This window comes from Helicoverpa zea, chromosome 4 (assembly GCF_022581195.2).
Source record: "Helicoverpa zea isolate HzStark_Cry1AcR chromosome 4, ilHelZeax1.1, whole genome shotgun sequence".
NCBI lineage: Eukaryota > Metazoa > Arthropoda > Insecta > Lepidoptera > Noctuidae > Helicoverpa > Helicoverpa zea.
In genome coordinates, this window is record NC_061455.1 from 4,066,415 (window position 1) to 4,192,857 (window position 126,443).

At 36.7% G+C, this 126,443-nt stretch overlaps 4 protein-coding genes across 5 annotated transcripts; 1 reads left to right on the forward strand and 3 right to left on the reverse strand.

Moving 5' to 3' along the window:
• Positions 1-1,673: 1,673 nt before the first annotated feature.
• LOC124630147 (zinc finger protein 90) lies at positions 1,674-20,121 on the reverse strand. The gene is given in 11 exon segments (XM_047163882.1): positions 1,674-5,531; positions 5,619-5,813; positions 6,242-6,313; positions 6,377-6,534; positions 6,790-6,927; positions 7,211-7,294; positions 7,488-7,651; positions 7,889-8,112; positions 8,207-8,602; positions 17,990-18,151; positions 19,927-20,121. Coding segments are annotated over 11 exon segments (2,154 nt in total). The 3' UTR covers positions 1,674-5,165.
• Positions 19,703-27,951, forward strand: LOC124630150 (nucleoside diphosphate kinase homolog 5-like). The gene is made up of 6 exons (XM_047163885.1): positions 19,703-19,878; positions 20,734-20,800; positions 21,195-21,316; positions 26,395-26,567; positions 26,926-27,071; positions 27,651-27,951. Exons 1-6 carry the CDS (start codon positions 19,837-19,839, stop codon positions 27,896-27,898), a joined length of 798 nt encoding a protein of 265 aa, XP_047019841.1. The 5' UTR covers positions 19,703-19,836; the 3' UTR covers positions 27,899-27,951.
• Positions 27,952-28,156: 205 nt separating this feature from the next.
• LOC124630146 lies at positions 28,157-56,413 on the reverse strand. The gene is made up of 21 exons (XM_047163881.1): positions 56,177-56,413; positions 54,296-54,365; positions 52,749-52,893; positions 52,063-52,260; positions 51,056-51,104; positions 47,906-47,969; positions 45,778-45,925; positions 44,190-44,387; positions 42,393-42,506; positions 41,778-41,974; positions 41,296-41,393; positions 40,645-40,886; positions 40,106-40,279; positions 39,533-39,667; positions 38,947-39,084; positions 38,214-38,526; positions 37,743-37,876; positions 37,083-37,269; positions 31,864-32,003; positions 29,193-29,341; positions 28,157-28,758 (listed from the first exon to the last, which is right to left on the reverse strand). The coding sequence occupies exons 1-20, from the start codon at positions 56,223-56,225 to the stop codon at positions 29,198-29,200; spliced, it is 2,937 nt and encodes a 978-aa protein (XP_047019837.1). The 5' UTR covers positions 56,226-56,413; the 3' UTR covers positions 28,157-28,758; positions 29,193-29,197.
• Positions 56,414-69,794: 13,381 nt separating this feature from the next.
• On the reverse strand, positions 69,795-109,247 carry LOC124630148 (pituitary homeobox homolog Ptx1). 2 transcript variants are annotated; one of them, XM_047163884.1, is made up of 5 exons: positions 108,888-109,247; positions 100,543-100,856; positions 83,501-83,629; positions 79,288-79,535; positions 69,795-72,411 (listed from the first exon to the last, which is right to left on the reverse strand). In XM_047163884.1, the coding sequence occupies exons 2-5, from the start codon at positions 100,736-100,738 to the stop codon at positions 71,833-71,835; spliced, it is 1,152 nt and encodes a 383-aa protein (XP_047019840.1). In that variant the 5' UTR covers positions 100,739-100,856; positions 108,888-109,247; the 3' UTR covers positions 69,795-71,832. The 2 variants fall into 2 exon arrangements, with proteins under 2 accessions (XP_047019840.1, XP_047019839.1); XM_047163883.1 differs by having other exon boundaries at positions 83,489-83,629.
• Positions 109,248-126,443: the final 17,196 nt, after the last annotated feature.

Sequence of the window (126,443 nt, forward strand, 5' to 3'; positions counted from 1 at the left end):
TGAGAGTATTGGGTATGTGTTTAATTTTCAGGAGCCTCGTAATTTTCAGGCGAGAAATTGCCAATGAGCAAACGTGAATGGCTTTTCTTGGTTTCAATTAGCTGGGGAAATTATATTGAATAGTATTTATGTAGGATCCGTCCTGGGTAAGTTATTTTATGAACTTAAAGAAATAAAACGACAACTGAGTTATTCTCCTGTTTTAATTCCCAAAACCCTTGCTACTTCGCAATACTTACATCACCATCAATTTTTTTTTTTCATATAATTTTTACAAATTTAATTTTACGATATGCGACGATAAGTTATTGCTCCTAATATTTATTACTAAATTCCTGAATTATCACTAAGCACTCGAATAATTTAAGAAGAAAATACTGTACAAATTAAAACAGTTTTTACAAAAAACAAAAAACAGAAAAAAAACAAAAACAGTATGCAAAATGTATAAAATGCTGCCTGAAAGGGCAGAAAATAAAAATCACGATCACAGTTTTGTTTTTTTTTTGTCAAAAAAATGTAAAACACAGGCAACCCTAAACATTTAATTACTGAAGTTTTTGTACATAAATCCTTCCGCTTATTAGGTAATTTAATTAAGAATGTACCAATTCATGGGCAGTTTGTTTTACATCAGTATAAAATTTTATTTATTCTAAAATAGCTTACAATGTTTTCGCCACAGTCTCGGACGTGGTCTCTTAATAAATACAATAATTTAAATTACAATAAATGTACATGAACTGCCTATATTTACAAAAGCGAACTTATCGCTGAAAATATAAAAAATATAAGTAAAGGAACCCTGCTGAGTTAATCGAAACTCTTTCTTGACCACAATAATAAAATGAACTGTACCTACTGGAATACCCACTAAAATAACATTAAGTAAATACAGACGAAGAGTTACCGACAGCTCATAAATTAATAAATTATGCTGTTTTCATGGGAGTTCCTAACAAACGTATTTAGGTAACGGCTTATGGTGATTAATAATATTTAATGACGATAAATAAAAATAATTTGCATTTGATCGTCGCGCAACTTTCATCTCGAAGTACGAGATCGAATATGGACCTACGAAAAAAAACTTTTTATGAATGACTAGATTGTAGCAACAATCAATAAATGTTAGGTATAAAGGACTTATCAAATAAATAGGAAGCGAATAAATACAACTAAATATTTCATATAATAGAAACTGCCTCGTTGGTCTAGTTGTCGCAAGTGCGGCTGCTGAGCACGAGGTCTCGGGTTCGATTCCCGAGTCGGGCCGAAATCGCTTTGTGGGTTTTAGAAGACTTTCACAAAGCAGCCCGGAGCCTGGAAGTTGGTGATTGATACACCCGTGCATCGGAGAGCACGTAAATGTCGGTCCTGCGCCTGATCTCTCTCCGGTCGTGTCGGATTGCCGTCCCATCGGGCTATGAGAGTGAAGGAATAGGGAGTGCACCTGTGTCTGCGCAAATACTTGTTCACTATAATATGTCCTGCGCAGTTGGCTAATCTCCTTACATGAGAACAGCCGCCGTAGCCGATAATCGGCTAGGAGGACATCATCATCATCATCATCATAATAGATCTTTAAATCTAAGGTTACCTATAAAGCTTAGCTTAGCTAAATACGCTAAGGACTAGATTTTTGAGATCATTCTGAAAGCCAATTCCGTTTATTACGATCTATAATTATACAAATATTACAGGATATTTAATGAAGTTAAAACTATGTGTTGACGATGGAATGGAATACTGGAATATACATATAATTTTAAATAACTGATTTTTGCGATGATTAACCCGTTGTATGTCGGAAAGAGATAACGAGATTATTGTTTTTCTATATTTTTTTTTATAATTAACGGCATACAAGAGGTTTTTAATTACTGATTTATGTTCTTTTTTAATGAAAATCTGTCTTTATCTTAACCTATTAAAACAATATATATAAATCGGGTCATGATTCGATAAATTGCTTGAACCAAGGTTTATGGAGTCGTACATGTTATTCATTTATTTTACATTTTTATACGATACTATACTAAAATGACTAAAAATCATATAAAACTATTAATATTGCATAATCGTCCCACCTATATTGTCACTTGCGTGACAATTTAACATACGAGCCTATCCCTATTCAAATTTGTAACTTCCATCGTGCTCTGACTTATCCCTTTTTGGGGTAAATTCATTCTGTGTTTGTTCCACATTCAGCCACTAATGTCTTTATTGTTTAATTATATCAAATGAAGCATGACAAGGTTTATTGACATAGGTACCTACGTTTATGGGAGTTCAGTATGTAAATAAAACCGTCGTCGTGGATTATGTTATCTAGGCGTCAGTTATCTAGTAGATTGAGCATAGAACAATCATGGCCGTTGTAAATTATTCACGCAATATTTCTCGAATATCATGTGCACAAAATCGTCTTAGCTCAAATTCCCAGACATCATAAACGTCTTTTTTAAAACACTAAATTACTTTGAAAACTGAACGTGGAAAGTTGATAGTAAACAGTTGTATAAGGAAAACTGATGTTTTTGCTGTGAACTTGGGTCTTACAAGTCTATAATCCGTGTCGTAACCATAGAATTGAAAATAATAATTGAACTGTATGTGGAACAAGCACCAGGCCTTACAACTAAACACCAAAATGTTCATTCGATGCCACAAGTCACAGGTAACGTTCGCAGCATTGTCGTGAAACATACAGATACAATCACAAACTATGGGGTTCTAGCACAACACGCCTAAAACTTATCTACAGGATTCAGGAACTTTTCAAAAGTGATGATCGTGGACTCAAAAGACCAATGTCAGTGAAACGTATCTCAAAAAATCATACCTTTTAGAGGTCTTTTAAATAAACTTAGATAGTACATTGTCGCGTTGTCCGAAATTTTAGGACAACGCGGTGTTTTTAGGACCTAGAACATTCCCTGACATTGGTCTTTTGGTAGATACGTAAAAGAGCAAAACATATTCGAAGTCAACAAGGAATACAAGATCACAATCAACAGAATCGTCTATCGTAGGCAATAAAATATGCATTTCAGTAAGCCTGAGTTAACATTTGGCATTTAACTATAATTCAGGTGTGAAATGGCCGTCGATTGCTCAAATTGCGATTCGACAACTAAAAATGGTTCGGTTATCGTTAAAGGTAAACGGTTTTTATTTTGGAGCTAAATAAGAAAGTAAACTTGTATTCCTTTTAAAATCGAACATCAGTAAAACAAAGGTGCAATTACAATTGAGATCTAGTCGACTACAATGCTATACAACGTTAGGTATGATAAGTAACACCGCGATAACATCAGACCTCGTCTTCATACCACTTTCCTGACCACACAATAGCCAACCAACCAAATCAATTGAGGATATAGGCACTACACTAACTGGCTACAGGAAGTTTATACATGGAATGGATTAATATAGGTACTAATAGTATGTATAAATTGGAGAAAATCTAGGAACAGTCAAATGCGCCCATACTGTGTAGACTCCAATTTGATGAGAATTGAACCACTTCATTGTGAAGGAACATTTTATCTTAGGAAGAATTTTATGTTACCGAAAATTACGTATTTAAATCGGTTTTTATGTTTGGAAAAATAATTTTTATTATCATTTGCCTCCTTCATTCTACAAATAGTTTTTTTTTAGATTGTTAAGGACGCCTTTTGAGTTAACCACTTGACCTAGTGAAACATTTAACTATTCAAATGCAATTGTATGAAATATCGGAATTATCAGTTTACTTTACAATTGTTTATTTGAAATTCGAAGACAGAAATAGTTAATTCTTAATTTATGTATAAGTTCTAGTTATGTGTCGAAAAGAAGGTTATGATCAAAGAATTCATATTAAATATAAATAATTATGTGAGATCCTTTCAACAGAACGTATCTTATGACTTGTTAGTTGATTGTAATTTTTTCGTCAGTGATTTTGATTTTATTCTGCGTTCTCTTATCAAATGTTTTTGCTCATACTTATCCAGGTCACTGTTCAATCAGTTTTGCATCTGTTCTATAATTTATATAAAACAAATTTGTTGGAAGTGTCCCACATAAACAATAGTTATTCCTACATTAAGCTCACTATATCTAAACAACATTCGATTAGATACTGGCAGGTAGAAGCTCCTACGAACTAGTTAGGTACACACTCCGTGCTAGGGTACTACAGACAGTACCGATAATACTCCTAAACTCATCGATATAAAAAATACTTTTATACACAAACTTACTCTATGACTAGGATCCAGAGACTAGGTTCCATAGACTAGATTCAAATGACTAGAATCACTCATCCTCCGTTAGGTTTTCCTTACTTCCTAAATTAAAAATAAATAAAGCGACGTTATCGGATTCTATTTAACAATATTATCTTAAGCTAGTTATCACCTATTTACAAGATTTTAATATGAGCAGCTAGCAGATCTAAAACATTTTAAAGCTAACAAATCAATTTTATGCATGAAACTGTTACGAAACCATTGTTTGTATTCTAGAAAGATTTGAAGAAAAGGAGTTTGACTTTGCCTTTCATAATAGGAGATGACAAATATGTATTGTTAACATTTAATCACACAAAATAACTACGGGCTTTGTATTTAACATATAATCATTATTATTCACATCCATTTGTATATCTACAAGGCTTCAACTCGGACAGGCAAGGTCAATTTTTCCAACAAAATATTCCGATAACAATCAATCATGTGAGTTCTGAAAAAGCAATATTATTGTTTCGTTGTACTGACATTAACATGCTGTAACTTACATAAAATTTTTCATTAATTATTGCATTTCATAAAAATAGTAAGGCGTGCTAATGTTTTGCGAGACTCCACAGACTTCATCCGTTTGCCATTTTATTTTGCAAATTAAAATATTTGTAATTTTGACCTTATTTTGCACTCAAACTCGTTTACTGCGAACTGTGTTGAAATATTACTGCCAAATGAAAAATAAACGATAAAACCACTTTATTCCGAACCTTATCAATACTGGTCTCAATGTCTTAACGTTGTACCCCACTTGGAAACCAATGTCTCGCAATTAGCGTCTCAGAACTTCAACATGATAGTGTCGTCTTGGAAGACGCCCTTATTACATGCATCAGAGTGAAATGCGTTGAGGGGCGTTGGCGGGGCTCAGGTACACAGCCCAGAATTGTCTACTAATGAACGGGCTAACACGTCAGCCGCCGCGATATCGCTCACTTTGCCCTCGAAGTGCCCTCTCACATGGAACATGAACTCCGCTTTGCCAGCGAACTCCTGCCTGCACATAAGACACAAATGGTGCGCATGTGTGTGTTGTCTCTCTGGAGCGTAGTGTGTGTGACCATGTGTGAAGTACGCCCCTCCTCCTCCCCCGCCTCCCCCTTCGTTGACCACGGTGGCAGTGGACACGGATGCCGTTGCAATCCCGTGTCCGTTCAAAATCTGCTGATTCTGATTGTGATGATGAAGAAGTTGTAGTTTCTCCTGGTTTGATAAGTGTACCTTTTCCTGTTGCTGGAAAAGAAAATTCCATCAATAAACCTATCCAAACAATGGTCCTTCTTAAGGGGTCTCAAACATTTTCTGATTAAGGATTGTTACCTGATGTTGCGTGGCTTGCTGCATTTTATCCTGTAGCAGTTTAGTATCAGGTAGATGTGATTTGGCGTGGGCGCTCCACTCGTCCCTAGTTGCGAACAATCTGCCACACAGTTCGCAGGACCAGGAGACCACCATGCCAGCAGTCGCCGCTGCCACGGCCGCGCTTGCTGCACTAGTGTGCACCAGGTTTGTATTCTGAAATATTTATAGGCATCTTGGTATATTCAGTCTTTGGCTGTTTTTTGTGGGCTTAGTATTATTTTTTGTGAATTAAGTTGAATGCCACATTTATATTCAGTAATAATACGACTATTAGGTTATATTTATGTGAGACATAATTTTTATTGTTTTCTACTTATCTAATTTGAACAAAACTACAGCAAAAGATGGATGAAATAAGGAAATGAAACACAGTTAATTTGCATGAAGGTATACACATAGATGAAGAAACAGAAAATTCAGTAAAAGAAACAACAACATAGAATGTATTTGAATCATCGATGAGTTTGATTTTGCTAATAATAACAATACCAAGTAATAAAATAATATTGAAAGAAGTTTGAACTCATGCTGTCACATCGAGAACACCTACGATCCATGCTTTGAATTTTCATTGAATTTACCGTAAAGTTGTGTCCAGGTACCTGGCACACCTGGATCGGCTGTTGGTGTGAATGTTGTTGTTGTTGCTGCTGCTGTTGTTGCTGTTGCTGTTGTTGCTGCTGCTGTTGCTGCTGTTGTTGCTGTTGCTGAGCAGCGGCAGCAGCTGCCGCTATTTCTGCCTGACTTGGTTTTGTGTCCTCTTGCTTAGTTAGCTGTGGCTTCACATCATCTAGCTTTAACGCTGCAGAAATTCAAGATTATTAGAAAAAATAGTCAAAGGGTACATGTTGTTGTAAGAATAAAAAAATCTAAACTATCTAGTAAAGCTTCTTTTATTACAATCAAGCAAAACGAAATCATTCTCAAACGGTTGAAATTATAACTTAATCCGTTAAGACTGGCAAATCAAGGAACAATAATTACAAACATTGATATAATCCATAAAACTAGTCCAAAATATTGATCTAGCTCTACACAGAAATGCTTCACTACCGTTCGAGACCTCACAACGGTAGTGATAGGATTGGTATCAAAGGCATCTATCATCACCATTACGAAGCATACTCACGTGGTATTGTGATGGTTCTTTTACCTAAAGGCGCTATGTTCGATGGCGTTATGTGTTTCAGTTTGTTCATATGTAGCACTAGTTTATCTCGGCGGGCGAACGCTTTGTTACATACTTCGCAAACGTACGGCTTTTCTCCTGTAGGAATATAAAAGACTTATTTGGAAACCTTCATGGCCGGTATGTTTGAAGCAGGGAACCGAAAACCATTTATTTTAAGAAAAGCAACATAATGATGAAATGGTCTGATTCAAATCATATAATAGGGAAAGAGAATGATGAGACTGAGTGAGTACAAACTCGTATAGATACTCTGACATGACCATATCAATAGGAAAGCAAAGTACACCAATATACGTAACAAAAGACCAGTGACCGATTTGAATCCAGTAGCAATTTTATCGTGTAGATACCAACTCACCTGTATGTATTCGCATGTGAATCGTCAGCTTATCTTTACGAGCTAAGCCTTTGCCGCAGACCGTGCACTCAAACGCTTTACTTCCTGAAATTGACAGAGAATATTTTTTAAAAGATAGGACATAGCATGATGATGATAACACTCGACCATTGGCCCAACTCGCACGGCTTCATTGCATGATGGATTTGGAGGCTTTTCGAATGATGATACTAAAGCTAATCTAAGCTCTTAATAAATGTGAAACCAAGGATACAAGCTAATAGCTTAAAAAAAGTACCTTCACTTGTTGAGCTAGTAGGTTTAATGGCTGGATGTTTTCTAACAGTAGTTGTTTGTAACGCTTTTAATCTAGTCCCCGGGTGCATCGATCCTCCCTCTGCGTACGGTTCCGTGAAAGGAATCAAGTTTGGCCTCGGTATGTTGTGCGTCACTTCTGGCGACCTGGCGAAATCAAACGAACTGTTTTATAAAAAAAACATAATAACCCTTTCTTCAAACTGCCTCGGGCAGAAAGAATAATAGGGATATTATATTTTTGGGAGTTCAAATAAGGCGAATATGCACAAACAATGAAATGACAACACAAAAAGCTTTAAAAATCAGAAGCTTTGAAATTATCAAAAGCAATGATATGATTTGAGTGAAAATGAGCAGCTGCAAACAATTTGAATGACTCACCAATTGCCAAGACTTTGTAGAACTCGAACGCCTCCTTCAAATCCCATGCCCACATCATCAGGTACGGTAAACGTGCTGTCTGGACCACCGGTGCTGGAGCTGACTTGCGGTACTTTTATAGGAGAATTGATGGTAGCATAGTGATGCTGAGTCGAGCTAACTGTGGGTGGCGATGGATGACCTTGATGAGCGTTGCCGTTCTGAGTTTGTTGCGGGAATATTATCTGACTCGACTTCTGAAAAGAATGGAGTCAGGTTACAGTAATGCATTTGTCAAACACCGTAAATGTCAAAATATCACATAGTGAAGAAGCATACCTGCATTTCTTGATGATGTCTCGCGTTATTGTTATTATTATTTTGTTGCTGTTGTTGATGCTGCTGTTGTTGTTGCTGCTGCTGCTGTTGTTGTTGCTGCTGTTGTTGCTGTTGTTGTTGTTGCTGCTGTTGTTGCTGCTGTTGCTGCTGTTGCTGCTGCTGCTGTTGTTGTTGCTGCTGCTGCTGCTGCTGTTGTTGCTGCTGCTGTTGTTGTTGCTGCTGCTGCTGTTGTTGCTGCTGCTGTTGCTGTTGTTGCTGCTGTTGTTGTTGTTGTTGCTGCTGTTCACGGCGTGCAGCGGCTGCTGCTTGTGCCATATGTTGTTGGACGGCAACGTGCGCTTCTAGGTATGCTGTTTTTTGAGCTTCTGTCATTTTGTCCATGTTAACCGTCCCATCCTGTGAACAGAGGGAAATGTTTTTCAACTGCACGAATGTACAAACTGACTGATTACTTCGTAGCTAGTTGTTTTTATAAAAAAATCTACCATTTTAATATTCCTTAAAAAAATGCATTATGCAAGATGCATGAGCGACAATATCGCGAGCCTCCGGGAAAGCACAAAAAATAATCAATTCCTGGCGTCTAGTCGGAATTACACCGCCTTCATTGAGTGTCTTTGATGCGGCTGGAGGGCCGAGGGAGGGTCGCGTTAGGGTGGCCTCCCCCGCCAGTGCATTCACCCCGCAGAAAGTGAGAACGGCCCCCTAAAGTACCCCGACTTTCATTCCGTAACACGATGTTTGAACACCCTATGCTTAATTGCCTAAATTCGGCACGCGTGCAGTTCAACGACCTCGACAGTAACCAAGATGGGGAAAGGAACCTGTGACGTATCAGATTTGCTGGGTTCAATAAACTATTCAAGGTATTAGGAGTATTAGGCAATGATTGCATGGAGGTGGTGATTGTAATTCCAAAGTCACACATTTAGGGTGACCATAACGTCACATGACAAGTAATGATGTTACTAGGCACAGAAGTATTAAATAGGTGTTCTGTGTGATTTCGTAGTTCATTGAATTTAACATTTTTTTGTCAAACAAATCCAATAAACCAAACGAATTCATCATCATACCCACATTATAACACAATGTTTAACGGATCTTATAGCATTCTGTACCATTAGACCATTCAGAGTCTGTGGCAAAGTTTACTTGTTTCATTTCGAAATGTATTGTAATTTGCTATGTAATCGTACCTAATTTGGTATGCAAAAACTGTCATAAACAAAGATATGACTTGATTATTATCGATTAGTTTCATGTTATCAAGTAGGGAAGGATTAGTCGGCGTTGGTATCTCATGGATCCTGTTGATAACGTACACACAAATATTTCCGAGAATAATTGGAAAATGTTGAGTTTATTAAGTTTGCCCATCTTCAGAATAAGGGTACTTGGAGTCTGAGCGAGTCTTTGATCGCAGTCAGTCAAGATCTATTTAATTATGTATACCTATACCTATACCCATATACCTCTTTCGTGTCTGTTGCATAAACAAATGAACGAGAGGTTCGTTGTTTGTTATTGATAAAATGTTGATCTAAAGGAAATGTTTTTACATAAGTGCTTAGTCACTTTAGCTACTCGCTTTCTCGTTTTAAGTACAAGGCCGCCTGATTCCTATTTAAATGAAAGGAAACTAACCGATACTGTTATACGGCATAATATTCTTATACTCATATTGCATAGCTATTCAGCATTTGCTATTGTTTGAATGTTGTATGACGTCCCCTTAAGGTGAGGGAGGAAACTGCCATAGGGTCCGAAGCCTCGGGGGGCCTTATCACTAATGCACTGATTAAAAACAAACTTACGTAAACGGAGGGCTTGCATATGGGGTCTGTGAGATAGGGTAAAAATGTTCCGAAGAGAAACTGATATGAAGTGACGAGATGTCAAGAAAATTATGCAAATGTAGACTACATTTTAGCTAGGGGTGGTGTTACTATTCGAGTAAAAATTTGCCAAAATTGTAAATGAGAGGAAAGATTATTCTTGTAGAAACTAAGAAAATATATTTCGACACTTAATATATAAATTCATCAGCATTTCAACCAAAGGATATCCACTGCTGATCATATGGTCCCAATTGATTTCCATTGATATATACTTTTTTGCAAGCTATTAATCTAGTTCATCAGTAGAATTCTACTAATGAACTAACTTGAATAAAAAACGAGTTAAAAGTTCCAAATAAACGACAACATGAGAATTAAAATGTACAAAAAATATAGATAAGTATAAAAATCTTACTCCAAGATCCCATAGTTGATTGTAGTAGGAACTCAAACGCATCCTACATCAATAACACTAAAAAACCACTATACAATTTCCAAAAATATCCATCGGTTACGAAGAAACATGACTTTGAACGGAACGAAAGTACTAGGCGCGCATACTTTAAGAAGAGGTCGTGGAAAGCCAAGGGCGGCGGAGCGCGTAGGGCGGATCCGAGGCGGGTGCCCTCCGCCGTCACTATGCACTAAGTGGTAAGTGCAAGTTAACCGCTGGCGAGCCTGCAAGTCGCATCGATCGCATACACTTTCTTTCCGACGTACCTGGGTAAGGAACAAGGGTACCGTCTGGCCCATTATGCATAATGGCTTTTTTGGATATGGATAGACGAAAAGCTTTGTAATGAAACTGTCTGCGGTTTAATTTCTGCTAAAAGCGGCTTATCTGTGTATGTAGTATATAAACTGAAAGATTATCATAATGAATGTTGAAAAGGATTGAATTTGTGCATATAAATAAACTAGAGATTATCTAAAAGATTATTTTAATTTTAGTAACAACTTAGGCGAATAACATTGGTACTTAATTGGGTACCAACTTGTGTTTTCAAGTTCTCTAAAAAAAGGCCTTTTAGTTTTTTTAACGTTCATGGGTTTCTAATATAGGTACATAGTTTCTGAACACAAGAAAGTAATTAAACTTGCTAAAGAATACATATAATTTATTTCTTTCAAGTAAATCCTAGACAATATGGTTATACCTAGTGTTTCAGCTAGATCGGACCAAAATAAATTATATTATTAAACAATTCATGGTAAAAAATACTACCTTACAATCTATACTAATATTATAAAGAGGAAAACTTTGTTTGTTGGTTGTAATGGATAAACTCAAAAACTACTGGACCGATTTTTAATATTCTTTCAACATTAGAAAGTTATATTATCTGCGAGTAACATAGGCTATATTTTATCCCGGTGCGGGCAGTAGCTCCCACGGGACGCGGGTGAAACCGCGGGAAAACGGCTAGTATAGTATAAAAAGAACATATTGGAAGGTAATGTTGAGTACAATTTAATCTACTAAGTACGTCATAGAAACGTCCTTTACCCAAACAAAGAAAACAACATGTTTGTTTAATTCAAAACATTGATCGTGTCGAATAACTTATCCGACATTATAGCTCACTTCAGGGTCGTAACTTTTAATACTTTACGTTGTAAACCTGAAATTTCTGTTTTATCGTTGTTTTCATAGCGAAATTGCGTGTTTTGTGGTACATCTAGAGAAGACGGATGATAGAAACTAAATTGAATAGGTTCACATATTTTAAAGTAAACGCTTTCGGCAGATATGTCACTCAAAACTGAAAATAGCCTTAATCCTTACACCTTCTGCAAATCTATTCATCATCCTCCGAGCCTTTTCCCAAACTATGTTGGGGTCGGCTTCCAGTCTAACCGGATTCAGCTGAGTACCAGTGCTTTACAAGAAGCGACTGCCTATCTGACCTCCTCAACCCAGTTACCCTGGCAACCCGATACCCCTTGGTTAGACTGGTGTCAGACTTACTGGCTTCTGACTACCCGTAACGACTGCCAAGGATGTTCAATGACAGCCGGGACCTACAGTTTAACGTGCCATCCGAAACACAGTCATTGGTGTCTAAGATATACTTAGAAAGTACATACAAACTTAGAAAAGTTGCATTGGTACTTGCCTGACCTGGAATCGAACCCGCGCCCTCATACTCGAGAGGTTGGTTCTTTGCCCACTAGGCCACCACGACTTTTTAAATCTATTATGCATAGATATTTTCTCGTAAATGACGGCGTAGGCTGATGTAGGCGTTTTTCGAAATGTATGTTTTGACTCATATTTTTCAGTATATCGTATTTTCAGTGGAAGCTAAGAGCAATGAACTACTAATTCTTTAACTGCCCAATAGAACAATTCTCTCGAACAAAAACGATTACTAATGCATTCATAAATTGTACGTCATATTCATATCTTTGAACATAATTTATTACTAATGCACTTTAAAAGATTGTTTTATGACACCAAATATCCTTCGTCCTAATCCTGAACATCGATATAGGTAATAATTAAACACGTACTTATGTACTATACGATAGCGTTATCTAATCACTATAAGGATGACACCTTTTGGAAAAACACTACAGGAATTACAGGTATTCCTGGATTGCGTAGTTTGGATTCTGCTTTGGTTATTTAGAACATGTTTATAACGCTGTGTTCAAATCAAACTGACTGTCAGCCGAATGTGAGCGAGTGTTACGTAGTTTATTGTATTTCCATAAATATTTACTGTTTCGTATACATCTAACAGACGATATGCTATGCGTAATAATATGCATAGAGGCTGATAGTCAGTTTGTTTGAACGCAGCCTAAGTCACTTAGTAGTGGTAGTTTGTTTCATGTACGTAAGTACACTGTAAGTAAGTTGTCTTAGTTTACTTTTTAAACATAGGCACTACTACAAGTTGCCTCTGTCTGAATTTCAGTTTCAAAAAGTCTCCCTCGATTTTTGAATGTCTACATTTTATGTTGACTAGGAACTTGTACGAAATGAAAAAATCACACTTGGATACATAATCTAGCTGAATTTAGAACGATTCCTGAAATGTATGTTTAGGTTAAATCGCTCGTCGCACGAAATCGTAGCGGACTGCCAAGGTTTTGGCATGGCGTGAACATTGTTGTACATATTTGTGCCTAGTAAATACTTCGGCTATTTTAAGTTTAGTGGCAAGTTAAGTGTTTATGTATGCAATCAAGCATGGCTATTTACTACACGTGAAAACAATTGCCTGATCATTATTTATTTTATTTTACGTAAGATGACACTTAATTTATACCTACTTCTTTCAAGAGCCAAAACTTTCCCCCTTCGTTGAATTGACAGAAACAGTTATAAAAATACTGGAAATCCGTATCCATCAAAAATCATGGCGTGTGGAAGTAATGTAGATGTAACCGGAAATTAATAGGAACCATTATTCACGGAAGTTTAAAAATAATGCGGTAATATAGCCCTCTTTCAAAAACTTTCCCTTGACTTAGATTGTTAAAACGATAAGTCAGTCGCGATTGTAACAATACGCTCCAAAGGACCCCTAATTTATATGAACCTTCCAAAATTTATAGTTTCGTTTCAGCAAAGTTTAAACTTTAGTGTCGTAATAAAGTTGCGTATTTAGATAATCTGTATGAAGTGTATGAAAGCCATGTGATGTGACGAGGGGAAGGCTTCAACCGTTTCAGTGCAAGTGGTGTTCAGGGTAGGTCGTGCGGTCCCCCGCGGGGCGGAGGGAGGCCGTAGTAGGAATATCCTTCACCTCCCGCGCTAGGTCAGGGTTAACGGTACCCCCGAGCTCGGGTGACGGAGCCACCTTCGACCTTGGATGGGATGCGTGCGTTAATGCACTTTGTATAAATATAGAGCATAGTGCCCCCGCTCGCTGGATATAGAACAGATTTTGCTCAAAGCAAGATTGAAACAAAGTTAGCGGTTGTAGCCACCAAGAAGAACTCCTTACTAGTTTATCGACCTTTAGTTTACATAGTATTCTTCATCGCCTTGAGTTTACATATCACTTATTATTCAAATAGTCTCCGGTCTCAAGGGTCCAATCTATAATCTGCCGCAAGCAGACTTTCAAGTAAGTAAATTACAGGGAGTGTCATAAAAACAAAACGTCCATGGACATGCGTAGCCAATTCCCGCGTCGCCAACAGACGTATTGCGCAGCCGACATCGCGAACAACCTTATAACTATCGCATTAGAGCAGATAATTCATTAACTATACTGGCTACGTGGAAATCAAATATATGCGTTCAGTAATAGTTCACAGAACGTCTTTATTAAGGTTCAAATTTGGAATACGAACAGCGTTTCCTTCAGTGGATTCTGTCAAGGGACTTTTGTCGTTAGCGTGAGCGGATAAGGTTGAGATTTGCGTGAGGAGCCGGCCCGGGTGGTGGGTGGAAGTGGGTCGATACGAGCCGGGCGTCGGGCGCGCCGATCGATAGTGGAGAGGGGCGCTACCCCGGCGGCCGTGCATCGCCTGCCGCGTGCCTACACACTCGACAACAATACATTTCATATCTAAGTGCCTTACTTTGTCAGCACATAATGGGGGAACATCTTGTGAAATCTGAGCTCACATAGCCAACCTGAGAGGAAGAAGTGACGGAATATGTTCACATTTATTCATTTGTTACCTCACTGTATCAAGGACATTGGACAATGGCGCTTCCGTTATCTGTGGAGCTATTTTCAGTGCGTTGTCAGAGCGACGTCCAAGAATAGTTTAGGGAAAAGCCTTACTTGTAGGTACGCCACTAAAATTATGAATGATTTCTTTTTTGTGTTTGAATAAATTCAATCCTTCACATAAATGATGATGACGAAATAAATTGTCAATATTTTCTTACTATCCATCAAGAAATCGATCGATGACTGACCATTGACCAACGAGACATATTGCTACAGACAGCCACAGTTTCGTTGCATGACAATACGCACGGAGTTCGTCATGACGTTAAAATATGCATGCAATCATCATGTTGTTTCCCCAAGGGCTGGGGTCAAGCAGAATTCGAAATTACATTTCGTACTGTTTAATGTCTGCTACTGCTCAAGCCTATATTTATGGTAATACTGATCATAAATCATTTAAATATATGAATAATTGTTTGATTTATTGCCTACTCTATAAAAAGAAGTAAAAAAAATATAGTTATAACAGTAATTTTGAGTAGAGAGAGCCATAGCAAAATAGGTGGAGATTGTGATGGATAGGTAAAACAGTTTCTACAGGACATAAGTCTATTTAATCAACCTTTATTTTAATGTAATGGTAACTACATTACATACATGCAAGCAGCTGGAAGATAGGAAATTAATTGACTTCAAATAATTTGGCCACGGCATAAAGGGACATTTTCGTGGGAACAATGACATATTTTTGTTATCTCATCTTACCCCTTTCTCTTGCCCACATAATATTTATGTAGGTTCTATTGATTAATTTTTATCTTTAGATTGTTTGTTGCCAACGTTCGAATTGTTTAATTTTTTATTTGGTTACCTACTTTAAAAGCTTATATTCGGAAGTTACGTGTTCCATACGTATTTACTTATTTTTAGAAGATTGATTGAAAAAGTACGTATGTCAGTATTTCTTATTAAGTTACACATACAAATAAGTAGTGAGTTAAACATACAGTTATAATAAGTTCGCGTGCTTATTTCTCGAGTCCAAACGTTCGTCGGTAAGTTTCTTGAACAATCATGTAGTTTGTGCGCGTATTGCAGACTTATCGATTCTACAAATTGTTTCTGATAAGTTCACTAACATTTTGCATTCAACTGTATGGCATGTATTTAGACTGAAACTTTTTCATCGTCGCGTACTACATATTTCAAGAAAGAAAGAGAACTGAAAACGATTTCCATACGTTTTAATTACAAATTAATTATGACACAAAATTAAAAGCTGAACTTTTAACGAGAGAGATCATACAGTAGAGTGAATAAAGTATTGGATAAATTCACGTAAGTATAAATTAAACTTTACTGGATTTTCAATCTAGCCAATATACCCCAGGCTATGTAAAGTCTGGGCCCTTGGATGTCTACTACAGAATCAATGTACAAAAAGGCTACCAATTTATTGTATTCAAATAAACGTAAAAAGAAAAGAGTTTTACTGAAATCGTGAAAGTAAATGGCATTATTTATTCTCACGCCAGTTGACAGGCTTTTGGTGGATCGTCCTTGGGAGTCCTGATATAGGCTGACCTTTACGCGCCAAAATAAACCTTGATGTTGATGTACGCTTTTCATTGGTTATTAATAAACCAGCCGTTTTGGGACAGAGCGAGTTGGATTGCGTGGGTTTTTAAGTTTTGGATAAACAGGGATTTTGTAGCCAGTTTTTTTCATGCATGTTCAAGTGCGAGCTACCCAATATTTTCATATTGAAAAACTACGCTCTATAGGTACATATCGCTAGTCTTACTTCCCAAACCTTTTCACTAACCAAAGAATAGGGATAACGAAACCAATATAACAAATTTTATTTACAACACACAGACAATACCTATTTTCAAAGATAAATTTTCCTCCCATTAAGTTAAACTGTAGATAGAAACTTAAACACAAAATCGGCGATAAAACTGCGAGAGCCAGACAGCACCGGTTAAAATACGAGTGGTACGTGGTCTGCCTCAGATAAAGCATATGATGGATGCTGCAGGGACGCAAATAAAAACGACTTTATTTTTCATGGCTTTCGGCAATTATATACATAGTCGGTGAGTTTCTTGGCAATTATGTATGCTGTAAACCGTTTTATTTTTAGTTTTAAAATTACACTACATCATATCATTTGGAGAAAAACGATTGATTTTAAGTGGCTAGAAGGAGACTCGGAAAAGAGAGACGGTCAATTTAGTGTATACCTACAATTTTAACCATAATGGTTATGAAAAATGAGAAGGAAAATAAATGATTGCAAAGAAAGACACATTGCAGTGACTTCGTTTTAGGGAGTTCTATTATCCATTGTATATTCTTAAAGACAAGTACATATTTAAGAAATAGCAAGCTACCATAAAAAAAGTAAAAATAGATCTAGAAAGGAATATTATTTTTGAAAAAATAGGCATTACTTTTTGCCTTTTGCCCACGGTACGTTTTACCACAAACCACCAACACATACATAGATATGTAGCATCCCCACAGATTCATGGAAAGAGGAAGAGGTTTGCTATCAGCGGGTTCAAGGGCGTTGCATACTGCGCTCAGCGGTCTTGCCTCACCAGGTCTGTCTCGCCGTGGGGGGAAATGCTGCACTAGCAATTATCATAGTATTTGTAGGGGGTATCTAACGTGGTTTATTTATAGAATAACGTGGTTGTTTTTTTGATTTGGATATTGTTTTATGTGAACTTTGCTGTTGCGTGTTGTCAGCTACTTAAATCCGCTAAGAAACTTTACTGTTTTGATAATGTAGAATTCTAAACTATGTTATGAACTAACGACTAAGACGAAACGGCGGCGACGACCGACGATGCGACGACAAAGGCACAATGGATATTTTTATCTACGAAATAATTACTCTCTGCGGCTTTACATAGTTGCGAAGTATGTAGTTCCATCCAGTGTTCCAATAAAAGTATCCCCCAATGACAATCATGATCTGTCAATCTTATTTTTTAACTGGTGTTCCAGCGCTGGCATTTATATTTGTACCTGTTTATTTCTGAAAATTACTTTTACGGATTTTATCGCGGTTATATTGATATTATTTAATCCCGACGTTTCATTTCATATTTTAGTTACAAGCAACTACCTTACATTGTGTTGTTTATTGATAATCCGATTCATGCAATACGAACTCACTGTATCCTTAGGTCTAGCAGTTTTCGGTTTGGATTTTGACAGTTTCTTTGCGCGATAAAATTCGTAAAAGTAGTTGTACCTGGTAAATATCGGTCAAAATAAATACTGACCTGAAAGTTGATAGTAGAGGTGACGATCTTCATGGACTCGGCGTAGTTTCTCAGCACGGAGTCGGTGCTGAGGCAGCTCTGGCGCCACTCGTACAGCTGCTCCAGCCGCGTCACACAGCGCTCGCAGATCTTCTTCGGCAGAAAGTCGTCCTTCGATATCTGCTGGATTTACCGGGGAACTTATTAGACTGGCTGTTAAGAAGCTGAATGCACCCAAAACACTCTCTATCTCTCTCATACGTAATACATAAGTAAGTAATACAGATATTTTTGTAGATGGAAGATCATTTTAAGAGGTAAGTTTATAATTTTTTTGTATCGAGAAAACTTTTCGAGAACGTGTTTTGAAATTAACAGGGTTCTCAGAAATATGTAGAACATTAATATATATTTTTTTTCGCCGTCAAAAACTACAGATTTGGCCAAAAAATTGTTTGTGCCTAGCCAATTTCGGCATTAAGCGCTTTAATGGAGATAAACATTTTAATCTATACTTATATTACAAAGCTGAAGAGTATTGTTTGATTTGAACGCGCTAATCTTGGTTGAAAAAATATTTCAGTGTTAGATATCCAATTTATCGAGGAAGGTCCGGATTCGTGCAGAGGTGAAACCGGTGGCAGAAGCTAGTCAAGTATATGCATATAAACTGTAGTTTTCTGTTATGAATGTCAGATATAACCTCAGAGACTGAACTTAAAAAGAAAATATTATATTTACTGAGTGGTAGATACTTCATAGATTGAACCTGTTTTAAGACTTTCCATTTTGTATATTTAATTTCATCTAATGTTGCTTCTAATTATTATAATATTTTTTACTTATGTTTAGATTTACCGTCAGTAAAAAAATAGCTGTTTTCAGTATGTGAGGCGTAAAAAATTGTATAAAAGTATGCAAAATACTGCGATTCCAGTTATGTCTAAACAAGAGGAAAACCTTATAACAAAGAAAACTACTACTTAATATCTCATTACTGCACTAAATCAACCAAACAAAATTGCTTGCTCACTAATCCTCGATCGGCGGTCACTATTTATTAAATACTCGTGTCATTCTACTTTGACCTCTATTCCCTACAACATAGAAGTTAGGGTCAAAAAAGGAGAGATTATGTGACACGTGACGATTATTACCAACATCTCTGGTAATCCTTGATTCTTCGTACATGGGGATGCGTGTGTTGTGATCTACTTCAGTTCGTCGGCTAGGTGCGGGGTCAACGAACCCAGCTCGGCATTACGAATGCAATATTAAAGAAAGAATCGATAGCTTCTGTAACAAATGTGACTTGCCAAGTTCGTGACTCAATCCGTTCTTCTTAGATTGTTTTATGTTGTAGGATTTATAGACATTGTACGAGTAAGTTTTTTAGTTATTGAATTTTCTAATATCGTTATTATGAATGAATGTCATTTTGTGTATAATGCAGGCTTATTAATGAATACGCACTTTTTTATTTGTTTTTAATCAAGCTTTGCTTTGGTTTAAAATTATCATTTTTGATCTAGTCATTTCTTGAAATTTATACGCGAAATTGTATTATTATTTTGGGATCTGGAATACAATATGTCCAAAATATTAATATTTTATGAGGAAAAAAAATTAAAATATAGTGTAGCCGACTTCATAGATACGTATCTAATCATAAAAAAAACTCAACAGGTATTGTGCGATTTGGGTATATCTTGTTGTGTTGGTTCGTAGCGCGGCGTAGAGCGCGTGCGCTACGAGAGCTACGACCGGCCGCTTCGTAGCACCTTACTGCACTTCTTTGCTTTACAATACCACTGTTTACGTTGCACTTTACATTTCACTGGATATTACGTCATCACATATTTTCAATAATGTCACCAGTTCAATTCTTCTTGAAAATATGCCATGCCACGGTAAGTCAAGGACAAAAGTCCGAGAGGCAGTACAAAGGGCTCACTCACCATAGTCGGCAGGCAGGTCCTGAGCTTAAACAAGATCTGGCGCTGCTCAGACTCCTTATCGAAGATGTGGAGCCTGGGACCGCTCTTCAAGGAGCACAGCCGACAGAGGTCGGTGAACGCCGTGAAGTTGAGGTCCTCGGGCTCGGTCATCGCGAAGCACCTGATGAGGAGGTCAAGGAGGCAGGAGTTGTCCATGTATACGGCGGTGGTTCTCGGGTGGCGGGAGACAGGGTCAGCGTCGCATGTCGCGGGTGAGGAGGCGTCGCTCCGCCGCTGCGTCCGGGGGGCACTGGGGCCCGGCGGCCCTCGCACCCCCTCGCCCCCCTCGCCCCCCCTCGCCCGCGCCCGCCCCGCACCGCACGCAGCCGCCGCGCTCTGTCCCCTCCGACCGAGGGTGGCGTCCAAGGAAAACGCCAGTTTTCCCATTTAGTGTCTCAGAATGTCTGTTTATCGATATGCAATTGATTTTATTGTTTGTTTGTGTCTGTCTTTGTTTTTTTTTTTCAGTAATATACATTTAGATGGCTATGGGGATGGTGTTTAGGTAGTATATGTGCACTAACATTGTATACTAGCTTCCGTTCGCGGCTTCGCCCTCGTGGTGTGTTGATAATAGGCCTATGTATTAATCCAGGGTATCACCTATCTACATAGCAAATTTCAACCAAATTGGTCCAGCCGTTTTTGCGTGAAAAGATAATAAACGTACATCCATACATTCTCAAAATTTTACATTTTACATTTATAATATTAGTAGGATAATATTAGTAGGATTAGCCATGTGTAAATCAGATATATTTGTTTCAGCTACTTGCCAGCGTCTTCATTGAAAATAGAATCATCAGGAAACGACTGTTACGATTCCCAACTTCAGGTATATAATACGATTTTCCAAGCTTAAATAATTTCAAACCACATCTTCAAATTCCTGTAAAAACAGTTTCCACTCATTTTCCTAACAAAACTGCGATAGCCAGTACACGACCTTATCACTGTGTTCACGATCCATTAACATTATACCGGAGAACGACTGGCACAACTTGGCACACGGCTACACATTGAACTTAAACTAAACTAGCAGATTGCAATACTCTTGAGAATTGGGCTATTGGGCTTAACAACCAGCGCTAAACTAAGATGTCAAGGTACACTGGTCTTGTCATCCGACCTCTTTTCACGACCTACAAACGTCAAGTGTCATAATTAATCGGAATTTTATTACAAAAGCAATAAAAATACAATAATTATAATGTCTGTTGCATCGTCAGACACTGATGCGGATTACCATGAGTATTCGGAGCGAACTCTGGCCATCATCAAACCGGAGGCGTATGAAGACGCCGAGGCGATTGAGAACACCATACGGAACAATGGATTTAATATTCTTGCGGTGAGTAGATTTACTGATTACCTATTAAGGCTCGAGCAGACCGGATGCGTATGCGTAACCACGCGCGTAGTCACGCGCGTAGTTACGGCGTAACCATGAGTTGTAATGTATGGAAATGTATGAGACAGGCCACACCGCTTGCGTAACGACGCGCGTGTCTACGTTACGCAAGCGGCAATACATTTCCATACATTACAACTCATGGTTACGCCGTAACTACGCGCGTGACTACGCGCGTGGTTACGCATACGCATCCGGTCTGCTCGAGCCTTTAGTCCGGTAAATTTAGACATATACCTAATAGTGTTCAAATAACAATAATTCCCGGAAAGCCAAATTTTGGCGGAAAGCTTGGGTTCACCATCTATACTAATATTATAAAGCTGAAGAGTTTGTTTGTTTGTTTGAACGCGCTAATCTCAGGAACTACTGGTCCGATTTGAAAATTTTTTTCAGTGTTAGATAGCCCATTTATCGAGGAAGGCTATAGGTTACGACTTTTTATCCCGGTACGGGAAGTAGTTTCCACGGGATGCGGGTAAAACCGCTGGCAGAAGCTAGTTACAAATAAAATATTAAAAGTCCCTACCGATCCCATTTGTGTGATACACATACAAGTATGTTTACATTGAAGATATTATGCGAGTAACTTAGTAAGCATGAACACCAACTATGTTAGGGCTGGTTAGTAGTACCAAAATTTTAACAACAATAAATGGTAACCAGTCTGCTACGCAGTACCTATCAGGATTAATTACTTCGAGTCCGCTAGATGTGGAGGCAATTCTATACTCGTAGATACATCCTCCTAATAGTTTGTATGTAGGTATGTTTGTTCCTGTTTGACTCAAGTAGTAGTAACAAATAAAGACAAAACTTGACTGTAATAAGTTTAACACATCAAAATAAAGTGTAGAATATCTACTTTTTGTTTGGGTATGGGAAGTAGTTTCTTCAGGAAGCGGGTAAAACTGCTGGCAGAAACTGGTTTAACCTACCTGTGAGCTTCCACGTGATAAGCTTTATACCTAACCAGTACCTTGTTTGCAAACTTGGTTATATTAAAAATAGAAAAAAATACTTCAGAAAAAGCAGGTAGCTCAGTCTAGCACGACAATAAAATACAGTAACAAAATATAAATAGCTGACTAACGGTCAATATTTCAAGGACTTTCTATTTTTAACTTGGGTAAAATTAACCAATATTTTGTCCATGATTCGTAACATTAATACAAAGTAATATTATGTATAGATATAGTAAGCAAACTGTATAACTGTATAATATTATCGTGCACATTAATCTCATCGCTCCGTTATTACTGAACTATTAAACACAAATGTCGCCGCACGCACGTGTTACAATGTTTTATAAACGATGTTATTTACTTAGTTTATGCGGCTTTATTGTGCTCTATTACTTATTACTATGTTACGTATTATATGAATTGAAAACTTTGCTAAATATATGTATAACTTCCCTTTAAAATACCTCTTAATATCGTTTAATAAAAACATGTACAAATATTTACTGTATTCGCGGCTGGAGATTATCGTGTGTACAAAAACTTCAAAGGGGATGTACCTACCTATTATAGTAAAGCTACATCGTATCTCAACGTTCTCTTTTATGGTCGGAAAATCTCTAGTCACGTTTTTAAGTTTTAATACAAGCTGTTTGCGTCAAGGATGTAAATAAGCTAATGATTCTCGACCCAAATCAACAAAAAAATTGGTACGTAATTTTTTTTTTTTTAATTTTTTTCGGAATTCCGTCAATGTCATCTAGCCGTATTTAAACTTGGCGCGTGTGTTACTGGCCTTAAAACCGTGCTGCGCCTTCACACAAACGCAAACACCGAGCATACGCAACGATTATTCATATTCGTCCTCCTCCTGAAGTATGGCACAAATGCAAATCAACACCTTATATGCCACTTTTCAGGAATATGTAGTTTCATTCACTTCTGTATGGCTACAATTCTTCTCGAAATTGAGTTTAATATTATGCTTATAGCAATATTTTTTGAGCTTTTGTGTTTGCAAATTCCCCTAAATGAAATCACGTAATAAAATGCAGACCACGTCTAATACAATAAAAGGAGAGTGACCATCCCCTCGTGTCCGAACTAGCCGCGTGCCGCCGGCGTTTCTAAGGGTTGTCTGTGATATGCAAACTCATATCGACGTTTATCAGGACAGTTGAAGAAGGGTAAAATCACTATTCACAAAAATATTCTATGAAAGAAGCTTTTTGATTTTTTGATCCTGCCCTATATCAGGGTTCGCTATCAGGGCTAAAATCAAGTTTATAGTGATTGTTCAACTTTTCTAATATTAGACACAGCTGAAGACTTTGGTTTTAACTTGAACATGCTGTCTCAGTAGCCGCCGTAACCGGTCGTAAATATGTTACATATTTTTTTCAAAGCAACACCATTTCATAAGAAATCAAATTTTCTACAAGATAGATAGATATTTTAGACTAATCACCAATTACCGCGATTATATCAAGGGCTCTTCACCAAGCATTCGTATTCTTGGATCGCCATCCCCTCACGTCCGCTGGCCGCGTGCCGCGAGCACTGCAAGGGTTGTTCGTCATATGCAAAACTCGTATCGTCGTTTATCAGTCATAAAAATATGTTATGGAGGAAACAAAAATGAATTGAATTATTGTTTGACTGAAAAGTAAGTAGGTACTGTTTGATACTATTTCAACTGCTCTGGTACAAACTTATGCAATAAAATAATAGGTAGTTTATTTACAAGGCATGCAACAAAAGTTGAAAATAGCTATGAAGATTATAATTGGGCTACTTTAAAACAACTCCTTTAAATATAAAATTGAGTTTTCTTCAAGATTTCATACAATACCTAATCACGAAATATTCGTATTCTTGGATCACCATCCCCTCATGTCCGCTGGCCGCGTGCCGCGAGCACTGCAAGGGTTGTTCGCGATATGCAAAACTCATATCGACATTAGAGGGGCGCCTTCATTATTCCGCGTCACATGCAACCCTTGTTAGGAATAGGGTTGGCGACTTTGAGTTGAGAAATAGCAGAATAGATTTTGTGTCTTGTAATTGTTTCAATTTTGTGACATGGAGTCATCCTGTTTTTTGAAACTGTAAAGAATTGAAATAGTTTTAAGATTTTTTCAAAAATAAAGAGATGTAAAGTTAGAACTGTACTACTCGGAACTGTACTACTACGAACTCGGAACAGTACTACTACGAACTCGGAACAGTAGTACTACGAACTCGGAACAGTACTACTACGAACTCGGAACAGTAGTACTACGAACTCGGAACAGTAGTAAATGGGTTACTACTGTTCCGAGTTAGCGTTAAAGACCAAAAGCTATCCAGACCGAATTGCTGTTAACTGAAAACTTGCTATAAATAAATACAGTGTTTCCTATAGTGTTACTGTTACATCCTTTTATCGTCCCACTGCTGGGCACAGGCTTCCTCTCACATGGAGAAGGATTCCTATAGTGATCCTTCTGAAATTATGAAATATCATAACTACTTACTTACCTACATTTAAAACATACGATGGTCACTTATTGTGTAAAACTGCGAAAAAAACATGTATTTTGAAACAAAATTCGTACCAACCCTAACTCTGCGACAGATCTCGGAGCTCTCATGTCAGCCACCGCTGTTATCTTTGGAAACCGTAGAAAAAACTAATTACGACTCCCCATTGACGTTTCGAGGGGACACTGTTTATTATCGCACATGATAATAAATCGATATCTGAATGTGCTCTAGTTTTTTGCCTATTATTTGAGAGATAACCACTTTTGTGCGTTGCTAAAAAGGGAAACGTAATTCACAAATGGAATTTTATGTGACATATAATATCATCGTCATGCCTAGGTTTCATTGGAGCGTCTTTAAATTAACTTGCCTTTCGAAACACCCGTATCGCTATTTAGCCAATATGTTATTACAGTAAATGTACAAATAAAAAGATTTGTGCAAACAGACGTACAATCTATTTCAAAGAAAAGGTCGTATTTATCTCACCTTTATACGTAAACGTATTACTTATTCAAAGAAAAAGTACCGACACATCCGCGTAGCAACTAGTGACTTGAAGGAAATCGGTCGCTACGCCAGTTGCTACGCGCGCTACGTTATTATTCATTTTAGCGGGCAGGTTGGAAATAACAACTATAAAGTACTTTGTGACCTCAAGTACTTGGTCATTGACCTCATGTTTTTATTATTTTGTAATCTACTTCGCCCTAATACTGAAAGTTACTAAGCAATAATGTATGGCTATAAGCAACAAATGTGTAGATATCTTATAATCGTTGACCATTCAGACTTTGAACTATTGTCACTATTTATCTATTTTATCAGTAATTTGGATACTGATAGATACTGACCTTGTCTGTTATAATAGGTTTTAATGCCATTATTAAATTGTCGACAAATACCTGATGTCTAGCACGGGATTATAGATTTGCACTTAAAATCTAAGCAAGCATTGTGTCGAATATTGTTTAGACTTGCTTTTATACTCCTAAAATGATTCATCATCATCAGCCTATCGCAGTCCACTGCTGGGCATAGGCCTCTCCAAGTGCACGCCACTGAGATCGATTTTCAGCTAAAATGATTAAAGAAACTGAATTAATAAAAAAATCACAATACCTATGTTTTCCATTGAACATTTGAGGTGGCTTTTATAAACTTTACTAACTCGCGTATTGGGGCGGATTCAGTCTCTGAAATGGTTTTGGTCACATCCGTCCGATATGGACAATCACAAAAATACATGAAAAAGAAGAGATTAGACGTCACAAGTAAATAAGGGCCGTGGGCACAGTGCCCACTGCAGCAAATCCACTCCTTGCTTAAGGAAAAATGACAAGTTTTAGACTTTTGAAATCAGTTTTCGTAAATCTTTCATTAGTGGTTTTGTTGACAATAAATGTACATACCATGTTGCATCCGCATCATCTAAAGGCAGATTGGAAAGAACCTATACTTAGCATTAAGTCCTTTGTACATGTTCATGTTGTATTAAGTTTAAATAAATAAACCTCATGTTTATGACAGAGACGCCACGTCCACCTAACTCCTGAGCAAGCGGCAGAGCTGTACAAAGGTCACTACGGAAGCCACCATTTCCCACACCTGGTGGCGCACATGTCCAGTGGCCCAATCATCGCGTTGGTACTCACTGCTAAGAACGGCATACAGAAGTGGAAGACGCTGATGGGACCTGCTATGTGAGTAAGACCCAAAGCGTTGTAGGAGAATATCTAGGACTTACAGGTTCGGTCAATCAGCTTTGAGACATGGTCGTGAACAGTGGTCATGCCCTCTTTGTATGAAAATGTAAGGTCTCGTCCAAATGGTGGGACAATAATAATGGACTGGTGATGAATTGAACCGAGGAATGAGCCCTTGATACTCTTTTGTTTTGACGGTCAAATTCCAAATGACTGTCAAAAATATTTTGAAGTTAGCTTTTGGGTGGATGAATGAAAGTTGATGTTTTTTTTTTAAGATTTAGGTTATAGGCGTGTTACTTTATAATTAAGTATCTGTCAATTATCTATTAACATTATATCAATTGTTTTGTAGGGTACTGGAAGCTCAAGCCTACTGGCCGGACAGCTTGCGAGCGTGTTACGGCAGACGCACCAAGTATGGAGACTACTTCAATGGTCTGCACGGCAGTGAAAATCACGCCGAGGCGCTTAGAGAGATACACTTCTTCTTCCCTTCCAGTAAGTATGACGAAGCCCGAGAATTTATGAACTCACGCTTACACGATTTTTTGGTAGATCTATGGTTTAAACTTCGTCGTTTAAACTTTGTCGGTTTTCTTCTGAAAAATTTGTAATCCTTCTCTGTAGTCTTAACGTTTATGATTCTGGTATCTTACTTTGTATTGCAATTATGTAGTAAGTAAGAAATATAGTAAGTTGTATTTTTTTTAAGAAAATTGGTGTCAAATTTTGTGGTGGGGAGTTATGTAGGAACACATGTAAGTATGGCAGAGTGCTAGGTAAGCAAAAACGTGTGAGAGCGTGAGGCATGAGAGGCACGGACAGTTACTGCGCACTGGTCCGAGTGAAAGGTTCTTTCTGGGTTTACGCGAAATATATCAGGTATCCGAACACCGTGTTTCTCTCAACCCCCTGCATCCCCGACCAGACGAGGCAATACTCAATTAGAGATCAATCGAACCACCGATCCCTATACCAGAAAAAAATATTTTCTTTGTAATGCCTAATAACTCTAAATACTTGCTTCGAAACAACCAAGGTTTTTAAGCTTATTTACTAAGAATTTTCTTTGAACAGTGGTGGTAGGCCCTTTGCTTCGTCACTGGCAAGTGAACGACTACATACAGAGACATCTCACGCCAACTTTACTGCCTGCACTCACTGCGTTGGCGCACGAGCGTCCCGCGGAACCGATTCTATGGTTAGCCGAACATCTCCGAAGGCACAACCCGAATGAACCCGAACTCGCGCCTCAGCCGCCCGAGCAGAGGGAAGATAGACGCTGTCATACTCCGCAGGAATCTGAAGAGTCGCTTGTGAAATAGATTTTATTCTCAGTGTGTTAGAGTTCACTTTTGATTATACGTTTGGAATGATACTTGTTTTGTTTTTAAGTTACCGTTGATATTGAGTTTAGTTTTCGATACTAAAGAATTGTATCAAACTTGCAAAGAAATAGGTAAGTACCCAGTTTTAAAAACGCGTAGCTAGCTAAACCTATCTTGGCTATCTTGTTTTATGTATTACAACAATCTATATTCTACTGCGGTGTAGTGCAAATGGGGAAAATAAACAACAAAATATACTTTTCCCAACTTTATTTATAGAAACAGTTTACAAATGAGCTATCACAGGCTAGCGCGTGTAACTACAATGTCGTTGCAATATATGATGTTAATAGCGTGTTACTGGTTATTCATGACCACTACAAATTGTCAAGAATACGATTAACTTAAGAAACATCTAAAAATACACTTAAAATCACGTTTACTTCCAAATGCAGGCTAGATATTATTTATTCACTTGATGTTATAAAATGTATGTACTTCGTTAAAATGATAAATATTTTAAAGTGAAAAAATATCTAAACAACATTAGAAAGAAAAGCTAAATGAAACAAAACTTTATTGTGACTATTTATTTCGCAAAGTATAAGTACACTTCTCCGCGTCAATTTTTACAAAAATACTTTTCTATTTTTTCAGTTCATTTCAACATCTTAATATTTTTAACGTTTCACATAATTATCTTTTTAAAACACTTAAATTATCTAACCACAAAAATAGTCACAACAATTTTTGTTAAAATGAAAACTTATCACTACACAGATTTGGTAGAAAAATCATGACTTAAGTAAAATTAATATTAGGAGATTACGAATATCGGCTACACACCGCGAACCAATCTGGAAAAAATAAACGATATTACAATTTATTTATACATTCAGTAATGCACGTAGTTAGTATCTTCTGTAGTCTATCGATTAATTCTTGATGTTATCATTGTAATATCACAATAATAGTTACCTAAAGGTAAGTATCCTAAAAGAACTATGTAAGTAACATTATGGTAGGTCCAATACAAGTTGCGATACTGGTTGTACAAATATCTGTAGGAACTTCTGAAGTCTGAGTAAAAATCTAGTAGTTTGTGTAAAAATCTGAAGTCTGAGTGAAAATACGATAATGTTTGTGCAGACTTATCTTTGGCTCAGACTTTTGTATGCACCGATTTGTTGCGCAGACAAAATTCTATGAGTCTGTGTCAAGTTGGTATCATGTCGACCCACCGTTATGTGGGCCATGTTTGACCGGACCGAAGCTAGTATATAACACTTACAGAAATTAGTTCCTCTTCTCGCGGTACATGTGAACGTAGGCGGCGTCGGAGGGTGAACACATACCGATCTTCTGACAGACGCCTTTCGTGCCGAACTCCTCGATCAGGTGAATGATGCTGTCTCCGTATATCTCCATCATTGTGTGGCACTGGGGAATAAATAATTATTATTACTATAAGAAATTAGGAGTTGATGTATTTTAGGACCTGTTATGGGTGGGTTTTTAACTTGAACGATTACTAGACGATAACCAGCCGATCAATTACTATGCAGAGATGAAATGGATATCGTAGAGTAAATATACAAAATGTAATTACATTTTAAAGTATATAATATTTATATATAAAAAGACATTAAAAATTACTACTAGTTTGATTATCGTTATAGTTACATGGTACAGCCAGCAGTACACCCATAGGAAACATTTACGGACACGTTTTGTTTGTATCATATCATCAAACCAAGAGGTCTCAACCTTGTGGCCTATGCCCATCAGATATTTAATAAACATATTTTAAAAAACAAGCTCTACGCTACTCGTTTTTGAAGAGTCACCATAAAATACAAGAATTAAAAAAAGTTTTTTACAGTGTCATGTACGATAATGGTTTCCGATTGATGGCATATCAACGTCGACATTCATTGGTGACAATCATAAATATTGATCCACTTATCGCAAGCAAAATAACCTGCCATATAACAATAAAATAATTCCCGATAATCGGTATTAAAGTCACAATTACAAAGTAATATTAACAAAACAACCATCGAATTACGTAAAGATATAAAATCCTTTTCATTGTCGATATAAAGATATCGATATTAAAGTACATCTCTAAATGCGCAAACATGTGTTTCGTTAAAAAGGGAGTGCCTGTTTGTATGGATAACCAAGTAGTTAGCTCAGATTTTAATACTTTATCGTTTTATAATTGGGTTTAATGTATTGCAATGTATTTAAGCGGTTAAGCTCGAAAATCTCATCGAAAAACTGATATATAATGACCGACTTTTTAAAAAGAATGACAATTCTCTTAAAAAATATGCCTTCCACTAGAACCAGTTAGGTAATTTATTCTACAAAAATATCTACAAAGTTTTTCCTTGTTTTCGTTATCTACCCCCTTTTAATATAATTGTTATTATCATTCGATTGGGGTTACACATTCATTGATTTTATAAAGGGGGAATTATATAGGTCACATGATATGCAATGCACATTACACAATTCATTTTTATGTAGGTCAGTCATGATGCATATATCAGAGAGAGAGAGAGAGAGATCTAAGAAAAAGAGGACTTGTTATTTTTAACAATTATAAAACATTTTGAATGCGAATATAACTGTCCTGTAAACTGTTAACCATTCATGCTAAATTGCCTGATCCGATGCAGACGAAATTCAGCACATTGACAGATAAGTGGTATATAGGTGGTTAGTGGTTCCTAACCTAGAAACGGCCATAGGCTATACATCATCATCCGGGTGATAGAAATAGTTACCTCCGGGATTGAGGAAACCCGCGAAAGAAAGTTAAGTAGTTGTTGATATGGTGCACTCGAGCGGTTGCACCATATTTTGACATCACCGCATTATCTTATACTTTTATAGTGTGCATTTATTTGATATCAGAATTAAGATCCTTTTGTAACATTGCATACGATTTCGGTAATCGACAAAATTGATTGTGCGACTATGCATAATTTATTTATTTATTTATTTAGGCACACCAACAACTTATTTACAAATACTTTCACATATATAAGTTTACAATTGTAATAAGTCCTGCGTAAATATGTTAATTACAGGTGCGCACAACGTTCAAATTAAAAATAACTTAAATTAAACTAAATCAAACTATGCATAACAAAAATAATAATAAAAAAAAAGAAGAAGAATCGATAGAGGCAAATGACAAGGTACTATTCAAATTGGTAAATTTTGTGCAAAATTTAATTTATATGAGGCATTTACATTGCGCTTAAATTTATTATAGGGATCATGGAAAATGTCAAAATTGTCCGAGCTCCCGCACAAAGAGTTATATTCACTGCAAATTTGTGCCATACGCGAGCGTTTACCAACATTGGTTCTGTAAAATGGAATGTGGAATGGTTTGGTGATTGGGTATCGCGGTATTCTGGTGGGAACAGCAAGTTTAATGTGATGAACTAATTCGCTACAATCTGTCTTTCCATTAATGAGTTTGTGTAAGAATTGAATGTCATGAATTTTGCGACGATTATGGAGAGTATTCATTTTAAAGAAATTTAGTCTTTGGTAGTATGGGACCCTATGTGAAATTCCGGACGAGATATACGCCAGATGTCTGGTAAACGCTCGTTGGATACTCTCAATCCTCTGAGATTGCACAGCATATATGGGACTCCACACTTCAGAGGCAAATTCCAGATGACTTTGCATTGTTAATACATATCTATATTTACTCCAATTTAGCTAGTTTATAATATGAAGCATAGTTATTGCCACTCACGTTCCGAGGGAACTATACACCGGTTGGAGTCAAAAACTTCTATCCTTATGCCCTTCGCTATTTCTTCTCTAATATTCAACCATTCTTGAGTAAGAAGAAGTGTAACTTACATGTCCTTTCCTTTATATATACGTATGTAGAAATTAGATATACAAATCAACAGTATGATACTCACTCGAGAGTTATATTTGGCGGGCAGTAGACCACAGGACTTCTCCACAATCTGCACGATGTCGCGATCCACCTTGTCGTTGCTGAGCACTTTACGCACAGCCATCGTCACCGCCTCGCATACCGCGCAGTCTAGGATCTCCTCTGTACAATATATTGCTTTATTAGTAAATTAATAAAGTTCATTCAAAAGTAGTACTGGTTAGGTGGTTGAGTTTCAAAAATGGTTTTAAAGTTACCTTTTCTTCTTCTAATCTCTAAAACACAGACTATGGAATAGACAACAAAAAGCTTTTCGTCATAGAAAATTGTGCGTTCTATAGTTCGGCCATTCAGAGAATGCGTTCCTGACACGTCGCGATTGAACTGACGACGTAACTACATTCATTGATTATTGATATAATAATGTTGTTTTAATGCTCCTCAATTGTTAAAACGGTAAACAACCAGCAAAAATATTTTTATCGTAACTGCAACGCCATTGCAAAGTTACGTCGTCAGTTCAATCGCGACGTGTCAGGAACGCATTCTCTGAATGGCCGAACTATAGATATAAATCGTTTCTGTTAATCTTGTATGACATCTCGGTAGATATCGACACGGTCACACGTCATTTTCTACAAGATCAACCATGAGTAAGGTGCATGTGGTAACCATAGATATAATATTACTAAACAAGATTGCGCACGCTCAAAATATATATTTACGAAAATGAACTCTATAGTAACGCAATAAGGTACTAAATTGGTTGCATAATACACAGAGGCAAATCCGAGCCGAGAGGGATAGTTCGAACGGAGGCTGTTTGTCTCTTTCTAACACCTTGCCAGCATAAAAAAATGTTGTGATCAAAAGTTTTGTCTTCCCAAAAACAATTGAATCACTTATATTTTTATCTTATTTTAACAATTGTAAGTCAACAAATTAATAACAATCGCATTAATTTATTCGTATTTATTATTAAAACATAAACAACATAAATTTTTATTTTGCTTTTTTTTATTTTCTAGCGGTAACCCTGAACATTCTTGGCGCGTAATCAGCATTTAAAATTTTGTTTATATTTTTTTGTATTAAATCAATTTAAACTATTAAAATGGGGAAAAAGTGTTGCGTTTCTACTTGCAAAAGTGAATCCTATGGTGGTTGCAATATATCGTTCCACAGGTTAGCTAATAATAACATTTTCGTAAACCAAACAACTAGGGTGCCCATGAATTCTTGTAACGAGTCAAAATATGGGTGATGGATTTTAAAACTGTTGTACTATTGTTATAGCTTCCCAAAAAATGAAGAAAGGCGACATAAATGGCTCTATATATGATAGTAGGGGAGGCCTAGAAGGGATTTTGGGATTTACTCAAGCGCGGCAGATTAGTATATAGGGAGGTACCTATTACCCCATTTAACACCTCCACCAAGTATAAGCCCTGTATATGTAGCCGCGTGTCTAGAATAAAGGATCAGATTAGTAAAAAAATATATATCATCTGACATTCTCCAGCGCGTCAGATTAAGATAGGGTAAGTTAGTTATATGCTAAAAAGTGTATATTCCACTAATCTGACAATTTGCGATTGACGATAAGAAGTAGGAAGGAAGCAAACTTGTAAAAAAAAAAACGTCATCTTGACTTTCTCGAGCGCGGCTAATTTTTTTTTTATTTTGAAGGGAATAATTCAACGTTCACGAAAAATATATAATCTGACGATTCCCGTAAGCCGAAGTAAGGAAAATTAATCGATAAAGTTTAAAGCGTGCAGCTACATGATGCCGATTCTCCTCTCAGGTTTCAATTCCTCTCTCTCTTTTTTCAATTCAATTCATTTGCAATAAGTGTTGGTACATTTTGGGTCTTAAATAATCTACACTAATATTATAAAGCTAAAGAGTTTTTTTGTTTGATCTCGCTAATCTCAGGAAGTCATACTCATACATAATATGCATATATACTGTTTTTAACGAAGACGATTCATTTTATTGGATACTTTCGTTAAATACGTGTGCCTTCCAGTTGCATTGTTTGTCTATCGTGATACCGAGAAATGCCATTTCGTATACTTCTTGTAATTTATGTCCTCTATAATTACTCTTTATAGTCTTCTTTTTATACAGTCGTGGTGGCCTAGTCATCCGGTTAGACTGGAAGCCGACCCCAACATAGTTGGGAAAAAGGCTAGGCAGATGATGATGAGCCGTATTTTTTTATCTATATGTATTAAATTGAATAAAATTAGTTTTTGTAAGATTTACGCGTAGATAATTCCGTCAAGTCATGTTATTATAGATTCAATTGTATTGTTTATGTCACATGTATATTTATCAATGTCATTATAATTCAATGTAATTATTATAGAAATGTATGTAATGTATGAGCAGATTGGTACACTCCGCCAATAGCAATTTCATACATATCATTGGATAGGCCTTTTTATCTAGAATAACCTTTATTATGACAGCTTTGTTGAAATGTTTGTCCGTTCTGGGATATAGATCAAAAAGTGTGTAAAAGTTAAAACTAAATAATCTATTGATATCATCATCATCATCATCATCATCTCAGCCATAGGACGTCCACTGCTGAACATAGGCCTCCCCCTTTGATCTCCACAGATACCTGTTGGAAGCGACCTGCATCCAGCGTCTTCCGGCGACCTTTATAAGGTCGTCTGTCCACCTCGTTGGTGGACGTCCAACGAGGTGGACATCTATTGATATCTCAAGTTTTAAAGGAATACCAAAGTGCTACAACGTGTATGTCTTGTAAGTACTAAGTACTTGCTGTGCAGACATTGGTGTCCAAGATAAACTTGACAGTAAATACAAACTTAGACAAGTTGCATTGGTACTTGCCTGACCTGGAATCGAATCCACATACTTGAGAGGTTGGTTCTTTACCCACTAGGCCACCACGACTTAGATAATGATTATAACAAAATTAAAAAACAACGACATTGGTGTTAATTTTTAACCCCCGACGCAAAAACGACGGGGTGTTATAAGTTTGACGTGTCTGTGTGTGTGTGTGTGTGTGTATGTGGCATCGTAGCTCCCAAACGGATGATCCGATTGTAATGCGGTTTTTTTTGTTTGAAAGGAATGTCATTCGGGAGTGTTCTTAGCTATGTTTGGTGGAAATCGGTTCAGGTCTTCAAGGTCATCAGCTCGTTTGTTAGGTGTGATAGGAATGTTACACGCTCAGTTTACTTGCAAGCATATGTGGGATCTGAAATTTGAAATACTAATGTCTTCTGGAACCACTGAGCTGGTCTGCTGTTAGGACACGAAGATAGGAGACGTAACCCTGAACTGCCGTTTAGTAAACCCATCGAGTTTGGGCTCGTTGAATTTGTCTTGACGAGTTCTCTTCATGTTTCTGATTGACGAGAACCTGATGCTGGAAATGGGATGTGGCGGATGAAACCCTGGAATGCCGGAATGAAACGGATAAACCGATTTATATTTTTGCTGAAAATCTAGAATGACCAAAGGTTAATCTTTGTTGTTTCTCAATCTGTGCAATTCTCCCAGAGCTGGTTTGTCATGAGGATTGTTAAACAGCTTCTTTTGGCCGAGATCGCATATAGCGACCCCATCTTAAAATAAAAGAAATTAAATGAAAGAAGGAAAAATTAAGGAGCTCCTTCAAAAAGCATGAAATAAAATTAAATTATAAATTTAAAAAAACCCCCGACCCAAAAAAAAAGCACGCAATTATTATGACAAAAGGTTAAAAACGCTAAACCCTATAAAAAGCAAAAAATAACTTTTAACACTACGTAAGTACCAACTAAAGCATGTCAGACTAAACTAAATTTTGACGTGTCGGGGGACCGCTTTTTACCTTTAAAAATACTTACATAAATCAAATGATACCTACCTAATTACAACATTCGTATAAAAAAAACACGTATCTAAACAAAATTGTATAAAAAGTTATAAGAAGTATATGTAATGTAGTAGTATATAATTACTTCTAACGTTAGGCTAATAAATTAGAGCGGTCCCCCGACACGACAAAATTTAGTTTAGTCTGACATGCTTTAGTTGGTACTTACGTAGTGTTAAAAGTTATTTTTTGCTTTTTATAGGGTTTAGCGTTTTTAACCTTTTGTCATAATAATTGCGTGCTTTTTTTTTGGGTCGGGGGTTTTTTTAAATTTATAATTTAATTTTTTCAAAGAAAATTAGGTTACAGTATTGATTATTATTAGTTTTAAAAACTTTCCATTGTCAGATTAAGCGAGTCTCTCCAGATAATCGTCAGATTATAAGATGATTACGTTAAGGGTACATAAATGAACCATATATATCTTAATCTGACGCGCTCGAGTATTTCAAAATGGCGATTTTTTTTTGCAATTTCAAATAATGGCCACGAGTTTAGGTCACGTCTAAATCGTCAGATTATTGCATAAGAGACTTCGTTTTGGTTCACTTAACACCCCTTTTGAAAATCTGTCGCGCTCGATAAAATTATTTTTTTTCCCATTTTTAACTCTTACCTACGACCACCCCCACCATGGAAACAGTCAGATTAATATACGTATGTTTTCAAAATGACGTACGACGTGCATGCTATTAATATCTGACGCGCTCGAGTATGTCCACGCAACTGTTTTTTTTTACATTTTTGAAAGTTTATAGCCGCTCCACCCACCGATGAAAGTGTGTGTATGTCAGGACATTTTTTTCTTCTTATCATCTAAGCTTCGCAATCTAATAGGTCTCATTGACGCTCGAGTCACTCCCGGTTTAGCACTCTTGCCTCCCCTACTATGAAGTAGAAATACAAAAAAAACAGTCTTCACTTCGAATCTTCCTGCATTTATACTGCTAATTTCCGCTAATTATTAAAAGCCTTTATTAGTATCTTAAGGTCACAAACTGCGTAAGTTAAAACTTCAATACTAATCTGTGTTTAATAATCTTAGCAAATTCGGATTTGTCTCACATAGCTTAATCTCATAGTCACCCTATTAGAAAGGGACAGACAGCCTCCGTACTAACTGTTTCACTCGGCTCGTTTTTTGGGTTTATATGCGCAGTCCTGTTTACTAATATTATGTCTATGGTGGTAACTAAATAAAACACCTTCTTCATATCTGGCATTGTTCGTATTTTAAATAAAGAATCTCAATGTAGGTCCTTTTTTTACGTGGAGTTCGAAGACTACCACATTCTTAAAAAAAAAAAAAAACAATGATTATAAATACAACTTACCTTTAACATAAGCAACGCTGATGCCGTCACACAGCTTGAGTTCCTCGCACACCTGCTCCGGGTTCAGTTCCTGCGCCAGCAAGCTGATCACCAAGTCTGCGTATTTCTCTACGAACTGATCGCAGTCAGCGCGGACTGATTTAGGCATGCGCTTGCACACGTTGTGAATCACTTTCTTTACTTCGTCCTGAATGGAGAAAATATGTTTTTAATACAGGTTATTTTGGTTTTTATTATTTATTTAAATTCTTGCTAATATTGTTAATGGGAAAGTAAGCGTAACTTTAAAATAGAGGGGCAAGAATCTCTCATGAGGTGCAGGTAGGAAATCAGTATTAAAAGATTGTTTATACGAAATTCGACTACGTAAATAGTAAATATTCGAATACGTAAATAATCTGCTATAAAGTAAGTAAGATATAAATATAAGTGTGCCTTGCCATCCACACGAGACTACAGAGTCTCGGACTTTTGAAAGGCGAAAGCATGGCCGCAGCCACCCAGAAGCCTTTTGAGACAACTACATTGAAAGTAATGGTGATACAAAAGTGTACTGTTTTTCTGTAAATTAGTTATATACACAACATACCTCGTTTGTTTAAGTTTTTTTGTTTGTTTTACTAGGATAGTTTTTTATATGTTTTGTAAATATGTACATACCTCGTTATGTTTATCCTTGATCTCGTCATCGATCTCCTTGAGCACGAACTCGCACACGACGCAGACAGTCTTCTGCGACACAGTCGGACGGACCGGACGGCCGTTCACTGTGTTGTCGTAGATCTCGTTCGTTTCTAAACATAACATACATATTTTAGAATATATACTTAAAAAAACAGGTGAAAGCGAGAGTTCAAATTATTAGTCCAACAATGCTTGACTATGAACATAATCAACTATATTAGAAATTCGGCCAATTTTATTGATATTTATCGAGTATGAAGTGATGAAGATTAACCCATTTAAAAATAAACTCTATTGTACTGGATGACTGCATGATACCATTGATAATTATTTCGGGTTGTAGAATCAATGGTCTACCTAAAATTACAATAATGTGTACTATGTAACTATATGTCTAGAAACCTTTACAAACCGATCAACATAAAACATACAAAAAAAAATACTCACCAATATCATGGTCCTTGCTCGTCACCAACATCTCAGTAGGCAGCAGTGACTTGCCTCTGAAGTTGTTCCTATCTCCCCTCAGATGTGGTTTCTCATGGTACTTGTCAATGGCACTGTGTGTGGTGACCTTCAACGGGTCCTTGACCTCATCCTTACAAAGTTTGAGGAACACGCATATTTCCTGAGCGTTCATGTTGGCGACTAACATCTCAACCAGCTGCGGGGAGTAGGTGTCGACAAAGTCAACGCATTCAGTTCGGAGTTTCGTTGAAAGGTGGGTGCAGAGGTTGTCGAGAGCTTGGCGGATGCTTTCCTGTGGGGTACAAAATTATGATTATTTAATAAATTAATATTTTATACTCCTTTGAAGATTAATTATATCAACGTCACTGTTGGTACATCCGCTTTATATAGCGATCTCATATAAGTTTTCTCTAACTTAGTTGGTTTATATTTTAACCATGTAAGTAATGTCTAGACATGAATAGTATGAGTATCTTAAAAACACATTTCTCGATCTGGGAATCAGTGGTGGCACTTGTTACCACTTGATAAACTATGGTGAACTACAGACATTATAAATACATCCCTGGTCAATATTCCCAAGGAAGCTGCTTTCTTATTGTACTCACTCATCAGTTTTATTAAAATTGCAAAACAGAAAGTATAATAATTTTACCTGTTATAAATAAAATCTTAGAATTTATTTAACTATAACACAAGGATAACATACCTCAGTATGGTTGTTCTTGAGCATGGTCTCTAGTTGTTCGACAGCGAACAAGCACAGCGGGCAGTTGGACTTCTCCGAGTTGATGTCAACGCGACGGACTTCACCCGTTGACGGGCAGACTCCAAGAGCTGGGCAAACCTGGGGAAAAGATAACATATATGATGTTATATTAATTATTATATTATTGTACTTATACGTATGTATACAAAGAACTTCAAAATATCAACACTTATAAAAGTTTTATATAAAAGTTCACACATAATCATTTCTTAGTGAATGTAACAAATACCTACATATGCATGTAAGTGTGTATTTTCCTGGTCATCTCATAATACATAAGAACTACTCTAAATGATATAAATAGGTATAAAAATAAATTATACATATGCAGATTTTCATAATTAGAAATGGAAATATTGAGAAATTTAAAATATTCTAGGGTAGGAAGCTACCATTTTGAGATGTGAACATTTTGCGTCCAGTTGTAATTTCGTAATTAAGACATGAATAAGTTGACATAATAAGATAATGCGAGAGTTTATTCTGTATTTAACGGTAATTATATTATTTGTTTATATATACTTACGGTAGCAGGGTCGATTCTCTGCACCAACAGTGCGACGACAGCGGGTCCGTATTGCGTCACAAACTGTTTGCATTCCGCGTTCACTGACTGCGGCAGGCGGTCGCAAGCCTTGTCTACTGCTTGGAAGATTTCGTCCTGCCAAAGTAAAAGATAATCATTTTATTTGAATAAAAATTGCTCTCCATTAGCCGTTACGCTAAAATCCAATCCTTTAAAAATCCTCTTTAAAAAATGCTCTTCTTCTGGTAAAAAGTTCACATTACAAAATATTTCTGCATACCTTACAAACTATGACATAAAAAGAGATAATGAGTTTTACCTGAACTATAAAGCCGGTACTTGTAAATATCTACGGTACCTTTTGCTAAATGTCGCTTATTTGTGGAACTGCCACACAGTCTTTAAATATTCACACAGAACTTGTTTACTATTCCGAGGTAAGAAAATAGGGGTTAGTCAGCGCTCATGTCAATGAAGTTTTAGTTTGTATTTTATTTATTCTTGTTTCTTCTTTGCATCATTTTTAGTCTGAATAAACACTATTTCTTTCTTTCTTTGTATAAAAATATTTACCTCAGTCTGTGTATCGCTGATCTCGACCTGCAGATAGTGCAGGAAGTACTGGCAGAAGGAGCAGGCGGCCTTGCCCTGCGGCGGCACCGACACGAACATGCGCTCGATGGGCAGCGGCGGCACTTCGGTCATTACTCGCACGCTGGTCTGCTTCTGTACCGGGATGTGGGCCAGCTGGAAGGGAAATTGTAGTTATTATTAGAAAGTCGTAGCATAAAAAAAATAGTTTAAGTAATCTACAAATCTGTAATATTACTGCAGTGCATAGGCCTTTTCTCGTATAGAAAAGGAATGAGGGTTAATAACTTCACATATAATTTCATATATCACAATAGACAATTTTAGGTATACTTATTTATATGACAAGCCTTTTCTCAATGAGAAAACTCTATGTTGAGTTACTACATAAAGCTGAGTATCAATGTTTTACACGGAGCGACCGCTTTTTTGACACCTCAACCCAAACTGACTGATTTTTTTCAACCATCACCCTCAATTGAAATTACAAATTTCGTCAAACACAAAAAAATCAAACGCACCGTGTCAGTCGTAGCATCTCTCTTGTTATCACCAATAAGCTTAGCGGGTATAGCTTTAACAGCCAGCTCTCCGGACACAAGCGGAGCAATAGGGGCGTCAGTCTTATTGCCACAGACACCGATCATGGCACAAAGGGTGTTGGCCTGTAGGTCGTCTACTAAGTACTTGTAGATCATCGGGTAGTATTCCTCGGCTAGGTGGAGACACTCGTCCTTGAATTTGCCGGATTGCTTGCATAGACCTGTGAAGAAGAATAATGAGTACTGTTTGTAGTTTTAACACCCCTGTAAACCACACTTACAAAGCATTCATATGTATTGTTATAGAAGGCCTGCAGTCAAGCAAACCTTTCGTTGCTAGTTTAAAGTTCAAAGTTGACGGAACGAATTTATTTCTAATGCATTAGAATTATATGTAAACTTGAAAACTTCACATGCTAAATCAACATCATAATCGACGGTTAGTAGTACCTACTTAGTAGACATACAATCACAAAATCTCTAGTAAAGCTCGTGTTACTTAGAGAGATGGCGGGAGATCGTGAGAAGAGCTGTGTGCGCCCCTAACATGGACGCGTCAACGTGACCACGACCGCTCTGCCAAGAGCAAATCGACAGAGAAGAAGAACATACATGATATTGATAGTTTACCTTTGAGCACCTTGTAGAACTCGAGCTCGGTGGTGTTGGCGACCATGACGTCACGCAGATGCTTCACCAGCTGCTCGCACAGCTCGCATGGCACGTCACTTCAGAAACAAACATATTTCTATGTTATAAGTGCTGTATTTTTTGTTAATATATGCGAAAAAGAAATATTATTTTTGGGTTTTAAGGTGTTTTTTATGGATCCTCTTAACGGATAACTCTTAACTTAACTTCAATCTTCTGTTTACTACGTACTCTAAAAACTCTGCCTAGCCTTTACCTATGCTGGGGTTTGGTTTCCAGTCTAACTGCATGAAGCTGAGGGCTAGCGTTTTACATGAAGCGACTATCTATCTTATCTGACCTCCTCAACCCCGTTACCCGGGCAACCCAATAACCCTTGGTTAGACTGGTGTCAGACTGGCTTCTGACTACCCGTAACGACTGCCAAAGATGTTCAATGATAATGATAGTTATTAACTTACTCGGTAGGCCTGAAATCAGTGAAATCTTTGGGGAAGGTGAACTCGTCGTGCTGATGGAACTTGTAAGCGCATTGTCCGCTCACGTGGCACATGCTCTGAGGAGTCAGGTCTTTCTGTAGTGCAGCCACTATGTTCTCGTAGTACTTGAATACCAGCATGGAGCATGAGTCTGATAGGGAGTCCATTTTGCGGCACATCTGCGGATTTTAAGGGGAATTTGTTAAACAAAACTTCATATATAGTGGTAATCTATGGGTGGATATGACATATTATACCAATCAACCAAAGAGACAGGTTACTTTTAAAAAAATCAGGTCTGCTTTCACAAAACAAGACTGATACAACGAGATATGAAGTTAGAAAGTAACTGTATAAGGTTCATTAACCGAGTGTGATGTAACTGAATTTGGGCTTACGAATATGCTAACATAACTATGGTAAAATAACATTTATAAAATTCACTTCATTCTTCAGCTTATAAACAAGTATGTAATGTTCATTTGTGTGCGTACTGAACTCTTCTTCACTAACCAAATACAAAAGCCTAGAGGACTTTCTTCACATTTCGCTGTTTCGACTGTCAACTTAATCAATTAACCAAATAGTAATATTTACCTGCAGCAGTCCAATAAGGAAGTCCTCATAGCTGGTGGCGTCGAACTTCTTCCTCAACACAGTGACGGTGCGTTGGCAGTTGTTGCATTCCAAACGAAGGTTTAGCTGGGCGTTCTGTAGCAAATGTACGTAAGGAACTTTACTACGAGTGTAAGATGCGAGTGTAAACCTTAAGTATTAATATTCTGTACGGTTTGTTTTTTAGATTGGCTTAAAGGACATGTGATACAATTTTAGTGTCGCAAAAATTTTAACGTGTTGTTCAAAGGGTACATTTTGTTCCTGAAGAAAGGCAGAGGAATTTATTACTTAAATATGAAATATTCAGTACTAGGATTTATTAGTTGTGATTTAAGTAAATATGTATACTGTAGACTTTTCTAAAAGAACTGTTATCAGAAGTAGGTGTTTGAGATCATCTTAGTATTTGAAGTAAATACATGTTTATTTCACACAATTTCAATATTTACAAGTACAAAAACATCCGATTCTATCGACAAAATAAAAGAAAAATTGGCAATATTTACAATCGTGGCGCGATGGAAGGTCACCGCGTCTAATGTAATCGCGATAACCTGATAATATTGTTATAAACAGCGTGTCGTGACTAATAAACGGATACATTATTATTTTTTGAGGACTTATTTCAACGAAACTACTATTAATTTCTTTCTATGTCTTGTTGAAGTAGGGTAAATGGTTATATTGTGTACAACTATCTAACACACAGTTGAATTGTTGAATATCTTTATAAATCATCATCATCCTCCTGCCCTTATCCCAATTTTATTTGGAGTCGGCGCAGCATATTTTCACCTTCCATACTCTTCTATCATATCTTCATTAACCGTACAGAAAATGAGAGATAAGATGACACTAAAGTTTCTTCAAACATAGACAGAAATTTGTGCCCTGCAAATATTCAAACTGCAAATTCTTGTTTTTGTGTTACTCATTGAATTGACTTTTGGTTTTGGGGAAATGTGTATGAAATAATAATACTTCAAGAGTCATCAATATGCGACTTAAATACGAAGAATTTTGCTGTAAAATGATATCACCTATTTATTATTCATTCGAATTGATTAGTCACCTAAATATGCATTAAAAATAAATAAATTTAGCGACTTGAATTTCAACAAGTAAGTATGCCTAAATATATCAATGTATATGTATTGGCTTCTCATATCATTGTATAACGTTCAATATATTGTATCAATATGTATTAAAATAACATTGCATTAGATTTGTATAAACTTACGAATTGGAGATAATCTGAATGACATATTTAGGTCATCGTTACACACAAGTAGGTCAGTACAAAGAGCGTGTATGTATATTGTACATAACAAAGGCTTATTCATTGGGAACCATAAAGAAGTAGTCAGTAATGAGGTTGATATAAATAGGTTTTAAATATAGTTGCAGTACTCCGAACGAAAATAAGGAGCCATTTCCCACATAATGACGCAGATTTGCAATTTCAAAATCGCTTTCAATTAATAATGGTAGTGGCTTCAACGAGTTGTTAAACTTAGTATGGCTAAATATTTAGGACACTTATTTTTAACAGGAAAAGAAACCGTAAGGCAATATTATCATCATTAAGGAAATATTAATGAACATCAGCTTTTTTACATCCCACCGCCGGACACAGGCCTTTTCCCATAATCACTACTCTTAGTCAAGATGGATTGGCGATTTCAAACTAAAAATTCCAGGCTTCCTCATAATATTTTCCTTCACTTTTACCAAGATACATACAAAAATATCAAATTAACATAAAAAAATACTTACGAAATCTTCAAGCATCCTATCAATCTTGGCATTGTTACACAGTCCAGCGACAGAGCACACTTGCTGAGGGTTCATCTGAGAGGCGAGGGTTTCCACCAGCTCGGGCACGAAGTCATCAGCCAGCCTCATACATTCCTTGGCCACTATGTTGATAGGAATCAGCTTGCATGATCCTTCGAATACTTCCTTTAGTTCTTCCTGTAATTAATATAAAATATTTTACATGTGTCATGCTTTATTTACTAAATAAAAAATGGTTTGATTGAGCAAAATAAAGGATGGACTATAACTGAAAAATAAAATCATACCTAGATCATTACTCTAGCAGTAGTTTAAATTAATTATTCATACGTACGTATATAGACATATAAAGGATATGTACAAGTACATGCAAATACCTGAATGAAATAACCAGTTTTAAAATAACATAGCTAGAGCTACACTATCTCAAACAGATTTATAGTTAGCTACAAAGTATCTACAACGTATAATACATTACTTATCGAGTATTCTAATACAAAACAAACAATCACGCTAATTACTAATTAGCAAGATATGCAGACTTACTAGAAATGCAGAGACCACTAGCTGAAACCACGTGCATTGTTATTAGTATGCAATTAAATCGAATTTGGGTTTATTTATTCTACAGTATCTGGTTCCAACGGTGCTACTTAAAAGACCCGGATAAAATTTGCCCCTTAACGTTACAAGGCGTCAAACAGAATGAAATATGTCACCCGGGTATAGTGGAAATTTTGTGTGTTTAAGACATAAAAATTGTGCTACAATCTCTGTCATCAGCGAAGCTCTTATAAAAGCTATAATATAAAGGTATCCTACATAATACAATGTTCCCATTTTCAAACTCAATTTAGCATGATAATTAGTACTTTATCTGTAAAACAATGTAACGTGGGCGTATGTGAGGTTGCTATCGGACAACGACTTATACTATCCTACACTTTATAAGGTGTAAGTTCAGCCTTTGTTTGCTCTAAGATAACTTGAGAGCGATGAACAAAAAAGTTGTGTCCTAGATAATGACTGGTGTAAGCATGTGTTAATATGTGCGTTTGATAGTTTTATTAATATGACGCTGGAGAATTCATTCATGCATAATGTGCCGATTTGACTTTCTCATGCATATTGATTCATAAAAGTAGGTAATTTAATCTTTCTGTGGATATCGAACAAGAATATATGAAATTGGTATTTAAAATAAGGGCGGGTTGCAACATACATATTTGTATAACGATAAATACAAACACAGTCAACTAACCGATTGCCGCCAATTTATCAATTTATCAAATCGAGTAACTTCAGCGATAAGTAAATCATAGCCAACTACAGGCTATGATTTACTTATCGTTGAAGTTACTCGGTGCAATGCGATGGTGGTTTACCTATATGCGATATTTTTCCGGGCTATAAAAATTACAGAAAACCGCAATTGTCCTACATTTTTCTCGAATATAATTTAAGACCAAGATGCAAGCTAAAACGGGCTGAATTCATTAATTTCTTTGTGTTGTGTTATGGATCATTAACATTGAAGTAAAATTATAATAATTAGTGAATATTTTACCTGAGTCTCGTTGCTCTGCAGTTGGTCCCTCGCTTGCTGCACCATGTCGGTACAAATCTTGCAGATGCTGTCGGTATCCTCGGGCACGTTCATATGTGGCCATACTTTGGACACGCAGTGGTGAGTCGCCTTGCATTGACGACCAGTGCTAAATGAACAAAGTTAGTCAAATGTTAGATTTCTACCGTCTTACCACAAAAACTTTTAAACGTCAGTTTAAGCCTTGTCTAAAAAAATGTCAAATTATGACGTTGACATATGGTTCATTTTGCAGCCACAATTTTTTTAGACAAGTGTAAAACAGGCGTTTAAGTTTTTGTAGTAAGGCCACTAGTGTTTATGAGGGACTAGTGGCTCAGTAAGCGGCCTCAAGAGAGTTGGGTAAAGACCTAAAATTGACTACAGGTCGGTTTCGGTAATCGAGATAAATATACCGGGTTTACAAAGCCTGATATTTCCATTAAATAGTAGACTATTGTTGATCCTTTCAGTCCAAATTATTAATTAAGGCATAAAAAGCTATGTACATACATTAAACAAAACAATATCGATAAAGCACCACGTGATTATTATCTAATCTTAATCTAGTTCAGATTATGAGATTAGTTGAATAACGTGTCGATTCAATTAAGATTACAAAAAAAATATCATTGCTAATAATCACATAACCGCATTTACAAGTTCCATAAGCCAAGCGATCGATTACAATGGAAAAGTGTTGAAATGAATTCGACACGTATTATTCGTTTTTAAACCAAATGTAACTAGACAACTGGTTATACAACGGAATTGTGTAAAACAGTTTTACAATCGATTGTATCGAATACGAGAATCGATACAAACCGCTTGGATTGCAAATTAGCGGTCTGCGTAAACGTTACTTTTTTACTTATGGCTTTGGGAATTTACGCAATTTAATTGAAATATTTTTCTAGTGAAAATTATCGATTATGCATTTATTACAATTTGCAATTGTTTTTTTACGTAGTGCAGAATGCCTTTTTTGCAGTCCAAGTAGGTAGAAGAATAATATAAGAAATTGTATCTTAGGAGTCTTGGGAGCTATATGGATAGTGGATTTTATTTAAACAAAAAGAACTTATTCAAAGTAAGCAGTAAAAAATACTGGAAATCATCTTTTATGACTCTGTTGCAGAATTGATTACTGCACTTTAAAATTTTGCAGTTATTTACTACGGTTATTTGTTATGACAACGGTCGTTGTGCAACGTAATTCTATAATAATTTGTTCCGACGGATGCATTAAGATATAAACAATGGTCAGTGCAGTGGATCTAACATAATTTTGGTATAGTAAGATATTCTATCTGTGGTGTAAAAATATATTATTAATCCTACTTTGGGTATTGACAATGTAGGGCAAAATACATATTAAATAAGAGAAACTTGTTAGTCATTCAATATTATTATATAACGCTGTAAACAGAATATATAAATATAATTATTTTATTCAAGGTAAAATAATTAATGATGATAATGTAACCAATTAGTGAACCAGAATGGCGATTATCAATACTTAGTGCAGACTTTATTGACTAGGTACATCCTTATTATTATTCTGTCATCGAATATTATTGGTAAATCGTGTGTGTTGTTTATATTTTATTATGAACAGAAATATAGAATTAACCAGTAATGTATTAACCACTAATTGGTACAATAGGTACTCAGTTATAAATCTAATAACGTTATTAAACCTGTAAATATTAATTACACGTATGAGCCAATTAATTATCGAAGCAGGAAATACCGCGTGTTTGTGTCATGAAGACAATCTATGAGAATATTTTCAGTAATTACTGAATTTTAAAATAGTATTAGCTAATATTATTAGTCGTTTCCCAGTGAAGTTTGTTAGAAAAAGATCGTTAGGAACCCTGGATATACCTTCGATAGCGCCAATCGACATTGCGCGAGCATGGTAGTACATATCTTTATATGACATGCTAGTGTGTTCCTGCCAGCGTATTTTATAAGTACTTACTGATTACGGTAACGTCCTCCGCCAATCCGCGCGGACCATAGGACTGTCACATAGCCGGACTATATACATAATACCTAGTAGTAGTAATGATTAAAGTTGATACTTAATGTTATATTTACCTACCTGAAATTGCTGCACCAGTAAGACGGTCCCCAAGTGCACTGGGCGCTGCCTAACAACTGCGGGCCTGCAATGAAGGGTTACGGTTAGCATTGCAAACTAGTAGATATTTAGTTTTCCAGCTTTATTTAATTTAAAGCTAATCTAACATGTACATTTAGATCAAATATCCATTAGGTAAATCCTGTAGAAAGAAGCCTAAAGTGTACTTTAGATAATCTGACTTGCATATTATCTTGTGTGTGTGCTATTTTATAAGCATTCATTACTTATTTTAACAAACTTCCCAAAAAGTAATTGAGAACCTCAGTTCTCAATTCCTCTAATGTTATCGCTTTTTATGGAATTTACCAAGCTAAGTTATAAAATCTTGTTAAATTGCGTGTTTCAGATCTGTGTAAATTGTGCAACCTTAACATACTTGAGAAAACTCAGTTAATTAAAATAGCCGTAAATCACGGCAATAATGCTATGGGTGATCAACGAGGCGGAACGGGGAGGTAACTCTTTTCAATGGCAACCCTGAAGGCTAACCGTTAATACTTTTAACAGAAGAGTGTAGTCTCGTTTAATAATTTATATATTCACTTAGCAAAATTTGATTGAAAGCGATTACTTCGTAAAATGTTGGTTTATATTTGGAGATGGGACCTATTTTGTAATTTTGTAGAATAACCAGTGTCGACCTTTTATTGCTCGTGACTGTACGTATTTAAGAGATTCATGTTTTTAGTGTCATATTATTCTAGTTTTTCTATAGCAGTAGTAGTAGTCATAGTGGTCATCATATTATTCTGGTATTAACCAAATGACAATAAGGCATTTTGACATGCAGATTATTCAGCAACGCATACAAAAATAAGAATAGCTATCGAAAACTAAACAATAGATATTATCTCCACTAGTGACGAAAAAGACTGAGCCCCACGACGATGAATGTACTATCGTCTTACTAGGCGACGCTATTCAAAGGAGACCCTTTGAATAGCGTCGTAGGATTAAAAAAATAACACCAGTGGTTAGGCGAAAAAGTCCGCGGTAGTACTTCTTTAAAAAATATAGTAACATACCTACATATTTACAACTGAGCAACATTGTGTAAAATTAGTGCAACTGTAAACATGAAAGTCATGTCTTGGCAGTCTAGCCAGAAAAAGTGACATGCAAATGTATGCAAAAATAAATGCAGCGAAACGTAAACAAAGTTTATATAAGGTCATGATTATGATTTACTGAAGTATGTCGTTTTTAGTACTAAATTATCGTTTAGTAATTAGTTCCATCGCATTGAATGAAGTAGCATTCATAAAATCAGAGTTTATAAAGGTTACGCAAGTTACTTTGGTATTGAAAACTGTACTTTGTTTAATGAAACTGTTGCGGTGTTATGACCTGTAGATTTTACGCCAATGTATTTTACAAGCAATCATTCTGTTTAGATTTTTCGCTCAGTAGTAGGTGAATTATATTTTTGTACGTAATTATTACAAGCTTTTATTTAACTTGCAATGTATGTATGTAACTATGTGTGTTCGGGTGGAACTTTACAACTCAATTTAAGGCACTTGCCCTCAAACGATTGAGCTGAAATTTTGCATACATGTTTAGTTTGGATGACAATGCATGTGACGTCATCCTAAATCCAACATGGCTAAATATACAAGATGGCGGACTAGTTATTTTTAAGGTACCTATACAATATGGGTATAGACTAAATATGGGTATCAGATGAAAGGGATTGACAAGTAGAACACATTGCATTTTACGAAATAAAAATCCAAGATGGCCGCCGCTACAAAATGGTGAATAACCTATATTTGTCAATCCAATGACAGGTCTTGACAAGTAGAATAAAGTGCACTTTACCAAATCAAAATCTAAAGCTGCGTCTACGCTAGAAGAGCCGAGCACGAGCGGAGCACGAGCCGAACACAATTCGTCTAGTGTGGACCAACTTACAAGACTCTAACGAGCGCGCTGCGAGCATTTCGTTCGTGCTCGGCTGCGTTCCGCCTGTTGTCGGTTTTGCCCTTGTGACGCCCTTTATAAAAAGGGCTTGGTTGGCTGCAACAGCAGCGGCTACTGCAATATTATTATATCGTCCATATTCGCCAAGAGCCGCGAACTCACTGGGGAAAACTACGTTCGAGAACAGTGATCGTTGTAGGTTCGTTGTACGTCCACACTTGACGCCGCAAACGACGGCTCCGCTTGTGCTTCGCTCGTGCTCGGTTCGTCTAGAGTAGACCCGCCTTAAGATGACCGCCGCTACAGAATTTAGACTTAGGAACTTACGAGGTGAAAACTAAAAAGTATAAAATAAATTGAGGTAAAAAAATCTTTAAAAACAAGCTTTCGCTGTCGCGAGATTTAAGTACTCGTATTTACTTTCTTAGTAAAATCGCGATAAGCTTTTAAAACATATAAATTGTGTCAAATATGTTAAATTTGAAATATTATAAGTTGACAGTAAAGTTACAGTAAAATTTTCTTTTTAGCGCATTTAAATAAAAGCTTGTTTTTAAAGTTTTTTTTGCCTCAATTTTTTTTTCAGTTATTGTTTATTATGAAAATGAAGACCTTCATACAGATTATACTTGACACTTGAATAAATATAAATTGCAAACAACATCAGCATGCATTAAAAAACCACGCAAAGTGGATCAGCTGATTACTATTCAGTCTTGATTAACCCAAATCATTGTCTCGACATATCGACTTTTAAAAGGTCGTCAACATCTCTTATCACAGCTTTATTGGTACTATTTAAATAGAACGAAATTATGAATGAAAACTGTTTCTACTTAATGGTATCTTGTCGCGATTTTCCACTGAAAAATATATGAAACAATGGCATTGTCCGGTTCAATGAGAGAACCGACTGAGTTGACATTCTTTCGTATCGGAGTAGAAACAAAACATGCACTTGTATAAATATATCGAACTTTATTAGCTTAGCAATATTGTGTACTGATAGTTCCACATGGTTGATCGGTTTGGTATGAATTCGCGAAATAAGAAATCAATCAGGCAGGGGAAAATAGAAACAATACTTCTTTCACTGACGTTAAATGTTGTTTCTAGCTTATCCATATATAGCATATCATTTTATATATTTATATAAAATTACATGAAAATCTTTAAGAAACTTACCCTTGTGTTTTTCGTGTTTGTCAGCTTTGGGTACAAAAGGCTTCTTTTTCTGCGAAAGAAACAAGCAAGTCAAAAAATGTACTAATACGTCTCGATAGATGCACTTTCATAGGGTATTAATTAAGAGATATTTGTTGGTTATTAGAATGATAAGAAATAAATAAATTATCTCTTAATTTCTACAGTAACTACAGTAGGTTACAATGTAACATATAGGTTGGTAATTTTCCGTCCAAATAAGTAAAAGTACCTACATACTGTATTAGAAAATGGTACATATTTCAGAATCTTTATCAATGTAAATCAAGCATAGAGAGGTATTGATCAATATCCGATCACACGCTCGTCGGCCGTAATAACACGACGCTTCAATTACCACAAACATCATTCATTGTCACCTACTGTACCTACACACCTGTAGGTACATAATATTGCACATTTGTAGGAACATTTCCTACATCCTTGTTACTGTGGAATCATAGATAGAGGTGTATCGAACGTTATATTTTCCGAATGGGTGAATAATGCTACAGCGATAGAAGGCTATGAATATGTATAATGCTGTTAAAACAGGTGAGCTGAAAGTTGTCAGACGGTATTCATCGCTTTGACATTTTCGTTTTGATGATTCACGATATTGATATTGAAAATACACGATATTTATAAAAATCGTACCTATTCAACTATTTTTCTAAGTATTAGGTGTTACACACTCAGAGATCAGCCGATATGACACTATCTATTTCGGGCCACCTGCACCGTACAATTGTCACCATAAATGGCAACACATGTAAGGTTTTGTAGATATTCATCCTATTCATCAATAAACTACGAGAATAAAGTGAATTGCCAGAATTACCAGATATCCGATAGAATTGCCAGTTGTGTCTTTAGGACAACTCAAGTCATAAAGACACTCACACAATCCACCTCCGATCGCTTGATATCTCATCCTTAAATAACTTCTTTTCTGGCACATTCGGGCAACGGTCATTAATTATACTCACATGCATAGCCATGGCGTTATCAAGCTTGTCGTTGTTGCACATGCCGATGAGCTCGCACATGGTCTCCGGCGAGGTCTCAGACTGAAGCACATGGTTAATATACTGCTCTAAGTGAGCAGTGTTCTCCTTGCATATCTTCGAGATCGCGGGATAGGGCACGTCCTTGCATTCTGATGATATGCGGGACGCTAAGTAGTCCTGGTGAAAAGGGCAATGTTTATGTCAAATATCATATTACAGGGACTAAGTAGGTCAGGACAAAATATTTAATATTAGGTACTTTCAATTATGGTATTTTAGGCTCCATGAAGTTAAATTACTCAAAACAAGTTCAGCGCTGAAATTAAAATCTGGTCTGGGTAAGACCCAGGAATCGTGAACTATAACATTTCATGTAAAAAATAATAGCTCGCAGTATGACTAACGTTTAAGGAAAACACCAGGCTTTTAACAGGAATGAGAAATTATTATATTATGGCCTGACTATATCATGTTCCGAATAAGTTTACCTATAACTACAAATAGAGGAAATTTTTTTTTGTTCGTACCCTAAAGGCTGAGAAACATCTTAACCGATCTGAAAAATTCCTCACATTTGGCTAGGTATATTTCATCCGGGTACGGGAAGAAGTTCCCCGAGACGAGGGAAATAACCGCTAGTTTATAATATACTAAGTAATACAAACCTCATTAATAAGTTCCCTAACATCCTTCAGCTGTCGGAACAGCCGGATGAACTTGGTGGACACCTCATTGTTCGACACACGCTGAGTCTGTTTCTCCCACACGGTGGATGTGCAGTGGCCGACGGCCCCGCAATCCGCGCCTCGCCTGAGCACACCGTCATCATTACATGAGTCATGAGTCACGCGAGTAAGGAAGTTGTAGGACTCTTACGATGTAGAGTCGTCGCGTAGTGAGTCAATATGACCTTATGAGTTGTGAGTCGTTATGGATTTTGATCCTATGTGTAGAATTATATCACCAGTTGGACTATGTGTAAAGCATGCAAGGGTGGAAGAAAAATTAAGAAGAGCTTGAATAGTAAAGGTTACTGCAGTTTTAGTTGGGGAGATCTACCCTTTGGCTAGAGGACAGAAAAATGTTGAATAGAAAAGTAATACAAATTTTGTAGTAACATTGGTCACTAATTTGGTAGTTGCGAACTTGCAATTGAACGGTATTGTCATGTCGAAAAAAATCCTTGAAAAATCCGCCTCATAACATTTACATTATGATACAACCTACGGAGATGTAAATTATGTTTATATATCCCCCTTGTGAAGCCAGTATGAGAGCGGACGTGAGTAACGGATCGTCAATAATCATTAAATGACTTAATGTTGTGACTGACTTGATGTATTATATTATTATTCATATTTATGTTCTACACGATCTCAAATGGCAAACTCTTTCTAAATGGTGATAATGAAGTTTAAATTTTAAAATGTAGGTCATCACAACTATAGGTTCGTTGACTTTATTAACTTGTGTAAAATAAATGAAATGTTTATGTAGAAACATTTTTACTAATTAACTCTATTCATTGACTCTCGAATTATCCACACTTAATTTATGAACAAATATTAATGATGACTCATTTGAAACTAAGTGGACTGTTTGACTTTGTCTAGTCATTAATGACTTCCTAAGCATTTGACAAATATATGTAAATTGAAATCATGATTCACAACTATCTTAGTAAAGAAAAATATAATAACACAACCTACCAGTGTAAGCAATACTGTTATGTCCAGTTGGAATCATGACAATGAATATATCAATTAATTTATTTGTTTGTTTAATTGTGATAACCACACACTACTGTTCTCAGTAGCTAACAACCAGTATATTGTTATTGTATGTTAGTACTCAGCATTTGTTTACTATACTACTATATATAGGAAACTTTTTCGACCTTATTATAAAACATGGTTTTAAGAAGTACTCGCTTTAGTAATAGGATTAGTCCACTGATTTTGTTCAGGATGGTGGTTTAAAGGTGGTACAAAAGCTGGTACTTTCTTAAAACCATGTTTTATAATAAGGTGGTTTAAGCTTGTTTCTTCATACTCCAGAGCTGTACATCAACTATGAAACCAATTTAAACACTTTCACAGTTTTTTCTATCCTCGACTGACATGGGTTTACTTTATATATTTACAGGAATACTTCAGCGAGACAGTGATGAAAGCGCAGGAAAAATCTAGTATATTTTTAAATAATATCTTACTTGAGGCTCTGACACCATACTGATGGTCCTTTAGCACACTCTTTCGGTACTTGTCGCGCAAACGACAAATCTGCGAACAAAACATTAATATTGAAATAAACACAATAATAATTGTAACTCGGCTTATCTCCATATTAAAAATAATGTCAGCAAAACATGTCAGACGGGTCAGCTACTGTTTATCATATAAACTTCTGTACAAATAGTGAACACTGAAATTGATAAGAGAACAAAGCAGACACATTGAATATTGGTTCACGGTATGTTAAGTTTATGATGAAAATTTGAAAAAAGTTGATCAATGTTTTTTTCTGCATGTTCTAAGTAGGAGTTAGGTAGTTAGTCAATGTTAAAAGTTACAGTTGTAATTTTGTTGTGTATGTGTGGAGACGGTTTGAATGTAACAAGTTGAAGGTAGTTGTTTGGTAACTTGTTGACTTTCACAAAGACAAGATTACTTTATTATAATTTAATACTGATTGAAAGCTTGTAGATATCTTGATAAGTAGGCTCATTATCTTACGATACATAAGTATTATTGATGACACATAATTCTGTCGCTTGTGGGTAAAAAAATATTTGTTGTTTAGCATGTTTTTACTATTAGGTGTATCATCATCCTCCGAGCCTTTTCCCAATCATGTTGGGGTCGGCTTCCAGTCTAACCGGATTCAGCTGAGTACCAGTGCTTTACAAGAAGCGACTGCCTATCTGACCTCCTCAACCCAGTATCCCGGGCAACCCGATACCCCTTGGTTAGACTGGTGTCAGACTTACTGGCTTCTGACTACCCATAACGACTGCCAAGGATGTTCAATGACAGCCGGGACCTACAGTTTAACGTGCCATCCGAAACACAGCCAATGGTGTCTAAGATATACTTAGAAAGTACATACAAACTTAGAAAAGTTGCATTGGTACTTGCCTGACCTGGGATCGAACCCGCGCCCTCGTACTTGAGGTTGGTCCTTTACCCACTAGGCCACCACGACTCTTACACTACTTACTACTACACTTCTTCTTACACTACTTATTACTATTAGGTGTATAACAAATAGTAATACATGTTGATAAGGATATTAAAATTGATTTTAATTTGCAACAGGTCTTATATACTGTATATATATATATGCTTATATACTGTACCTACATTTACTTGACATTCTGGTTTAATCATAACTTTTAAATTTTATCATTGTGTTTTAATCAACGATACCTACTATTCAACTGTGGATCAAAAACAGGAAATTTGATCCAGAAGACTACAACACAACAATTGTTACTGATATCATTTAAATACTACTGTAAGTACAGTAGTATCGCATGATATAGTGTTATAACATGATATCATGCTAAGTACAAAGGAGTTTTTACATCTATTTGAAGTGGGTATGGTAATTCTTTAACATGTGGTAATTATCTATGGTTATAAACCTCACTATTGTTAATATTTATCTGCATCTGGCCAGTTATATAGTACTGTAGGTAGTTGCTTTTCGAGAATAATCTAACGTGATGGCGAAATACACCAAGACTTCAAAAAGATAAAAGTATAGATTCACAATAAGGAATAGGTAAGTAAATTTTAAGTACTTGCATATCCATCTAATTGGTATAAATTCCAGCAATAATCCAACGTACATTAGTCAGACTGCGTTCGTAATACCTCGAAGAAATCACTACGTAAGTACGTAACACGAAAATACTTATTACGATTTATTAAAACAATAGTGGGTATTTTTCACCTCTACCGAAATCTTTGTGAAATCGTATTACGAGTAAAATTCGCGTGTTATTTACTTAATGTTTGAGTACACAAATATTACAAGGACAAACTTAATTATAAATTACGATTAACCGTACAATAATGTTAGTTCTTACCTGTACAACAAAAGAGTGCTATTAGACAAACCACATAAGTGTTTGTCATTTTTAAAGTTTTCGCTTTATCTCGTGCAGTCCAGTTTCGTTCTCTCCGTACAAAATACTAAACAAATACTGTATAATTTCACTTTGTTTGGAAGTTATTGCGTATCGATTGATAAACAATTGTCAAGTCACTCTCAACAGCCGACAACGAACGTCCGTCTAAGAACGCTGTTGCTGTCAAACAAACTATAGTGTTGTGCTACGTATGATTAACGTTACCGACTAAAACCGTTATTTATAAATACGTTAATATTATCCCCTGCAATTATATAACATTAGGAAACGCTTATTGATGAACTGTATTATTAATAATTAATTAAATTTCAAAAATATTCGATCATTATTAATTTAATTTTTCTATACATGTTCATCTTGTGCATTGATGACGTCAGATAAAAAGACATTCCGCGCCATCCTCAAATAAAATTGTTTTTGTAGCGGAAGGATTATGATAATAAATTAATTTAACTTGTTTTGATCTTTTATACTTCTTTATAGAAACGACTGTTTTTTTGTTATTATTTCCCAACAAGTGTATTTAACGGATATTTCTTTTTTATGTTGTTAATCTGTAGTTAAATAAAACCAAATAAAAAGTAAGTTTTATAATAATCACGTTCTGCATTATATTCAAAATCAACGTTACTTTTAACTTCTTTTAATGAAAATTGTACAACACTGAAAGCAACGGATGTATCAACGCCATCTAGTGATTTTTTGTACGAATACTAGCTTTAACAAAGTTAGATGGTTACACTAGTAATTGCTACTCGACACTAGGTGGCACTATAGTTTAAATATTACAGCTATTCAACAACAGATGGTGCTACTTGCATATTGTTTGCAATTCAACTTTTATTATTTTTCTAAAGTACATTTTTTTTTCTTACGGACATTATCTATGTCTAAATAAATTAATACTTAGCAGACATAGTCTCGATTAAGCCGCAACATCGAAATAAAATATTTATGTATTCAAGCAGGCATAATAGGAAAAAGGTAAGTTTCCAATAACTTTTAGAGATCATAATGTCCTGTGATTGAAAATTGAGAAATAAATTATTACTTTAAATTTATGATTTTTTATAGTAACTGGTAAGTATTGCAAAATAATTTTATTCCGATTTTATGGAGATTTCAGGCATCTAGTAATTTATGGTTATCAATATAATGGTGAGTAACTAACTGCGCACTGCCACCTTTATTAAATAACAGTTTTAATCGGTTCAGCATTTTTATTGCTGATTCCTCGGTATCATTGACAAAAGTAATTTGCGTAACTCTACTTACCCATATTTGATATAATGAACTAGTATCTACCTATCTGTTTATGCGCGCGTTTGTATGGGTTGGAGTACCTATAAATGACAATATAAAGTAAAAAAAAAGATCCCGACGAATTGAGAACCTCCTCCTTTTTGGGAAGTCGGTTAATAAAGATGCTCGTTAGATCTCAGAAATAGGTAAATTTATCTACACTCTGTTAGTATCTACCTAAAACCTTTGAAAAATAATGCTGTAACAAATAGCTACTTAAAAACAAAGATACCTACATACAATAGGTAGAAACAGAAAATTTACTCACAGCAGCAAAGCTCCACAGCAAAACAAGTAAATATATAAAATACCTACGTTACGTAGATAAAATCCAAGAAAAGGAACCTCGACCCAATAAGACGTCGAACTCCCATAGAAAAGGACAAAACAAAATTGGTAATTCCATTCTGCAGGTTGGTTTTTCGAGACACAATTAGGACATTTTGTTGGAGTTCGGGTCGTGTAATAAAATTAAGGAGACACCGGACGGTCGCGGTAAGTCGATGTCTTCGGTCGGCATAAAACAAATCCGACCCGAGCCGGCCCGTGAGGACTAGCGCACACAGACCTATGGAGACTTCCTCGTTACTTTATTTTTGTGGTGGTTTAATGTAGATTTTGAGACTTTCTTGGGAGTAGTCTGTGTTTAGTGATTGTTTCGCTGCTGCTATGAGGTGAGACTGCTGTGGTGAAACTAAAACTCGGCACAAGCAATTAAATGTTAGAAAAATACATAGGTACACCTCGTAAACCAAAACTGAATTCTTAGATAAAACTTAGACGTTCCCTTTGTCTAAGTTACAGCAAGAACAGTTTCAGACCACCAGATTGTCACTCGATTTTTATTCTTCAGGAGCGTGCTAATGACGCAAAACTTAATAGTTACATACACAGAGCAGGTACAACTTGAGAAGATTCGTCTAAAAAGGCAGATGGACTCCCCCTGTGTCTAGTTGTACACAGCATCTCCACAGATTTGCGCACGTGCGCGATGTTCACATATTCTGAATAACACTTGAATAGCGCGTCGTAACGCACTGGGCACTCGCACCACGTGACGAGACTACGTCCGCACGATACTTTGTTTGTGTATCAAATCGGACAACAACGGTGACTTTGTAAATGGCGAGGACGTGGTTATGTGCTGTTTTAGGAGCCCCTTTTTGTATCCCTTATGTTTACGGAAGCTATTTCCTTAGTGCCTTACCTTTACAAGAGAATATGAGAACTATCTAATCCATAAAAAGTAATTTGGACCCCAATATCTGGTTTTGTCGTTGTGAATATTTTTGCTCACACCAAATTTTTCGTAGCACTTAGATACCTATATTAGAATTGTCGTAGTAGGAATAACGCAGTTAATATATATTTTCTGTGTGAGTAGGAAGATAGCAAAGACATAACAACGAAAACAAGTAGAGCAATAACATATCTTCATCATGGTACACTCCATACGTCCCAACAATACTTAGAGCCGTGCACGTGCGCGGCATACCTCGCAGCAGTGTTCCACATTCAGCAGTCGCTTAGTCCAGAGCGTCTGAAGCACCTGTAGTCTACAAAATATAGTGTCGAGAGCTAACACCGAGTGGAGTCGCGAAGTTGGCCGCAGTTAGGAAAGATTTGTCGCGCGCCCGCCACCTAATGCCGTATACTCTTGCTCTTGTAAGTAAAAATTATGATTATCGCCCGGCGCGAGCTGAGCCCTTGATCCCTAACTAACGGCCTGAGACGCGAGACTTTCCTTTTCTTCTCAACTATAACTCTTTTTTATTGGCTCCGCGGCGGTTGCAGCGCCGGCGGCCACTGGATTACGGACTGACCTAACTGATCGGCGAACTAACGACTCTTGAACGTACGTTATTTACAAATCGGGATAGCGCAAGATGCTTGTTTGTGAGCTAGTGGAGTAAGGTTCGGTGGGACAGTGACCGATGTACGTGGGGTTATTAGGAGAAATCGTGGGGAATTCTCTTCGAGGTATTTACGCAGGAAAAGGTACCTATCGGATTCGAAGGATCGAATCTAAGTACTTTATTATTTTAGAAGTTGTAACTAGTGAGCGCAGCATACAACTTCCAATAAATTCCTAAGGCTCACGTTTGTAAAGGAAATCCTTATAAATGTATATTATGTTCGTAAACGAGCCAGCTCTTGCAGTACATAGGTACCGCGAACATCATAAAACACAAGTCAGTCCTCGAGTGCAATACAATACATAAATGAGAGTGGGCCGGAGACGGCGCGAGCCTGCGACGGTCGATTAAGGAAGCGACTGCACCGTTGCCTTGGCGACGCCGCCATCTTGAACCCACCCCGCCCCGCCCGCACCCCCTCGCGCCCCCCCCAAGCCCACCACAACCCCCACTGTAAACAACTCGCTGTATCGTTGCACTGAAATACTCGATATATTTAAAAGGCTCTCCAGTCGTCCCCCTGAATCACTGGTGTAAGATAAAATTGACAATTTATTGTGGATCAAAAAATATGATTGCACTGCTTGTTGGTAACTATTTACTAAATGGACATATAAAGACAAAAGTCTAGTAGATAGTAGTTCAGAGAAAAATAACTTTAGGTTAAACAAACTAAAAGTACATCTAACTATCGACAAGGAACCATAAAAATGCTGTAATATAGGCAAATGAATTGTTAAAATATTTGCTGGATGGACTTTACGGTCTGGGTTCTTAAAAATAGCAGAGTCAATCCTGACTTGTCTGTAAATCTCATAAGCACGAAGTAATTCTTCAAGTTATATATAAAAAAAAAGCAATGAAAATTCAAAAACAGGTGCATTATACTCACTCACTCCTAAATCTCACCCTAAGTTATCGATTAAAAAACGCACCTCTCACATCGTGATTTACATTACGTGCTTTTCTTCATGTTGATAAATAAAGAGTAGGTAATATTTTGCGCGATGAATATCGAGGCAGTGATTCTGAACGGTGACCGTCCAATTACACGTGAACGGTCGCGAAGACAAATGGCGAACATTACTCAAGATTAGGAGCCGCCCGACTCTAGTCCACCTAATGTCGCAGAGTGCACTAAATCATATCACACGATTCGCTGAAAAACATTCGCTTTTGTTTTAATTCTTCTTTTTAAAAAATAAGCCCCGAAAATCCTTTTTTCAAATTTTTCCTAACTAAGAATGAGGAATAGCTGAGGCACACCTAAAAATGACTGGCGTTATTATAATAGGGTCACCGTCGAGTATCTATAAATATCAAGTACATTTTAAACGAAGTAACTGTTTATTTGATCTTCAAAGTCCTAAAGAGTAAAAAATCTACAAGTAATAAACAGAGTACATACTACATACTTCACATAGGTAAGTACATACTTTCCGAGTTCCGAGGCACGTACGTAGGTGATTCTTTATGATTTGGTCATTCATCCTTCTTACAGCCTACCATATGAAGAATTGTATCTTTGATCGATTGACCCGTGTGTCTATTGCTATGACCAGTATAGAATCTCAGGGTCCTCATATTATAGGTATACCTATCTAATATACTTACCATTAAGTAGTATACAGGTAGGTACATAAGAAAATGTTGTTGACAAGCATTTTCCGTTACACATAGGTACTAATACCCATTAAGTTGATATTATGAAAGTAGAAGGCAATCTGTACAACGTTTTAATGTATTATGTAGAATTATAAAGGCGTAGAGCCCCGCTTACTTCTTATGATTTATTCATGAGGGAAGAACAATGTTAAATTTGAACATGCCTACTTGTACGCCAGCATTTTAGTAGAAAATGTCAAGCGGTTTATTAAGTAATTTGTTTTTCATAAAGATTTATTGATAAATATAATTAGTACCTACACCTATGCTGTGACCTCATTAATATTGACGTTTAATTAGGCAGGTACTTGATATAGCGATATACTTTATTTATTTCAAAGGAAAATTAATATTTAAATCCTTATGTTCTGATGCTATTTATGCATTCCATTTTTAAGTGACATTTCAGTACCTAACTTTATTTTTTATCAACATAATACTGTGTAGGTACAGAAACATAACGTTCAGCAGTTCTAAATGACATATGTTTGAAAGTGTAATCTTGAAGCAGCAGAATCCGTTGTAAATGTACCCATTTTGTCAGTGCTTACAAAATTCTAAAGCTGGGAGCGAAGTAGCGAGTGCAATATACAAGGAGGGAAGTTTGTGCCTCTGTGTGTGTGCCGCGGCTCTCGGCGACCGACTTGCTTTATACACATAATATTTATACGAAAAGAAAACTTGTTTGAAGTCGTGAACAAAGCCAATCCGCTGCGGTTATTCGTGATATTTTCAGGCAAAGTCGTACCTTATTCGCAAACATCGAATCCCGTATACAATACAGTGCGAAACGAAATTCGAAGGATAGATAATTTCGGAGAGAAAGAAATAAGGCGAAAGGGAAAAAAATATAAATTGAATAGTCGAATACACGCATCCCGGCATTACCATAAAGGCAACAGGGATCAAGCCGGATTCCTCTACGAACTTTTTTATTTTCCTTCCACCTCTAAATCTCCCAGGCAAAGCTTCGCGAATCTGCAAATGTTGATTTGATGATGTGGTGTCTGTGCGCGGCGTGCGTGCGACAGCGTCGCGTCGCGTCGCCTCGTGTCGCGTCATGTCGCGTGATGTCGCCTCGTGTCGCGCGCTCGTGTGACCCGCACTGCTTATTGCTGACCTGAATTTTATCGCTTATGACATGATGTTGCGACGTCAGCTCTCCTACGAGCCGGCTTTTGATTACTTGCACTTTTATTGCCTCTCACTCGTCTAAGATTTGTAGCTTCGTCGTAGCTCGATGAAATCAGTTTTAGTGTTTGTTTATTCAGCGCGCCGGAGGATAAACATAACAGTACTTATATCCCGGCGCGACGCGTATATCTAAAACAATTGAGTAGGAGGGCAGGGTTGTAGCAGCAGTAGATAGCTAACGAGCAGGAGCAAAAGGTTGCGGGCGCGCGCCGCTCCAGGCCGGATTACGGTGCTCATCCATTGCGGTCATTAAGACACATTACCCCGCCCCGCGCCCCGCCGCGCCCGCCGCCACCCGCACACACCCGCTTTTTAATTCAACTTTCCTCCTTCACCAATTTGCATGATTACTTTCGTTTTTATTGTGCTCCTCCACGGCTCCATTCTCTTAAAGTATTGGTTATTTGGATAAGCCGAGCACACTAAATAAACATGTATTTCGAATTAAATAACACTCATGCAGCTAGGGGCTGTAAAACGTATCACTGGGAAATCACTTTAGAATATCCGTTTGCGCTACGCACCAGATAAAGCTCCAGACTCTTAGGTATATCGTAATAAAATTCGTTAAGTCCTGCAAACTGACAGTTCCTTACAGCTTTCAATGCAAACTTTAAGCAATTAAGTAGCAGAACACAAGTGTTATCAATCAGTAATGAGCCGTCGTAACTCGCAGTACGTAACAACCGCCATACATCAGCGGGCAACACTAAAACGCCGAGAAACAACTATCCGAGCTACAATTTTGAAACAATTACCTCCAGCTCAATATCGTAAGATTAAGAAAGTCCACGGTCGGAATTAGGATTTGGGAGCGAATGAGGGCAAACCGTCTTAACAGCCCGACTCCACAAATTGCGGACCTTAACGAGGGCATAAAACTCGAGTCGCAGTGCCGGAGACGCCACAGATTGTACTCAGACTTAGTTCAGGATTAATGGTGTAGAAAACAGATTATCATTGGCTGGATTTCCATTAGTTGGCCCCTGCCACCGGCGCGTGAAACCTACGGAGATAGCAGCCACTCGGTGTTATTATTTTCCACATAACGGAGCAGCGCGTCTCCCAATTTAATTCTATTAGGTTCTGTCGCGTTTGAACGACAGCACAATAAAGTCGTTTGAGTGGCGACGAGTCGTACCGCGCCCGTGCCGCGTCGCTGTGTGCCCTCCCCTGATATACGCTCATTTGATTCCCGCTATTGTTTTGTTTATCAATTTTATTTTATATTGAACACATTTTTATGACATTTGTTGACTCAAATATTATTTTCGAATGATTTTCAGGAGTTAATCTACTTACAAAGATTGAGTTTCCTCATGATTGTAACTTAGATTCTTTAACATAATTTTAACTACTTACTGAGTTAAAACCCGCATTTCCTTATCAAGTAATTTTAATTTTTGGATGATCATTAAGTCTCTGACTGACACTGATTCGTAAAAATAAGGGTTATGACTCTTAGAAAAAAAGAATAAATCCTGAAAAGGAACGAATAATGAACGTTTTATTGCAGAGTACATAGCTCATTATTTTTCACGGTGATAGATACAAAATTCAAGAAGCGTAAAACATTACCTAATTATATTCAGTTCCAAACTACACGTCTCTCATTAGTTTCATAATTCATGCAACACCGGCGTAGCACAAACAACAAAGCACATAATTTCGGTTATTTCGACTACAAAAGCTCTGTAATGAAATGTCGCACCGGTTTTTCCGTTTAAAAACATTACACGTACGATGTTGCGATGTTTTAATGAATACAAATTACATTTGCAAATGTGCTTAATCCAGAAATTAGTTACACCCCCTTCGTAGCGAGGCTCGTGCTGGCTAAATACCGCTGCACCCGTTTCATATTCCGTCTGCAAGTAGTACAAATATACCAAACAGTTAGGTATTCCGAGAACACTACTTCTAAAGTAAGGAGTTTGTTAAGGTATGGTGAGAGTTTGGGATTGCTTGAGAGTTTGGGAACAAAATAAGTGCAAAGAACAATCTTCTTAACAAAAAATACTTTAACCTATCGCATTTTGAGAAACAATGAATTGTACAAAAGGTTACATAGCTGGACTGAGTTCTTACTTTTCAATTAAACCAAAAGAAAATTCAATAAAACCCACCATTTTATAAACGATCCATTTAAGAATCGGCCAACCATAAGTTCCGTAAGGTATAAAATTGTATAAACAGTCTATACTAAGGCTGTAGGTATAATAACCGGAATTGGGCTTCTTTACGCCTCATCTAGCGCTCGTTATGCCTCGATCGTAAATCTTCATTCCCCTCCCCCCGCGCCGCAGCTCCCTGCTCTTGATTTTCCCCACCACTCGAACCTCGGATGTACTCGTAACATATCATAATACGTTAGTGTTGACGTGATGAGTATTTAAATGCGAGGTTTATGAAGCCTCAGTGTCTCGCAGACGCCTCGAATACGTAATGTCAACTAAGTAATTGTAGGCGGGTCATGTTTTGCTCTAGGTTTAGAATTTTAAACAGACTTTGAATAAGAGGTTCTCAATTCTAGGGATTGATACATACTTATATTTCTTCATATCTTTGGGAATTGTGATCCAATTTCTTGTGCCACATAGCTGGTTTTCAAGTAAACAAATTTTTATTTGTTATTCTTTTCCTATCGGATCCTTTGGCAGATTGATTGCATATCTTGAATCATACCTGCCACTTAAAATGATTTCTCTTCATAAAAATCTTTTCATTATTTGACAAGGCTTGCAAAAATGTATATCTACGCTCAAAGTGAGTTAATACCTATCGCGTTGCAGAATTCACGTGCCTTATCGCAATGTGCTCTGTGATAAACAATATTCAATGCCGCTATGCACCTTTTTAGCGTTATGTAATATCATGTGCAACTACATTTACTTATGTTGATATTTACTTATAATTTTATATAGGAGTTTATATCTTTGGGTATATTGACTTTCAAAAAAGCGCTTGTCGAAGAAAAATAACACTAAAAATTGATTTCTTTATGAAACAGGAAAATATTCAGTTTAAAATATTTCAAACTAGTCACGGAAAACATATCGAGCAGTGTATTCAACTACTAACGATTGAATGTATTTTGTAAAGCTACGAAGTTTCGTAGCGGCGTAGCATATTGAATACACCATTACAGAGCCCAGAGATCGTAGGACACTGAATACTTTTGTTTATAAATTTTAAATATATAATTCAGGCTATATGAAAAGTAGAAAAATTGAAAAATAACTAGAGATTTTCCATGTATTGCCACATAAGTAGAGAGATTCAAAAGCCTTCAACTGGCAACTTCTTTATGAAGTCAACATATCTGCATGAGTTGAGTAGTGTTTGCAATAAATCCGTGTCGCAGTGTATTTATTTACTGCTCCCTCCCCTCCCCCCCCCCGGGCCGGGGCACCCGCCCGCCTAAGTCGCCCGCCCTACGCGATGCACGATGTAATATGTCTAGAAAGTTTATTAAACTCCCTGTATGTCATATGATGTAAACTAGGTACTTGTTTATTCATGAGAAAGTATGTTTTATGTTGATAAGTTAAAAGGTATAAAGTGACGTGAGGCTTGTACAATAACTTGCAGGTGAAAGTGCTAAGCCTCACCGAAAAGGTAAAATTACTCGCGTTTATATTCAGAGAGGTTTTGGTAAAATTTTGTTATGTATATGAATTTACTTGGTAAAGTTGATTACGTTAACCAAGAGGAGCTAGTAGAAATATTAAAACTTAAAGACATATTCAAAATTTTGCTTATTTCATAGCTTCTAAATAACCTCAATCTCAAAACAAGAACCAAGTCTACACCAACAAACTAAAATAAATTTTCTATTCCGTACAAAATTCGTGTACATTTTCAGTTAAAGTTATATAGACGCAAAGCGTAGTGAGTGCGATATTATTCCGTAGTCAGGCGGCTTCAGGCACGGAACACAATTAACTTGTAAGATTGTCTGCGGAGGTTGCACTCGCTACCCTCGCCCTCCTCATCCATCTACCCTCCCTTCCAAACAAAACATCAATAAACTCGACCAGTCAACCGACTCTCGACCTTACTTCTAAGACCTAAAGTCTATAGTGCTTTGGCTATAAATAAGTTTTATGTGCCGCATTTATTTCGCGTAGGTATAACAGTCCAGTTACCCTTGATTGGTTGTCGTTCCTCTAATCCCGTTTTGATCCTTTCCACCCAAAACCTAACCCTCTACGTTCCTCTAACTATTGACATGCGTACCTTTACGTTTGTGTAACGTAATCATATCGACGTCGAAAAATGTAATTGCATTTTAAGGGGAGCTGGGAGAACCTCTTTTAGTTTGCCTGGTTTTAGAATTCATGTTATGAACTTAAAATATTGATTGCGCAGTCAGCGCAAGACAATCCCTCGGAAGTGTCACAAACCTAAGTATATTAGAATTCTGGTAAAAAATTCAAATATAGCGCATCCCTTGTTTCTGCCAGTAAGCAGTAGGCAACGATACGATAATTAGGCACAAACAATGACTTTCACACCAGATCGAGTTATCAGATAGCTGATGCAAAACACTACGTAAGGCATTGTCACCATGTCACCACCCGCACGCTGGCGCGCGACGCATCGTGAGCCTATGTGTGCATGTATTACTCGCATTACATCTCGTGTTGGTGTCGGGCAAATATTATATAGGGTTGATATGATAAGGTGCTCATGTGCGCACGTAGACTCCGGACCTCGGTGACTAAGGCGATCCTTGATAAAATAAAAAGCCATACTAATGTTTGTCACCATAAAGATAAGCATAGTGACGCGCAGGCCCCAGTCGCGGCCACCGCACACTCGTGCTTGCGTACACACGGAACCGTGAACAAATACTATGTACCCTAATTAAACATCAAATAATAAAAACTCGACATTGACTCTCTGATAATGACAGCGTCGACAAACACAGTGCTGTACGCACCGGCCGAAACCGACCTTTGACGTCAAAGCGGCGCAGTGATCGCGCCACACGAATATGGTTTGATTGCGTCCCAAACCGAAAGCGATTAGACCGGGCGACAGCGCGGCCGCGTTAGTCCGCGAAAGCTCCCACCAAAAGGAGCAAAGAATCGGAAAGCGATACGGCTAATCCCACTAATCGGGCAGCAATTGAAAAATAAAAATGTAGATGGCGGAATGATTCCATTTAGAGCCAAAACGATGCGACAAAATAATAAAAAAGGTACGGGCGGAACGGAATGGGCCTGCCCCGGCGGCCGGCGGCTAATATTGAAAGCAAATCCTCGGCTAAATCCTTAAAGCGCTCGGATTCGAGCACCTGGAAACTGTGTGTTTGCACCGCGCCGAGTCCGCACCGCGCCCGCGCCGCGCCGCCGACGCAACCATAATCATTCGCAGGATTATTGTATACTTTCCGGCTAATATCACAGATTTTCATGAATCAATTGTTGCCAATTTATTGGCATTTAGAGCTTAGGAGCAGCTTTTAAAATTTTCGGCGCTTTTATTTTTCTAATGAGGCTTTTATAACAGCACGACAGGTCAAGAGTTAGGTATATCTCTTAGGTTTTCTGTTTTATTTATTCCACATATAGGTGTTTAGGAGAAGGAAAAATAACCGTGGTTTAAAAAATTAAGGACCTTTTCTTTTTTGATCTAAGAATGCCAAATTTTCTAAGACTCCAGGTTTCTTCGCCTACACTTTAGGTATTTAATTTTTTACCAAGTATACACGCTGGGAGGCTGGTAGGGCCGCGTTGCCATGACAACGCAATCTGTCTCGTACGCTGGCAGGCGTCGTCAGAGCGCCGCTATAAAATAGCTTACAGTAACGTGAAATTTATTTCCATTTCTCTATAATGCACATCTTTCGGTGCAACATTTTAAACGCGACTTTATCGTGTCGCATTCGTGAGACCTAGTTTCGTTCGAACATTTTTATTTTACCCTGTATTGTTATAAAATTGACTTTGAATAATTTTCAGACGGCTTTAGAGAAAGATTTATTGAATTTCTTGGGTGTATTTTTGCAAAGTAAGTACGTGTTTTCGATTGAAAGTTTTCTAGTACCTACTGGTTTTAGTTTAGCCTAGGTGTCGACAACGTGCGAAGTGGTGTCATCAAATCGTTTCGTACAACGGTCATGTACCAAATATGATGCTAATTATGATAATTTGTTTGTTAATTAACTGATTAATTAAATTATTTCACTGAATATATTAGAATTAATTGTATCACTATGGAGTGATTTCACAAATCAGATTCATAATACTTTTATTGGTTTCTCGAGTGTAGGATCGCGTCCATTAATATAAGCCTTAATTTATTACAACTAAGTAGTCATAAGTGAAAGATAATTTAGATAACTAGTATGATAAATCGAGTAACATCAGCTGGTAGATTTAGGATCCCACTACCGGTTGATAGATTGTCAATGCGTAACAGATATAAGTAATGTGGTATGAGTCCAAAAATATAACTCTCTAGCGCCTTGTAGTGGCCCCGTATGAATCAAACGCAAATAATAACAACCCGCATTAGTTTGAAGAATGTGTTAATGTTCTGTAATCAAAATAGATAAAAAAAAAAAAACATAAATCAGTATAAAGTTGAAGAAAGCAGCACATACGTACTCAGACATGAAAAAGTCACTCAAACTGATGCACTATTCCAGTTTTGGCTTCACTAAAATCACTCGATTTCTGATCTATACACTTATGTATTTATTGACATTTGAGGTACCTACTAAAACATTATAATCCTGGAGAGTAACATTACTTTAAACGGTTCCTATCAACAAATACCTGAAAATGTAAAAAGTTAAACTAACAATTGTTAAATTTCAGAACTTGACTTGGTGGAACAGAACTTTAGCCTATTTATTGTCAACAACAAAAAAAACACTCCACGTATTTTGGCACCTCAAGAAAATAACATCTACAGGCTATATTCTCTGTGGATAACTACATAAACTACTCATTTTCCGAGAAGATGAGATGAAGGCGAGGTCATTCAACTGTACACCAATATCATCTCGTTTCGGAAACCAATCCGCGTGATATGTGTTCGTATCAGTAATATTTTCTCTAACAACGCTCCGTCATAATGGGTTTGATCTGTAGATGAGAGGTTTCATAAGGTAGTTTGACAAAGGCATGTATTGGCAAAAATAGTAGTTATTATGGATACGATTATACCCTTCAAATTATAGTTATGACTTTAGTGTATGAAAATAATGTGGAATGTAAAATATGGAATATACTCTTCTGAACGTGGAAAAACTAAAAAACCTTTTTTAAGCCTAAGAAGTTTCACGAAAAGTATCTAGAATATATTCAGGACCTCATCCTATTCGTACATACTTACCTACTGCTCTAATATGTTCGTGAATGAGTTGGGTATGCCGCTAATATGTTCGTGAATGAGTTGGGTATGCCGCTAATATGTTCGTGAATGAGTTGGGTATGCCGCTAATAATTATTAAAACCAAAAAGTACTCAGTGATATCTTTTATTATGACTAGAGGTTTTTTTAAGTTACAAAACAACCGGTATTCTCTTAATTGTTACAAAATAACTTTAACAAACTATTCGTGTTCGCAGATATTTTGTTCTGATATGTATAAAATGAAAACCTCGAATTCCACATCAATTATTATTTAAAGTCAAATCTATATATTTACATTATTTATTTCCATAATTTAGTGTTTCCTTCACTGTAAGGTAGGCACACGGAAGTAGGATATACTAATTCGTGTAATAAACTAAACATTATAGCTAGTGAATGTTTACATCTAAATAGTTACAATATTTTACAATTATTACATCCATAAACGGTGTTAAGTTATAAATATTTAATAAATATTGAGATCCTGGTTACGTTAATCTCATTGTGTAAGCAGTTATTTCTAGCAATGGATGTTAGTCAAACATAACTTTGGTTACTATACATATGATAGCTACGTCGGCTACGACTACACGCACTTTTTCAATATTCGACAGTCGTGAAATACTGTTGTATTATTGAACTATTTATGTGAAGTCCTTATAGCAATTAATAAAACACATAAACTATAAACATTATTGGATTTGAAATAGAAATATACATGGGAGATCTAAAAAAGTAACGTCGTAGCCTCGCGTAGCATTCGTCGTAGCAGGCGTAGCGCGTAGTAACTTTGAGAAATATTTACATTACTTGACAAAAGTGTTTTGAGTAATTTTAACTTGAACTTTATTCCAAACTGGAAGTAATAATATTGTCTAGACACAATTAAACTGAGTCAGACTATTTCAGATATTAGCCGTTCAGACAAACGGGTACGACAAAATTAATTTGTAAAGACCTGATTGGTTTAGGAGTAAACTGTCAAAGTTTCTATGGGTTTGCAAATGCATATTAAGATTTTACATCTACATTTAACAGAACAATCGATAAGGTACTGTAGAAAAGTACTTCAATGTTTGCTAGTTAATCCAATATACTTTTGAGACGATTTTTCATGCATGCCATTTATTTATTAAAAAGTTTTTGACAATAATGTTTTCAAAATGTACTCAAATTACAATTTAGTATCATATTACCCTATATTTACATTATTAAGGTTTACTTAAAACAAAATTGTTGCAGTACGTACTTACAAAAAAGTATACAATTTATTGTACTTGTAGAACAACAACCTGTATATTAATGTCTGAATGAGAATTTAGTACAATCTTCATCAAGTTTTAATAAGTAGGAAGGTATTATGAGTGGTAATAAATTAAGGATTGTTGATAGTGCAGACTTGTCCAAGAGTTAATTTCTAGATATACTTCACATGCAAGTATTGAATGCGACATTTATTGCATTGTTAAGTGAAGAGTCTGAGCTAACAAGTTCATGTCTCCGCCAACATAAGTAAAACATTTGGAACAACAACGATTAAGATACATTTCCGAGCCACGCATCTGCCGCAAGCAACTGCAATCGGCCACATGCGTCGAACCTGTAAGTAATCAAAGTATGCGAATGCACTGCGGGCGCAGCCAAATTATATATGACGTCCATTTTGTTACTACTTGAGCTGCATGCTACTGAAGCGTGCGTCTGTAACATATCTCGGAAATGTACCTTTACTTATGGCTGCTGTATAACGATTTCCAATGTTCGTTATTTGTTTTCAAATAAATTATCATGTTATATACAATGTTCAATATTAAGCTAAACACTTACATTACATTATCTAGGTATATTATAAGCTGTAAAAATTGCACACATCGCTTTGGTATACATACATAACTACATATTTACAGTAACTTTAGAACGACATCGTTAAGTTTTTATTGCCCGGAGTTAGGTAAGTTTGTTGCATGCACGTGGATGCACAGAGAGTGCTGCACGGTCGCACGGTCGCACGCGAGCTCAGTCGAACCAGTCCCACAGGTGGCGGTAGAGCGGGTGCGGCGCGTGGTGCGGCGCGGGCAGCGGCGGCGACTAGGAGGCGCGCGCCAGCTGCGGCGCGTCGCGCTCGTCGCGCCCGCGCGCCTCCTCTCAGAGCCGCTCCGCCACGCCGCCCGCGTACTGGCACGCGGCCAGCGGCGCCGACCCCGCGCGCGCCACCGGCGACACGCCGCCGTACCCGCCGCCGAACCCCGACGAGTGCTGCTTCGCCTTCAGCCGCAGCGACGCGATCGACGACGACATGGCGGCGCACGGCTCCGCGCGGTACATGCTGTACGGGTTCGGCGGCGTGTAGGGGCACGGCGCCACGCCGCCGCCCACGCCGCCCGAGCCGGTCACGCCGCCCATGCCGCCGCCGCCCACGCCGCCCATCGACGTTGCCGTGTTGAAGCAGTTCACCGAGCCCTGGTGGTGGCTGGCGGGCACCACGGAGCCCAGCGGGTTCACCGGCCACGGGAAGCTCTTGGTGCCGAGCGGACTGGGCACCTTGGCCGCCCAGTTGTTGTACGGGTAGGACGAGTATAACGCGTCCGTGTCAGGGAAGGGCTGCATCAGACCGTTGAATTGTGTACTAAAGCCATTCTTGAAGTCTGCGGCGGCGGCTGCTGCAGCATTCATAGCGTTTCTTTCCCTTTTCCGCCATTTCGCTCTCCGATTTTTAAACCACACCTGTAAGAAAAGGATGCATTAGAATTGAGTTACCTTAGGTATACCTACTTACAATTGACAAAAATACTGATATTTGTACGACATATTAGACTGTTATGTATGTAAGATTTGATGATGTTTCTAATTTTAATGTTAATAGTAAGATTCCGAAAGTCTTTTACACTGTTTTCTAAACTTTCAAGCAGTGCAACCTTTTTGTAATTTATAGGAGACAGGTAAATTGGGTGTCCGGCATTTTCATGGCAAATCTACAAGTTTTAACGAGATTCAGAATGTGGACGCGACTTGCGTTGCGTAGTTATCAACTTTACTCATTACAAAGTTGACAGAGCGTCGTGGCTGTGGCTGTGGCGTGTATTCGAGCCACGTAGCGGAGGCGAGCCCCGCCCGGGCAGCGCCTGCCGCAGCCAACGACCCGTCTAATTGCGGCCGCGAAATGAAGATAAACGAGCGTCGCGATTGGGCGGGACGGGGCCGCTCGCCGCGACTTGATCGAGCCGCAATAAATGAGCGGCCGCTGGGCAGCACACAGCCACCACCGTGCTGCTGAGGGTGGAGTGCTGCGAGCGCGTGATAAGTCGCCGTGAGCGCAAATAACGCGCGCGCTGATGTATGGCGCGCGTCCGTCACGCGGCGATCGATCGCGCCGACGACACCTCCGCGATAAATTGCGCAATCCACGTAGCGACTGCAATAAATATTGTGCCGCCGGCGGTATTTGTCTCACTCACTGTGGCGGGTTCACCCAGCCGAAACGGTAAATAATACCCTCTTTCCTCGGTTAAGTGAACATAAACGGTCGTTTCCACCCCATATACAATCGTTTATTTTTCGAAACATAAATTTCACAAATTCGCATGAGCGCATGTTTCGTACACAGGCTGACACAGGTAAACCGCGCTTTACCTACTATCTAAATTCGCACGCATGTGAAGCTACAAAGATTTGTTACGCCATACTTTTGTTACTTTCAAATAGATTTCATATTAATGACAATCGAAACAACCAATATGTGGGCACTTCCATAACCAAAACAAAAAGCTTTGCACATCCGCTATTTCCCATTCAGACCGCGAAACAAACGGGTGAAAATAACTCCACAGAAACATCGAGGGTGTTCAATAATGACGTTGGAATGATATTTATTTAGGTGCACATATGTGGAAATAATTTCCATTATTTGAATAGCGGCGGACGGCGAGCGCGGCGCGGCGGGGCGCTGGGGCTCGGAGGAGGGTCGCGATATTGCGACGCGGGGCTAATCCTTTAAATATATTATTGCAGAATGGTGACCGTCCCGCGCCCTCCGTCACCCGCCAAGGAGACACCCCGACACTTTTTAATGCTTCCGAAATCGATACTAATGCGTGTTCGCTTTAATTTATTCCGTGTGATGCTTGTTTGTCGCATTTAGAGGGTTAACACCTTCACGAGAATGTTAGATTGTGACCAATTCTATTTGACTTCAACTTACTAGACACGTTTCTACCTATTTATAAGTACCACCTAAATATGGAGTAACTAATAATAAGTACAGAATCTGCATATGGGCTGAAAAATTGTGTAATATTTTCATCAGATTGGCAAACTTGCCACGATATCGGAAAGCGCAATGATGAACTGCTGTCAGCCGCGACGTCCAGCGGCCAGTGTGACGGTAGATGTCTGGGTTATCAAGTTATCATGCCGGAGCGCATGTACAGCAAGATTAATGCGAACTGCCGCACGCCCGAATACCTACTGACACATGCCTTCAACGAGCGAAGCATATTATTTGCTACGAAATTATAATGCTACAATTAAGTTGCTACGGAGGCTACGAAGGACCGTAGAACTTTAGCTTTAAGGTCCGTATTCATTGAAAACCATTCAGTCATTGTAATGGTAGGTTTAAGCCCACTCACTTCTACCAAAACCCATGCGAGTTAGCCATATCAACGGCACTATAAACCAAATTCCAAGTGCTAATCTAAAAAATAGAGGTATAGCTATGTTGAATTTTAATTAATTTACTGGGGTATTCTAAGACAGACAATCTACTTATAATAAGCGAACCTCAAGACGTGAAATTAGCACGTAACGAATAAATTGAGGCCTTTCTAAATTCATTAGTTTAGCAGTGATGAATGATAGGACACCCCACCACCAATAATGAAGTTATTTTACGGTCAGCAGAACCACAGGGTCGCTAAATTGCCTTAAATTTAAATTAAACTGGAATCACAGTTTTATTAGTGTCATCAATCAAACTACGGTTTATCCGAGCGGATGGCCATAGTTTACGGATATTGGATTATAGTTCTTATAACGTAAGCAAGTGGAACTATTATTGCTAGTGCGATTTGGTCCGAGAGTATTCCAAAGTCAAATAAACACGCGCTCGCATAAATGGATATAGCATAATAAACTCGGGATTGACTCTATTTGAGTCAGGGTTGTCTATGCAGTCAGTAGATACTAATAAAATACGTTTGAACTTTTTCCCACTGTTATTCGAATTTTAGAAATAAATCACCCATAGTTTAATTTGCATGCAATTTCATTTACGAAATATGTAGGTATGAAAATTGATCAAATTCATTTAAAAATTAAATACAAATAGTTTGTTAAAATATTATTTACCATAATAGTTGTAGTTAGAGCCACAAAAATCTTAATATTAAACAGTCTTTGTCGCCTATGCTATATCACTTCCTACATAGCTAATTGCAGCAAACAGCAAGCTAGTGCTTCAGTCTACTGGAGACTAGGCTGCTAATCTGTGGTGACCAGTCGCTGACGCCCCTAACGTTGAGTAGATTATTAAATGCACCCTGCCGGGCGAAGCCACTAACTCCCGCATTATGGACAATGCTCTTGTACCAGTAAAACCACAGAACATATAAAAATATTTCGGAGATCGCCTTCTGATTGTTATAATATAAGCTGAATCATTTGACAAGCAGAAATTTCGCGGTTTAGATCACCAAACACGAAAAAAATAACGAATGTTCCAAAACATTATCTGAGTGCAATAAACAAGGAATACTAAAGTTGATACGGATGACAGAAAATAGGCAGTTAAACAGCCACAATATTTGACAGTGAAGTGATCTTACCTTCCATTCATTGATATAAATTCCGTGCTAACGCCGTGCAAAGTCCGCGGGATCACAACACTATACCGTAAGCCTATCAAAACATAATCGGGATAACTCATTGGACATCTAGCATGCCGGCCGCTCAACCTCGCCTTAACATACGACTAGCAATAATAAACTCTAAAACTTCATATACAAAGTAAACTTTCCGGGAATACAAATACTTGGCAAGAATATGCGAAGTGAAATAAATTTTGTAATTGAAATGCGTTAATACCGTATCTCTTGTTTACTGAAACAAATTCAGCGTGTGAGATTATTGCGAAGACTACCGGTTGGGATCGGGCCAGCCGTGGTTACAACATGACAATGTTATTTAATCATGTAATTATAGCAACATTTGCTTGTATTGTAAATGTCAATATTGATGCGATGCTTTAGCCGACTTAGCGATGTCAAGGTGCTTTATGATAAGTTGAGTCATTTCGCTAGACTAAATTATTTTCTTTGTTTTTGGTTTAAAATTAGATGCGATGACTACTTGCTACATTGGAAACAAACTACCTAATGTATCTGGTATCATAAACTTAATATTTTATCATTCTGAGATTCTTCGATTTAACGCAATAGATGTAACTCTCGGTGCTCAAACATGCGCAAAGTTAGTTTCCAACGACTTCTACGTAACTTTCATAATGTAATCTTTTCATATTTTGCATGAACTTTGGTTTGCACAAAGGGAACAAACAGTAATTGTGGGCACAAACGGGCCACTGCTAATACAGCTCTGTCAGAGGCTAGAGTTAGTTCTTGCACGCGTGACCAGTGTGTAAAAACAAGGTAAATCTCGCTAAACTGTTTGCATGCAACGAGACAGGCGACAGGGACGTGCACTAAAAGCATCGCAAAAACAGACCGAGAGCCGGTGGGGCGAGCCGTTTTCACGTAAAATAAATAATGTTCCGTGCCGCCTGCCCTGTCGGCGGACGCGTTTGATACACGCCTTTTTTACACATGCACACACTAAAATGTTTTCACATCTTAAAACTATTCGTTTGATTTACTTACTTCTTTTTTCAGAGTTCTAGTTTATTTTTGTTTTAGCTGTAACTTTGGAACTATATTTTCCTTGTTTTAATGCATTAGGATATTTCAATATAATTTATGTATGACCTTTTCTTAGCATCCGTAACGACGTGGATTCTGACTTCAGACAAGAATTAATATTTAGAAATAATGTACAAAGGAAATTGAGGCAAGACTGAAGTGAGATTATTTCACAAAGTAACGATCATCTTCGCTCTGACGCTGGAATATTACCAAGGATTATCAACATCTATTCTAGACTACCTAAGATCTCACGGAATAATATTATGTATCTCACTAGAAATCATAACAAGTAGTTGAGTTTACGATAATATTCTGACTAGTTCATATAATACGTCAATAGTAAAATGATGTGTTTGTGTAGTGCGTAAGATGGATGTTGTAATTGGACGTCACGCTACACATCGACAGGGCGGTCTCGTCGTGTCAAATGAAATGTGTCAAGAGCTGTTTCACGGACGATTGGCGGCGACGCGCAACGACGCGGCCCGTGTCGCTTCGTTTCTCAGAAAGGAAAACTGCCGGGGGCGGTTTTACAAATTGCCGCAAAAACTAAACCCAAATTATGGTTGTAATCACTGTTGTGTGATGTGTTATTCTGAACGAGATGAAAGAAATACTTCGACGACAAATGAAATGTCGTCTGTTTTGTACACAATAAGACAGTGTAAAAGTATGACAGTAAAAGTTTACTGAAGACATGAAACATTTTAAATAACAACTCAAATAAAAATGTGGTTTTATTTGCAAGGAAGTGCGTGTTAAAGAAAACAAAGCTAAACATATCATATTTTACAGACGCTAATTGAGTCAATAAGCAGGCAATGACCCTAATGAGTTGGTAACAAAAATAATGTTCAACGATTTATCGGTGCGCGCGCGCACAGATTTATTAGACGGCGCGCGGCGCGGCGGCGCTGCGCGGACGAACGAACCATAATCCCCTGTTTAGGGCTGTCTTAATTACATTATTGCTCAATAATAATTATGTCTTTTTCAGTCATTATTTTTTTAGATATTTTTTACTATTTAAAATTAGTAAATTCTTTTATAAATTCTCTCGTATGTTATACATATTAAGCAATCATGTTCATATTAGTCAATATGGTTTCTTCATTTTGGATTACGGGGCAAAAGTGAAATAGACCACAGTGGGAATATATCGCACAAAAGCAAAAGTATTTCACTGTTGATTTATCAAAAGTATAATGTAAAAAGGTTATGTACGAGACTTTGTAATTCACAATTGAATACTCCTCTAAAACAATGTAAGTTGGTAATACGTAATGAAGTAACCTATCTCGATCGATCCAGTTCTAGACTATTGCACAATACAACAAAGCCTAACGGAAACGATAACCGGCACTCGACAAAGCACTTGAAGTTCAATAATGATAAAGGTTGAGACGCGCCGCAGCCCTAGCATACAAACGAGAATGTTTTGAAGAACACACGCGTATGATCCAGTGCAGTCGAGTACCGAATACCTAACACTTGAACCAACGCGATCAACTCATAAAGTATCGATTTACACGTATCTGCATGTGATAACCGAGTAATTAATTGCCCACGGTGTATTTGTGGCGAATCACTACTCGCTTGTGTTACGGTTAGCTGCAAATTATTATACCAGTGGAATTTTCAGCTTTATCCGTCGTCCCGTTAAATCTATTGCCTGTTTTCAAAGTTGTGTATGAAGTATGCATTTCTGAAATCCTTATGTGAAATAGCATCTTATATGAATACTTAAAGGTATTTAATCTGCTTACAAGAGAGTTTCGCTTAATATTATTTGTATCAAAGAAAAAGCTCTGTAAATTACTCTCTTAAAGCACCAATGACTTCGCTAATAATGACAGATAATATTTCAATAAATCGGTTGTGAGTTTTTTTTCTCTTTTTTGTACATGAATGACTGCAACCCTGAGAATTAATTAATAAAACTTTTATGTTTCCACTATTACGTTTCTGAAGTTTATAATTGATGACAAACGAGCATTGGCAAATTCTGCAAGATTCTCTGTATTAGATATTCAAAATGAAAAAAGATGTGATTTATCTCAGTTAGTTCATTTAAAACTCTATTAATCATGTCGTGATGAAATATGCGCGAAAATAAAACAATTTTATATACTTTCAGTACGACACTGTATAAAAAATGTATTCGATTACGTTCGTTATTAAAATACATGTAAATAAATTCTAAGAATTCGTCCGATACACATGTTCAAGAGATTAACCAAACTAACCACTCCACATGCCAAAGAAACCGTAAAGTATTCTATGAATTCAGTACAAGCTAAACACTACAAACTCGCTTGCAACCACAGAATCTCTAACAGGGGCCTTCGGAAACTATTGACAGTGAGTGTGGATGCGATCAGACTTAAGCCGGGGATTATGAAGAGACCGAAATAGACGCATCAAATCCTCGAGGATTAAGGGATTCCGTGTTCCGTCGGCCGGCACGGCACAAAAATACCGAAGACGCGCCGGATGCGACGATTAGCCTAAACATCTAGCTCGTTAATATTGTAATGCACTCGCGTCTGTCACACTGCATGCAACGACATAAAAACTGAAAATGTGACACCCAATTTTACCTCCGCATGCATTTGATACTGAGGGGCCTTAATAATAAGTCCTGAACCTATCTGTAAGTGTCGTTATACGTAGGTAGATATCTTACCCTAACTCGTGCTTCCGTAAGGTTGGTCCACATGGCGATTTCTTCACGCGTGGACATGTCGGGGTAGCGGTTCCTGGCGAAGGTGGCTTCAAGCTCCTGCAGCTGTTGGCTGGTGAAGTGCGTCCTCTGGCGGCGCTGTCGCTTGTTCTTCTTGTCACCCTTGTCGTCCATTGACGGCTCATCGGGCCCGACGCCGGGAGTCGTTGACTCCGTCTTTATCGTCGGCTCAGACGTCAGTGGACGATTGCCTGAACAGATAGACGGAGTTAGTTCCAAGTTTAATAGCTTAAGTTCGTAGCTACTACAAGTTCATTAGCGAAGCTTTGGTCGAGTTTATGTTGATTTTGAATCTTTAATTGCATGTGTGTACGTCGTACGAAAGCACTGTATTAAAAGTACAGTCATAAACTCCGAAATTGCTAAAGAAAGCTGTAAAATAAAAACGAGGTTCCAATTTAGCACTCGTTATACTAAGTATAATCCAAAAACAAAAAGAAACAATCAAAACAAAATGTTACGTAAAAGTATTTTCCCATTTAATATTATTTAGATAAAAATATAGAATCAGGGCCACGGCCGGCGAGTACCAGTAGCAAGCCCATAATGCGGTGGAGGATTAGACGCAAGCGCACCTAATACTTTTACGACAGTGCCGTAAATTCGTTGATCTCGATGAGCGACGTCACACTTCATATAATTTATATCACTTACATGCAATAAAATCTATTTTCGGCACATATTTTGATAGGCAGCGGTAATAGTAGTGTAAAACGAACGTGTTTTCGAAAGAAAATTAGTGTTAAAGAAATTGTTAGCTATTAACTTTTAATGTCGTTATATTTTTAATAGACTTAACATAAAATATTCCAATAAACTTCTACAGCCTTACTTATAAACGTGAATTAAATGTATACTTAAGGGCTGTTTAAGAAAATTCTTACTTATAAACGTAGCTTAAGCATGTCTTAACTAACATTTAATCACTACTTAAGACATTAAGTAGTGATTAGTTAAAATGTTGCTTAGTAGGTGATTAGAGATTTTATAAGTAAGGGGGCTAAACTCTAACTTTTCATAAAGTACCTAAGGTAATAAGGTTCTTGAAGGTAAATTTGACAAGCATCATCATCTACATCTTCTTTCTTTGACTATCGTGTACCTATCAACTTAAAATCAATTTCCTCCCAAATTATATCAAAGCAAAAAATCAACTAGCCCTATAAAGTACCTTTATCTAATAGACTGTAAACAGTACATTGAACACCAGTGCAGTTTTTACAACAGCCATCACCAACTATTGAAAGTACTACCGCATGATTGTACAATGTTAAAATTCCCTCGAAAACGGTATCGAGCGAGGGGACAAGTGATACCGTGTTGTTATTACATCAATTCGTTACTGATAACGCGTCGATCGCAATCAAGCCGCGTATATTGGCTTTGCTCGAAATCCCTGTGTCAATGTACCTATTGTCTCTAGTGCAATAGAGGTCACTACTGAATAACTATCGGTGTCAAAAAGCTGCGCGGTTGCGCTCCCAATCGATTGAGGTTCTATTAGATTGTGGTTCGATGTAGTGCTTGTAATCTGAACGATTGCTTTAGTTCATTTGAACTTAAAGTTTATTGTAAAAACCGAAATAAAGACATGTATTTTAATTTTAGTTTGATTGCAAATATAGCAGTTCTTCTAATTTGGCAAGTTTCAAGTAAGCAAGCTGCGTGTTCCTTTTCTATTTTGTGAAAAGAAAAAATATAACAATAAATCTAACATAATTATTTTTCAAAAAAGCAAGCGATTTGTTTTACAATATAATTAGGCAATGAAAAGTTTCGACAGCTACCGTAGCGAAGCACGGCGATATGAATAACATTGTTTATTTTATGTTGATAATAAATTGTTTTAACTTGTAATTTCATTTATTACATATCGGATTAACGTTAACATTTTTATTGCTAGCATTTATCTTGATTGAACATTGTTAAATAATCATTATTGGCTGATATTGTACCTACTGAAATACTAGGTTGTCGTCATAAAATTATGATAGTTGGAGATACGCACGAATAGTTTTGTATTTACAATGTTCATGTTTATTTTTCCAAAATCATAAAAAGGATATAAAATTCCTACAGGCACATACCACAAACCTACGTCGATTAACAAGACAAGTGGGTAGGTTCAAGTATATAAAGGTGTTTATTTCACGAATAGATTTCGTCCATATTGCTGAAAAATGGCAATCACAAATCGGTAGGTGTCTTGAGTCTCATTGGTGTATGTGAATAATGAACAAGGCGGGATTATGGACTCAAAGGTTACGCACCCGGCTACCGATGCCATCCTCAACTGCGATCATTATCCGCCCATAATGTAGGGCTGGCGCGAAAATTTGCAAAGTTAGACATGTACGTTTAATTTACAAGTATTTATATAGTAACCCTTCTTATTTTCCAGCAGGCTTTAGAGACAGCCTTATGTTGAATAATGAAATTGATTGGATTTAGATTCAAATTTATCACAGAATATAAATGACAGTAAATTGTTTATTCGTTAAATGTTGCGAGCGTGCTAAATGATGACGATCTCTAAATTAACTTTAACTTACTTTACTCTCGTATATGAAACCTCGATCAGTAAGAAAATTATCCCCAAACTTTTACAGGCCATGGACCCTAATAGAATACCCTGACGTTCAGTGTTTAGCTGCGACAACCCTAGATAAGTCCGATACGCGTCGATAACACATCGATAGCGGTTATCAGCGATACGCTTTGAGCGTTCGCCGACCCATCCATCATTTCGAACTAACCTTTGCGTTAGTAGGTAACATATTTAATCTATGCCTTTGCGTTTGGCCGACATGACAAGAGCTGGTTGGTAAACAGCGTAGTTACATGTGTTACCGATATCAGAATATGTTGCCACTTCAAAGCCGACACTCGATTTTGATAAAACACGCGACGTTTCCTTTAATGTGTTTACTTTCAAATAGTTTACAACGAGTGTACATTCTTACTATAATGATTCTTATCGCAGGGCTTCAAATGTAGGATGCGAGTAGTATTTATACACAGTCACTGCTACGATTTTTATGATAGCTAAGAATTAAGTTGCAAGATTTTTATGGCTTATAATATTGACAAGGATTTAAGTATCAATTCTGCAAGCTGTACAATTAATAAATCTTAAAAACAAGTAGATGAGTCAAAGCTTATTTTTTTCTATTTATTTTACAAAATGTATTCAAGATTCATGTAGGTAATGACATAATTCATAGGTACTCTTATTTTGCCCTAACATATAAGTCCATTTTTACCTAAGACTTATAGTAATCCTAATCTCATCCAGCATTGCGCAAATGCGATCGGTTGTCGTCTCTATAACGTAATCTTGATATGCTGATAATTGCCCTATTAGACCTTTACTACCTATTTGATAGTTATTATAGGATATATATTAATTAATGTTGTATTATGATAATTGGCAATTGGTTATTGTTCTGGTAGCAAATTAATTATTCAAATTGTGTGCTGCTGTAATGACAAGTGTTACGTAATCACATTTCATAAAATAAAGGTACGATTATCATAGCACTACGTAGCACACCTATAGAAAAAAAATCTGTGAATACTAATCAAATCAGCCAGTATAAATAAAAGAGCAATTAGCAGTACGGCGACAAATAGTGCACAAAGTTAGGGCTCTGGCACACCGCGCGTCGTGCTCCCGCGGCTATTTGTGAAAGCATTAGAATAACGCGCGGCCGTATTTGCCATAGATTTCCCTACGCTTTACTGGGTTTACTTTCAGTTTTAAGCTTGTCACTTTGTGTGGTCCACCAATTAAATTGCTTTGTTTTTAGTCTGTAAGAGGAGAGTTCTTTTAATAATAACAATGTGACAGTATTTCAATTCTGAATAATCAGTTTCGAGTGACGTGAATCCAGTAAGCTCTAATTTTGTTACTATTATATTTTCACAGTTATGTGTTTTAGTAGCAATATGTGAAACACACAACTATGTATAAAATAACTTTTTAAAACTGTAACTCAAAGTACAATAATGTTCTGCGCATTATGAAAGGTTCTTACTTATCATTCATCGAAGTCTGATTGCGATCTTAGTTGAAAGTGCTATTCAAATAAAAGAAGCAAATGCTCTAACTATTAAATATTACATATCTGGAAAGTTGACTTACAAAAATACTCACTGTCGTCAGTGGGTTTGCGGTCGCGGCGCGGGCGAGGCGGCGCGTATAGTGAGGACTGCTCCACACCGGAGCCTACTGACGCTAGAGATGAGTGACCGCTGTCCCGGAACTCGCCTGTCTCCGCCCATACTGGATAAATGAAAATAATGTTAAGTATTATACTAAGAAACACCAGGAACATTTGTAGTGGGCTCAAGTATTTACTGAAAGGAAAGAAAGAAGAAAGAAAATAAGTTTTATTGCACGTTTAAAAACGCATATACGCATGTACAATATGGACATAATAGAAAAAAAATGTAAGAGGAAAATATGCGTCTTGAAACGCGGCATACGGCCCTAGCAGACAGAGTGGGACTCTGTCTCGTTTCGGGTCGCAGCATTCGCGCTGTTTTTCAGTGATATTGGAACCGGCCACCAAGGCGGCTTTCAGTGGTTTATTTGGTTGAATATGACATGAGTTGCAATTAGTCATGCAGTGTCATCAGTTGAAAAAGTTAAACTATTCGGGCATGATTTATAGTTTTCTCCAGTAAACAATAGATATGAATGTAATTTTCTTTTTTCATCTGGTTTCTATTAAATGATAACTAGGTATTTGTGGTATTTTAATGAAATGAAACTTGTAATCTTGTCATTGATAATTACATTAGTAGATAACAAGATGTTACAACAAAGGCTACAACAAAGTATCTACCTGTGTGAAATACACTTGTCACCTTAAATGTTAAATATCTTAAAATATACTATTTGAACTAGGTTGTTTGGCATCATGTACTCGTATGAATGAAGTGTCGTATTTAAACAATTCATTAAGCAACTGAATAATATATTCTTACGCATGTAAAATAAAGTAATGCTAATTGATCACCTTGTCTTAATGTGGAATAAATTATTTAATTTATAGGTACTCAGATACAATTTAATCGTTTCATATAAGAGAAAGCTCGGCGATGTGTAATCAAGGAAGCGAAACACAAAACGTGGATGCTTCCATAAATTCAATTAAGGTAACTAATAGCCGCATTATTTAACAAGGATATCTTGACAAAGTAATGTATTCGTTGAACGACGATGACGCCCCGCTGCTTGCAGTGTAATTAAGTGTCCCCGAACACTTGTTAACAAATTAGTCACTGGAGACGCGATCGTGTGAGCGCGCCCTTATTTATAGCGCTCGCCATATGAGACCAACATATGCATGGTTTTTTGTAAAACATTTTATGAATGTGAAAAACAATAAAAATCTAACGATTATAATATTTCAATGTAATTGTGTTTTGGACTGGTTGTTGTGGTTAGGAGTCTATAATTTTTCCATGTCATGTGAAGTTCATATCAAGTATTGAATATTTATTGATAATTAGACTTTATGATATGTAATTAATAATTATGATTCCAACGAAAAACTTTCATATTTGCTTTTTAGCCTTGGCTTTACATTGGAGATTGACGAGTTTTTCTTTTCAGTTAATTTTCATTACAAAGTAAAACGCACGTTATTTTCCATTGTTAAAATGGTTATAACTGATTTTTTACCGATGTTTATTTAAAGTCGTCTTCGCTGTAACGTGCGCTGATCCCATTGTTTTGGGAAAAGTCACGAACTCACAATTGATAGCTGGGAATGCTGTCAGTAATTACAATTAAAAATGTGACCGCATTGTCATTCTTTCTTTATTTTAATGTTCTGTTTATTTTTAATTTGAAGAATAAACGTTCTACTTAATTTAACATGTATTGTAGAGTAGACAAAATTAAAACAATAAAATGCTAGGTATTTGTCTTACGTAATCACTAATCAATTATAATATAATTTAGAATAGTGCAGATCCTGAAGTATCAAAAGTATAAAAAATACGTACTACAGTATATTATATTCCCTGAAACATCGTGTTAAAATGGGCAATAGTGAAACTAGAAAGAAAACTTTCAGTTAAGCGCTTATAGTGAATGCTTAATTGTTGTTGTTAATACTCGCACATATCAAAACGTCATTCATGAAAACTTTCATGGAAGACGGAGCTAAAGCAATTAGCAATTCATATAGCATGCTAAACACCTGCGGTTATTTTAAACTGAATACAATTAGTGTACGTTATCATGTCAGTGTAGAACAAACGTCGGTCCGCACAAACGTATTTACGAGTACCTACATTAACAAGGAACGCGTACAAATAAATTTTATGTTTGCTGCGTTTGATAACGCGTGATAAGAGCGCGTTTATTGTTTTATTGGGGGCTCTAAACCGTCTCCTCTACACTCTCGTTAAATGTGATCAACTGTGGACACAATCGCACATAAAAGTGTTTTATATTCTACACACGATGTGAACTCTGTGCTGTAGTGCTGTATCATATTTGTTTAATTGTATTTTGTCTTGTAGGGCTCTAGAACAATATTAGATGATGTTTTACTTCACTTTGTAATATGCAATATCCATAATTTACCTTTGGTTGATCTTACAGTACTTATAAACTGCATAACCGTAAATGTTATCTCGATAAAATGAGTAACAAAGTTCAGTTTTCAATCAAAAACATAAACTTATGAAAGAACATGTTTTATTTTCAACTTGCTACTCAGGATATGACAAACAAAAAGATAAAATAGCACATAAAGTAAATACAAGTAACTAAGACTTACGTAGGTACCAAAATAAATCACGTTTCTTTTGTTAACACAAGAATAGATAACATCATATGAATCAAACTTTATTTTAATGGTGGAGAATTTTGTTTTATTCAAATGTAAGTATGTATTTCTAGTTTAATGTGTGATAGTAACTACTGCTTACATAACGATGTTCAGTAGGTTACTCGTACACATAAGATTTGATTTTCAAATTGCATCCTTGCATATTACTTCCCTTAAAACGATCTTAATGATAGTAAAATCAATTATGTAAACGAGTGTACTCCGCATTAGTCCTAATGAGTTATACAATAGCCAAGTGCATCAACAAATACAGAGTCATATCACATGGTTTACAGCGGAACATAACACTGCGCTATTTTTACTACAAACACGAGGTAATTCACGCCTTCAGGATAACACGCAATAGTTACGAGCTTTCTACTGACTGAAACTAGATTACAAACAAAACTGTGTCATACAATGTACAAGTCATATCAGGAAACATTGATAACTTTGTAGTTCTAACGTAATTGCAGCAAATGTGGAATTGATTAGAAAACTTTGTTAATTAAGTACAGGTAGGTACAGAACTTTAATGAATCATATACCTCGTTTGCAGAAATACAACTACATGAATTAAAAAAAAACAATTTAAAGATGATTTCTTTAAAACAATATGTAAGTACCTACCTACATGAACCTGTATCGATCTTAACAGACCGTAATTTACTCAACTATTTAGCACAAGTATCTAGCAACGAGATACGTCCCAAATACGTAGAGTTATAAATTTTAGGAGGCTGCAGAAAAAAGGTGTAAGAACATAAACAGATAATTTTGTATTTACATTAAAGACAGATAGTCGCGCGAGGTAAATATAGATAAGTGTTGGTAATTTACGAGCTCTGGCCCGCGACGGCCGTACCTGCCGGCTCTCGGAGACACGCCAGATGTTGCAAGTTAACGTTTATTCATTCATTTACTCAGAAAGTTTGAGGCCTAATTATATTTAGCTATTTATTGATATTTTGCTAAAATTAGGGACCCATTCATTCGTGTTGTTTTAAAAGGTTTATTTCTCAATCACTTATGTACCTATCAGGGAATTTTCAGTGATAATATTAATCGTCTACAAATCTACGTGCATTCCCAATCCACGCCCATTCGTTTAGCCATTAATACATAGTAGCTATTTACACTGAATACTAACTAGGTACTAATACATCTTAATCACTGATTAATATAGATTACTTTTCGAAACGTTTTCACTATTCAAAATGAGCAATTATCTATCACAATATTAATAAATATTTATTGGCTTAACGGCACAAATAGATAACTGATATTAATTCACGCATTAACTCTAGTGCAGTTAAAATCAGCACTAATCCATTGTGACGCATTCGAAGACATGAGTAAAACATGGCTACGAGAATTAAACTGGACATCTCTATTAATAAGGATATGTTATTGAAACTGTGATTATAATCCAAATGAACTCCTAGTTGTCCTCAGTATGAAAACAATACATAAAGCTATTCAGTAAGAAACGTTAATTCTGTTTTACATCGTGTGTCAATTCATTCATAGGAGGATTTCCCAAAGATTTACTTCCCAAAAGTTTCACAATTGAATTGTTTTATTTACCAAATAAAAATATTGAGACCCCTAAAAACTATTTCAAAATAAATGTTTTGTCATTTGTAACTCCTTGAAAAACCAACAACACTAACTATAGTTCGGCCATTCAGAGAATGCGTTCCTGACACGTCGCGATTGAACTGACGACGTAATAACATTCATTGATTATTGATATAATAATGTTGTTTTAATGCTCCTCAATTGTTAAAACGGTAAACAACCAGCAAAAATATTTTTATCGTAACTGCAACGCCATTGCAAAGTTACGTCGTCAGTTCAATCGCGACGTGTCAGGAACGCATTCTCTGAATGGCCGAACTATAATCAATTCACTCAGCTCCATATTTAGCCCAATTAACTACTACCACTCAATGGGATTGTTAGTAAAGTTAAGCAGCTATTATCAGCGACCACACCGCTCGATGGCATCTGCCTAATAACATAATCCTTGATAGGGACGGAAGGACTGACGGCCAACAAGCGCATACTTCCTGTTCTAGCCACGTGTGTTCAGGTCACTGGTGGTCTACGGATGTGGGGTTTGTGTTAAGACTTGTGAAGGTACTTGAAATGTGACTATGTCATTAGTGATGTTTATGAGATAGGTGTCCGAAGTAGTGAAACAACGGAAGATAAGTTTGGTAATTTAAGACTATATCAGTATTTCTGTATTATTGTAACTACAGCATTCTTAGTTAGGTAAGCAGCATTATGTAAAGAAATGGGTACTGAAAAAAACAAACAATTAACTTGGTAATTTGAGGCTATAACTCAATTATGTATCAATTATGTACTTAGTTTTCTGTCTTATTGTAACTACAGCATTCTAAGTTAAGCAGCATTACAAATTGGCAAAAATCTTATAACATCTCTCCTAACAAAATCCAAAAAACAAATGATATAAAAATACAAATACAAATGATATGATATACTGTTTGAGTAATATTGCATACAGTTATACAATGGTTTCATTCAAGGCAAGGATGATGAGATGATGACATGATGATGATGTAAGTCATCAAGTGACGTCGTTGATATGAGCTGAAACACTCCCAGTATCTCAGCCTGTAAGCCCACACTGAGATGCGGTAATGAGTAATTACTATAATGTGAGATGTCGACTACAGTGACTCAACTAGGTGTGCCCCAATTAACCAAAACACACTACAGTCATTATGTGCACTGATTTCTCAGTAACTATACCATAATGTAATGAGTTAATTAAAACAATAAGTATGTATCTTCTATAAACCCTATGTATTCAGTCTACCATTTTGGTCTGGGACTAATAAAAATATTACAAAATGCATAAAGCAGTGAGTGTAAAATTTGATTAGATTACCCACCTACCGGAGCGATAAGAACTGTAATACGCGAGTTTCAGTAGGCACGGCTACTGTGTACTTTACCGAATTCAATATCTACGACCAATCGCGTCGCTATTCATGAATTATCACTCAAATTAATGGCGTGTAAGTTATAAATGGCCGGCGGATTAGGGCCCATCCATTTTATTCCTATTTTACCTACCGTAAAGAGGCTTCATTGAAAACGTACACAAATTCACGGAAGCATCCGCTAATTTTCCCACCTTGTGTCCTTCTCTTGCCCATGGTCGGGCTTACACTCTATCTCGCTCTGCCAGGCCTTTTCTCTAGCGCGATTCATCATCATTTCGCGGTTTACTGGTTTTCCATTCAAATTGTAGATTGGATGCTGTCGAGGAAAACGGTGGTTGAAATATAAATTAGGACTACCTGTGTTTACCTATCCAGTTATATACAATAAGTAGTTCATTATTTAAAAAGGTTAAAAGTTCGGTAGACTGCTAAGAAACTTTTTTTTATATACTTAATAGATACCTGGGGATAATATTACCAATCGCAATAAAAGGAATCTCTACAAAACCATAATGATGGCTTATTTTTCGCTCCGGAAAAAGTAAATAGAGATGATTTGGAATCTGTAGGCATGCTCAATTAGTATTCCAAATAGCCGCTAACATATCGTACACGTACATAAAATGTAAAGAGTGGACCGCTCGGCGGCACGAACGACGCATAACTTTCTCGCGGATGATACCCACACCCGCAACTCCAATCTTAAAAGAACAGGGGTAAGTGCTAAAGTTGTCTGCGACTGTACCGAGTGTACGTCTCCGTCGCGGTTTCTATTTCACCCAAGCAATAACCGTCTTACCGCACTTGTAAGTAGGTTCAAAATGATGAAGTCACACCCGCCGGCCGTGGAGTGCGGGACTTTGAGGCTTATGGTAATTGTAATAAAGCGGAGTGCAGCAGTTATGGGACGTGAGAGGTTCTAGACCAAATCCCAAGTAAGCTGTAACTTCCTTTTGGATTTTCGGAAGCCATTTATCAGTCTGATGTGGGCGTCTGGAAATTTTTCATGTTTCGTTATTGTTGCGAAGAGACATGACACGTACGCTTCGAGGATTCCTCGCCTTTTGTTTATTGGCCACGTGTCTATCGGCATCAAGGTCGCACGGAGCTGTTACCACATTTTACAATGTGTGGCAAGGGGCATTAACTCTATTAACAACTCACTTTTCATACATTTTACTCGCATTGTTTAAAATTGCTCATGCCGTATTTTGGCTGAGAGGGAGTTAATTCAGTTAGTTATGAGTATCGTAAAGAAAACAAGATCGCTAAATCACAAGTAAATATCATACAAAGCAACTAATTTGCGGTGCTAGATAAATTAGTGTTTATGGTTTGTGGGAAGAGCGCAGGGCGAAATAGTGCGTCCCCGGGCGCGCATTACGACCGAGATAAATCAAGTGTAACCCTTCCTCTGCCGCAAGCAAATTACCGACCACCTGAGACTTGTAAAAATGCCCCACAAAATGATTACTATTTACTAGCCGCAAGCTGCTACCTCGTTCTTTTAAACCGAACTTGGGGTAAGAAATTGGGAGATATTAAACTATTAAATTAAATGTGCCCGGGGTTACCAATTTGTAAAATTTTAATTAAATCAACTTTCAAATGACATTACCCGTTCAGAAGATCTGTAATTCGTTTCTGTAAAACTACGCCTACAACGCATATAATATAACTGAAAATGTTTAAAAACCAACTCCTTTTATGATATAGGGTAAATATCTAAATAACCCTTACAAGACCGACCACAATATAAGAACATCGAGCTTGTTCTGTGATATTAAAAGAGATCTAAGGAAATGAGTTGGGGGCGTCGAAATTGGCTACCAAAAGACTATATGGCGACCCGGTCGAGGGTGAGAGTGTTTAGAAGGCAATCACTGGTCCCATATGGACACAAATTACTTTTCCTATTTGGTGCACAAATCTACTATGATGACAAGTGGAATAGGGTGCTGTGGTTTGCCGCCTTCTGTTTACAAATGAATCGCGGATTGGGGTTAAATGTAAACTATCAGTGTCTTATTTCTTTCCAATATTTATTAGATGCCACTTCACACATCTTAAATGTGTATGACTGAAACCGTCAAGATTGTTAGTGTTGCGACGATAGCTCAGCAGGTGGAGTAAATAATACTAGTGGACTGTATAACATGTAAATACGTATAATGACTTTAAATATAACAATATAGTACAATAAGGGCTGATTTTTCAATCACCAGATAACTTTTATCTGACGAATAAGTTTGAAGTTTTGACAGCTTTTGTATAGAAGATATGTCAAACCGCCATATTTATTCCTCAGATAGAGGTTAACTGATGATTGAACAATCAGCCCTTAAGCAAATAAGAATTAAAGTAGTAAGAACGCGTGGGCGCGGCCGGTGCGCATAAGCAAGATTTGACCTCTGGACTCGGCGCATACGCGGCGAGCCGTTGTACCACGATGTCACAGTCACCCCCACTTGTCGTAGACGCAGTTGAAGCGAGTGGGACGACTCAACAGTTAGCTAACTACTAAATTCATACATATTTCCAGCAGTACAAAAAAATACTGCAGCTAGGGCATGCAATACCGGTTAACCGGTTTCGTTTTTACCGGTAAATCGCCCATTTTTGCGAGTTTTAAATTACCGGTAAAAATAATATGAAACCGGTAATTTACCGGTTTTTGCGTTTTTCTGATAAAATATAGCAATTGTTCATTTAACGTCAAATCTTTGTTATGTAGCCTGTCCTTAACTATCTCTAGGTTACAAATCTTCTTTCTCATCTTAATTTAAATTAATTTACAATCTAAACAAATTGTATTCATTCGGTTATTCTGTTTTTCCTCATAGCTGTCAGCTCATACTAGGTACAAATGTAGCTAATGCTTATTTTACCTACTCTATGACCCTACTGAGCAAGGGCTTTTACTTCACCACCATGCGGATGCGGATAGCACTGAGGACACGGTGGAGCACACAGTCCAGGTGTGCCCTGCCTGGGAAGGGTACCGCCGTGTTGTCGTCGAGGCAATAGGCAGTGGTGACCTTTCGCGTCCTTCCCTGGTTCAAGCCATGGTCCGGAGCTAAAGTGAATGGGAAGCCGTCACCTCCTTCTGCGAAGCAGTCATGCTCGAGAAGAAGACGGCGGAGCGACTGCGAGTAGCACCTCTCATCCCAGCCGCTGCAGTGGACCAGAAAGACACCACGGGCGCCAAGGGTCGAGAGACGACTCCCGGCCACCATAGGCGTCGGTCTGTGGGCAGTGAGTTCGAGTGGCTCATCGTTCCACCGTCTGCATAGACAACAGACCCGTGTCAGCGGCACACGTCGTTCCACGGGCTCCTCGTGGAAATGTAAACAAACCCAGTGGGGCCTAGCAGGGCCAAGGCCTGCCGAGGCCGCGGGATTGTTCGAAAGAGTTACCGCGACCCTGGTCCATAAAACGCCTACTAAAAAACATGGGTTTTAGACAGAAAGAGCCTGTCATTTGATGATTTACCATAAAAGAGGGCTTTCACATCAATGAAAAATATATTTTTTACGGTAATTCTTAGCGTTTATCCCGTCTTGTGACGGGATCGGCTTTCCGTATCTTCATTCTTCCACTTCGCTCTATCCTCCTGAATAGACATCTTCCTCTTCGAGTTCGCAGATTTTCATGTCATTCATTACGAAACTCAACCACCACGGTTTCGGCCTGCCTTTGCGCCTTTGACTGGGTATATTGAGATTGAGTATCACATTCACACTGCCGATGTCCTCAGGTGTCACTCCTTTTTACATGTCCGTACCATTGCAGCCGTTTCTCTTGCATTTTGTCGGCGACGTCGCGTACGGATGGTACTGACATGTTTTTTGTTACGGCCCACGTCACAAAAAACGTTTACCACCTTATACTTTGCATATTTATTTAGTTTTTGCTTTAAGACTACACAATCTTATTGTTATAATATCACATTTAAAAAAAAAATACAAAAATTACCGTTTTACCGGTTTACCGGTAAAAATATTTTTATTACCGAATTTTTACCGGTAATTTTAATTTTACCGGAATTGCATGCCCTAACTGCAGCGTACAGTTAGATACGAAATTGACTTCAAAAACAATGACTTCCGTTGTTATGCTATTTATTTATGCATGCATCTAACCATTAAATTCTGTTCTAACTCGAATAAAATATCTAATATATATCTACTAGTAGAATAAAATTTAGCAGTCAAAAGCGACATATGTCGATGTTGGTCTCCGTTATACAGGGATTAGGGTCGCGTAAACGATGCCATTCTGCACGTTTTCAATTTGCATAAATATTAGTGGGAGCTGTAATGTCATAAATATATTAGTGCGGTGATACAGATTTTATGGTGATTACAAAATTATAGCTACGTTCTGTTTAGGGGTTGCGGTTATAGCGTTATATTTATCCCCTGTAACTTTGGTACATGATTTTGGCCCTGTTACCGTAGTAACTATTATATAATCTGTGCTGTTACCACGCCGCATCATTTTCCTTGCAAGTATCGTACAGAAAATATTAGAACACATAAAATGTACAGTTTTTATCAAGGGGTGCGGGATAGTAATAATCTTTTATGTTGAAAATGTGCCAATACAATAGGTTATCTCTCCCACCTCCAAGGATTTGAGCCATACAAGCATATTTGTGGAATAATGTAAAGTCATAATATTATAATTATGAGGTAGGGTCCCGGGGACCGTCGCAGCTCATAAAGCGGCGTCATTCGCTTTTGTTAGATGCTCGTATCATATTTCACGTTAGTGTCACCGTGTTTTATACTAATACCGCATGAAATGCACATGTATAATTGCAACTTGTTCCAAATTAACAATGAGTATTGTATTTTATTAGGAAGCATTTATGCCACTTATTATTGTTTATTTACTGCCAGAGACCTTGTACAGCAATCTTACAATTAAACGCTTTCTTTGTCTTTTCGCTCTACTCTCACAATTTATATAAAGTTCCAACGTTCTTACTGCCCCAAAAGTTATAAATCAGAGTGATACAATGCAATATTTTGTGTACTTTCATACAGTTATTGCCTCGGGGCGGTATCATTGTATTTGTGTTTACAAATAGTTCATGTCGTGGTGTTTGACCATCATAGCATTATGTCACTGTTTGTTCTAGATCTTTTGTTACCGCGAGGGTGACTGCGCCACCGATCAGACAACAATTTGTCATAAAATAAAAAGATTTATTGCCAAGTCGCCTATGTTTGTACAATGTGTACAGATACTGTTTTAACAACCGTTACTCTTCCCTTTTATAGCAACAAATAAAATGAAAATAAACGGAAAGTAATATTATACAAAGGATGAGAGCATTATTTTAGAATCATATTACCTGCCCGTGTGTTATAAAAACGTATCTTTATGGCGTCATTATTCGTGATAAGAAATAAATAGGTATATTTTCAAATTGGTGATATAAACGGGGATGACAATTGACAGCGATCTTTGTTTATGGTGTACAGATTCTAACATTAGTATATAATTTAGAAGTAAATAAACGAGTAATTGCTCGGTCAAGACAAGATAACTTAGAAATAGATTTTGACTGTGAAAGTGGGAGAAATTACAAAAAGGTGTCTCAGTGACCATTACAACGGGTTCAGCGACAGATGGGCGAGTCGCATCGCAAGGGTTGACCCCACATCTGTCATCCACTATCAATCACGCACATTGTAAATATTGTTTGTTTGTACCAATGACTTATTGTTTGCCGATACATCAGTGGAGTTCACGCTGAGATGTGTCGTTACTTCACTTTTGTCAATAACTAATGTGGCCGCGGAAGGATTTAATTAATTTCAATCATTTCCTCGTCATTTTGATGGATATAATAAATAGGTGTGAGCTGATATCTCTTATTTATATTGAAGATATGAAAGTATTGACATTTTATTTAAGAGAAACTTAAGATTCATCATGCATCATTAACATTCAATAACAGAACAAAATATTTAACCCATTCAATTCTATTTTTTTATCCGGACCCAAATATCATATTACCAACAGCTACCCAGGTAATTTCGCAAATACATCGGATGGCTCAATATCAAATAGTGTATGACAATATTTTATTTATGAGTTTTTCCCGCGGAGGGCGTGACCACGTTTTCTGCGCGACAGATGTCACGGCATCCGCCCTCTTTGAGAAACCAGAAAAAAGGCCCGTCGAGGAGGCGTGGTAGTAATAAATTTTGTCAAAATATGCTCGACACAAACACTTCCCATAGCGCGCCCTATTAGAATAACAGAACAAATCGGTTTAATTTGTTAACAGGCGTTCAGAATGGGTGTCACATGTCTTGCGAGGTATGCCCAGCTTTTTATTTATTTAGTTTTGCCTTCACTAATTGCTGATGACAAAGTTAATAGCTCGTGCATATGTTAATAGCTACTTATGAATTTACAACTAAATGATTCTCGGTAACTTACACTCTAGTTGATATTTTAGATAAAACGTTATTTAGCTTCATAGCAGTTATTTTTACATCTCTCACTTATTTCTTTATTCTTGGCATACTATCATTTTATTAACTATCTTTATGATATATTTAATGAGCGTTTTTGTTAAAGCGAAATTATGCTTATAATCATGCCTCTATTATTTATTTTCAATCAAACACTGTTTTTGCCTCAAGTCTTAACAGATTGAAAATCCCAAAGAAACCTAAATCTGAGCAACAAGAGCGCTAACATCTATCCGAAAGTGACACCGCTCGTTTTTGCAGCATAAAATTTGTCAGAATCTTTTTCTAAACATCAATTATAACAAAAAAACACATTAATTTATCGCCAGGGACGGCGATCAAAGCAAGCGACAACGGGGCCCGGTGTTAGGCTCGCTGTCACAGGGGATGCAATTTTTTTCTCCTATTGAAAAAGTACAGACAGACTGGCAGACAGTGTGGCACCGAGTTTTTGCGTACTTTTTTGTTAATAGACAGATAAATAATGTCCGTTTGCGATTTTATAAGTTGTAAAACAAAACCGCTTGTTCAGAAAAAGTGTGGATCTAAAAGTTTCTAACAGTTAAGCAATATGTTAAGCTATCTCAAAGATACCGCTGTCGAAAACATCGAAAGATACGTTAAATGACAAAAAAATCAATCAATCGGTCTGAAGTTGCCAGTATTTAGTTTATACAACAAAAAATATTTGTGCATCTTTTAAGTCTTAATCGAATACTCATTGTACTCTTCTCTGTCAATGGTTTGTTTATTAGAATATGCCAGAAAACGTCTGCTCATCTGCTGGGCTAATATTTAGATGAGAAGTGAAACATTCTTCAGTAATCTAACCGTGGCGTTGCGCCGTGCGCTTGCGTCGGTCAGATTTGGGCACATTCAGATAAAGTCAGTAATCTCGACCCGAGACGTGAACTAACACAACAAATATTTGTTTGGGCTCGTGGCCTCACACCATGGGCACACGCCTACCTACTTGATGAAATATTCACAATTTACATTCTTGTACACCGATAAAACTACATCTTTTTTATAGCCCCTAAATAAATCTCAAATATTTGTTGGTATGTTTTGATGTTTCTTAGCCCTAATTCACTTTCTATTAACTGTAAGTTCCTCTCTAGAATAACCAAAACGATAATAAACAATTTTAGTGTTCTGTAAAGTACCTACGTAATATATTCTTGATGAAAGTGAAACGCAAATAGTTAGTATCGTAAATTAATCAACCTACTTGGAATATTACTCCAAAATGAGCGTAACATCTTAGTCGCGGCAACTTGTAATCCTTCACATCACAAAATGGTTGATTACGTGCGCGCCAAGCTTCCCAATTCTTTGTTTGGCAAACTTCCCAACACAAACTTGGTTAATGGATGAAAAGAACGTTTGTTTTTCTTATTAAATATGTTTAATCGACTCTATAAGCGATTGTTTTACTTATTTAATGACTAAGGATTATTCTAATATCCTATAATGCCGTAAAATTAATTGACCTAATGTTGTTTAGGAAGAAGTCAAATTTATGAGACTACAGTTCTCTAAACAAAACTATTACAGTAATCATAATTATAAAGCAGAGGCAATATTACATAACATTAACGACGTATATTTCACCGACGAGCACGTTGCTGAACGGTCTCAATCTCACATCGGTACCAGAAGGTATCTAAAACAGGAAAAAAATACCGTTTTCACATACCATATGAAAAAAATAATGTGCTCAAATCCCGCGTAATTAATTTTCCATATTTTGTTCCAGGAAATAATGAGATCCGCCTCCGGTTTAGCGCCGGATGAGGTGAAAAAAAGGTATCGACAGAATCAACGAACGAGGAGGCTTTAATAAGATTCCGCAAAACCTGATCAATTTAAAATTAAAGCCACGAAACGTGTTTTTCGCCTATTTTATAAAAATCTCGGGATATGGGAACAATCTTCGACGGATAAGCTTGGAGAAGCAATATCATACGCAGAACAGAGGGGATTTTTTAACCGCATGTGCAAAAATTGAGACACAATTTTCCGAAGAATTTATACGATCTAATCAAAAAACGTTGAAAAATTCAGGTGACGTTTCCCCACGCCTGAAGTATGTCAATTTTGCCATACTATGATTTTGAAAAAAACTTGTTTAAATAAAGCATTTTATACTTATAGAAATTCAATAATAACATTAAAACAAATAAAGATAGAATGACGACAGCAATCGCCTAATGAAGTAACACACAATAGAGTTTTAATAATATAATGCACACAGTAGCGTTATAATCCCCCATTTAAATTCAATGGCAAAAGCGGCAAGTGCAAGTCTAATCATCGCAATATAATGCTTCACCGACTACGGCCTACAAGAGGGTTGGTTTTTTAGGGTGCAAGGGAGACAGAACATTGTTTTATTAAAAAACCTTGGGTTCAGAGAAGGATAGATGATAGCCGATTCATTCAAGTTGACTTTAAATGATTACCTCTATTGCTCTTTTTGTCGGGCTGTGATGGATTGCATATCATTGCTTTGCGTTAACGCACGTGTAAAATACAAAAAAGTAGGTACCTAATATTTTAATGATTTGTATAAACACACCCACTCATAGTCAACAATAATGATTAAAAATAAATTCACTATTTCAAGTACACAGAGTATACAAAGTTATATTTTTACAGGTGACGAAACCGTTTTTCGTCTACAGGAAAATTACAAACACATTTTCAGTGATTCATCTCCATACAAACATTTGCCTTTTCTCAAAGAACTATATGGTGTGTTAATTACATACCTATTTCTATTTTAGTACTAGACAACCTAAAACTTTATCTACGTATTCAAAATGCAAATAAGAGTAGAGTATCTTCCTCTGTGTTTTTGAAGTTCGGGTCCCTCGAGGCATGTCTAATTGCGTAACTAAACACATAGGGGGCGCGTAATCCGATATTGATGTGTTTGTAAAAACTATCCGATTAGCCTGGCACCCCAGCTCGTGTTGATTTGCTTGTGATTATATTATACAAATTGATTTCTTGTGCAAGCGTTTGTTCAATCTTTATTCGGAAGCAGGTAGTAATCGGATTACATTAGGTTTGTCTGTTTGATGGGGGCATGAATGATGAACTTGTTTCTTTAAATTCGACTTACTATTATATATATAGGTAGGTGTGCACGTTGATACACAAGCACATTTATGATCATAATTTATACCAGTATTTTTTTTAAATTGCTTCATCATTTTATATGAAAACAAATGGCAACATTGAAAAAAATGCTCATCGTGATGTGTAGCATGTCATGTACTGACGTAGACAAAAGAGGCGAATTGCGTGTCACGCGGGCGGGAGGTGAATAATCCCTAATTTTGTATACAAAGTGCGCCCACATCGCGTCACGGTCTTCCTGCTCGATCGCCTGTGACGATGCACCGCTTTTTATTCGCGACTCACTCCATAAATAAAGCTATCGGCGACTGTACCACGTGCACTCGAGTCCATTGTCGAGTATTGATGACAAAAGTCATATTTCATAATTATGATTTTTATAGCTTTGTTGTATAATAGTTATTTGTTATACAAGAGTGCAAAGTTGCTTTTTAACCGCGGGCTCAATTTTGATGACCGAGCAAGCGAAGGATTCTAAAATTGAAACACGAGCGTAGCGAGTGTTTCAATAATTAGAAACCTGAGCGATAGCGAGGGAATCAAAAGAGCACAAGGTGAAAAATCTTTGCACTCGAGTGCAACACGTAACTTTTCATCCCACCTCATCGAGGAAATTACTAAATGCAAAAAAACAAAATGGCGCGCACATATGAGTAGGTATCAAATTAAAAAGAAGTACCTATTAAAGTTCATTTATTTGAAAAATCAGTTTAAAAATGAAACGAGGTTAAAAATCGATGTAAAAACAATAATAAAAACTACTGAATTAATTGAATAATTATTTTAAGCAGTATTTTATTTCTTTAATATGTATTTGTTTGAAAAGTCTTATCAAAGATTGTCACAAATGGAGTATTGCACACGATTTTCTAAATTCAAATCACTTTGCCGCTCTAGAGGATAAAAACGGCTTTTGCGCTCAGATATCAAAGGGTAAAACTACTCTTTCCGAGATGGTGGGATGAAAATAAAATTATGTTATTAGCAGTCATTAATGTAAAACGATTCGTTTCATATTGTGTTATTGAACAGTCATCATAACTTTTTTAATGGGTGATATTTTTATCCATCTGAGTTATCCAATGTATTTTAGTTCTTTAGACTTGGTGGTGTTGCATCTAGTATATAGCTAAGGAGGATATCAGGATAATTCGTTAAAACGTTCATTACGATTTCGAACTCAGTTAACCAATTTTTAAGCATACGAATTTTCAATGAATTCGAGAGCTTTTATGTCGGAAATAAAAGGCAAAAAAGAGTGCTTTATTTACCCGTTATAGGTTCCTATCTGAGGACAGGAGGAGCTACATATCTTCATAAAAATAAAACGCGCCGAACGAGATCGTATGCGAGCACGGGTCGTGCGTCGCGAAATGAAACGCGAAAACTCCCCTTTGTTTTATTTACTGGCCGGGCAGGCAGAGTTTAAAACGGGATTTATTCGCCAATATAAGAGAACCTCACTGGTTCACTTCTACGCGGAAACGGATCGATGTGGATCGGAAGATACCAATTTAATAAAAGGAGAATTCTTATAAGAATCTTTTATGCTCACTGTTTTGCTTTTTGTGAAGAATTTTATAGGTACTTTACTTTTTCATTCGCATATCCGAATGAGCAGACGGAAAAAAGATTTTTGTAATTTTTTAACGTCTTTTTGACAGGAAGGAAACCCCTTGTACACAAATAAACAAAACTAAGGCTAAGGCAAACAAAATAACTCACATTTGAGCTTTTCCAGCGGTTCATGATGTAGTGGCGGGGCATGATGCAGCGGCGTATGCTGAGGTTCATGATGCAGTGGCGCCATGAGGCTCGAGATCGCAGAGCCCACGGACGCCGCCACTGACTCATGCAAGTGACCTCCTCCATGCAACTCCAGCTCGGATAGACAGAGCCCGTTCTCGCTTAGCGGCTCCATTCCGGCCGCCAGCGCCTCCTTGTACACCCGGAGGTGAATGATGATGCTTGTTCTGACGCCGGGGGAAAGGAACGCGAGTGACCAGCTGATCACGCGCGCACTCGCATTCTTGTTACCGCTGGAACAAATTTTATTTCTTTATTATTACAATCAAGTTTTTTTATAGCCTACCTATAGGTATCTTAAATCTATGCTCCACAAAACCGTTTGTCTGCGGAAACGGAACATAATTTTGTTACTTAATAGTATACTTAATGTTTAAATAGTACGGAAACTTATACCCATTATACCTACATATGTAATAACTAGTATTTAAAAATATCAATAAAAAAATAAAACAAATAAGAAATATCTGTAGGTAAATAAAATTAAGACAAAAGTTTACAAAGTGCTAACAAAATCATAGAGGTAGGTTAATCATAGGTTAGGTAGGTACTCAATATGGCAGACGAAGTATATGACAGCAGTAAAATATGATAGTGAGAGATAGTGTTATTTTATACGATGACATTTCAGTTCCACAGTTCATAACGGTTGAGCAAAATATAAAGTTTTATTAAATGTTTAAGTACTCCATGGTTATGAGACTGAAAGTATCTACTCTACTTATTATAAATTCGGACTACCGAAACTAAAACTTTCGTTAACTACAATGAAGTTACCAAATACCCAACCAATTTATTAGTACCATTTATTTGTGTTAGTAAACTACACGAACAAGCTCACAACAACTAGAAACTTCCTCGTCGTACAAAAGTTCCTAAAACATTACGTTCATAAATCATTTTTAGTAAAAAATCAGCTTGATTTAAAGCGGCACACGACGATGTTTGAGCAGTGAAAAAAATAAGCACCATAAAAAACGTTCTGATGGAGATATATCACTTTACAACTTTCATATTTCAAGTAGCCTTGTCAGTGGCTGGGCATCGGTGTTTCAGTGAACACATAAAACCTGCCATAATGGCTAGGAAAGGAAAAAGTAGGAAAAAAGGGCATTCACACAAAATGATTTATAGGTTTAATTGCCTTTTTACGCGGTAGTGCCTATCTGCGGCCGACGGGAATTCAATATTCAGAAATAAGAGCAAAGAGTTGCGTCGAAGCGCCAATGCCACCGTTTTATTGCATTTTTTTCAGTGAAACTGTCTGGTATGACTTTTTAATAAAAGTATTTTACCTGAATACGTTTTTTTGCAGAACTATTTGAACACGCCACATTATTAAATTCAGTAATAACTTTAACCCTATAAAAACTTAACTGATAAGTAGGTATTAGTAAAACAGTCTTTATATAAAACTAGCTTTCGCCCGCGGTTTCACCCGCGTCCCGTAGCCGGATGGTGACAAAAACTATCCTAAAACCTTCTCGCGGGTCTAAGTTACCTCCCCTCTAATTTTCAGCCAAATCGGTCAAGCCGTTTTCATGTTATGTCGTGACAACGGAGGGCGGGTTTCATTTTTATATAATTATATAGATTACGTATAAGCAAAATTTTCTGATTATCAACTTTAGAACAAAGATGTGCCTATAAATTCGAAATTTGAAATCGTATATTCTTTTTTTTCTGTTTTATTTAAGCTATTTTCTGGTCAATATTTTTATATCGTTTAGTTTTCATATGTGCCAGTAACTAAATTATCTATACTAATATTATAAAGCTGAAGAGTTTGTTTGTCTGTTTGTTTGAACGCGCTAATCTCAGGAACTACTGGTCCGATTTGAAAATTTCTTTCAGTGTTAGATAGCCCATTTATCGAGGAAGGCTATAGGCTTTTTATCCCGGTACGGGAAGTAGTTCCCACGGGATGCGGGTGTAACCGCTGGCAGTAGCTAGTGTAAAATAAAGGCGACAAAAAGAATATATTTTATTTAAATGAAAATAATACGAAAAGAAAATATTTATGGTCTATAAAAAAATAAAGATTTCGTATCACGAAATCTTTATTTCCCAGTATTTTTTAAGTTTCTTTTTTATTCTCTGGTACCTATTATGTAAAACATTTTTTTAATGCGACCTCTTCTGCGGATAGGTATGTCGTCGCCCTCATACTTCTTGTATAATTTATTTATGTAGGCCAATCCATACGCGCCAAGATTTCATCAAAGTTATTTCTAATCAGTTAAAGTTCTGCAAAAAGAACACAAAGATCATGAAAACAAACCAAAGTAAATATGACAGGCACAATAATCGTCGCTCACACAACGCGATTGTAATCTTGACTAGGCGGTGAGTAATTGGCCAAAGCTAAAGGCAGCAATCGAGCCGCTTGAGCCACTCTCATCCCTTTAAACCGATGTAAAGCCTTTTTTAAGCCCAAAGATTTAAGTTGGTGAAAGTGCTTCGCTCTATTAAAACGCCATTTGGTTCGAATTTTACTTGGAAGTCGGTACGATTTGATGGTCTCAACTCTCGGCACAAGAAGGTCGAATGTCGCTGAACTTTTCTCTATGGTCGTACGCGTTCTGTAGACCAATCGTAATCGTTGCAAAGTTCAACAATGGACGTTTGAATGCCGGTTTCAGATTTAAATGTTAGTTTTGTTTAATAGATTAATTCAGGTGATTTTATAAAAACGAGTTACTACCCTAGGTTTTTTTCTTAATATTTCAGATTTATTGCAATAGTTTATGCTGCCGTAAAGACTAGTACCTTGATTTATTTTATGCCTCAATCGAAACCGATTAGAATTTACTTACAGCTACACCCCATACCTAATTCAATTTTGAAGAGAAACAAAACAATACACTGCACAAAATTGGTATTAGACACTTATCTACGAATTTTGCACATGTTTCACACGACCGAGGTCAACAACTTGAACGTCAGCACTTACAACAGTCATTGTTTTATCGTGTATCTAGAACTTTGAAACATACCGCCAACTAGCCTATTTGGAAGAAAATCAAATCATATCTGAATTACATACTTCGGTACTACAAGAAAATTCAATAGTTTAGACGTCAATATCAAATGTTCCGAGTTTATCTTGAATGTTTTCACTCATCATTGATAAGGATCGTCTCGGTATTTTTGGTGATAGCAATCAAATTATTAACTCTAAACTTCTATCTTCCTTTGTTATTCTTTTGTACCTACTTACTGATAAAAGCTTGTTGCTTGTAAGTTTTGTCTGTGAAAATACATATATCTTGTACATGAGAATTTGACTTATCACATACATAGAAGATCTATTTTAGAAACTAGTACCTATATATAGCATTAGTACTAACGACATATGTATATTAAACTAGTATGCACATTATACAGTAGAACATATATATCTCTTGCTCATACCTACATTAAGTTCTCTCTGAATACACTATTGTCCATTGCGTTGCGGTGATAATCATACCCTGCCATTAAATGTCACATTACACATCTAGTTTCCTGAACTCTTCGAAAAAACATTACAGGAAAATAAGAAAGAATCAAAAGTGTAACTATCGACAGGACTTTTATAAATAATATTTAATTAAAATTCCTAAAAAAAGGCATATCTCACAGAGAATATTTCAAATGTTTATATGTAAATCAATTTGATTACTAGAAATAAAGTACAAGCAAATTGACAAAATATGGTTTTCTACAAAAAAAAATAGCATAAGAATACCCCAAGGAGGCCTTATCTGTATGGCATACATTGAAAGCGGCGTCTAGCCAGACAATAATGCAGTTTATAATCAAATATTATATTACCCAGTCAACAAACTGACTAAAATAGAATCAAACACAGCCAGCCCTAACATTAATGCATGTAAAACACATGTACCTCGTGTGATAGCAGTAAATATTTGAATGTAGGTATGTGATAACATGATGTTATGATATTGTCAATGGGCTCGTATCATCTCCACGTATAACCGTTCGATTTGTAGATAATATCTGTTTGTATACGTGACACCTTTATTTTTAGATTTTATTTGTTTTTCTTTAGATGTCTTGTGATAGTTTTGGTACCTAAATGTAAATATTGGCAAATACTGTTACACTTTTCAGTGATGTATCAAATAGGTACTAAGTCAGTCATGTATTCAATCAATTTCTTGACTAAATAAAATGCGAACGCTATGTAAAGCTGAATAGTTTATGGAGTTTCTTGTCGATTCTTATCCATGAGATCAGCTACTTGGAACAGTGGACCAAGCTGCTTTAATATTTCAGAACATGTGCTTAAAAATGCATAGAGGTATTAAGGTGTTACTGGTGAACAATGTTTACCCAGACTGGTCATTAATTTAGTAAAAGAGTGCATGCGTTAAAACTACACTAAACCATTACAATTTGCCTTGTAACTACATACATTTGCCATTTATGACTGTATGTTTTCATTGATAAATAAGATAGTGCCTCGTTGTCTCTTTCTGTCACAAGTTTAGAATTCAAGGTAAGCAATACTTCTCTTTGGTATTCATGACAACAAATTATCATGTCTTAAGATAAAAAAAACTACATCAATCACATTACAAGTGTTATTTTTAAAACTTATTTTTTTCCGTGACTTTTTAAGTCACGCGTTCAAGTAAGGAACGAAAGTGAACGCGTGACTTATCAAGTCACGCGTTCACGATGCACTAACATTTCAACAGACATAATTAATGAATCGATTAATCAATTAATTACCGCAGCTTATATTTTAATAATAAAATGCCACAAATTATTTTGGGCGTATCCATGAAATACAGGAGTAAAGGTATGAACCGACGTCACGTCAATTTATCTATCTGTTATCAATTGAACACACAGATAAAATTATCATTCCGCTGATATGAGCGCACCAACACCTCGAATTGTAATGCTACGGTTATTTTTGGTACTCTGTGGAATGTTATTGAATGCATTAAAACTTTATAGCTCTCTGTGTGAATAATGCAGGTTGTACTTTGGATAATTTTACTTGTGTATCAAACGGTTAAACAGCACTAATAATGTGCGTATAAGTATGCTATACGGCAAAGATACAGGTGATGGTCGGTGGCTACTGTATCCTATTTCTTTGCGATGTTGAAGACTGCTATTGTTGAAACCGTTAGAAAAAGTTTACAGCTATAATAAGTTCTTAGACAAATAACAAGTAGGTATACGTTCATGCAATAATTTAAACAAGCCTACTTTGGTTTGCACATTTGTAAGTTCTACAACTTTGTCTTGTCTTGTCACACACAGCAATTCCATTCTGTTGATCTTTTAATCAGGGTATATTTTTGAGACATTCAATATACCTGATTAATTAACTAACCCCAATAGAGATAGGTTCTAATGGCCTTACTACAAAAACTTTAACTCCTGTTTTACACTAGTCTAACAAAATTTTGGCTGCAAAATGAACCGTATGTCAACGTCATAATTTGACATTTTTTTAGACAAGGCATAAACTGACGTTTAAAAGTTTTTGTGGTAAGACGGTATCTGTTTAAAATATTATGATGAAAGAATTGTACATACTTAGATGTAGACATTAACACAAACACTACACAATAAAGGTACCATTTTCAGGCTAAGTTTTCTAAAGGAAACTGTACTTTAAAACACAATTGTTAAATCTATGACAAAATAAAATAAAGTATATTCAAATAAATTTTAAGTTTATAAAGTTGTCACGACTTACGTAGGTAAAACATTTGTGTTAAACAATTTATTATTTGACAAAAATATTGTTATTATCAAAAATGCCTCCGAAATAGTAGTTCGTAGGTAATAATCAATGTCGATAATGTGTTTTATCAAGCCTGCTATTTGTACCGACTGATCTTTATCCATTCTTATTGCATTTTGGTAAATCCGCATTAATTTCGATTTATAACTTAAAACTTCCGTTTGTTTTTATAATCAATTGGCTGCTGCAATTGCTTGCAACCTGCATCAACTAATTTATATCGTTTTTTAATTTTACAATGTAGGTAATTTGGCATAAGTTCAGTATTATTCAATTCCTTTGACTTTTTTAATTAAGAAAAATAAATGACATGTCTTTGATAACTTCCATCCCAGTCCATTATTGATTCTGGGTTAAGCTCGCCATTGTACATAAACTGTCTTTATTTTTCTTTATATGTATTGTTAAGTGTGCAATAGAGTATAAAAAGTATTTTATTTCTTCCAACCTAAAGAGTTAGCACTAGTGCGGTCTCTTCAATTTTAATCTCTCTCTGATCTAGGCCTAATAATAAGTAGCTGACTAGCTGAAAATGCACATGCAAGACCAAATAAAATAAAATATCTTAGATTGCTTATTACGTAAAGTGATTTTTCTCCTGATTATTTCTAAGTTTATGACGACATGTAAAATTCCTACCGTCATATAAGTACGGAATAAAGTTACGAGCGCTTGGCAAAACGGCGGAACAAGTTAGAAGTGAGCAAGCAGTTTCCAAGTTACTACTTAGTCATGTACAGATTTTCATGGTTCACTGAACATTGGTACTGGCTGTTTTATGAACTTTTAAAGATTCCGTATTTTGCAGATTATGACAAAGAAAGTGCTTAATTGTAACCAACCTATTATTAAATAAAAAAAAATGCAACATTATTTTTAGATTCAGAATTAGAATTCAGTATTCCTTGAGGCATTATTTGAAAAATATTTTTAATGATATTATGTATTGTTGGCTGTGGTATATACCAAATGGTAGAGGCAATCTTAAAGTTTATTTAGACATTAAATTTAAATATTTCCCGGTTGACATTTAATGAACGAAAAGAAGAGGGTCAGAAAAGGTTAGAAAATATTTTCTTGAAAACCTAAAGGTGAGTTTTAAACGTTTTAAAGAAAGGTTGGTACCTAAACTTCAGGTAAGTAGATATTCTTAAAAGTTTGAAGGTTATTCAGGAAGAACTAGCAAGTTTCTAAGCCCTGTAAAAACTTGGTGATATTTTGAATATAATTTAAAGGCAATTAAATAATACGAACTTGTTTTTAAATGTCATAGAAGAAGACAAATCTTAGACTAGTATAGGAATGACTTTAAAACTTTTTAATTATGGCTATCATTATTTATAAGGAATAATTTATTAGTTCTTTAACACCATGCTGATCGACTTTTCTTCAATATTAAATAAATAGCTTTAATGAAAATTAAAAGATTTACAATTGTCATTTCTTAGATCAAGTTCACTAGTCTAAAAGTGTTGTTTTAATAATTTGATAAAAAGGTTTACCTATCATGCATCATAAAGACATGCATCACATACATAATTCACTTATTAAACTTATTTACCAGTTAATAAACTGCAAGGTAGGTACCTAAAATTCCCTGTGATTATATTCCCGTTATTAAAATACTAAACTCTTTGTTTATAGGTAGGTACTGAACATTCAAAGAACTACTTACTACTAATAAAAAAGGTTGTTACACTCAATAATTGTATTTAGGTAGATAATAAAAACAAGTTATCTTTCTAATATTATAGTTTTATACCTATAGGTAATATTAAGCGCCTCTAGTGTTAGAAACACTACTCTATAAGAAATGGTCTGAAAAAATCAGGTAGACTTGGTACCTACCTTGGTAATTCAGACTATCATGGTATACATTATTGATTCATTATATAAATTATCAATTATTTGGAATTTGGAGTAAATAGCAAACAAGAAAGCATTCAATTCCAGTAAAGATGTGAACATAAAGTTTATACGTATTACAAAGCCTTGTATACCTATATGTCATTTTGAGGTTAGCATTTATTGCCAACTATAGTAAAATAAATAAGCATTATTATTCTACTTCAAGGCAAAACATAGTTATTTAATATTATGATATTTCTAATGCAAATATTGGCATCTCACTGAGAATAAACAATAGTAAGCATCAGCTTTACTGAGCAAGCACCTAGGTAACCTGTTTGCCATAGATAGGCTTTCTACTACACACATCATAACACCTAATCACGTAGGATTACATGGTCACTTAAATACACCTGACTGTCTTATAAGATTCTTAGTAACTCGCCATACTCAGATCTTGCTAGGAATTTATGGGATACCAGTTTGAATGGAACTTTAAAATCTTGACACATTTCATGGCATACTCAGTGTGGATTTGGCAACGAGGCCGGCTTCAGAAATACATTTTGAGATAGAAACTGCACAATCCAGCTGTCGTAAATAAAGCCGAAACAAGTGGAACTTTGACAGTGGACATACTCACAGTTAAAATGTCAAACCGGCTGCGGACAGGCGATGGTGGTGAGTTCGGTGATTCCTCGGAACGCTGATTTTCACAGTGTGTGTACACGAAATCCGATGATATCCGTCATAATCTGGTACAAGCCACGGGATTACGTCCACGCGCCCGGCCGTCACCCACTAACGTAAACACCAGAGAACAAACCAAATACGAATCCGATACCGATAAATCAAAGCGCACGATCGCGGCGACGTCGCTTATCCGCTAAATCCTGTCGGGATCGCGTAAAAAATACTAGTATTAAAAACAGTCTTAAGTGGGCTTACGTACGCGGCGCGTTGCGGCCCGCGCTGGCTCTAATCTCGGCCACTTCCCGGACCAATTTGAACCTAACTCCACCACTCTATACATCATCCGGAGCGCGCCCGCCCACCGCGCCGCTCCAACAGCCGGCGCCCACCTACCCTCGTCTCTCTCACACGCGGCCGTTTTCCCTATACCTCTCTCTCTCGCCCTGAAATCTCGCCACACTGAAAATTCCGTGCGTGGTGCCGCGGGCCGCGGGGTGGGGGACGCAGTCAGCTGGCCGAACTTGTGCGAATAAAATCGACTTTTTATCGCCTCGATGACGCTTCGTGACGTCACTGTTTACTTCTGCCCGTGAAGTGTGGACACTGGATCTTTGACGGACTACTGTGACGCAACCATATTCAGATTTATAGACATCAAAAATCTTCCATTTTGTCATTGGGAAATTTTTACCAGCGTGTTGCACTTTTGTTCTGATATAAACATAGATCTACCTTACATATTCAAATAGTATGAACAAATACAAACTTTGAATTCTATAAGAGGGGTGGCTAAATAGGTAAATCAGAGCACATCATCTGCTCTTATAAATTGTGTTGTAAAAACTCATTTAAATGGTGCAGTATGTTTTCCTTATAGCGTAAAATAATTGCAGTTTAAATCGCGTGGCGTGCACCGGAGTCGGGCGCAATAAATCGCTAGCTCGCTCCCGGTTCGCAACGTAAACAGATCGGGCGCATTAACCGCGCGTCGGCGTACATAAAGAGAGCGGTATAAATATAAAGTTCCCACTCGCCGCCGCGCAAACTTAGCTAAACAACGCCATAATTGCCTTCATTACTTAAATTACTGAAATTATTTATTCAAAAAGCTGGCAACATTTAGCTGGTAGTGGCTCCACCTTAAATAGAGTGAAGGGCCAATGGGCGGTTGCGAGAGCGCAGGGGGCGGGGCTTGCGGCAATATGGCGGCAACCTTCCCGTAGCGCTCGCTCCTGTACGCTCGCCGCACGCCGGCGTTGCATGCTGTTTCAGTCTGTTTTGACGCGTCGACTTTCACGTGTTTTCGAGTGGTTAATTAGTTTGGCATTGTTAATGAGTGCGACTGTAGCAGGCAGCGGAGCGGCGTGGCTGCTACGCGGCCTCTACGCGCCGGCTACGCGCTACGCCGCCCGGCCTGCGAGCCGAGCCGTCGCGCGTCGCCCGACGGCAAACGACCGACGGACACATGAATGTTCTTTACAATTCAAGACCAACATTTCAATAACAGTAGATCTAATTAAATTATCAAGCAGTGTTCAATTATTTTAAGAAAAATCATTATTTTTGAAAGTTTTTGAAAGAAAAGTATCCATTTATTTTTATCCATCTTTATTTTGAATTTTCAAGAATATAATAAAAAAGTAAATATGAATAAGTAATTAACAGTAGGTAGTGTTAAATTTGTCTGGTACCTGTAGTTATAATATAATAATAAATAAGTTCCTACGTTTCTATTTCTAAAATACATAGATAGTGGATTAAAACTTTAGGTATACAGATTATAGATGCTATAAGCAGTCTATCATTATCAAATAAACACCGGACGCTTAGAACAATAATTTATTAACTTATCATATCATAACTTTAATTGATGCACAATAAATTCAATGAAAGAGATAGACTATCGCTGTTTATATACTTATACCTATGAAGTTACCCATCTTCTTTTTTCATTTGGTTTAGTTACTAAATACCAATACTTAGGGTTTTCCAGATTTTAGAAGCTTTTTTACTCACTAGTAGTAAGAATACAAATGTTGGTAAGCCTAATACCTATGTAGAAAGTAGCATAGAATACTTGACGTTGTACCTAATTTTTATAATTAGGTAAACCGAAATGTTTATTATGCATGTGTATTACGGTTTAAAATAGGATTTACTCTATATTGTTTGTAACTTCCATAAGTTGTACAGTAACAGCCAGTTTCTTCATCAAAAGTTAAAGCCAAAGTAAAAGTCAAAGTAATGTCTAAAGTAAAAGTAACGGTCAAATTAAATTTTTCTATTAGTTTTGCTGTCACTTTAGCCTTGAAAAAACGAATTTGACCGTTAATTTTACTTTAGACATTACTTTAACTTTAACTTTTGATAAAGAAACTGGCCGTAAGTCAGGTATCTTAAAAGAAAAATATAATAAATACCTTAAATACCTAATTATTTTGATTGGTAGGTAAGCAGTACTTCCTGAGAATAGCGCATTCCAGCAATCAAATTCTACTGAAGCCTTATAATATTAGTATAAGTATATACAAAGGGTTGCACCAAATCTGTTGTTGTATTTTATTGTTATATAACGTACCTACAAAATCAAATAATAATTTCAATAACTTAAATTGCAAAAATTTAATTAGAACCAAGTAAGTAGTAATCCCGATCATCTGAAAGTGCTCTTGTTTGAGAACAGATGTAACCCTTCGCTAAAAATAACTTCCTATTTATAAAAACAGTAAAACACATCGTAATCTTAAACATAGCTTACATACTTAACACTTATACCTAATACACAGATGACTTGGAATGAGTATCCGGAATGAGGTTTTGACTATGACAAAAATTATGGTCATATTTACTGATTTTGAAAAAATCTATGTTCACAAAACACAGATTAAGGTTTAAGAACGTAATTAAGTTAGGTACTCCTAAAATTTTTATTACAGTGTTAGTTGGTGTCTAAAACCGTAACAAAATGCATTGAATAACTACAAAGTTTTGTATAAGTAGAGATATAGGTTGGTGCAAATACGATGCTTAACATATTGACCACAAAACAATAATCTGAACTGCAACCAAACAATCAGATAGTGATGCAGCTTCGAGCTACCCGTCGATAAATAATATGAATAGGTAATCCTTTTTACAAAACAACGATGTCATTGAGTCCTTTAATGCAAAACCCACAACTGTGGTCGATGAAAGCAAAGAAGAACTGAAATTGAAAAACTGAACATTGAAAGACAATAAAAATAGATATTATAAAATACATAATTATGTAGGTAAGGTTGTACCTGTAATTGGGTAATCAAATACATAGCTTATAGATGCATATTTTCGGAGTCCAAAGGTAATGAAGAATTTCTTGAAGCACTTTTAAAGATGCTGAAGAAAAAGGATAATTTAAAGTTGAGTAGGTATTTCAAGCAATAAACAGGAATGACAAACCTAATACGCAGGTTCATTTTTGTCAATTTATCGTTACAGCTTACAATTTAAGTACCTACCTATTCATTCTAGTAAGGGATTTTATTTCTTCATTTGACAACCAAACATATAACTGAAGACTGAAGCGATTTTAGGACTGAGGATATAAGGTAAAGATGAAAAAACCGAGCTTAGAGTTTTTCTCAATACTACTATTAAGTATTACCCGTAAAGAAACCATAAACTTTAAACATATGGCTATTATATTTTGCATCGCAATATAAGCGGCGATATGATCGAAAACACAATATTGTCGCCATCCCCCTGACAAACGTAATTGATAGTATTTACATCCCCTTTTATTGCTGCTAAACCATTAGCATTACATTTGAATTTATGCTTTAAACTTACACCAATATTATGCGGATTTATTTAGAATGGAATATATAGGTAAACGTTTTCTCCGTACTGACTGGAGGAATTTATATTCTAGGGATTTCTAGCTAGTAAAGACATCAAAGATGTCATTGTCTACCTAGTCAAGTCTTATTTGCCGATATCAATAACCTTAATCAATTTCCATAGAAAACTTATGCGTAGGTATAGATATTTGGGGTTAAAAAAAACGAAAGTATACCTTGGTTCTATGGAACATATGAACAAATCTAGAACACTTGACGACTATCAACAAGAAGCAGGCTTGGATAAGCCACTCGCAGAGAGGTTTTGGAATTCTCGTTATACACTGCCAACCAACCTGATGTATAGAACCAAACTTATGAAATGAAATAGATATTGTTGAAGTGTGTTCAATGGGAGCGAAGTAACAGGTACGATTAAAGTTGAGAGACATACCTAATTGTTAATAAAACTCATTTACCTACTTTATGAATAAATCAAAACAGTAATCCAAACTAATATTATAAATGCGAAAGTAACTCTGTCTGTCTGTCTGTCTGTCTTTCTGTCTGTCTGTCTTTTCTTCACGCCTAAACTACTGAACCGATTTGTGTGAAATTTGGTACAGACATAGTTTGAAACTTGAGAAAGGACATAGGATAGTTTTTATTACAAAAAAAAAATATATTCCGGACATATAGCACCATCTATTGGTCAAATCAAAAATCTGCTGGTAGTCACTATTCCACGCGAACGAAGTTGCGGGCAAAAGCTAGTATAAATTATATAGGAAAAACTGTCTCTCAAACTAAGTAAAACAATTTCTCAAAATTCATCCTGTTATATTTTAATAAACCCAGCATAAGTTTAACGACCGAGATAGATCGTAACTTTTATTTTTATTCGTCAAAATCTAATAATAAGGTTTCGTAACTTCGCATCATTAGATATTAAATAAACATTTAAATAAGCAGATATTATATTTACTATAACTAATAGGTCGCTGACTTCAGCCATGTATTAATTTCTGTAGTAGGTAGGTATTGTACATACCTACTGATGAAATTAATGGTTGTAGGCAGTATTTAATAAATACAATCTAGATATGTACCAGAATGCAAGTTTTTATGAGCTTAGATTAATATAATTGATTGTTGCGGTGTCTTTTAATAAAGATTACGGGAAATTATATAGCTGGTGATATTATTTTATGCATTAAATTATTTAGCTACATGGCTTGTTAATTAGATCCATGTTCTTAAGAATCTGTTTCATCAACTCTGGATTAGTAAACCAGCCTAAGGGATTCAATCATAAGTACTTAATTTAAAAATATGTGTTTGACAAATAACTGTAACAAAAATATCAAAAAGAACTTATTAAAATGACCATAGACTAAGCCAAAACCAGGAAACCTACTCAGTAAATAAAGAAAGTATATTATTTTACTATTTATTTATTAATAATACACTGTCCCACGAATTAACTATACCAAGTGACGTAAATATGAGCAGCATAAGTACTGGGCACGGACTGCAGCGGCAAGATTACTGCAGATTAGCAGTAAGACCGTAATCCTGCGCCTGCCATCGCACGCTGAACTTGACCGAGAGACGTGTGTGTATGACGTAACTTACCATGTTAGAAGTTTGATCATCCTGGGATATTATGTAAAAGAAAGTTTAGGCAGGAAATATGTATTATGTATTTATAATCAAAACTAAAACACTGTCCCATACATCAACTATACCAAGTGACGTAAATATGAGCAGCATAAGTACTGGGCACGGACTGCAGCGGCAAGATTACTGCAGATTAGCAGTAAGACCGTAATCCTGCGCCTGCCATCGCACGCTGAACTTGACCGAGAGACGTGTGTGTAGGTATAACGTAAGTTACCATGCAAGTCGTTCGAACATCGTGGGATTTTATTTCAACCCGAAAAGTAAAATAAAAGTTCAATCTTCCTGAAAAAAGTTCTCAATAAAGATAGAAGCACTAGGTATATGTACTAATTTAGTAAATACACAGGTACAATTTTTTTCTGTTCATAGTCAGTATTTAAAATGAGGCTCCATTTTGAGGATATTCTTACGAATGGAAATGGAAATTGAAAAGTAGGTATATGGCGATTGCACCTACATATTCAGCACCCAACAGTACTAGGACATCCAGGTAGCAAGAAGTTACCGATGTAGCTTGTTATAACGTAGATGCATTAAAGTATAATTCGACCGCAGAGAAATTTAAAAAAAATGCCAACAGATAAGTATCTATATATTGCAATTTCATCAACTTATCGCCACTGTTTAGATATTATGATCACTGAAGCATGAAGTTCAAGATTTGATGGATTGCTGAAACGTATTGGTTATCGTGTAAAGTTTTAAATTATTGATTGATGTATTTATTACCTACTCCATAAAACAATAATGAATTCCTCATTTATCGCACGACGACATGGGGAAAAATTATAAATAATACACACTTAAGTAGTAAAAAAATACATAGGAACACAGCAGCCCTGCTTATCAGCAAAATCAGAAAGGTTTTTCCAAAAGTTCTTCTAAACCTTCTACGAAAACTAGACTTTTACGGGAATAATATCTAAAGGTATGATTATTGACCCACCTCACCATATTACATACTTATACCTCCTACGTCACTATCACATTTAAAAAAAAAACAAATTAACACAATTACATAACACTACGTCATTTGACAAGGTTCGGATTAGCGGGTTGCACCGTTATCAGGACAATAAATGAATAATAAATCTAAACTCTTATCACTGCCACTGAGTTTGGCGGCTAATACCATCGTATCAACTTCTTTAACCGACGTCGTTTGTGTATTTTTAAATGTCATAAGTAATTCAGTTGGGGAATTACAGTGCAATAATAGGATGAGAAGAAAACAATCTTGTTACTTGTTGCTAATAATGGATATGTTATCAAAATAGTTACCTATTTTTTTGCTACTGTCACCTTTAGCCAAAATTAATACTTATAAGCCTAAACAGCAGTCAAGTAAAGGCGCAGTCCGCAGGAGTGTCACTTATTGACTTCCTCGGTGTTTCAGATGGCAGTTAAAATTGGTAGATCGCCGTTAACATTCCAAAATCATTGGTAGGTAAACGTACCAATACTCGTCGGATTTCGGAAATCACCGACTTTGAAGCGCCACTGTGTGTTAAATATTTAATAGAAAGTGAAAATTTTTGCATGACGTGATAGAGTATTTATTCGTTATTCTAAGTAATTAATGTTTTTTTAATAATTTTCATGGGTTTATGTACTTATTAAGGCAAAAGTAAAAAAAAGGCGATTTGTACCAATAGTCGTCTGATTTGTACGGATACTCGTCAAATATTCCCAGTACTCGTCAACTTTTAATGCTAATGTAAACTCTCTGCTCTTGAACATAAGGTTCAAGTTATTTACATTTTTTTGTGCTTGAATTTGTTAAGCATACTTATGCCTTTTAAACATTAGGTAGATAGATAGAAAACCAAACCCCTATTTAGAATAGCAGGTCATAATCTGTTAGAAGAGCAGGTATTCAATAAAACAGATACACAGTTGCATTTTAATTAATATTCCTATCTAACAAACGCTTGGAATCACAAAATCAGTCTATAAATAAAATATATTTCGTAATCAATCATATAACCATGCAGTCATGTGCATATGTAGCACGAGTAAAATTATTACTATTAAAATATTTAAGAAAGAGTTTACTTATACTGTCGCCCACCTCCGGCCGGCCGGAGTGAAGCATGACGGCAAGGCAAGCCAAGAGACGGGAGACCTATCCCCAGGTCTCCCGTCTCTTGGCTTGCCTTCATTAGCCGACCAGAGTGGAGTCGCTAGAGCAGGGTTAGCAGCCCTGCTCGGAGATTAGGTGCCTCGTGGTGTGGGCCGGTGGTGCTGGACCCACAGGGAGCGCGTGATCTGCATTTAAAGTCCGCCGCGGTATCCTCACCCTTCAGCCGCTCATGTACCTGTTGCCCTCTTGTTGCGATTTAGCAACTGATTCCCGGGGGCCCAGTAAGTGAGGTGGCGTGTCTCCACCTGCCATTTTTACATGTATTTAATACATTGTCATCGGCAGGTGCCATAGTTCCCGTAGTTTCCCCATTCCTAGTCCATTATATTAGCATTCCATCACAATAAAGGGCTTCAGCGTGTTGGCTTCGGCCCCACGTTCGCATTCCAAAAATCCGGAACTCTGTAGTCCCGAGGTCTGGAAGATATATCTAATAATAATCTTAATTAGCCCCGCAGGACATCTGAGGCGGATGACGGGGAGTAGCGACCCCGCGGGGCTATATATACCGAGTACTCCAGGGAGAGTATACTGTCCCTGTCCTGCTTCACTCCGGCTGGCCGGAGTGAAACATGACGGGGGATAGGTCTTCCGCCTCTGGCTTGCCTTCATTGGCCGTCCAGAGTGGAGTCGCTAGAGCAGGGTTAGTAGCCCGGCTCGGAGGGTAGGTGCCTCGTGGTAAGTGACGATTGGGCCGGTGATGCTGGACCCGCAGGGAGCGCGTGATCTGCGTTTAAAGTCCGCCGAGGTATCCTCACCCTTCAGCCGCTCATGTATTGCCCTCTTGTTGCTATTCAGTGACTGATTCCCGGGGCTCCAGTAAGTGAGCTGGCGAGCCTCCACCTGCCTTTTAACATATATTTTATACATTGTCATCGGCAGGTGCCATAGTTCCTATAGTTTCCTATATCCTAATCCACTAACATCTCAACGCAATAGCCTTGTCCTTGGGTTCATTTCTATAGTATATGTATACAGGGATAATCATCGGTTTTATGTCACCATTTCATTAAAGTTGTCTTAAATTTAGGGCGTTTTAAATTTTCTTGCTGCATCTGATGTTGTGGCCCTTTGATTTACAGCTTCTATGACTTTTGAAAGGCCCTCTTGCTTGCAGTTTCTTTCAGTCATAATCTGCTATTAAAATTACGATCATGCAATGACTAGGTACATACAATTTTAAATATAAAAATCTTACTTAAGATTACTCTTTACCCATCAATATCGAATACGACAAGCAAAGAAGTGACAGAGATGGAAGCTATGTCTTAGTTTTAAAACTGATTTTAAAACTAAGACGGCATGGCGTTAAGGCACGTTAGGGAGACGCGGTACAATACGCGTGACGACATGCAGTTATTTCGAACGAAAAGCGTAGTGTAAGAACAGTCAATTTTTGCCTGCCACAAATTGTAATCCAAGCGTAGTAGAAACAAAGGCTAGTGGTAGTTGTACCCAAAGCGGTAGATGTGTATCGCGTGTCCTTAATCGAATGGCGGAGGCCTACAGCGGCTAATATATACCTAAAAAAAAACACTCGTAGAAAGTGCATACTTATAGAAAACAGGGGATTTAGCCATTAAGAAACATATTAATTGAATCGAATAACATGACTGTGTACGTGCATCTAGAACCAGCAGAGTAAAATGTACCCCTAAAAAAAGCTTAAAAGAAACGCAGTTTTATCAACAAATGTAGTCTAAACCTTAAATATGTTTGTTCTAGAGAGTTAACAATTTTGTAAAAGTTCCGATATTAGCTATTTATTCGCATTTTGTACTGTAAAACACAAAATATCCTCATTATGACGAGTTTAGGTGCAATTTTTGAGCATGTCCCAGTAGTCGTCATAATAATTCTAAAATTGACGGGTTTTGGGTCAAATGGGAGTTTTAAAGTACTAATAGATGTCACATTAAAAAAATATATCTTCTATGTTAAAAGTATTCCAAATTGCATATTACATCGTTAGCAAATAAACTTAACTATCTCATTAAACAAAGAAACATACCACAGACCCCACTGGAGTTATGTAAATCAAAACACAAAACCACGTGCTGAGTTTCACTTTTGACAGCTGAACTTCACGAAAAAACTTTTTTGTTAGGGCACACACGTTTCGAATAACATATCTTGGACGCCATGACCGTTAAAACCCCGTATTGTCATTTCAATTGTGCAATATATTATCAACAATATGTTGACATATAAACCAGCCTATTTTAAGTTCAGTAGAAATAATAAATAAAAGTTTTTAGATTAATTGACGACTATTGGGGCATGACGACTTCACCCGCGTTTACCTTAGTCGTTGCGGCATTAAGTTCACCACAAAATCTGTAGCCACTGCTTCCAATTATGGTGGTTTCAGTACAGAATTAAACTATTGAAAAGCAATAATAAATAATCGTCCTTCATAAGAGTTATTAGGCAAGTTGATGTATGAAGAGTTCCTTAAAAAGAGTGTGTAAACATTTTCCTTCTCATATAAAAAGCCACGTAAGCGGTCCTATCGGATTCTGCTATCTCCTACACGATTTTAGGGTAAGTAGGTAATATTGTATGTGAAAACAAGTTCGATGTCTTACCGAACCTTATTGGTGAACCTAAGGGTCTTGTAATTGTGTTGTCCAATATCTTTATGCTAAGGTATAAGAGTTTACATGTGTAGGTGAGTAGGTGCTTGCTATGATCTAGAAGTACATAATTAGGAATGATTTGTACCTACACCTTTCTTCATCATATATTTTAAGTCAAATCTACTCAAGAAGCGGTTAATCGACAGAAACATATAAGATTTAATTTCATTCGTTATATAAATTCACTCGTATGAGAATAATGAAACTAAATCGGATTCTAACCAACGACGTAACGTTACTAGCAGATCTTTAGGTTTCAAATTAATTTATTACTTCATTAAAATCTAGAGTAGGTACATCTGCCTTATATTTCCTGGAGGTACTCACTAGAATATTGTCGAGATTAACATTGCGTTAGGACATCAATTGGTATATAAGAAGCTTTTTTTAATGTGTCTAAATCGATGAATAAAGGACAATTATTTGTGAAATAAGAGGTAGAATACACTTAATTATTCTCAATACCTAAAGAGCTAAACATTTGAAATGAATTGTAAATGATAAGCACAAACCGTCAGATTCGCGCCTCCTTACAAAGTAACACCGTCATGATGTACGCAAAACAATTTGTTTTCCCTCTTTTGTTTGAAGATGCCGCGCCTACATTACCCTTAATTTATTCCCTTTGAATATTCAAACCATTAGCTCCTCAATACTCGTTTAATTTTCTAATATAGGAATAGGAACTCGCAAGATAATATTTTGCTAAGATCTCAACCGATTGTAACGTCTCTGAGTGTGGTGACCACGATTTCATTCCCGAAATATTTAGGATTTGTTTTGTAGTTTTAACTGAAAATTGAAATGGTGAATGTTGAACTTAAGATGGATGAGGAATCTAATTCAGTTTAGAAGAAGGTGTGTTAAGACATACTTAAGACATGATGAAGTTGAAAATCAAAGAGCTATTCCGGAAATTCACCCGCACTTTATCGAGTAACTTTAGCTACGCAAAACCCTGCTATGACATTACATACTCATGTGGAACAGTTATATTCCATACTGAATGGGAAGCTTCAACAGAATATACCAAAATTTTCTCCACACTTCATGGTAAACCCAAAGTACGTAGCTCCAGAGATCCCTATTATTAATCATTTCGTTCCTTTAATGAATGTAAATTATGCAGATTCGGAGTCGGTATCACAATGGGAGCGATCTTTGGCTCCTCAAAGATGAAGCTTCCAGGACGTGCCAACGTGCCCTCATTCACAAAACGCCCTCTTTATTTTATTGAGATAAACAACAGAATACACAAAGCTTTTTAATAATATAGAAATATGTTAAAGAGTTACATAAACATTTTTGCAACACATTATAAAGTGAAATTTTATCGGGATAATAACAGGAGGAGGATGATGATAATTACAAAGTAATATTTTAGTACGAAACTTTGTACTTACCTGTAGAAATTAATACTATAAACAATCTTTCTTAATTGATGGTTAGAATATTTGATGTACTAATACGCGTTTTTAGTGCTTACATAAGTAGGGGTATATCTTTAAGTCCCGACGTGCTAGTGCAATTTTATGTTCTGGACTTCGATTACGTACGCTCTGCTTACAGGATGCACTCAGATACATGCTAAAAATGTCCTCATTGATAAAAATAATTAGGAACAACTATGCTCGCAAGCTCATTACTTGCGATCACTAATCGTTTGCATATTAGTATGTGCTTTAGTGTTATCTACGTGATCGGCACACATATAGGAGTGGCCTTATTCGGCTGATATCGCAACTCGCAAAATTGTGATGACGTCAGGGACGTTTAGGTAACTTATAGAGAAATGTAAATTCTCCAAAGATTTGTATTTATTTGTATTGCAAGCAAAAGTGTCATAACACGCATGTTACGACACTTTTCGACAATATTGTAATAGAATTTATGGATAGGTAGATACATAAACCAGAATACAACTGAGAGTTATCATCCAAAAAGGCCAGATATCTCCAGCTAGCATTAAATCGACTGTATGTATTGATGTCTAATGACTGAATAAATATTCATACATTGTCTTACAGAAAAAATGCAGACATAAAGTCTCTATTCCTTCTTTCTTACCAATCTTCTTTAAAAAAAGGGGTTTCCTACCAACATACTCTCACAAAGACCTAAATTAATAAGTCCCGAGGCTCCAGCCTCCAACTTCGCAAATTGAGATGTTATCTTTTAATGCGGTGCCGCCGGACAGTTGTTGATTTATTTACGGAATCGCCTTTCGTTACCAATGCGATCTTTTCTCAGTAATCGGGAAATAGATCAATGGGAGTGCTTGGAGGTACTCGATACAAATGTGTCTCTTAAGGTCAAAGATTCGAAGAAAGGCTGAAGATGGAGTTTCAATATGCTCTCTTACATATGTAGTATGATCTAAAAACACCGCCATGTAAAACCCCTACAGAACTACTACTTACAATTGATAGGAAAACAATTATGAAACCTAACGAGGATAAAATGAGTATTCTCATCTCACAAAGCGATCGTTTTATAGACAACCTTTGGATGAACTGAAATAAAAGTATTACAGGGCTATGCGGAAAGAACTTATCTCTTTGAATTTGACAGATATGTGTGTTATTTACCTACATTTATAGTTGTGTCGAATTTTTATTTGGGATCCATTTAATAACAAGTTTATTTTTTTTTATTTTTGTTAAAAAATGTAATATTTTAATGTCCATAATTTTATATATTTTATTACAATAAATTTTCAGCAATATAAGTTAACGACAACTTAACAACAATTACTGAGTCAAGACTAAGTATCATACCAATTTGCCAAATGACTTAACTGAAGAACTAAACCAAAATCTCATCAAATAAATCGCATTTACGACGCTAACCCTTCACATGCCACAGTATCCAAACTACAACGATTCCATTTACAACGTCTTTAAAACTATTAATTACTTATTTAATTCGCAGACACCGAGTTACATTAAGGGTGCATCTACACGGTACAGTCGCTTGCTTATGTTGAGGCACATGCGCAGGTTACATGCATTAAAACGTGTGGATCTAGCGACTCGAATCTGTACCAAAGCAAGATACCCATCCGTGTGCTCTGTTGCGTGCGCCCGAGCCACTTGCGCAGTTAACTTGCTCTAGCGACATGCACCGTGTAGAAGCACCCTAAAACAATTAATTAGTTATTTAATTCGCAGACACTGAGTTACGTTTAATTGCCCGCAGTTTCCATAAAGCAGGGGTTGTGCAGTCACGGTACTATCTAATGGGAGACAGGAGTCAATCACATAGGATCGTAAGGTTAGTTCCGAGGGTAGTTACTTCCACTACATATAATTACGATTGAATTTATGGCGTGTTTGTCGTATGGCGGACTTGCTTGTTTGTCGTTGATGTTTTGAATAGTGTATTGTACAGAAAAATCGCAGAGCAAAATTGTATCTTAGAAGAAAAATCACGAGGAAGATATCCTTAAAATAGGAAGATTTTAGAGATACAAAAAACATAAATCGGGAAAACCATTAAGCAGCAGTTAACAGGGTCTAATTAAATGGAAATAAATAAATAAAAATCAAGTCTTTCTTTCACATTGTCTTATTCAAAACAATGATAACGGAACTAAACATGCTAACAATATCAATCAAAGCAACGCTCCATCAAATTTAACTTCGAACAAACAAAATTGCACGTCATTGTAGTAGGGAATCCATAAATAACTTAATCCTAACACGCCGCAGAAAATCAATCTATTCCCCAAATGTGACAAAATTAGCGTGTAATATTTCCTGTTCGAATTATAAACGGTGTTATTTTCCCGCCAGTGTCCGGAGCGCGCCGTGCGAGGCGTGAGGCGATCTGAGCGCACGAGCCCGCCACGTGTCCGCCACGCGTCGACCAACCATCCCATCCCTCTTCTAGTATTTATTCTACAACTGTCCTCTCATTTAAGACTCGTGTCATCAGTGACAGACGCAACGCTCCGTGTAAATTCAGTTTAGATTTCATCGAACGCCCCTCGTCGCGACATTTACAAAGCAAATATCGTTCCCAGATTGCATTATTATTTAATTGTTTCGAGTGCCGCTCAAAGAGCAGTCTTGTTTGATCCATTATGCATCAAATATTGTTCAACTCTTGTTTCATTTTGTCTAACTGAAATTATATTTCATGTAAGATGAAATTATTCAAACATTAATTTATTTCAGAAATGTAGCTTTTAGGTTGAGAACTGATGTTTTTTCATTTGATAGTGTGTTAAGAACAATGTCACTCAAAATTTAATTACTAAATCACTAAATTTATTCAGAGCTCAAATATTTCGAGTTCAGATGAAAAATACCTCAAGCAACAACCTAGATTTTGTATAGAATGTAAGCCACATTAAAATGTTTCCAGCATCGTATAAAGTGCATATTTACGTTGTTTCCCAGTAATATCCGAAAAGCGATTCTCATGATGAAAGAGCGCGAACCTGGTGCAAAGTAAAGCAGCGCCCATACATCAGGCGCTCCATTCTAATGGTAATTCGGGATATACGCGCGCCCGATATTGTTGGCCGGTCCCTTCTGCCGTAACAAATGTTTATTTTATACACAACGCCACTAACAATAGTGTGCAAATACCTAAACACCGTAATGGTGGCGCGATGCGATTTAGATGATAATGCTCGGAGAAATAATAATGGGAGGCGTTGTGATTGTGCGTTGTTTACTGTGCGGTGCGCCCAACGGACGCGTGCTCGGTCTTGTGCCAGTGTGGCCAGCTTGTTTTGTTTTACGAAGACAAAAGTTTTGAGATGATGAGTCTAGGATTGATATAAGTAATCAATTTACCAGGTTATACAGAAGATATAAGTATGATGATTTTATATTGATTGCATCTTTTTAAATTGAATATACTTAGAAATCAGGGAAGTATCAATCGAAAGTATGTAAAAGAGTACGAAAATAATTAAATAAGTCGAAATCAGGGATGTTCAATAGGTACTATAAAAGTTTAATATATAAGTTTTATTATTACCCATATAAGGAAAACGTAGCGGGTACATAAGTAGGTAGGTACGTATAGAGTAAAAAGGTTAACGTATAATAATAACCACACCGTGATCCCCTTTTCAATGTCTTCTAATTCAATATTCCTACAACACAGAAAAGGCCTAAGTCTTTAACAAAGTCTTTAAAAACGTGGTTGTTGTTGTAATATATGTAGGTTCAGGTAGGCGAGTACGAGCGCCGCCTACATGTTTAATTTGATATTGTTTAAAGACGGTGCGCGGCTGACAGCCCTAACTCCCATGCATATTCATGTGGCGTGATTAATCATGGCGAACCTGCCTCCCTTCACACACCTACACTACATAGCGCTATATACTTTGTTTATTATACAAACACCCACAGCGATGTTCAAATTGTGAGTTATTGGCTAAAGCACGCCGCCTAAATTAGTTACGAGCGTTAGTGGTAATTTGTCCGCGAAATACTTCCTCAATTTTACGTTCCTTTTTCCTAATAAATTAAGATCGCTCGCAGGGATTTTATTTCAATTTTTCAACTGTAATGATAAAACACGTGGCTCCATTATTTCGCGTGAAGCGGTCATCGATCTGTGTAGGTATTGTTTCGTAGCGTTGACTACGCCGCGTAGCATTAGCTACGACAAGTTTTTACAAACCATTTGTCGAATGAAATATACTTTTATTCTTTCATTAATTAAAACAAACTAAAATACTACTAAATGGCATTTTAATCCCCCAGAATAGGATTCATCAATTATAAATAATTGACTACAAAAAACGGATGATTAATACATTCCTCACCCAGAGATTTGTCGCGTGCCCTAATATTTTTTGTTAGTGTAATAAAATAGTTAAAAGCGTTGGTGAAAAGTCTTTGATGAATTAAAAAAAGGTTTGATTAGCATAGGGAAGCAATAAAGTGTTGGTTGATGGTGCATCTGCCGGTGGGCGGACGGGCGCGCGATGCATGTCGCTTTTATGCTAATAATGACGCGTTAACCGCGATTAGCGAATGTTATACAGAGTCAATGCCGCGACTATACGCGAATAATTTATAGATAGTCAGCAATAAATGCCGAATAGATAACTCGTAACGGTACTGCCGAGATAATGCTGTGTTGTGCCTTTTTAGTCCCAGTTTTAATATTGTCTTGATATACCTATCCATGTACAAAATATAAATAATATGTATCGACAATCATAATATGCACCCATAATTTTATCTCAACAAAATCTACAAAAAATTGTCAAATGAAACTCATTCAAAGCGAGGGACGTTACAGTCTACAAATATGCCAGCTTATTCTGATGTGCAAATGAAAATCTTTGATGAATCTGAAACATAACAGAGAAAATATAGCAAGACAAGAGGTGTACGGCGTAATAGGTATGGGTCCAGCACTAATAATGGTTTTTAGGAAATTTCTACACGCATCTACGATATTGAACTGTACAATGAGGGACAACTTTGCAACAAAACAAATGCAATACGACGAATGGACGAAAAATGCTACAATCAAGATAGCAATCGAGCAATTGTCCTTACGGCAAGTATACAAGATCAAACATGTTATCAGTAATGTCACACAAAACGAGGCCGACACGTGACGGCGACGAGGCGGCGACGTCGTCGTCGATCGTGCGGCAATCCGTCAGCCGGTCCCGCGGGACGGCGGGTCGAGGGACGAGGAGAGCCCGATTAGTGTCGCTCACTGACCCAGCTAATTTGTGACACCGCACATGCAGCTTTTTGCAACTGCCAGTCAAACTCGTCTGATAAAACGTTAACATCGATGTTATTGTTCGTGTCTTTTTGATGCGTATATGTTTTTTAATCAAACTATATAAAAATTGCAAATTACTTTAGCTATGTTGGCAGGACGGATAATACGGATAAATAAATGTACTTAATGTGTTAAAAAAGAACGTTTGCATCTGCTAACAAATCATTATGTTTTGTATTATTTCAATCGAAAATAATTGACTACAGTTATTACACAACGCTCATCTACCTGTCCCTTACATAAAGTCAATAAGAGATCAATTTTATTTATCGTCGAATCTTTTAAACATCGCTCATCCAGACAGGATTACGCGCGATGCGACAAAAACTCGTACCGATGTAGGCATCATTTTTCCACTACGCTGAATCAACACTCGAGCCATTCATCGGCGCTATGAAAATAATGGATCGTTTATCTTTTTGTTTTTCCATTCCCAAACCTTTCGGTTTACT

Excerpts from the sequence above, each read along its gene's own strand:
- LOC124630150 (XM_047163885.1), top strand. The coding sequence starts at position 19,837 with ATGTCACCAGTTCAATTCTTCTTGAAAATATGCCATGCCACG. Across the intron at positions 19,879-20,733 it reads TGAAAATATGCCATGCCACG|CTACTTGCCAGCGTCTTCAT; the intron begins GTAAGTCAAGGA and ends TATTTGTTTCAG. Across the intron at positions 26,568-26,925 it reads ACGCTGATGGGACCTGCTAT|GGTACTGGAAGCTCAAGCCT; the intron begins GTGAGTAAGACC and ends ATTGTTTTGTAG.
- LOC124630146 (XM_047163881.1), bottom strand. The coding sequence starts at position 56,225 with ATGACAAACACTTATGTGGTTTGTCTAATAGCACTCTTTTGTTGTACA. Across the intron at positions 51,105-52,062 it reads ATAACGCCATGGCTATGCAT|AAAAAGAAGCCTTTTGTACC; the intron begins GTGAGTATAATT and ends TTTCTTTCGCAG. Across the intron at positions 37,270-37,742 it reads TCAAGGATAAACATAACGAG|GACGAAGTAAAGAAAGTGAT; the intron begins GTATGTACATAT and ends TTCTCCATTCAG.
- LOC124630148 (XM_047163883.1), bottom strand. The coding sequence starts at position 100,738 with ATGGAGCCGCTAAGCGAGAACGGGCTCTGTCTATCCGAGCTGGAGTTG. Across the intron at positions 83,630-100,542 it reads ACCGCTGGAAAAGCTCAAAT|TATGGGCGGAGACAGGCGAG; the intron begins GTGAGTTATTTT and ends TCATTTATCCAG. Across the intron at positions 79,536-83,488 it reads TGACGACAGTGAGTATTTTT|GCAATCGTCCACTGACGTCT; the intron begins GTAAGTCAACTT and ends CTATCTGTTCAG.